A 141,590-nucleotide genomic window follows, 5' to 3' on the forward strand; every position below is an offset into this window, starting at 1 on the left:
TTCTTTAATGTTGTTGTGAATAGAAAAACGTACTTGTGTATAGCATTGTCATTTATCTACAATTTTATGATGTATTGGTCAGAAAATGACAGAAAAAGACCTTTATAGATCATGAAATATCACAAAAACACAAAACTTTTCCCTGTTTTATTTTAGATCTGTTGGAACTGAAAGATGAAAGTGATGACCTGAATGGACTGGAGGAGACGCATCAGTATCAGAAAACTCATCATTTCAAAATGGAAGAAATATCTTCTGGTTGCTCGGAGATGAAAAATACTTCTTCAAAAACAAGTCAAAGAAAATCTTTCACTTGCCCTCATTGTGAAGAAGGCTTTGCTTTGAAAACAGACTTTGAGCTGCACATAAGCGGCCACTCTGGAGAAAAGATGTTCACCTGCCCTCAGTGCGGAGAACATTTCTCGTACAACGAACAATTTCGAAACCACATAAGAACTCACACTAAAGAGCGTCTACACCCATGTCTTCAGTGTGGAAAGAGTTTTAGACGGAGTAGTGTGCTTAATAAACACAAGAGAATTCACACTGGACAGCGCCTGTACTCGTGTCTTCAGTGTGGAAAGAGTTTTAGAGAAAGAGGTGCACTTAATAAACACAAGAGAATTCACACTGGAGAGCGCCCGTACACGTGTGTTCAGTGTGGAAAGAGTTTTAGGCAGAGTTCTACGCTTAGTAACCACATGAAAATTCACACTGGAGAGCGCCCATACTCATGTCTTCAGTGTGGAAAGAGTTTTAGAGAAAGTGGTGCACTTAATAAACACAAGAGAATTCACACTGGAGAGCGCCCGTACACGTGTGTTCAGTGTGGCAAGGGTTTTAGACAGAATTGTACTCTTAGTAACCACATGAAAATTCACACTGGAGAGCGCCCGTACTCATGTCTTCAGTGTGGAAAGAGTTTTAGAGAAAGTGGTGCACTTAATAAACACAAGAGTATTCACACTGGAGAGCGTCCGTACATGTGTGTTCAGTGTGGCAAGGGTTTTAGACAGAATTGTACGCTTAGTAACCACATGAGAATTCACACTGGAGAGCGCCCATACGTGTGTGTTCAGTGTGGAAAGAGTTTTAAAGAGAGTTGTATGCTTAATAACCACATGAGAATTCACACTGTAGAGCGCCCATACTCATGTCTTCAGTGTGGAAAGAGTTTTAGACAAAGTGGTGCGCTTAATTCCCGTGAAAATTCACTCAGGAGAGCGCCCATACATGTGTGTTCAGTGTGGAAAGAGTTTTAGACAAAGTGATGAGCTTAATTATGAGAATTCACTCTGGAGAGACTCCAAACACCACTTCGGTGTAGGAAGATGCATGTTTTGGTTGTTTTGAAGTTAGAATTTGATGCTATATTACTGTATATGGCTTGTTGTAAGGATCAATAAAAAACATACACATACCTTGTTTTAAGTCAAAAGTGCTTTTTAATGCCTTTTGTACACCGCAAAACCACCAGTGTTGAATTTACAGTGTTCCATACTCTAGAGTGGTTTGGAGTTAATTGTAGTGTTCGTTTATAAATTTTGTCACTTACAGTGTCATAAACTTACAGAATGGGAAGTTGTTTTCAGGTGTTCCAATTAGGAACGTTTGCGGGGAGTTAAGATTCACGCCCCTCCCCCAATCATTTCTGTTCTGAAGCGGGAAAGTCAGTCAGCGTCTTGGCCTTGAAGTAATGAGGTAAGTCAATTAGTTTTGAGTATTTTGGTGTCTATAAATATATCATGAACTTGATATAATCTGTGTAAATTTGTTATATGATAAAAAAATCGAACTTTAAAGGTTTGTTGTTTAGGGCTGAACGATTAATCGAATCGCGATGTGAGACGTTGCGATTTGCTAATCGCAAGAGGCTGCAATGTGAAAAATAGGACACGCCTCTGTTCCAAGCCCGCTTTGAGTGGCATTCTTGTTAACCAACTGAGTGAGCGCACCTCCTTTATGCCTAATCAGCACTGCCCTAGCCAACTGCGTAAACGTCCGACATTAAAAAACAAAAACAAACAGAAGGCAGGAGAGAGAGTGTGTGTGTTATGGCATCTGCAGAGTCAGCTCGATCATATTAGGCAAATAAATACTAAAGAACCGTCCAATTCAGAAGACCGCACACACAGCCTGTGTCATACTCGCGCAACTCTTCCCCGCGTTGCGCGTCTCGCGGACGAGCCGTTTAAACTTGATGCGCACACACAGCCTGTTTCGTAATGACGTTTATATGACGTTATTATAATGACAAATGTCGCGAGCGCATTATTACAAGGCGAGAGCGCATTCTTGTCATACGAGCGCGCGAATCTCTCCGCTCGCACGCCGATTTCCTTTGCTCGTGCACAAAACTGGACGCGCGCTTTCAACTATACGCTGCTCTCTTATGAATTGTCTCTCCTCTCGCTCAGTGAGCGTGTGCGCACTCAAAATGCGTTCCGTGCGTCCACGAATCCTTCGGTACTCTTGCTCTCGAGAGGTCCTCCTGCGTGTTCCAGGCATTATAGGCTGTCAAAAGTAGTCAACCAATCAGGGATAGGCTTCCACGGCGGGCCAATGAAAATGCGACCTCTTAACTACAGTAGGCCTAATTGTTAAAAATGCTTGATGAAGAGTTGTTTTTCGTGTTCTTTTCTACAAAAGTGTCATGTTAATGTGTAATTCTTGTAAAATAGTATATTGTAAATTGCTGAGTTTCATTCTTATAAAATCTTTTAATATATAAATCTTTTAATGAGTGGATTCTTGCGTGTGGGTAGGTGGGTGGATGGGGGGCACCATGAGGTCTTAATACGCCTCTGGATCCACCACGTTCTCAGGTAACAATTTTAATATATTTGATGCAACATTATTAATCAAATGTATATTATAAATGAACGGTAAGGGAGCGTTTGGTATATTGCATAGAAGTTCAGTTGTGTGCCCTGAACTTCTGGAACACTGAATGCAGAACACTTACAGTGTGTGTCTGCAAACGCATTAAATGCATAACCAAATAGGTATAGAATATTATATGATATTTCCAAATGCTCCAGTGCTATTATTGTTTTGATATGTACCGTTACTTGTAGTAAATATTATTTTAGAATAAAGCTAACTTAAGACACCAATCTAAATTGTTCGGTAATCAATTTAGTACTATTTTGACAATATTATGTTTAGTGTAGGACATGCATGAGGACCACATGAACTTGAGGGTGTTGGCCTGTTTTGTCTGAATAACATGGTAGTTAAACTGATGTTTATATGTAGCCTACAAAGCATCCTAATGCCCCGTTCATTTCTAATACACATTTGACTAATAATGTTGCATCAAATATATTAATATTGTTACCTGAGAACGTGGTGGATCCATCTCGCTTCGTTGAAAACGTCGAGTCACTTTCAACCAATAAGATGCCATGTAAAAGGTCGCGTTTTCATTGGCCCGCCGTGGAAGCCTATCCCTGATTGGTTGACTACTTTTGACAGCCTATAATGCCTGGAACACGCAGGAGGACCTCTCGAGAGCAAGAGTACCAAAGGATTCGTGGACGCAAGGCACGCATTTTGAGTGCGCACACGCTCACTGAGCGAGAGGAGAGAAAATTCATAAGAGAGCAGCGTATAATTGAAAGCGCGCGTCCAGTTTTGTGCACGAGCAAAGGAAATCGGCGTGCGAGCGGAGAGATTCGCGCGCTCGTATGACAAGAATGCGCTCTCGCCTTGTAATAATGCGCTCGCGACATTTGTCATTATAATAACGCCATACGTTTATAGTACTTGAGTCCGGCTCCACACGGGCATCTGGCAAGATGGACGAGGCTTGACGCACGCGCGCACCCTGTGTCAACTCACGCCTAGCTCCGCGTTTCAAACAAATGTAAATTCTATCTAACTGTTTTGCTAATTTCACTTGGATGAAATTAAACATTCAGCACATTTTCTACTTAATTGTTTTAAAAAAATCCCACATACTTAAAAAAATTGTAAATCAGCCTATGTAACCTATGGACTATTTTAATAATTCACTAACACAATAGAAAATGTTGTGGATTTAAGGGTTACAATGGGAGTTGTGTTTGTTTTAATGGAAACTATAATAGTGTACACTGGTATTTGGATTCTATTGGTGTGATGTAATCTGGAAGTTGGGAACCAATTGAACTTGAGTAAGCCCTATTTGAATAATGCCCAAAACACACTACAAAAATGAATTTTGTAATGGTTTTAATGGAAACAATTAGAATTTCTGTAATGTTTTTTTGTTGTTGTTTTCTTTCAGCAGGGTAACTATACCCATACTGTGCTCTACACAACATTATTGAGCTGAAGCTTGAATTAGAAAAGTTAAAATCGCAAATCAAATCGCAATCGCAATGTCTGTCAAAAATATCGCAATTAGATATTTTCCCCAAATCCGACAGCCCTATTGTTGTTCATTATCAGATAATTTAACCTTACCTAAAATTAGCTAGAGCTGCTACCTCATGACGGTGCCATTGTTTTAATATAATTGATTATCGGGTTTATGCTAAGAATATTGGCCTACGTTACAGTTTTTCTCGATTGCTAACACACAATTCATGAAACAACTCACCATTTTCTGACAACTATAAACACATTCTCAGAACAATACACCAACTTGTACAAACCCCACACACAAACAGCCTCAGTTTGCAAAGGTTTAACCATGTTCTCATTCAGAAAACACAAACACACACTATAATGAACTGAAGTGTCAATATGTAAACTCAAATAGCACACATTTGTCCATCAGTAAACATTCAGTTGCAAAACTGATGACACACCAATCAGAATCTCAGGATAATATCAATAAAAGCACAGGTAATTGTGCATCCTAGAATCATCTGCTTTATACTACTTACTGTAAACATACAGTATAATTACAGTACACACTTTATATGAGAGAAATTTCTCTATTCTGTATCCAGTAAACTGTAGCACGTGTACACCCTTTCTGAATTTTTGCAGAAAAAACAGAATACTTTTACAAAATTGGGCCAAAGGTGCAGAGGATTCCATATTTTTTACATTGCCTCCTATTGACAAATCGCTTCACTGTATTGTTTCCTTTATCTTCTCTGTCAGTCGCTTTGGATAAAAGCATCTGCTAAATGCCTGAATGTAAATGTTATTTGTGCAGTTGTGTACCGTATTGTGTTGCATGACCAGTTTATATTGTTCTTTGGTTTTTGAACTTCTCTTGTCTTGTAAGATCATCTTCATCTACTTTACAGTAGTGTAATGTTTTATTTCTTATTTTTTCCTAAAGCTCATTCTTGCACTTTGCTCTATGTGCACTCTTTTATGTTGTATATACTAATACTAACACTAAGCTGTCAAATTATTCTTGAATCCCACTAAGAGTTTTAGTAACAGTGTTTTGAATTGATCTCACCAGTGTCTAAGACTATGTTGCAGTGTGGGTGATTTTGAGGGCTTGTAAGTCATGTCTGCAGGAAAAGTTTGGTTTTTCAGCAAGTTTGAATGGTTTTGAGAAGAGAGCTTCATTTTGACCTGACAATAGGATGTTTTGAGAATTGGGTGAGATGTTATGGATTTGTGTTTACTGTTTTGAGAATACGAGGCATAATTTCAAGAAATGTGTTTAAGCAATCAAGAAAAACCGTAATAAACGTATTAATGCAGACATTTTTAAGTATTTGTGAGCGTTCCTGCAATTGGGATGAGGTAAACCTTAAATCGTTTACAGAATTAATAAAAAAACAGTAATTCTGTGTGCTTTTTGACATATTTAACGTTACAGAAACTGCTAAAAAACATTGCAAATGTTTAAATTGTTGTGCCAGTCTGGCGGTTTCTCAAACGGAAGGCCGAATTCAGCAATTCGTTGCGTTTGCGGGCTGCACGCGTCATCGAGCCTGGTTTATTTCAATTAACTGAGCATTGCATTCTCAAGTCATAAGCATTTACAACAATTTACGCAAAAGTAAGAAAAACGGTCACATTTATAATGGTTAAGACATTTTTTATTACGTATTCACCCTGCAATTGCGACCTCTGGAGGATGCAGCCTTGCATTTGAGAAACGGCCTATTACCTTCAAGATGTAATATTGTAATATTCTCTGTAATATTCTGTAATATTGTAATACTGTAATATTCTCTGGCCCCCTCAATGCTTATCGTGGTGATGAGATTTATAGCAGATTATATTCACTAAATGGCTGGTTGTCTGAGTGGTGCCTGCAGAATGATATAGTTTTTATAAATAACTGGAAGAGTTTTGAGGGCAGACCTGACCTGTTGAAACGAGATGGTCTCCATCCCTCCTGGGCTGGGATTTCCATCCTGTCTAGAAATATGGCAAAAAGTCTTAATGCTAATGCTAAAACTTGACTCGCTGGGGCCCAGGTCAGGGAGCAGACAGTATGGCTTAACCAACTGTCTGCTTGCCGTCTCACGTCGCAGAATACACAAAATGTACAACATGTAGTAATCCGTTCTCCCAAACATCACAAAATAGAGACTGTGTCTGTCCCCCGGATTAGCAAACATAAAATAATGCGTAAACCTCTTGAAAGTAATTTAATAAACGTTAAACAAACTAAACATGAACAAAATACAGATAATCAACTGTTACGACTCGGATTGCTAAATATTAGATCTCTCTCTAATAAAGCACTTTTTGTTAACGATATGATAACAGATCATAAAATAGACATGCTCTGTTTGACAGAAACATGGCTAAAACCAGATGATTATATTGCTTTAAATGAATCTGTCCCCCAAGATTATTATTATAAACACGAGCCTCGTCTAAAAGGCAGAGGGGGAGGTGTCGCAGCACTTTACAATAACTCTCTTAGCATTTCCCAGAAGTCGAACTCTAAATATAATTCTTTTGAAGTCATGGTTCTTCATGTTTCAACACCTAATACTAAAGATAAAACACTTTTTAAATTGATTCTAGCTATTGTATATAGGCCTCCAGGGCACCACACAGATTTTATTAAAGAATTTGGTGGGTTCTTATCAGAACTAGTACTGGCCGCAGATAGACTCCTTGTCGTTGGTGACTTTAACATCCACGTAGATAACGTTACAGATGCCTTAGGAATGGCTTTCAAAGACACTCTTAACTCCATGGGCATTAGTCAACATGTGTCAGGACCCACTCACCTTCGTAATCATACTTTAGATTTAATACTGTCTTACGGTATAAATGTGGACGACGTTAAAATCCTTCAGCAGAGTGAAGACATTTCGGATCATTATCTGGTATTATGTTTGCTTCACTGGCCTACGGCTGCAAATAAAACTCATTGTTACAAATATGGTAGAACAATAACTTCAACTACCAAAGATGCGTTTCTCGATAATCTGCCCGAATTGTCTCAAATCATGAGAAATAACGTTGAAGATCTTGACATTACCACTGAAAATTTTAATTCCACCTTCTCGGTAACGCTAGACAAAGTTGCTCCACTACGTTTAAAGAAGATTAAAAATGGCAGCCCCACACCGTGGTATAATGAACACACTCAGGCTCTAAAGAAAGCGGCCCGAAAAATGGAGCGCAACTTTAAGAAAACTAAATTAGAGGTATTTCGTACAGCATGGAAGGATAGTATTCGAAAATACAGGAAAGCCCTAATAACTTCTAGATCCGCCTACTTTTCATCACTAATAGAAGAAAACCAGCACAACCCTAGGTTTTTATTTAACACGGTGGCTAAATTAACAAAAAATAAATCGTCAGTGACTTCTGATCCTGTATATCAGCATAGCAGTGATGAATTTATGAACTACTTCACATATAAAATCCAAGATATTAGAGAAAAAATTATAACAATGCAATCAGAAGTGAAACCCGCTGAACAAACTAACTACAGCGCCCTTAAGGAGAAAATGCAATTATTTTATACCGTAGATCAAGATGAGCTGTCTAAAATTATTAGATCATCTAAATCAACAACATGCATACTAGACCCTATACCTACAAATCTACTGAAAGAGATGCTCCCAGAAATTATAGATCCTCTTCTTGGTATTATTAACTCATCTCTGACATTAGGACATGTGCCTAAAGCATATAAGGTGGCTGTTATAAGGCCCCTTGTCAAAAAACCCCAACTCGACCCTAGAGAACTAAGGAACTACAGGCCTATATCGAATCTACCTTTCATATCTAAAGTTCTGGAAAAAGTAGTTTCAACTCAATTATGCTCCTTCCTCCAAAGGAATGACATCAATGAAGAATTCCAGTCTGGATTTAGAGCATGTCACAGTACAGAGACTGCTTTGATCAGAGTTACAAATGATCTGCTATTGGCGTCTGACCGAGGTTGTATCTCGTTATTGGTGCTGCTAGACCTTAGTGCTGCATTCGATACCATTGACCACAGCACACTCCTACATAGACTCGAAAATTATGTCGGCATTAAGGGAATAGCTTTGAAATGGTTTAAATCTTATTTATCCGACCGTTTTCAATTTGTAGCAATAAACAATGAGGTGTCACGCAAATCGCAAGTCCAGTACGGTGTACCACAGGGCTCAGTCTTAGGGCCTCTGCTCTTCGCATTATACATGCTACCTCTAGGAGATATAATAAAGCGACACGGAGTTAGCTTTCACTGTTATGCTGATGATACTCAACTTTATATTTCCTCGAAGCCTCATGAAACACAGCAGTTCCATCGAATAATGGAATGCATAGTCGATATAAAAAACTGGATGAGTAACAACTTTTTATTACTGAACTCGGACAAAACGGAAGTGTTACTTATTGGACCGAAAACTGCTATAAGTAACAACCAAGAATACTGTTTAACTATTGACGGATGTTCCATAAAACCCTCGTCGTCAGCAAAGAATCTTGGCGTTCTATTCGATAGTAATCTGTCATTTGAGAGCCACGTCGCCAACACCTGTAAAATTGCGTTTTTCCATCTTAAGAATATATCTAAACTACGTCATATGCTGTCAATCGCAGATGCAGAGAAGTTAATTCATGCATTCATGACATCAAGACTAGATTACTGTAATGCACTGTTAGGTGGTTGCCCTGCAGGCTTATTACAAAAACTCCAATTGGTCCAAAACGCGGCAGCTCGAGTTCTTACACGTACAAAAAAGTATGAACATATTAGCCCGGTTCTGTCAACCTTGCACTGGTTACCTATAAAGCATCGCGTTAACTTTAAAATCTTGCTTATTACCTATAAAGCCTTACATGGTTTAGCTCCTCAGTACTTGAATGAACTCCTTTTGTATTACAGTCCTTCACGTGCATTACGCTCTCAGGCGTCCTGTCAGTTGGTAATACCTAGAATTTCAAAATCAAGTGCAGGTGGTAGATCCTTTTCCTATCTAGCGCCTAAACTTTGGAATAGTCTTCCCTGCACTGTCCGGGAGGCAGACACACTCTGTCAGTTTAAATCTAGACTAAAGACGCATCTTTTTAATCTTGCATACACTACTCTTCCATAATATAAATCTTCAGAGGGTTTAGGCTGCATTAGTTAGATCAACCGGAACCAAAAACACAACTGATGTACTTGTTGCATCAAAGAGTACAGAACAGTACTCTACTCTCAGCCAGTCTTGTCTCATTGTTCCAAGGTTACCACAGCGAGCAGGATGCAGTTCATGGCCTGACCTGATGGTAGAGCGGAGAATGGGAAGTGGGGACCTGACAAGAGCTGAGATGATAGAGCTGGATAAAGAAGGACGCGGTCTCTTGACATGTCTTCACCACAAAATTTCAAATGCTATTAGATTATTAATGATAATCTTAAACTATAATTTATTTTATTATTAAGTTTATTTATTTTATTTAGCCTTGTTGTGCAAGTTCTCTGGAGCTTGTGCAGAGGCAGCAGCTTTTGCCAGAGGGGAACTGGAATCCCCTGGTTGGGCCTGGGTTCTCCTGAGGTTTTTTTTCTCGATTAGAGTTTTGGGTTCCTCGCCACCGTTTGCATACTGTTTTTGCACTATCTGCCTGACCGGGGGGGCTGCTTTAGAATCTTAAAGTTTTACTTAATTAATATTGCATATAGGAATTTATTATCTGCTATATTTGACCTGTGCTTCTCTCTCCTTTATCCTAAATGTGTGCTCTCACTGAGCGTGTGTGTGTGTGCATACTTGTCTGTGTACGTACGTGTGTGTGTGTGTGTGTGTGTGTGTGTGTGTCTGTGTCTGTGTGTGTTGGTGCGTGTGCGTGTTGTGTGTGTGGAGTGTTTTGTGTGTGGGTGTGTCTGTCTTCTGTGTTTTCAACCTTTTCTTGTTTTTGCAGGTACAACTTTGATTATTTTGCTTGTAGTCAATGTGTCTCATGTACAGCTGCTTTGTAACAATGAAAATTGTAAAAGCGCTATATAAATAAAGTTGAGAGTTGAGAGTTGAGATGGCGATTTCAGATATAGAGTTTGTGTGTCAAGCGCGTGTTAGTGATAAAATATGGTGTATGCTAAAATGTGAAATTGTGTGTTACGGTTGTGTTTCCACGTGAGCCTGGCTCGGCACAGGACGATTACAAAGCGTTCTCAGCCCGGAAATTTCCTGATAATGACCAAATTACATGTGCAATATTGAAGCAAGCACAGGCGTCCCATATACGGGACAGTGGCAGTTAAGCCAAGACTCCCACGTAGAAGTTTTTAAGCTAAATTAAGAGCCTGTTTCCACGTGAGCCTGGCTCGGCACAGGACGATTACAAAGCATTCTCGGCCCGGAATTTTCCTGATAAAATGCGTGGAGTGGTCACTCGTTGGTTGCCTAGATACCAGTTTCTGCTGTCAACAGCGCTCATCACTGAAATAAGTAAACAAAGCGCGTTAGCCTATTAAGCTACAAGTTACTTCGTTTAAGAAATGTCTGAGGCTGTTTGGTCAGTAGATGATACATTTGCGCTTGTATAATTATCCAATTATGTACCTGTTTCTTAAGCTTTTTAACTGTTTACGGGATGCTTGCATTTACACACGGAGAGTAATGACCAGGAAAGTCCATCCTCTTCTGCAAACTCTAATTCTGCATCGCCACTGCATTCCCTAACACCAGTGCCTTTTGTGACTGTTAGTGCTACACCACAAGAGTCACCTACACATGAAGTTCCTGCCCTCATCTCACCCAGCAACAATCCCGCCGCAGTCTTGGTAAAAGATATTTTTGGCACAGATAGAGATAAAAACAATTAACAATTTAAAGGCACGCACAATGAGTGCATGTCTGTCAAAGAAATCAACTTTAGTTCCGAGTTTTTTCTTCTGCTTATTTTGTTTTAATATGTTAGAGCATCATACAAGCACATTTTTTATAAGAAAATGATAACACGTAATGCCATTTTAAAGTATTAATATTAACTGAAATAAAACACACCAGTACAGGTTTACAAATGTGGTTGGTAGATTTTATAAATATTCGATTTAGTGGCCAAATGACAATTGATGTTTCATTATTTAATTACTTTAATGGAAATGGTTGTTAAATGTGTGTGTGTATATATATATTAGGGAAAAGGATGCACAATCCCAGCAACCACAATGAATTTCTTGTTTACAGGCAGAAGCTGAAGCAGCCAAGTTAAGAGTGGAAGAAAATTTTAATAAACAGTTTTTAAATTTGTTTGGGCAATTCGTACAGATTCTAGGGCAGAAAATTCTGCCACTCCTGCTGAACCACCACTAGACTAGGTGTAACATTTAACATGTTGTTTAAAGGAGAGGTTGTTCGAATGGTTTTACTACACTGTAAAAAATATTCCGTAAATTTTACGGTAAAAAACCGGCAGCTGTGGTTGCCAGAACTTTACCGTCAAAAGTACGGTTGCAACGTTATTGGTTTTACGGGATTGCACCCACTGTACCGTATATTTTACAGTTAATAATTTTCTTTTTTACGGTTCATAACTGTCTAATTTACTTGTTTATGCTGTTATAAAAACAGTTTATACCTGTCAAATTCCAGGATTTACATTGTATTAATTACGGTTCATAACCATCTTTTTTACAGTTCAGCACTGTCTAATTTAAAGGTTTATGTTGTAATAATTACAGTTAAACTCTATAATTATTTGCTAAACATTCAGATTTAACCTTTAAGAAACTATTAAAATTACTGTTAAACTAATTGATAAATATCTTACATTTGCAAACCTAAATCAAATCATCAAAACCCATCAAAATCTATAAAAGACAAAGACATCAGTGAGGTCCCAAGTATCTTTAATAAAGACTGGCAGGCATTTAAGACAAAATATTAGTGCATTTTTCTGTTCTCGTGTTTCAACTGGTATACAGTGGTTTAATTAAAATCGTTCAGTCCAGTCTACATTTAAAGTGATGCTTCACCCAAAAATGAAAATTCTGTCATCATTTACTCACTCTCTTGTCATGTCAAACCTGTACTGTATATATTTCTTTGTTCTGCTAAACACAAAGGAATATATTTGTAAGAATGTCATTTACCAAACAGATCTCATCCCCCATTGACTCCCATAGTATTTTTTTTCCCTACTATGGCAGTAAATGAGGGATAAGATCTGTTTGGTTACTGACATTCTTATAAATAGCTTCCTTTTTGTTTAACCGAACAAAAAATGTATACAGGTTTGGAAGAACCTGAGAGTGAGGAAATGACAGAATTTTCACTTTGGGGAGAACTATCCCTTTAAAGTGATACTTCATGCTTAAAATCAAAATTTCCCCATGTTTTACTTACCCTCACGGCATCCTAAGTGAATGTGACTTTCTTCTTGAAGAATAATGCAATCAAAGTAATAATACCACGTATTCTTTGACTTCCAAGCGGCAGAATGTGAGTGAATGGGGGGGATTTTTTGAAGCTCCAAAAAGTGCATCCATCGATGAAAGAAGAACGGCTCGACACGGCTCCGTGGTCTTAACAAAGGTCTTCTGAAGCGAATCAATGCGTTTGTTTAAGAGAAATATGCATATTGACAACGCTATTAAGGATAATGTCTAACAGCCGCTGCAGGCGAAAGAGAGGCTTGTTTTTCCGTTAAATGATGGCGACGAAAGCTCCCGCCCAGAAGAGGCGGTGTTTATATTGGCGAAAAATGCTGTGTTCGTCACAGGAACTTACTTAGGGTGAAGACTCTGCGTCATTTGCCGGAGAAACAAGCCTCTCGCTCGCCTGCAGCGGATGTTGGACATTATCCTTTATAGCGTTGTCAATATGTATATTTCTCTTAAACAAACGCATGGATTCGCTTCAGAAGACCTTTGTTAAGACCACGGAGCCGTGTCGAGCCGCTCTTTGATCAATGGATGCACTTTTTGGAGATTTAAAAAATTGCCCCCCATTCACTCCCATTCTACTGCTTGGAAGTAAAAGGATACGTGGTATTATTACTCTGACTCCATTATTCCTCAAGAAGAAAGTTACATTCACTTAGGATGCCTTGAGGGTAAGTAAAACATGGGGAAAATTTGATTCAAGCCTGAAATAACCCTTTAAGAGATTAAAACTTGGAAACAGTCTGTAGGCCACCTTTACAAAGTCTCTCACCCCGAGTATAAACTTGGAAACAGTCTGCAGACCACCTTTACAAAGTCTCTCGCCATTCATGATCAGAAAGGTCAGCGATTAGGGTGAAGACTGGGAGTAGCTTTTTGTTTTTCTTTTCCACCTCCTTTATTCCCTTTCTCCGGATTGAGGATGAAAAAAACACCTTGAAAAGAAAAAAAAAACATTTATAAGTCTGTAAATGAAGCTACACCGTAATGAATCTCCCCTCCTAAGTCTCTTTACATACCTTTGCAGGAATTCAAGCACTGACGCCAGTTCAGTAGGGTAGTTAATTTTGGAGCAGTAATAACTGCAGAACATTAGGCAAACAGCAGAGATGAAAGAAGTGATGTCATCATTCACAATCTTGCGGTCCACAGCTAGCATGAATCGGACAGCAGCATAGCAGGAGGGTCCTGTAGATACATTTCAATGCAATATACATAAATTTATGAACGTAAGATTATTGTGTATTTACATATACAGTATGGCAAGAATATTATACAAATTGCAGTTTATTTAGTACTGCCCTGAAATAACCATTTCACAAAATAGATTTTAGAAATAATAGAAATAAACCAGTTCTAAAGTTTAGATTTGTGTAAACCGAGTTATTAATCTGTGTTGTGGAATATATGTAAAAACATATATTATGTGGAACAGTTTGTTCTGTGCAGAACTAATTAAAAATTGCAATTTGTATGATTTGTATCTTATTTCTTAAATTGATAGTTCACCAAAAATTAAAATTGTCTCAGCATTTACCCTGTATGACTTTCTTCTGCAGAACACAATTTTGAAGAATGTTGTTAACTGGCCCCCATTGACTTGTGTTGGTTTCGTGTCCATACAATAGAAATGAATGGGTGCCACTGCTGTTCGGTTACCAGCATTTTTTTTAAATATCTTCTTTTGTGTTCTAGTTTAAAATGATAAGAGGGTGAGTAAATGATGACAGAATTTTCATTTGTGGGTGAACTATCACTTTAATCCCTATCATTTTGCATACTCTGCAAGGGGCATGTAAACTTATAAACTCAACTTTATAGTTAAACATTTAATCATTAAAGCTTTAGGGTTCTACTGTATATTAACAAAACGTTCACTTACCACACACACAATAATGCAAGGCGTCACAGGCAGGTTTTCTAACTCCACATCCTTTGCCAGGCTTGTCTCTTCTACATAATGGAGGAGCTCCTCTTTCTCATCAAAACAGGAGAGAGGTAGAAGAATCATGCCTTTCACATCCTCTGAGCAACCATTTCTGTACTCTCAAAACTTCTAGTTTTGTGACAGCAAGGGCATGTGGAGTAGCAACACGTGAATCTATTTTGTTTACGGTAAAAATGCACACTTGAACACGCACCGTGGTTTAAGGTGAAGTTTGTTATGTAAAACATGCTACCTAAGGATTTGCACTGATATCACACAGAACTGACAGCTAAACATTTAAACTACGTGAATAAATACACACTCTACTACGGTTTCAAACACATAAATTATATTTCACAAACTGGGCAGGACATCTAGAGCTTGCGAGTTTTACTACATCCGCTGCCAGACACGTGTAAACAGTGTAGCCTACATGCTAACTTACTCGTATTTAAAACGATGCACTGCTTGATTCTATTTAGCAAAAGTACTTAACAAACATATATTTTACAGAATATTTCCACGGATCAAGAGCTCTCACGCTTTAGGACTTGCAAGTCTGCCTACATGCGCTGGCTAGTTAAATATGTTTATGCCCCATGAAAACAGTGTACATTCTACTCGTGTTTAAAATCACACACTGCTAAAACCGTTAAATCCAACTTACCAAAATGCACAATGCCATATATATATATATATATATTCCACTGATTTGTAGTTCAGCTCCGACAGTGCTTCATCAGAATCGTCACTGTTGAAACGCGGGAACGCAAACTTTACGTTACTGTGTGCTCCGCGCCAATGAGTATTCAACCAATCACATCCTTTGTTCACGAAGCCAAGGCGCAACGTATATCTTGATTGGATGATGCTTAACGGTTATGTTTTAAATGCTTGTTGAGTTGATTGCTTTACCATAAAATACATTCTTGAGTTCAGAGACAAAAAATTTGTTTCACACAATCTAAAAATGTAAAAGCACTGCTAATTACATAAAAACAATATTTAAATTATCAAAAGTGACAAATGTCAAGGTGAAATTTTTTGGGGGGTTTAGGCAGACAATTTAAGCTAAACAATGTATAGAAGTCATTATATTACAACTTTACACAGAAAAAGATGATTTTATAACACATATTAAAACTGGTTTAAGTGCACACTGCACAGGGGAGTCAGATATGTTTATGTAGCCTATTTGTAATAAGAATATTTTTAAGACGTTCTTTTTTTACGGCAAATAATACAGTGTACTGTAATGTTTTACTCCAATAAACCGTATTTTCATATGTTTTTACCTGTTAAATGTACAGTCTTACTCCGTAAAACTAATTACAGATTTCCACTGTAAATTCTACGGGTTTCGCATGTTTTATGAAATACGGTTTTATACTGTAGCATTTATACGGTATTTTACTGTTAAATCTACTGACATTTTTTACAGTGTAGATGTGAAATAAGTCTCTGGTGTCCCCAGAGTGTGTATGTGAAGTTTTAGCTCAAAATACCCAGCGGATCATTTATTATAGAATGTTGAAGTTGCCCGTTTTTTGAGTGTGTGTAAAAATGCACCGATTTTGCTTGTATCTCTTTAAATGAGATAGTGTGGATGTGGATCACCAATGGCCAGAGTTTCAGCTTGTTATTTTTCGATTTAGATTTAGATTCAACTTTATTGTCATTGCACATGTACAAGTACAAGGCAACGAAATGTGACCTCTGCATTTAACCCATCCAGAGAGTAGTGAACACGCACAGCAAGTGGTGAACACACGTACCCTCGGAGCAGTGGGCCGCTATCACTGCAGCGCCCGGGGAGCAAGTAGGGGTAAGGTGCCTTGCTCAAGGGCACCTCAGTTGTTACCCGCCGGCCCTGGGCAACCTTCTGGTCACGAGTCCGACTCTCTAACCATTAGGCCACAACTGCCCATCTGTTATACTACAGATGGCCTCAGATCTCAGATGACTTGAGCGCTTGAAATTTGACATTGCTTTTTTTACTTTTCCAATTAACAGACACATTAAACATAATAAAAAAGCACAGAAACAATATAAAAACAATACATTTGTATGAAACTATACTTTTGATACACATTAATTTATGAATAAATCATCATAATGTATCAATTTCTTTTCCTAGATAAATTATTCTTCTAAACACTGATCAAATGTGTATTCTAGAGTCTAAGACCTTTCCAACAATATTTAGTTTGTCATGATTAGATCAGAATTTTCAACAAAATAACTTCGACCCAGCGGCGGGTCTGTGGTATGTAAAAGGCCATAAAAAAATCTAAGCACACTCTTTATAAAAAGAAACAATTACTCTTCCTACATACACAAAAAACACCAAAGAAATCTGTATTCTAGAGTCTTAGATCTTTCCGATAATATATAGTTTGTCATGATTCGATTAGAAATTACATGTGCAATATTGAAGCAAGCACAGCGTCCCATATACGGGACGGTGGCAGTTAAGCCAAGACTCCCACGTAGAGGTTTTTAAGCTAAATTAAGAGCTTTCTTAGAGGATTCTTAGAAGCTTTAAGAATACGGGCCCTGAACTTTAATCTTGTTTTAGCTCTTGTTTTTTTATTTTCATATTAGCATCTTAACCACAAAAAATAAAGTTTTATTTATCATCTCTTTCTCTATTGTAACTAAAAGTCTAATTTCTACCCTATATAACAGAATTAAATTAGCAGCTAACGTCAGCTTGGTTTCATCACCCTCCACATCTTAACTAATTTACTAATTCATTTAATATACAGATAATGTATAAAAAAGGCATTATTAATTTCAAATATGTGACCCTGGACAACAAAACCAGTCTTATGGGTCAATTTTTCGATATTGAGATTTTTACATAATCTGAAAGCTGAATAAATAAACTTTCTATAGATATACGAGTTGTTAAAATAGGACAATATCTGGCTGAGACAACCGTTTAAAACTCTGGAATCTGAGAGCGCAAAAAATCAAAATATTGAGAAAATTGCCTTTGAAGTTGTTAATCAGGGGCACTGTGGCAGACCATCCACTCACAAAAATAAAGTTTTTATATATTTAAGGTAGGAAATTTACAAAATATCTTCACGGAACATGATCTTTACTTAATATCCTAATGATTTTTGGCATAAAAGAAAAATCAATAATTTTGACCCACACAATGTATTTTTGTCTTTTACTAAAAATGTTCCCGTCCTACTTAAGATTGGTTTTGTGATCCAGGGTCACACATAGAATATTTGATGTGGGGTATACGGGAGAAACACTCCATTACAGTGGGGGGCGGTATGTACCTCTTCGGTTGGTTGGCAAACCTGCCATAAAACCAAAAGAAGAAGAAGGAAACGCAATAGCAGCCAACTGTAAAATGGTAAGTTGTGATTTTCGAAATAACAAAATGTTATGACAGCTTATGAGGGATAAATCAATCCGTACGCGTTTGATTGACAGGCAACTGTGTGACGTCAATGCAAGTGTTCCGTGAGAAGTGTTCATAGCGTGCGTGGGCGGGCATTCATACGCTTGCTGTTTATATACTGTATATATAATCCATGAAGTGTAACGTTAAATGTTTTTAATCAAACTAATTATTATCTATTTCAAAGCTGCACTATCTGTAAATAAGAATAATGTTAAATGTTTTGTTAAATAGCAAAAACGATAAGTTAACTTTGCAAGCATGCTTATTGCTGTGTCCGGTAAATTAAATGCTAATGTATTGAAACGCAATTTCTTTTTTTCATATGGAGATTTTGTTGCATATATATATAATTTAAGTTACATATGGATCATCTGAATCTATGTTATATGAAGCATTGCATGCTGGGGCAGCAGCACCAACATCTTTGAAGGATAGCTCTCTGATAGTCTTGTTGTTTTGGTACCTGTAGGTTTATTGTTTTGTTTGCTTAAAGCAATAAAATCTTTATAGTGAAGGAATGTATAGAGAAGGGAAAAGAAAAAAAAGAACGTTGTACGTATATTAACTACAATCAAACTGTATTTTCACACTTTTTGGAATTATTTGTTAAAGGTGGTTATGTGAAAATTAACAAATGTATTTATTGATTTCGGCACATCTGTTCCTACAAATTATTTTACAGTTGAAGGGGCTGCTTCATCCAAAAGTAGGACTAACAAACACTATCAAACCTGTGTGCCAAAATGGAGAATGTAAAAGAAGACCGTGAGGACACGATCGATTCAGACCGATGCAAATTGAAAAATGAAGATACTGAGGAACAAACAGGTTGGTGTCCATGATTGATTTCTCATTAAAGGGGTGGTGCAACAGTGTTTCATGCATTCTGACTTCTTTACCATGTTAAACGTGTTGGCTTCTCATGCTTGACATGGTCAACTTGATGATGTATTTTGTGCTCGTGCTGTATTGCAATGCATAGTGGTAAGTGGTGCTAATGTTTATGAAATAATACTTTCTGTTAGGGCTACATGATATATCGAAAAATTATCGTTACCTCGATAATAGTATATGCGATATCCCAACTCAACTTTATTTATATAGTATATACAAACAATAACAATATATTTATATTTTACAATTTTCATTGTTACAAAGCAGCTGCACATGAGACACATTGACTACAAATATATCCATATCGCAGAGAGTTGCGATAAATTAAATTTGTATCATGTGTCAATCATTTGTGTGTTGTATGCTTAGATTGTCCACATTGGATCAATCAGAAGGGGCATTACTATCTTTATACCTGCCATGTAAGTGCTATTATACTATTGGCTAGACCGCGGGTCCAAAGGTGAACCTAGCGGCTCAAAGCAGAGAGCGGAAAATAAATATGGCAGGAATAGAGACGAGCGAGGAAAATGACAGCGACGAACTTGTGCCTAAAAAGAACGATACGTTACGTCTGAAATATGGCAATATTTTGCTGGGCTCGACATTAACGCTTGTCCGGGAGAAGTGAATGCTTTGTATTGGCAAGTGAGAGAATTTTGCTTGCCCGACCGGACAAGTACCTTGAAAAACTTTTTATAACAACAGTGTGACATATATGTACAGTAGAATAATACGAATATGTGCATTAGACAGAGCTGCGTGTATGTGTGAAGTGCATTTGTCGTGGTTGTGTTTGTTTGTGTGTAACAATAATCAATAGTGCACTGCACTGAGTCCATGTAACGTACGTTAACTAGATACGAACGCGGAATCCTGTTATTTCAATGTCATCTGTTCTGCGTGTCTGAGTGAATTATGTGCAGTTTAACATACAACACGAGTGATGGTCGAGGATTTATCTGCGTCTGCACTGTATGAGGACATGAACACATGAACTTCATCTCCAGAGTTGCTCCGAGAGTTTATATTACAAGCGCTTTACTGTTTGAGTGAAGCTATTGGCAAACAATAGCCTTCCCAGAAAACCTGTCAAAATAAAAGTCCTGTTGAATTGAACACACACTGTAGTGTTATTTCAGTATGATAATTACATATATAAATAATAATAAAAAATAGCTAATAAAAATAGCATTTCTCTAGGAAATGTTATATCGCAAGAAATATCGTTATCGCAATATTCAACAACAAAATCGCATATTTTCTCAATATCGTGCAGCCCTACTTTCTGCTCTTTATTTCTTTTCTTTCATATGGAGATTTTGTTGCATAATTTATATATATTATTTAAGTCACATATGGATCATGTGAATCTATGTTATATGAAGCATTGCATGGTGGGGCAGCAGCACCCACCGCTGATAGGCGCGTGCGCGGGTCCTTCCCTCTGAGGCGGGGAGGGGTGGCCCTGTAGCGGCCGTAACACGGAAAGGCATTTCGTGGGGTCGGACGAAAGCGCTGAGGTGGGTCTCCCCCCTCAGACCGCCACATGGCTGCCGGTGGCGGACGCTTTGGAAAAGACCGGTTGTCTGAGAGCCCCGGAGGGCCCCCCTGGAGGCCGAAGCGCTGAGCGGGGAGGATCCGACTGCCCATGACGGTCACGTGGACCGGGCAGGGGCCTGCCCCTAGCGCTCATGGTTTTCCGATGTGCAGTTTAACTGCAAAAGAATGAAGAATTGGAAGAATATGGTATGAAACCATGAGGAACCATTTAGCCTCCCGTGACAACATTTTCCAGAACTTCAACCTACCTGGATGTCTTTTTTTACTACCTGTAAAAGAAATCTTTCTTAATAATTCTGCACACCTAAATATAAAGCATTTTTGGCGATGACCTAGAGGGCACTGAGGGTTCGCTACTGGTATGTACTATTGTTACTAGTGTGCGTTTCCTTTTCTGCGGCTCAATACCCTGCGGCCAGTCTAGTGTACGATTCTAGTGTATGATAAATACTTCTGGACATGAAAAACTTTATGGATTACCGGCCTGTTGTTGAGATGTGGGGGCCAGGTGCTAACCACCGTCCGGCCTCATTGTTTTGTCCTGCTCACCTGTGCCGGTTATCATGCCCTCTGCGTCGGAGGAAGCACCCCAGAAAGTGTGGCAGGTTGCGGTGAGGTCTTGCTTGTTATCGTCCATTTTATCCTCAACGTCAAATGTGCAGCGGGACTTCCATATAGCACTCTCCTCCGAGTCTCTTTTTTGAACTTGTTCCACCGAATTGTAATTTTATTAATAATCCCGGATTGAGGGGACGAGTTTTGAACATGCAGTTGTTCCAAAATAAAGACGCAAACTGACTCTTATAGAGTGGGCATTAATATATCGGCCACCTAAACCCAATAAGGATTTTATTCAGAAGTTTGCCTACTTGGTGACTGGACTTTTCCCCAAGTACGGTAGACTCTTACTTAATACTGGGTGATTTCAATATCCATGTCTGTTGCCCATCTGATACATTAGCCAAAGACTTTTTAAATCTTATTGACTCGTTTAACTGCATGAGCCCACTCACTTACATGGTCACACGTTAGATCTTGTACAATTGCATGGTCTATCAGTTTCCAATATTGTATTAGATGATGTGGCATTCTCAGACCATAAATTACTTACTTTCGAGATCTGAATTAATCATGAGTTTAGCAAGCCTTGTGTCGCTTCTCGATTTGTTGCGAAAACTAGACTCTACTGCTGTTGAAGGCTTCGTAAATCTGTTCATTAGTGATCCTTCTACTACACCTTTGAATAATCCTCCACGCTCCACCTCATCTGGACGTGGAGATGCTGACCGATTTTTTTAACTCGTCTTGCTCTTCCATTCTGGACTATGTTTCCCCCTTAAATGTAACTGGTTTCTTAAATGGTTTAGTTCTTTCTTGTCTAATAGAAGTCCATCAATTTGGGCCAGGCTTTCTCTTCTTCTCAGAATCAGAATTCGCTTTATTGGCCAAGTGTGTGCAAATACACAAGGAATTTGTTGTGTTTTTTTTGAGCACTTGGTACATACTATACGTATATACGTGACATGAAAAACTGGAAGAACAATTAGTGAGTATAAATAAGTAAAACTAGAGGTAATGTTGTATAAACTTTGAAACGATTGAAGCAATAAGTTACAGGAAGAATAAATAATAAACTTAAATAAGTAATTTCTGTATTGGCTGTTAAAGCTGGAAATGGCATTGGGGCAAAAAACTGTTTTTATGCCTAGATTTTCTGATGGACAGAGATCTGTAACATCTGCCCGAGGGGAGAAGTGCAAACAGGTTGTGGCCGGGGTGAGAGGGGTCTGTGATGATGTTACCTGTCCGTTTATTCATTCTGGAGTTATACAAGTACTGAAGGTTGGGCAGGTTAACACCAATTATCCTTTCAGCTGTCCTAACAGTCCGTTGCAGTCTTCTTCTATCTGATTTGCTGGCTGAGCTAAACCAAGTTCTGCGCTGCTTAACTGTGGAGTTCCTCAAGGATCCATCCTTGCTCCTGTTTTATTTTATTTATCTATTTTACCTTTAGGGACAATTATGGGATTTCTTTTCACTTCTATGCTGACGACACACAAATTTATTTGCCAATGAGAAAAACAACGACAATGCTCTGGACTCCCTGATGAATTGTCTAAATGAGGGTAAAGCCTAGTGTAAGGGTGATCAGACTTCTGCACTAGCAGCACCGAAGAGATGGAACAGTTTACCCTCTCAAATTAGACTTGCACCAACTCTAAACTGTTTTAAAAGTCGGCTGAAGGCCTACCTTCTTTGCATATCTTTCAAGACTGCAGTGTGTTGTGGCATTGTGTGTGTTAGTCATTTTTATTACTACATCTTTATTTCTGAATAACTTTTTGTCTGTACAGCACTTTGGCACAGCGCCCTGTTGTTTTAATAGTCTTTTATAAATAAATTGAAACCGAATAAATTAATACATGACACTCGTGCTAAATTAGGAAAAAGACATTCAAACAATAAGGCTAATCTTGTTGGTCGATATAATAATCATAAGCTTTCTGTCAGTAAAGGAATCTAAATGGTTGCTCACCTGTCTAGAAAAAAAACATGCAAGATTGTGTTTTATATTTTACTGCAAAAGTGTTGCATACTGTGGCTTTAATGATGATACATTAGGATCAAATTTCCAGATTTATTGAATGTTGTTTTAAATAGAATAATGTACATACCTGTAGCATATATGTCGAATTGTATTTAATGATGTAATGGTTAGAGAATGACAGAAAAGATCTTAATAGAAATATCACAAAAACTTATATGTTTTCTCGTTTCATTTCAGACCTGGTGGGGCTGAAAGATGAAAGTGATGAACTGAATGGAGTGGAGGAGACCCATCAGTATCAGAAAAATCATGATTTAAAAATGGAAGAAATATCTTCTGGTTGCTCGGAAATGACAAATACAGAGCAAAGGACGAACACAAAAAAATCTTTTACTTGCCCTCATTGTGAAGATGTTTTTGCATTGAAAAGTGACTTTGATTTGCATGTAAAAATCCATACTGGAGAAAAGACGTTCACATGCCCTCAGTGTGAAGAGGGCTTTGCTTTGAAAACAGACTTTGAGCTGCACATAAGAGTCCACACTGGAGAAAAGATTTTCACCTGCCCTCAGTGTGGAGAACATTTCTTGTACAAAGGACATCTTGCACGTCACATAAGAACTCACATTAAAGGAGGATGCCTATACCCATGTGTTCAGTGTGGAAAGAGATTTAAACAGAGAAGTCTGCTTAATGACCACATGAAAATTCACTCTGAAGAGCGTCCGTACACGTGTGTTCAGTGTGGAAAGAGTTTTAAACAGAGGGGTCCGCTTCATGTCCACATGAAAATTCACTCTGAAGAGCGTCCGTACACGTGTGTTCAGTGTGGAAAGAGTTTTAAACAGAGGGGTCCGCTTCATGTCCACATGAAAATTCACTCCGAAGAGCGCCCATACCCGTGTCTTCAGTGTGGAAAGAGATTTAAACTGAGTAGGATGCTTAAAAACCACAGGAAAATTCACTCTGAAGAGCGCCCGTACACGTGTCTTCAGTGTGGAAAGAGTTTTAAGCAGAGTGGTCCACTTCATGTCCACATGAAAATTCACTCTGGAAAGCGCCCATTCCCGTGTCCTCAGTGTGGAAAGAGTTTTATACAGAGTGATGCACTTAAAAACCACATGAGAATTCACACTGGAGAGCGCCCGTACCCGTGTCCTCAGTGTGGAAAGAGTTTTAGACAAAGTGGTGCGCTCAATGAACACATGAGAATTCACTCTGGAGAGCGCCCATACTCATGTGTTCAATGTGGAAAGACTTTTAGACGGAGAAATATGCTGAATGACCACATGAGAATTCACACTGGAGAGCGTCCATACACGTGTGTTCAGTGTGGAAAGAGTTTTAGTGAGAATGGTGCGCTTAATGAACACATGAAAATTCACTCTGAAGAGCGTCCATTCACCTGTGCTCAGTGTGGAAGGAGTTTTAGACGGAGAAATATGCTGAATGACCACAGGAAAATTCACTCTGAAGAGCGCCCATACACGTGTGTTCAGTGTGGAAAGAGTTTTAAACAGAGTAGTATGCTTAATGACCACGTGAAAATTCACTCTGAAGAGCGCCCGTACACGTGTGTTCAGTGTGGAAAGAGTTTTAAACAGAGGGGTCCGCTTCATGTCCACATGAAAATTCACTCTGAAGAGCGTCCGTACCCGTGTCCTCAGTGTGGAAAGAGTTTTAAACAGGGTGATACACTTAAAAACCACATGAGAATTCACACTGGAGAGCGCCCATACCCGTGTCCTCAGTGTGGAAAGAGCTTTCGAAGGAGTAGTGCGCTTATTGTCCACAAGAGAATTCACACTGGAGAGTGCCCCTACACATGTCCTCAGTGTGGAAAGAGCTTTAGACAAAGTGGTGCACTTAATGAACACATTAGAATTCACTCTGGAGAGCGCCCATACGCCTGTGTTTAATGTGGAAAGAGCTTTAGAAAGAATTATAATCTTTATGACCACATGAAAATCCACCCTGGAGGGAGTCCATACCATGTGTTCAGTGTGGGAAAAGTTTCGCAAACCTAAGTCATTTTAGGATCCACATGAGAATTCACACTGGAGAGCGACCATGCCGTCTGATCGAAAAAGAAAGCTGGCATGGTGACAAAAAAAATTCATAAAGATTCTTGTGAGGTTTACAGCATAAACTACATGGTTGAACCCATGGTTCCCAGACCTTCAATATGTACTCACACTCTGGAGAACGGCCATTTGTCTGTCAAAACATGTGTTTTTCCATCACAAGTAAATAAACGCAGCGAAAATAATGCAAATGTAGAGCCTTTTTTGTGGAAAAAGCTTTTCATTGCTTGGCAACGTAACTGTAACATTTTAAGCCCCCATTAAATGTTACGACCCCAGGCGTTTAACATTTAATGGGGGCTCGTCCGGGATCAAAATGAACAGGTTCCCGGATATATTTTTGAATACATTCCCCTGGGTGTGTGTTCTCCGGTGGCATCCGACATTTTGTTTTGGCATTTGTTTTGGCCGGTTGTTGGTGGTCTGCTTGTTTATGCCGCGTTGTGCGTTAGTGTGGCTGTGTTTGTCAGGCATTATGGCACTGTTTAATTTACAGGATTTTATTAACAACCCTACTGTGGAACAGATTGGTTTGTGCAGAAAACCAGAACTTGTAATACTAGCTGAGCATTATCAGATTTCTCTGGGCAAACAAATGCGAAAACCTGAAATGAAAAGTGTTATTTTACAACGCTTGGTTGAATTAAATGTTCTGCCTGCGTCAGGTGATGAGGATATTGAGGCTGCCGATCTAGTGTTGGGCATACAGTAGCAGTGCCGAGAGGAGGAGGACGAACAGGGTAGTACCGCTGGTGGTGAAGCAGAGGCCGATGCCAAGCCCAGCTTGTTGCCCTTTGAGACATTCTCTCTTGGGTCCGTGGACTCAAGAGTGGAGGCATGGCTAAAAGTCAGTTTTAAGTGAAAGTGACCCATAACCTAAATGTGACCTCTGCATTAAACCCATCCAGTGAGTAGTGAACACACACACACACCCGGAGCAGTGGGCAGCTATCACTGCAGGGGTTAGGTGCCTTGCTCAAGGGCACGTCAGTCGTTACCTTCTGGCCCTGAGAATCGAACCGGTCACCTTCTGGTTACAGGTCCGACTCTCTAACCACTAGGTCACCACTTCCCCCTGGAGTGAACATTGTGTGCCTTTTTATGTCTTTTAGTTCTTTTGTTTCACCAGTCTTGTCCCACAACATACTTGTTTGTTCATTGGTATTCTCTTGTCCTTGTTTTGTTCATTGGATGTTGTTGGTGTCTCGTTTTCCCTGTGTACCGGGGAAAAAGCAGACAGGTAAGAGGTCGTGCGACATACAGTGTGCACACGTAGGTTTGTATCATCTTTTGTATAAGACACACTAGTTTAGGAGTGAGTGCCACCCCATGTATGTTTTATGTGGACTAGTTAGTGTAGCTTAAATAAGGCATTAGTACGCTGAACTTTTGTTTAATTTATTATTAGCTTAGATTAGAGGGCATTAAAATAAGTTAGTTTCCCCTGTTTTGTTATTTTCTTTCATTTGGCACCACTCTCGTCCCTTTTCCCTTGGTCTTGTGTTTTTCGTTTCTTGTTGTTGTATATATATTGTAAATAGCCACACCTTTTCTTATTATTGGCATCCTTCTTTATTAATAATATTATTTCGTTATTATTATCATTTTTGCAACAATATTATTATATTCTTTACACATTGTTACTTGCACCTTTGTATTTAATAAATTCTTTAACTTTATTTGTTTTTTGCGTTTGTCTTCGCCACCGATCATTTTTTAAATGTTGCGACTTAAAAACCCTTAGATCATGCCTGTGGTCGTAACAGAAATACGTAAAAGAGAAATGTGTGTCTTCTTTGAGTGTGGTATGCCTATTATTAGAGCTAGTGAAGCAGTACCAGTTTATCCATAAAGGGAAAAACATTAAAAGTATTCCTATTGTGAAGCGTTTCACTCAGCCAGATTCCTGGAGACAAGTCACACTACTGCCTACGTGTTGAAAAACTTTTAATGGATCAAGATGTTTACTGACAGAAAAAACATTGTCAAAACTTGTCAGAGTAAGCAAAGACCTTAAATCCAACACTCAAAGTAACACGAAATGCATTATATTGTTTTTTTAAGTCCCAGTGAAATTAATAAACATTTCTTATTTTTTACGAAATATTGCAGCGTTTATTGCAAATAGTTTATCAATGTGGGCCATTCTCTTTTCAAAATTTGTCTGCCCTCATAATCTATAGTTAAAATCTGAAAATGCACTAAATTCCTGTAATGACTATCCATTTTAAATGACGTATGTTAGACTGCTTGGTCGGAGCATCTGTAAACTCCTCCCCTTGAACTGTCAGTCTGTTCATGTACCACAGGGTAAGATTAAATTAAATTTAACCAGTTTAATATGGAGAGACACTGAAATGTAGACCTTCGTTTATGACCTACAGTGTACATGCTGTGAGAACAGTTAGCTATTTAGGTTTGTAAGTTAGCATGGACTCACTAACTTAAAGTCCCCGTGAACCGGAAGTTGCGATCGTTTTTACTTCCATATTCTGACACATTTCCGAGTGAAAAGGAATTTCAAAGGAGACAATTAGTGGGCGTGGCTTGTGTTTTGCACTGCGAATTGATTGGATGTGTAAAAACAGCTGTTGCATTGATTTTGAAATGGAGTTAACGGATGCTCTGCCCAAGCCGTCTAATTTACATCATTTGAAATGGATAATCATTTCAGGGCAGAAGTGCATTTTCAGATTTTAACTGAAGATTATGAGGGTACATGAATTTTAAAAAGAATATGACCCACATTGATAAGCTATTTACTATAAATGCTGCAATATTTCATGACAAAAATAAGACTTGTCATTTTTATTATCACTGGGACTTTAACTAACTTTAGCCAGAGATACGATACCAAAGTCCGTTTATGGAAGTCGTGCCACTCGGCGGCCATGTTTGCAATGCCTCTGGGCAGTTAATAGTTGGTTGTTCCATCACAGCGAGGCACCAAATCGCTTGCAAAAACCTTTACTCATTCGGTTCCCCTGTGATGGAATAAATTAACAGCCTCCACCCGAACTGCAGCATCCTTCACAACTTTCAAAGAACAGCTCAAAACATTACATTTACATTTAGTCATTTAGCAGATGCTTTTATCCCATTCGACTTACAGATGAGGGAAACAATGGAAGCAATTGGAACAACATAAGGACAACAAAAAGCATAAGTGCAATAAAAGAAAACTGGTCTCATATAGCCTACCACAGTATACAGAGCTAAGATATTTTTTTTTGAAAGAGTAGAAAAGAGATAGAAGTCAGAACTGATCAGTCAGGTGTTGACGGAAGAGATGTGTTTTCAGATGGCTACAGAATCTGCTGATCTTGTAGCAGCGAGCAGATCATTCCACAAATGTGGAACCGATCCTGAGAAGGTATGTGGGAGAGATTTTTTTTAATCTTTTTGGGATGGCACCACAAGGCGTTGTTTGTTTGCAGAGCGTAGAGATCTGGCAGGTATATAAGTCTGCATTAGCGAGTGAAGATAAGGGGGTGCCAAATCAGTGGTGGTCTTGTAGGCCAGGAGTAGAATCTTGATTTTGATTCGAGCGACTATAGGGAGCCAATGTAACTTAATGAAGAGAGGAGTGACGTGCGCTCTCTTCGGTTCATTGAAGACCACTCTTGCTGCTACATTCTGGATCATCTGTAGAGGTTTGGTTGTGCTGGAAGTCCAGCCAGTAGCGCATTGCAGTAGTCCAGTCTGGACAGAACAAGAGCCTGGACTAGGACTTGCGTAGCATGCTCGGATAGGAAAGATCTAATTTTCCTAATATTGTGGAGGATGAAGCTACAGGACTGGGTGGTGCTTGGCAACCTGATCAGTGAAGTTAAGATGATCGTCGATCACCACTCCCAGGTTTCTGGCCGTTCTGGAAGATGTGACGGTTGATGAGCCCAGTTGAATGGAGAAGTTGTGACGATCTTTGTGTCGGCCGGGATTACAAGCAGTTCTGTTTTAGCAAGGTTCAGCTGCAGGTGATGGTCGTTCATCCAGAGCGAGATGTCGGCTAGGCATGCTGAAATGCGTGCAGAAACAGTCAGATCGTCAGGCTGAAATGACAGGTGGAGTTGTGTATCATCCGCATAGCAGTGATAGGAAAAGCCATGTTTCCGAATGACAGAGCCTAGGGATGTCGTGTATATAGAAAATAGCAACGGACCAAGCACTGAGCCCTGAGGCACCCCTGTATCGAGACGTTGGGACTCGGAGAACTCTCCTCTCCAGGATACTCTAAATGACCTACCTGTGAGGTAAGACCTGAACCATTGTAGCACCACTCCAGAGACACCCATAGCCCTGAGGGTCGACAGGAGTATGCGGTGGTTAACGGTGTCAAAGGCGGCAGATAGATCCAGTAGGATAAGTACAGATGAGTTAGAGGCGGCTCTTGCCAGGGCTTCAATGACAGAGAGCAGTGCAGTCTCAGTGGAATGGCCGCTCTTGAAACCAGACTGGTTGCTGTCCAGGAGGTTGTTCTGGGTGAGAAAGGATGTGAGCTGGGTACATACCACACGTTCAAGAGTTTTAGCAGTGAAGGGGAGGAGTGATACCAGTCTGTAGTTCTCTAACAGTGCAGGATTAAGAGTGGGTTTCTTCAGTAGCGGGGTAATACGGGCCTCTTTGAAGACTGTGGGAAATGTACCAGTGGTGAGAGACGAGCTGATAATGTGGGTCTGAGCGGGAACAACCGATGGAGAGATGGCCTGGAGGAGATGAGTGGGGATGGGATCTAGCTGGCAGGTAGTTGGGTGGTTAGAAGATAGAACATACCTGTTCCGCATTTATTTTACTAACCAATAACTGTCTGTATGTCTGTCTAAAAAAAAAAGAAATGGTTCATTCTCCTTTGCTCACTCCAGCTTTAATCCCCCTAGTAGCATGGGCTTGTAAACTAACGGTACTGTTTAGCGTTTTGACAAAATGTTTATATCCTCTTCTATTTGTAAGTCACTTTGGATAAAAGTGTCTGCCAAATGAATAGATGTAAATGTAATAGCAAGTCCACAGTCCTATCTACGTGAATGGGGGAACGCAGATATTTTTTAAATCGCTGGCACAAATCACAAAGCGGCATACAGTTTGTCCTATCAATAATTATACCTGACATGAACTGTACCATAACTTGGGTTTGCTAAGATTAAATTGCGCCAAAAATCACCTTTTTCGAGATCGCTTCATTTACTGTGCATGCGCGAGAGCCCTCACAAGAGCCCCGCCCCAGAGAATGATCAGTCAATACTGATTGACGATTGGCTCGTTTCACTGGAAGACGGGACTTCCTTAGCTAGAGCGACCATATTGAGCGTTCCATTCTTCCCTATTCATTGTATTGGCAGTGGCACATCTTGTTAATATTAATATTTTTAATATGATACTGAAGCACAAAATGACATTAACGATCTGCAGATGGAAACTATAACTTCATGAAAGTGTGACAACCAGAAAATAAACGTTTTTGTCTTCACTGGATTGGAATTGAATCGGGTTACTGCACCCACATTTTGCTCTTTTTTTTTGTGGGGGTTTGGGAAATTGAATAAAATAAATTCCTTTCCTCATCCTCCCAGGACACCTGGAATTAGTGTTACAAGTACCCCAGGCACATCGTTTTATCATTTTTGTAGCATTAAACACCATAAAACTGATGAGGGTTTGGATCTCACAATGTTTTTCTATGGCGCTGAGGTTGTCCGAGTTCCGGTCCCAGTGCAACTCTTATGAAACTACCATTGGCTCATCTGCGTTCGAGGGGAGGGGCTCACTGATAGGTCAAATTGGCTGTTTCCTCCGCAGGGTGGCTCGCACCTGCCATTTTTTTGTGGTGTGTAATTTTTTTTTTTTTAAATAAATGCCTGAAAGCCTATCTGTATATTGGTCTAGCATTGGACATCAAAGTTAAAATAAGGTGGCCATTGGCTAATCAAATGTAAAAAGGTGGGAGTTACTGTTTACAGAGCCGTTGTGGTGACCAATCAAATCAAAAAAGATAGTTAAAGGCATACTTCACTAGCAAATCAAAATTTTCCCATGTTTTAATCTCCCTCAAGGCATCCTAACTGAATATGGCTTTCTTCTTGAAGAATAATGCAGTCGGAGTTTACTTCCAAGCGGTAAATTGGGAGTGAATGGGCGTCGACTTTTTGAAGCTCCAAAAAGTGCATCCATCGATCAAAGAACTGCTCGACACGGCTCTGTGGTCTTAACAAAGGTCTTCTGAAGCGGATCGATGGGTTTGTTTAAGAGAAGTGTCCATATTGACAACGATAATGTCTAACATCCGTTATCCCTCAGATCCAGGCAAATGAGAGGCTTGTTTTTCCGGCAAATGACACAGGCGTGTGTCGTAACTAAGTTCCTGTGGCGAACACAGCATTTTTCGTTTTCAGCCAATAGGACACAGTCTCGTCTGGGCGGGAGCTTTCGTCACCATCATTTGCCGGAAAAACATATTTCAGATTTTGATAGCATATGAAAGCTGGTTTCCAGCCGTTTCCAAAACTGTTTTTAATTTAGTTCATGCCTTGTATGTAACAAAAGTTATGGCTATCCCAATTTTTTAGAAAAAACAGGTTTAAAGTTGGCGATGAAAGCGATTAACATGAAAGCACAACAGTCAAGTACATAGACTGTAAAAAAGATGGACCAATAAAACCATCGTAAACGAATAAGTTATAACTAACTTATTAGAAAAATGCATATGTGTATATTTATTTATGCATAATTATTATACACAGCACACACACATATTATGTAAACAAAAATCATTGTGCAGCCCTAAGCATCAGTGTTGTTTGCTAGATATATAACAATTGAAGCATGTAGGATTTCAGATTCTCCGGCATTTTGTGACGCATCTTACATTTTGTGACAGATCTTATAATGCAAGACATTTATAAAAAATTTGATTTAAACTCACAAATACATAAAAGAACACGCAGACAGAAACTTGATGGCTGCAATTGAAGCGTGTAGGACAGGGGTATTCAATAAAAGTTCCAAGAGGTCCAGTTTTTATATTTTCTTCCAAACGGAGGTCCGAACAATATGTTTTTGGAAAATAAATAAATATTTAACCAATTTAGCCCAGTTGGATATACTGTATAAAAGATATGGTCTTTTATCAGGCAATTGTTTTTATATTTTGATATCCACAGTATGTATTGTAGGCTCTTGTGGAACCATGGATGCTGCGTGCTGATAAGTAAAAAAAAACTAATTATGAAGCGATATTTTAGCAGAAAATATGATTATTGTACAGTTGAAAACAGGTGGGAATGATATAGTTAATTTCCTTAGCACTCCGTTACAGTGGGGGGCGGTATGCACCTCTCAAATTGGTTCGCAATCCGCCATACAACCGAAGAAGAAGAATCCCTGAGTAAACCGGAGAAACCTTCAACAGCTGTTGGGCTTGGTAAGTTCTCATTTAAAAAAAATCATAAATAGTTATGAGATTATTTCGCGTTTGATTGATTGGTTTGCGTGACGTCAGTGTGAGCGTGTCGTGTAAAGTAGAGATAGCGAAGCTTTCAACAAAATTGTATCAAAAACGTTTTTCAAGCCAGAATCGACCGACGCATTAATTTTAGAAGCAACAATGAATGAATGGGTAGATTAATAAATTAACGAGTCAAATATCAAGTACATGACAACAATCTGTTCAGTTTTATTCCCATATGTGCAGCCATAGCCTACATTTCTGTGGTAAACCCAAAATAATAATACAAAGAATGGCTGCCTTGCACAACTGTTCTCGTGCTGCTACTTAAGACTATTTTTAATCCAGGATCACATATTTTTGTCCCAGCGATGTACCAAATAACGTTCCAGTGACGTAATTTAAGGTCAGTTTATGGTTCTGCGTAGGACCAGAGCCGCGTACCCTGTGCGTACCCTACGCCATAGCCTGAGGCGCACCTCTCCAAAAATGTAACAACGCGTCAACTCAACCGGACCGCAAGCGCTGTGATTGGTTGGTTTGGCAGCATCGTACTTCCTTCTACGCATTTCCGGCATCTTCTTCTCTGGTGTCTTCTTCCGGCAAGTTCAGAGTCCACAAAAGAACAACATGGTGAGCATCGACATCGACCAAGTTACTGAGCGTCTTATTGAAGAGGTTCGGAAATACACGCATCTGTATGACTCCTCTTCGGCGGACTATAAAGTGTTTCTAGCTTTTTGTTTAAGTAATTTAATTAAAAGTAACTGTTTTTCTACTTCGATCAGCTCCAACTCCATTAAGATGCGATCAGCTTCCATTGTCGTTTGCAAACACTAGCATACACACACACACACAAAACATCGGCGAAGAAGAGCAAACCCATGAAAACACAAAGAGCCAACTAGCGTTTCGGCGGTGTAATTGCAGTATGACGCATACTCTCAACTAGGGCTGCAGCTATCGATTATTTTAGTAATCGAGTATTCTACTGATTTTTCCATCGATTAATCGGGTATTCGGATAATAAGTACGTTTCCTTTATTAAAGAGCAATACTAAATATACAAGAGAAAATAAGACCGGTCTCTTAAAATAAACAACTAATTTGTTTCCTTTTTAGAAAAATTTACATATTTATTGCTGAAATTGCATACATTCATATCTGTGAAAACTAAACCCATTTAGTACATTCCATTGCCATATTACATTCAAAATGTAATATAGGCCTAATACAAATGTATAAATAAGAAACGTTAATAAAAATAGAAAGAATAATTTCAAAGGTAAACAACTAACTTCAGTTTATGCATGATGCATTTAGTTTATTTAAATTAGTTTTAGTTTCTTTTTTTACTATTAAATAGTAATATATTTGTCCACATAAAAATACCGAGCTACCCGGACTTTTATTTTGGCAGGTCGTCGGAAGATGCTTATTTTTTAGTGCGTTAGCTTCACTCAGTAAAATGTTCTGAAATAAACTCTCAGAGCAACTCTGGAGATGAAGTTCATGTGTTCATGTCCTCGTTAAGTGCAGTTCATTCACTCAGACACGCAGAACAGCCAGATGGCATGTGTAAATAACATGATTCGGCATCCACTAACGTTAGTCCGAATCTAGTTTTATAGACTCAATGCAGCCGGAAAACAAGTTTCACTCGCAAAATAGACTAAAACCAAGTAAAATAGCAGTTCACCATTTCAATAAGCTATCAGTTATTTATCAGCATGAGAAATACGTGTGAGCGTGTGAACAGACTAAAATGCGTGTGTCTCACAGTGAATGCGTGAGACTTGAGAGCCCTGTAACATGAATAGAGTTTAGCCATCTGTGTGTCAGTAATAACGGTCCGTGGGGAAACGCAGTGCTCCGTGTGTAGCCTACTAGATGGATTAAACGAGGCTTCGAGGCAACAAAAATTGCCTCGATGATTTTTTGTATTCGAATAACTCGAGTTACTCGAGGAATCGTTTCAGCCCTACTCTCAACGCAGAACCATAAATGTTCACGACGGCGTCGTCTACGTACGTAGGCTACTCCGTATGTTACGGCGTAGGTCCTACGCAGAACCATAAACTGACCTTAAGACGTGACGATTACCTCCTACAGACGAACCTGACAGCTGCGTGCGTGTCCAGGATTGTATACATGCGTGGCAAAGAGGACAAGAGCAAAATAAGGGGTGGCAATACCTAAACATATTTTCGCAGTTGCGTTGTCGGGATTAGGAATATTATAGATGGCTAATTATTGATCCCTGTAGTCTGGTTCAGATCATTTTTCTGATCGGCAAAAAGGGGAAAATCTTTTCATTTAACTTTTGCCAGAGGGTTTAGGTGATGATTATGATGACGACTTCTTTCTTTAAACAATAGTAAAGGAATAAATGGTGTTCATATAAAGTATTTAAGGAAAAGGGGAATTCTATCCTTGAGGACTTGTACTTGTTGTTTCAAAGCAGTTTTACAAAGGTCACAAAATAGTGCCTTAAAAACTCATAGTCATAGACTATGTGAAATGATACATTATAATCCTTCTCTCAGATCTGTTTCCCAGCACAATCCAAATTTGTGCTAATGTAGTCTTCTTCACTTTCTAGCATGCACAAAGACAGTTCAACCCGGTCTCATCAATCTACGTATAAATAACACGAGTTTACGCTTTCCAACTGCGTGTAATACTGTGTTTTCCTGATGAATAAAGCCATTTTCAGAATAGTAATCGACTGGTGTCAAAGCCACAAACCAAACTTCTGTTGAAGATTTTATAGCCAAAATAATCCGTTATATGTATAAACTTGTTCTACAATTATGTATTTGAATTATCCTATGCGATGTAGTTTTCTATGCCTGCATGTATGGAGGATGGGAGAGGGTCTGCAGCTCACATGATTATAATCAGATGTTGAAAATCGAACAAGATGCTATAGAATAGGCCTCCTGTTCCGACATGTGCTTGTGACCAAATTGGGCTATAAGAGAATAGACCCTTTCTTCCTACTTCCTATGGTAATTAATAATAGTGGCATGTGCCTGAGAAGCCGAGTATTTAAACTGGGCTGGAAGAAGAGATGTTAGTTGTTCTGCAGGCAACTCGGCTTTATGTCTTTGATTGTATCTTTGATATTAAAGTCTTCCTTTGGCAACGGAACTCACAGTTTTGAGAGTGATTCTTAACAGCGAAAAAGAACCACAACACCTCCCACTCCGATATGAAAACAAAGGAGCGCGTGAACAAGACGCTCTAATCTTTAAATACGGAGGTAGCGAAAACAGCAACACAACTGATTAAAACAAACACCGCATTTGGAGCTCGAGAGAGGTCTTACAGACAGTTAAGTTAAATATGACATGTCACATGTATGGGTACACCTTAGACGAATTTCAAACAGCGTTTTTGTTCCTTTAAAGGGCACTTCACGAATGGAAAAGTAGTTCCAGATAGAGACATTGTTTTTCATTGCTCAATTGGGCAAGTGTATTTTAAACGGCCACATTAATAGCCCTTTTCCACCAAGGCAGTTTTGGTGCTGGTTCGGAGCCAGAGCCTAGTTCCAAATCAGTTCTTTGTCTTTCAACATGCAAAGCACCAGCTCTGAACCAGAAAAAGTGGTTCTTATCAAGCACAGTAACGTTGCTGTGCTAGACCAGTGGAACCAGCTCCGAACCAGCACCTGGTTCATTTTGGTGGAAAAGGGGTATATGACAAACAATCGTGCTGCCCTCCAGAGTTCACATGGCTTGTAACGTAAATCAGCCAATTATTATTGAGGACTGGAGGTGTCTGTTTTATTTATTTTAAATATTTACATTCCAATTATTACTTACATTCCAATATCAATGTCCAAATATTATATTAAAAGGTATTTGTTCTGTAAAAGAGTGTACTTGCAATATTATATCATTACTTAATCAGTGGCATACAATATTTATAAAATGATAATGATATGGACTATCGCAATTATTTCTGATGCAATTAAACGGCAAACAAACAGTTGCTATCGTGACAGGCCTTACCTGTCAGTACAATTGCTTGGAACCTGATGTTCCGAATATGGTATATGGATACATTTCTGTCACACACTTGCAGTATTCGACCAATCACTACGCACTGGTGAACTGGCCAATCATAGCACACCTCTCTATTCAGAGCCACGAGCTTTGTAAAAAATCTGAGCGTTACAGAGAGGCGGGGCACAGAGGAGACACAAACATGCACGGTATGTGGAAAATACAGTGTTTTTAAACCTTAAATCGTGTTTACACATTGCATTACATCTAAAACAACCGATAATATTTGTTTCAGCTGGGTCATATGACCCCTTTAAAATAAAACTGTAACCTCTGGCATATATAATGTGTATTTGCATGTTTTAATCATCGATTATTGGTTTTTATTGATTTTGGCAGATCTGTTCCTACAAACTATTCTGCAATTGAAGGGGCTTCTTCATCCAAAAGTAGGACCAACACAAAGTGTAAAAGCAAATTCTGTGTGTACGTGTTGTGAAAAATGGAGGTTGTTAAAGAGGAGATTGAAGACATAAAGGTTTCAGACCCATGCAGAGTGAAAAATGAAGATACTGCGGAACAAACAGGTTGGTGTTCATAATTTACGATTAATGATGAAACATTAAGGTAAACTTTTCAGATTTCTTTAATGTTGTTGTGTAAAGAAAAATGTGTATAGCATTGTCATTTATCTACAATTTTATGATGTAATGGTCAGAAAATGACAGAAAAAGACCTTTATAGATCATGAAATATCACAAAAACACAAAACTTTTCCCTGTTTTATTTTAGATCTGTTGGAACTGAAAGATGAAAGTGATGACCTGAATGGACTGGAGGAGACACATCAGTATCAGAAAACTCATCATTTCAAAACGGAAGAAATATCTTCTGGTTGCTCGGAGATGAAAAATACTTCTTCAAAAACAAGTCAAAGAAAATCTTTCACTTGCCCTCATTGTGAAGAAGGCTTTGCTTTGAAAACAGACTTTGAGCTGCACATAAGCGGCCACTCTGGAGAAAAGATGTTCACCTGCCCTCAGTGCGGAGAACATTTCTCGTACAACAAACAATTTCGAAACCACATAAGAACTCACACTAAAGAGCGTCTACACCCATGTCTTCAGTGTGGAAAGAGTTTTAGACGGAGTAGTGTGCTTAGTAACCACATGAAAATTCACACTGGAGAGCACCCGTACACGTGTCTTCAGTGTGGAAAGAGTTTTAGAGAAAGTGGTGCACTTAATAAACACAAGAGAATTCACACTGGAGAGTGCCCGTACACGTGTGTTCAGTGTGGCCAGAGTTTTAGACAAAAAGGTTCACTTAATTCCCACATGAAAATTCACTCTGGAGAGCGCCCGTACCCGTGTGTTCAGTGTGGAAAAAGTTTTAGACAAAAAGGTGCGCTTAATGCCCACATGAGAATTCACACTGGAGAGCGCCCATACCCGTGTGTTCAGTGTGGAAAGAGTTTTAGACAGAGGGGTGCGCTTAATGCCCACATGAGAATTCACACTGGAGAGCGCCCGTACCCGTGTGTTCAGTGTGGAAAGAGTTTTAGAAAAAGTGATGCGCTTAATGACCACATGAGAATTCACACTGGACAGCGCCCGTACCTGTGTCCTCAGTGTGGAAAGTGTTTTAGAAAAAGTGATGCGCTTAATGACCACATGAGAATTCACACCGGAGAGCGTCCGTACCCGTGTCCTCAGTGTGGAAAGAGTTTTAGACTGAGTGGTGCACTTAATATACACATGAGAATTCACACTGGAGAGCGTCCATACCCGTGTGTTCAGTGTGGAAAGTGTTTTAGAAAAAGTGATGTGCTCAATGACCACATGAGAATTCACACTGGAGAGGGTCCATACCCGTGTCCTCAGTGTGGAAAGTGTTTTAGAAAAAGTGATGCGCTTAATGAACACATGAAAATTCACACTGGAGAGGGTCCATGCATGTGTGTTCAGTGTGGAAAGAGTTTTAAAGAGAGTTGTACGCTTAATAACCACATGAGAATTCACACTGGAGAGCGCCCATACACGTGTGTTCAATGTGGAAAGAGTTTTGGACAGAGTGGTGCACTTAATGTTCACATGAAAATTCACACTGGAGAGCGCCCATACGTGTGTGTTCAGTGTGGGAAAAGTTTTACAAGGAATGATAAGCTTAATAACCACATGAGAACTCATTCTGGAGAGCGCCCGTACTCGTGTCCTCAGTGTGGGAAAAGTTTTACAAGGAATGATGCACTTAACATCCACATGAAAAATCACTCTGGAGAGCGCACATATGCATGTGCTCAATGTGGAAAGAGTTTTACACGGGCAACAAGTCTAAAGGCCCACATGAGAACTCACTCTAGAGAGACTCCAAACACAACTTCGGTGTAGGATAGTCGGTTGGTCTAATTATAGGATTTTGGGAGACGTGTGTCATGTTCTTAAATGATCTGCCTGGAAACAACACGGGTGAACATAGACTCATTCATGAGTGCACACCGGTCTTGTACTGTGAGGACATTCCTAAATATGACACGCCACAAAACGAAAAGTGAGCAGTTGCTTTACCCGTCAGTCATTTGGCCTCTTGGGCGGTTCTTGGCCATTCAAATTTATATGCCAACGAAGTAGAAAACGGAAAAGTTATCAAAGTTTCATGTACACACCTAGTTTTCTTCATTGAATTATACTTTTGTGCTGCTACATGGTTGTTTTAATGCTAAATTTTTGCTTCATCATATGGCATTTTGTATTCTCTGTCGTCTTGTAAGGATCAATAAAAAACATGTACATATACCTTGTTTTAAGTCAATTTTGCTTTTTAATGCCTTTTGTAGGCGTGTATGTTTGGTTAAAGTTTGGTTTATGTAAATAATATGTATCCGCTGGTCGTAGTGGTGCAGTAAATCAACTTTAAGGCTGGAGAAACGTTAATAAATTTGTTGTCGTCCACAGCATGGAGGCTGCCATTATTGTTTTGGGAATACTCACGCATGTCTATTGACTGAACACGTAATATGCCCGTGTATGACGTCAGTGTTTTTACAAAGCTTCGATTTCACACAAATACAATAATGCCATCGTTTCGTTTAGTCCCCTAAAACGCAGTTGTTGTGTAAACAAACTGCCAAAACGCATTAAAAGTTTTTAGTGTAAACAGTCACATTAGAAGCTATAGATTACCAATTATAACTATTCCACAGACCAAACATTTCACTTCATAGAACTGAAATATATGGTCAGGTGCCGTGGGGATGGACTACTTGCTAACTAGTTCAGAGTTTTACTGAATCAGTCCCAGATAGCACAATCCATCTGGTTTACGTCTGTTTGACGTCTGCATTTACATCTGCAATACATAGTTTGCTCATCTGCGATACGTCTCGGAGACGTCTGTAATACGTCTGCTAAAGATCTGGAGATCTGCTGCGTAAAAACATCTGCTAAACATCCATTCTAAATCATAAACATCTTACAGATGTCTTCTAGAGGTCTATATGACGTCTGACAGCAGACATCTCCGAGACGTATTTCAGATGAGCAAACTATGTATTGTAGATGTCTTGCAGATGTAAATGCAGACGTCAAATAGACGTAAGCCAGCTGTATGTGTGCTATCAGGGGTCAGTTTGAATGACAATGTTCAGTGCATCTATATGCAGAGAATAAATCCTGTTTGCGATGTTAACGGCCTTTAATGTGGCATTTTGTGACAGAAGTTAACCATTGAATATATTTTTAAACGTATATTCAACTCCTGAATAATAAAGCTGTTGTGTGCACCCTGCGGTAGTCCAGCCCAGCGTTAGATTATATTTCATACATATTAAACAACAATAAATGTGTCAGGTGTTGTACTTGAGAAACTAACGACTGAAGAAATAAAGCACATTGTGGCTGGTGTGACAGTTTTTCCAGATTGGTTGGAATTGTTATGTATGGAAAGCGTATTTACGTATAGCATTTTTCTTCAATTGTATCTTTATTTTTCAATTGTAGATTTAATGGTAACAGATTGGCAATGACCTTTATAGTACAAAATATCAACGCTTTGGGTATCAAAATTATTTTCCAACTGCCAAATGGGAAAGATGCAGTAACTACTACTATATATACTACGGACCCAAACATTGAATTCTGGCTATACCATTTATCACGGTTTGCTATAATAAACAACAAACCGTGTGAACGCCCCTGCCAATAAGTCTACTAAACTGACACCAAACTCACACGGATCGGATGGCCAGAGAGAGGAGACGTGATTTCGTATGAAGGTATTTTTGGTGCAAAACTACTGAGCACCTGTGAGAGTAGCCACACGTGTATCAGTAAATTTGTAGTCAAAATTTGAAGTTCTTGTGTTTGTGCTAGAACAATGTGCAAGAATAAAACATTTAATTTGTGAGACAATATTTTACAAGCATTCAACTCTCATTGCAGGAATTCACATACTGTTTGCGGATGTGCAAAACTCGTCTGTGAACGCACGTCTTTTGGTGCAGGTGTGTGAATGTGTTTTGCACCATATTTACTGCAGCATTTGTAGCAAAAGAAGTGAGTGCACGAGTATCTCAGTTTGTGATTTGTAGAACTGGATTTGGGTACTTGCACTGAAGGATTCAAGAAGGCATAACTATTGTGTTGTGTTTGCGGGAGAGAAAAAAAATCTGCAAGTTTGCAACTTCAAATTTTGACTACAAATTTACTGATACACGTGTGGCCGACCTCTACAACTACAAATTCCACTCCCACGGGTGCTCAGTAGTTTTGCACCAAAAATACCTTCATAATTTCGAACCGCTCTGTTCAGTTCATTACGGTAAGAAGGAAACACATGACAGTTGAGGAAGCAGTCAAGCTGTCACCATTGACAATACATTCAGAAGTTAGGCGATACAACGCCTCTAAAAACAGAATTGACACCGAAACCTGGTTATTAAAGGTACGTTGTTCTCTATGTTTTCGTCACGTCGGTAACGAAGCGCGCGGCACTCGATGATAAACACCGTCTGTGCGTTTATCTGCAACAGTGCGACTTTGTAACTCATTTAAATAGCTACTGTAATGTGTACGTGTAACCCTCACGAACATTTACCGTGATTTTACAGTTTTACTATGGTAGTATAATCACTATGTTTACTATGGTCTTTCCATAGTTTAACCATTTAATAGTAGTAATCTATGCTGAAACGAAATGTAAACAAATCTGCATAAAAAACTATACTTGAAAAGACTTAATGCACAAAGCAATGCAGATGGTTAAATCTTTGATTGCATGTCAAAATTATTGAATCAAATGAAGGTTAATCTTGTTTGTCCTGTTAACTAGATTGTGAACGGGTCAGTGTTTTTTTATCTGCTAGGACTGAGAACTTTGTACCGCACTGAATATTTGTTTTTCCAGGTGTGTCTGCGTTATGTAGGTTGTTTGCGTAAGCCACACCCATCCTATCCAACACCGAGGCGTCGTACATTGACTGTTCGAAATGTGTGAGTAAAAACTCAAATCTCTATTCTGTGTTGCCTTATTTTAGCCAAAGCAGCCATGAAGGCACCGGCTCTGCTTCAGACGGATCTGAAGGTTCATACAGATGCCAGACTACAGTCAAACTATACCAGACCGAGTCTGGAAAACCGCTTTCTGGCTCAAGCACCGTCGACTTTGTCTCAGTGTCTCTATACATCTCCGTCTTGGGCCAATCAGATGTCCGCATCTTCACCATGTCCCGCCCTCCAGCCGACAAGCCTGTCGTCCACCAAGACCACCTTCAGTCTTCTGTCATCAATGTCCTCTTCCTCCTCACTGCTGAACACTGAGAACACACTCTTAATGAAGGACACGCTACGTCCTCCGCTCTCTTCTTCTCTGACCTCCACCTGTTCCATCAATCCTTTACTCTCGTGCTCACACATGTCCACTTCTGGTGCTGTTCCACTTCTGGGTCCGTCTCTGTCCACGTCAGACGGGAATGTGAAAGGCTTGTATGACCAGAGAGAAGTGGAGCAGGACACACTGGGATTTGATGAGGAAACCAGTCAGGTAGAGTTGCTTTGCATGTCAAATGTAAAAGTTGACAAAAGCACGTGCATGCAAATAATAAACTACAGTAGGAGTAGGTGCTTGAGAAAAAATTAAGCAAAAAGAAATGAGGAGCTCATAGAAGGAAAAAGCTAACATGAGGCTGTCAACATGGTGGATTAACACGGTACGCGGCAGCCGCGATTGTCTAGTTAATTTTCAAAAGTAAACATGCGGTAAGCGGCAAAACGTGGGCCGTTTCGTTGGCAGAGCGGAGGTGGTGCGCAAGCGGCACTCGTGCATCCAAAATCCCGCAACTTCCACGGGCATGGCTCTTTGCCGCACGCGCAGCTGAAGATACAAATATTTTATCTTTTTGTGAACGGCAGCGGCAGCCTCGTCGGATTATAGGCGGCTGCCACGCGGCAATTCCACCGCACACCGTGTGAATCCACCATTACACTATGGTCGCTCGATATCGACGTCACCAGCAGCAAGCCTCCGACAGCTTTATCAAACTTTATTAAAAACTTGTTTCATTACTAAGTGAATGAATCTCCATCCACGTTTTTAGAGATTTGTGTGCATTTTGCATTATTTGTTAGATTTTTATGTTATGACGTTTAATTTCCCCGTCAAAGGATGTAGTCGCTTTAGTTTGTTAGCAACCGCCGTTTTTAGGACAACTTTAAAAATCACGAGCGGGTTATAACTGGCGTGTTTTACGTCATAGAAAAAAATGTGAAAATTGGTTCGTTACCCACAGACTTTACTTTAGGTGTTAAACCAAAAAAACTCGCTTCCGGGTTTTGCATACAGAAGTGGGTCATCTCTGAGGTACTCTATTTGACTTTACCATGAAGCACGAAGAGAATTATTTCTTACTATAATAATCCTGTAATCATTCCCATATGACTTTCTTATTCGCAAAGTTATTGTAAACACCGGTAACCAAACAACATTAAAACTCACTGATCACGTTTACATGGACGTCAGTAATCAAATTATTTGCCTTATTCTGAGTAAGCTAATATTACGATTAAGGTGTTTACATTAAGAATATACCTTCCATGTTCCCGTTTTACATGTCACACTACATAGTTGGATTAATGGCATACGTCATTATGTCCCTAAGCGACGCCGTTCGACGTTCCCTCCATCATTTCATGTATCAACAAACAGTTCGTCTTCGCCATGGTACCACATACAGTTTTTGGTGTTTCATTTATTTTATTTATTAAGGCGTGTATGTGTCTATACCGCACTTGGATAATGCGACTAAAACAGGAGTACTCCACCCGTCTTAATTCCATTTGTGTTTACTACGATTATGAGTTTAGACGGATTAAGCTAATCAAAAAACTCCATTCTTAATCGTAGTATCGTCTTAATCGGATTATTGTTGTCCATGTAAACGTGGTCATTGACTTCCAATGTGTGGACAGGCATTAAAAGATATAAATAAATGATGACAGAAATGTCTATTTGATATTATTCTATCTTTACATGTCAAAGGATGCTAGATATGAAAGCTGGGAGGAGATGGACCCGGAGCCGTCCTCAGAGATGCCTGCTGTGGATCTGGATTTAGAAGATGATGAAGAACACACAGCAGCTCCTCGGGAGGAGTTTAGGGTGCTTGAACCAAGCCAAGACGAAGAGCTTGAGAAACTGAAGGGGAAGAAGGTCAGTCGAGGGGTCACGGTAACACACTGACCAGTGTTAAATGACTCTTCTCTTGACACTTATTTTGTGTTCGTCCCTCAGTACAACCTGTTAAATATGGTGTGCTGTTCTCTGGTGGATAAGAACTGTACTCCAGGCCAGAAAGACTGGGATGCTGAGAAGAGCGTGTGGATTCGGATGAAGGGCCTAGCCGCAGAGATTTCCTCCAGCGACCCTGAGTTCCTCCTCAAGGTTTGTGTGTTTGCACGCATGCGTGTCTGTGTGTGTTATGTGGTCTGGTGTTAATCTATATTCCATCACATATCGCGTTTAGGTCGCTGTCTACACCAGGCAGGAACTGAACATTCGTGTTACAGCCAACTTCCTGCTAGCGCTGGCTGCCCATCTGCCCGCTTCCAAGCCACACGTGAGACGATACTTTTGTGCCGCCGTGCAGCTGCCATCTGATTGGCTGGAAGTGATAAGAATCTTCAACACAGTACGTTGGAGAATGTGTTATTTAGTTTCCTGTCCCTTTAGAAGTTAAGAGAATCGATGTACAGTAATGATATCAGATGCTTTGATATTGTGATAAATTATTTCTGTGTTTCTTTCGTTGTACTTCAAATAACATTTTAGTATTACCATTGTACCGTATACTGTATATCCCAAAGTACTTTTATGTCAAATGTAGGTGAAAGTTCTTAGGTTTATGCATGGGTTTCATAGCTTTATGTTGGATGTGCCTCGGTGTTTATCAAGTGTGTTGTGGTTTTTAAAGCCTGGTGCGTTTCTCGTGTACAGTGTTTCAGTAAATGTTTGCCCGCCTGTCTGAAAAAAGCCCTAGCGGATAAATTTAAGCAGTTCAGTGAATATCAACTGGCCAAATACAACACGCGGAGGCATCGCTGCAAACATAACAAGAAGAAAAAGAAAGGAAAGGTAACATTATCACATTTAAGAGCATTTGTAAAAATGTGTCTGATTGAACTTATTCTCAGATCAATTACATCATCAGCCTAAAAATGTCAATGAAAAGTTACATTTCATTTATTTTGGCTGGTGACCAAGACATTTTTTACTTGTTTGTTGTTTGTATTAGATTTGAAAAGCATACAATGTCCTTTTTTCTACAACTTTTTTCCAGATGTAAAGATTTTGACCCTACTGTACAGTATCTTACAAACGTCTTTCCAAATTTGTACACTTTGTTTATGTTTTCATATTCTCGCCCTCTTCTCTCAGCAACCAACTGCTGCACAGTGGAAAACATGGAGCGACCTTCTAAAAATGGATCCATCCATTCTTCAAAAATATGTGAGCATTGCACGTTTTAAATGTTCCTTTGCCATTTTATTGTTTGTTTTTAAATTTCTATAAACGTTTTATATACTGTACGTTAGGGCTGGACAATAATTCAATAACTATCGCGATAGAATTAATTTCGATAACGATGATATGGTTTTTAAACACATTTTCGATATTTCAATATACATTACACGTCCGGGTCTGAGCCCTCGCTCTGCTCCGCGCCACTCCATCTTGCCCCAGTATAAATCTCTGGTTTAAGCCCATGTTCACACTTAACTTCTTTTTTGAGGAGAAGAAAAAGTAAACCAAACGCTGCCAGTTTGGTTACAAACAGCAGCCGAACGCCAAGACTTCGTCGTCAGCGTCTGTGCACGAAGGCAGCACAGAGAAACAGATAGGAAGAGTAACGGAAGTCAATTTGAATTACAAACAGAGAGCGTCTTTGCAATAACTAATCACATATTTAAAAACTACATTACTTATTTCTCGCTAGAAATGTAATCAGAAGTTGTTGAAAGTGAAAATTAAACTTACATTTATACAAAACTCCAACGGGCGTTTCGGCTGCCATTTTATTTTTTCGAGCTGGAGCCTTCTCGACCAATCACGTTCCTCGCATATTGTTATGGAAACGACAGGTCTCTGTCATTGGTTAGCTGGGGAAACGGAGATTGACGCGGGCGTTTTTTTCCCCCAGAAAAGTTGAACTTTTTTCAACCTCAGAAGACGCTCTGAGCTGCAGAAAAAGACGCCGGCGCTGGCGTTTAAAAAAGCGCTCAGGAGGTTTTTGAAGACACGGTTTACTCCATAGGATTATAATGTAAAACAGACGCTAGCAGCTTCGAAACAGAATTCAAGTGTGAACACAGGCTAAGTTTAATATTGATCATTTTTGTTCATATATTAATTTACAAAACGGATCTGCAACTTACTAATGCTTGCTTTCGGAAAATAAATACGAACAAGTTTAAATAGTTCTCAATGTCAATTTCGAGGACAGAATGGCACATTTCGTAGTTTTTTATAGCTAACTGAAGCACGGTGTAGGGCCTTTGATCGACACTGACACGAATGAAAACGGTTCTTAATGTCAGCTGAGCATGGCAGATCTTGTATAGAGTTTTGTCCCCCCCAAAAAACTGGAAATACAATCATACATAAAATTCAGTGGACGTTAATAATTGAAAATTATTAATTTAGAAGAATAGGTCAAAAGAAATAAGTGTCAAGTAATGAGAGGCCTGTGCCCCTGTAGAGCTTTGAAAATATGCCAATGCTTAAAGCACATTTGAAGTTATGGAATTATGCTTTGAAGCACATTTAGAAAAGTTATTCTCAGTTTTATTGAAACATGATTCTAATATTTGAAACTTACACAAGGTAAGGGCACAGTCCTATACAAAAATATCTTATTCTAATAATCATATGTAGCTTTGCACACTGCTGGCATCTAGAATGATTTTGATCAGCATTTTATTGTTCATATCAGAGGGCTCTCTCAACTTCTATCTTACATTTTACTTTTTGTAATACTACTACTACTACATCTTATTTATAGGCGCCTTACTGACACTCAAGGACACCGTACAGCAAACAGTGCAGGCCAATGCAGGTGTTGTAATGTGGGAGTAATGTGCTCGGTTATAGGAGTCTGACAGATCATTTGTAATTATAATATTGTTTATATCGTTATCGGAATTATATCGTATTGACCGAAATGCATGAATGTATTTCAATATCAATTTTGGCCATATCGTCCAGCCCTACGGTACGTTAAGTTTTGGTTTAGTTGTTATTAATGTTTAGATAACAATTTTAGTGTCTCAACGTAAACTTATTACAGTTTATTGCTAAGGATAACAGTTCTAGTTTTAGTTTTTGTAACATCGCACATCGAGGCACATCTCTTCTTCACATGATGTGCATGTTGTGATACAGTTAAGGAGCGAGCAGCGTGTTGCAGTGGATAAAAAACAGAATGAGTTCAGTCTCAAGAAGATGATAAAGCGACTTCATATCAAAGATCCTGCAGAATTTGTCATGGCCATACTGGGAAAGAAGTGAGTAACTGATGTGACATGGGTTTAATGTTCATATCGTTTTGTTGTTTTAAAGTCCCAGTGAAATAAAAAATGACTGCCTATTTTTTTCATGAAATATTGCAGCGTTTATTGTATGTTGTTTATTAATGTGGGTCATTTTCTTTTTAAAATTCGTGTGCCCTCATGATCTTATACTTAAAATATGAAAATGCACTTCCGTCCTGTATTGACTATCCGTCTTAATTGACACGTGTTAGACGGCTTGGGCGGAGCATCCGTTAACTCCTCCCCTTACAACTGTCAATCTGCTGCCAGTTACATTTTTTAAATGCTGTTTTTATACATCCAATCAAATCGCAGAAAAAGACGAAAGCCACGCCCATTATTTATTTTATCAGAAAGTTCATAACACTTAGAAATGCGTCAAAATACGGAAGTAAAAACTTCTGGTTCACAGGGACTTTAAAATGCATTTTCTATTTAAAGTGATAGTTCACTCAAAAATGAAAATGACATCATCATTTCCTCTCCCAGAACACAAAAGATGATATTTTTATACCCGAACAGTGATGGCACACATTCATGTTTTATGAACACAAAACCAATGCAAGTGAATGGCTGCCAGTTACCAACATTCTTCAAAATATCTTCATTTGTGTTCCGCGGAATAAAGAAAGTCATACCGGTTTGAAATGATTGTATCTCGGCAATGGTTTGAGTAATACCAATTAGATTTAGTTTCCTGTTTACTTGAGTGGTTTAACCTCAAACCATGTGTTTGTGTGTGGAAGGGAGTAAAAATGGTGAAGCAGGTCACACAAGCACATTATTGTTTGGTTACTGACCGGGCTCTCTGTTTTCACCTGCAGGTACCCCAGTGATGCGCAGAGTTTTTCTGGCAGTGGTCTCAGCGGGGTCTGGGACAGAGAGAGAGCCGGAGAACGCATGAAACTCAAGCAGCCCGACACATGGGAGCGCAAACTGAGTCAAGAGGGAAACAAAGCTGCCACCTGGGAGAAGCTCATCGGTGTGAAAAACTGACACGTGACATATAAACACATTCAAAGATGTGTTTATGATGGAGACTGTGTTTATTTTACAAGTCTTCTCAGTACAGCACAGGCAAACATCTCGCTCATCTAGTTTTAATGTTTGAATATATTGTTTGTCGTGACTGTAGACAGCAGATCTCTTCCTTTCATGGCGATGCTGAGAAACCTGAGGAACATGATCACTGTGGGCATCGGTGAGAAACATCACAGTAAGATCCTCAACAGGCTCACCTCAAAGGTACATGTGAAACACACTCGCGTCATAGCATCAGACGTACGGTATCGAAGATCATCAGGTCATTCACGAGTTTGAATTGATGTCACAGGAAGCTGTAATCCAGAGCAGACAGTTTCCCTTCCGTTTCCTGTCCGCTTATAAAGTCATTATGGAGCTCAGTAGATTCGGTAAGTTAGTGCACACTGACCTATCAAGCAATCAGATTTGAGTGTGAGGTTTGGGGATTTTTATAAGATTGTGTCCTTGAGGATGTTTTAGAGACGTGTTTCTCTTTTAAGCGGGTGGACCTACAAAGGCGGTTCCAAACTCCTCTGAGATCCTGCGGGGTATCCTGAAGAAATTCCCAAAGAGCAGACGCAACCGCAAGCACGACTGGGACACAACAGAGCGCAAGAGGCTGAGGGTCACGATGGGCGTGCCTTTCGTCTACCGCTTATACAGCGCTAAACGCAATCTTCTGAAAAAAGCAAAGTGTGTGCTGCTGAACGTTTAGTTTGCTAAGATCATTTTTGGATCAAAGCAAAAATGACAGAAATGCATGTTGGAATAGCATTGGACTTAAAGGGACAGTTCACCCGAAAATAAAAATTCTGTCATCATTTACTCACCTTCGAGTTCCGAATGTGTATAAATGTCTTTGTTCTGATGAACACGGAGAAAGAGATTTGGAAGAATGTTTATGACCAAACAGTTCTTGGCCACCATTGACTCCCATAGTAGGAAAAATGACAATGGTAGTCAAAAGTGCCCCAGAACTGTTTTCTGTCCTACATTCTTCAGAATGTCTTTCGTGTTCAACACAGGGTTATTTTAGTTCTGCATTTTAAAATTAGTTTTTATTTTAATATGCTACTAATTTCAGTTCAGTTTTAGTTAGTTTTATTCTTGAATTTTTAGTTTTTATTATGTCAACAATTTTCTTTTAGTTTTTATATATTTTAGTTTCAGTTTTAGTTTTCTTCGAAGTTGTTGGCCAAACCTCGGATCTTTGAAAGCACGATGACAGAGTCAGCTGCTTCTCACACCGGGACTTCGAGCTGCTAGCAACGTCATTAGCGTCATTGTTTTTATTACTCCTCCTTTCCGATTCTTTTATCATGAAGGTTTTGTAGTCCACGCGGTGATTCAATTGCAAATGTACTTTCAGGTTTGTCAGATTTTTCCCCCTTATTTCAACCCCACAAATCTTTTCTTGCACCAAGACAAAACATTTGCTTTTCCAGTTTTTCCGAAATAATCCCAAACAGGGCTCTGCCATTTTCGACCAGCCATCAATCCAGTTTCAGTCGAAAACCCGAAGGCAGGCATCCTAATGTCTTCTTCTTCACGCAAATGACCGTAACGCGTTATCTATAGTATAGAACAGCTGCTGCTACAGTCAAGCCAGAATTAGCCACAATGGGAAAAGACCTCATTATTTATGAAAACTATTATTTATTTTTGATAATTATTATTTTATTTTAGTTCGTTTTTAAACAACTGTCGTTAGTTTCGTTTCATTTAGTTGTTTATTTATTTACATTTTTTAATTTTATTTCAGTTTACAAATTATTTTTTCATCAATCGATTTTATCTTAGTTTTAGTTTTAGTTTACTAAAATAACACTGGAACAGAACGAAGACAATAATAAAGCAATTTTTCCTACTATGGTAGCCAATTTTTCCTACTATGGTAGTTCAGTAGTGTAATTAGATTACTGTACAAATTGCTCTCTCCAAAAAGTATTTAATTACATATTACTAATTACTTTCTTTATCCTACATCAACCGTGATTAGTTAAGAAGTTATTCAAGGATAGACATGAAATGGCACTCTTAATTCATTCAAATAAATAATATAAAACTACATAATGTAGTATAACTGACCAAAGTATTACAAATGTGAGAATTATACATTAAAGCACAGATTTTAAAGTTAGACTTTGAATTTTGATTTTCAATTCCACTATTACACAAAGTATTTAGTTTAATTACATCAGAAGTAATTGTAATTCAATTACAGAAAAAATAAGAGTAATCCCTTACTTTACTTTTCAAGGGAAAAGTAATTCAATTACAGTAACTAATTACTTAGTAACTAGTTACACCCACCATTGATTTTACATGAGTACATGTGTCACATTTGCATCGATATTTGTGTTTTGTGTTGATCTCTTTTAGTCAGAGGCTGTACACTCCTCAGATTTTGGAGCAGTACCGCGCTGCCCTGGAGAAGGCCATTCAGATCTCCTGCACGTTCAATATTCCTCCTCTCCCCGGGCACACTCTTGTCATCTGTAGCACTTCCATGTCACCTTGTTCCAGAGATGACCCGGAGATCTCTCACGACTTCTGCATCCCCCCTGAGAACGCCGATACCATCGATGAGACCAAACTCTCAGCTTCGGTCAGACACCAACTTTATTTGTCTTATGTAGTTTTGCCTTATTGTGGAATAATCTCTAAACATATTACTTTATTCCTCCTGCTTCAACAGAACCTGGATGCCGCGTTACTCTTGTCTATGATGATAAACCACTGCAGCGAACACGCTCAGGTCCTGCTGAAGGCCAACGATCTCCACGAGATTAAACTGAAGTCTGATAACCTGCTGGATAATGTGAGACAGGCAATGAAACAAGTGGAGGTGAGCATTTTCCTGGATGGACTCAAATAAGCACTCAGGATTTAGCTGACAACTGTTTTAAAACCGGCCGATAAATATCGGCAACCGATACATCGGTGCGTCTCTGCATCTCTATTGTTGTTCTTGGAGACATGCTTTGAATGACGTGGCACGCTCTTGTGTTTTCTTTCTTCACTTCTTAGGAAATAGATGATTCCGACAACGAATGTGAAAGCGTGACGCATGGCAAGTTATTTTCCAAGCTAACCGAAGAGAGGACAAAGGTGTGACTTTTGCATTAGTGGTTGAAACCAGAATGTGTTCAAATCAAGTTAACTGACAAAAAACCTCCTGCTCCACAGGTAGATCGTATAATCGTGATCGACAATCATTGGATGGACATGACTTTGACGGCGAATATCAACAAATATTTGCAAGATACTGGCAGCGATGCTGTCTTGATAGATGTGCTGCTTGGTCACAGGTAAGTTTTGCCGAAGGTTGCGGGTGCGAAAAGTTACTGGCTGTTGCTTTAAGCTGAAATGTTGTTTGTTTCTTTTTGTCAGGACTCCACCAGATAGAGAAACAAAACAGGACCCCAAAACTGCAGTGCTCTATGGGTTTAGCGAGCAGATCCTGAAGTAAGACGTTTTGCTGTATTCTTACAGTGATAGTCCCCCATATGCTTTATGTTAACATTAACATCTTCATGTGTATCTGTAAAGTGCATAGATGTTTGAAAAAAGCCCAAATCATTATTTGCCGAGGCGCTGTAACCTGAGCGAGACCGCGATTGGCTATTTGAGAAATGGGGTTTTGTGATTGTAGGTTCATCACGGAGAGAGGCTCCTCAAGACTTCTGCAGCACGTGGAAAACATGGACAAAGTGCACAACATCCCCCCTCCACAGGGGCACAAAACCCAACCCGAGAGATCCGCCGATCTCGTCCCACTGCTGGCCACACCAAAGCTGAGGTACGGCCAGTCAAATGACCCATAATCCTCTGGGGTTAAACAGAACATGCTGAATGTGGATGTCAAGTTCATTCTTGAGGTTTTGCGTCGTAAAAGTGCAGACTTGTTTTGTATTAGTTTATTATTCTGAGCTACACAATTTAGCTAAAAAATAACATGTCTTTGTGCCGTCACGCTCTTGTCGACGCTTCCGTTCTCTCCCTGTTCATAGGTGGAGAGGCGTGCGGGTGTTCATCTCATCTACGTTTAGGGACATGCACGCCGAGAGAGACGTTCTGATTCGTAGCGTGTTTCCGGAGCTCAGGAGGCGTGCGGCGCCACACTGCCTCTACCTGCAGGAGGTGGAACTGCGCTGGGGCGTTACAGAAGAGGAGTCCAGCCGCGCTGTGGAGCTCTGTCTGTCTGAGGTTTGCCGTAGCCAACTGCTGCTTGGAATTCTGGGAGAGAGATACGGCCTGGTGCCGCCCCACCCCAATCTTCCTGAACTGCCTCAGTATAACTGGGTAAAACTGACTCGAACTATCCCTTTAATCGAAATATCCCTTTTGTTTTTACTATTTTAATTCTGCGTACACATCTTTGTAGCTATGGTTTTTGGCTAGTAGTAGTAGTTTTATATAAGAATTTTTATGCGTTGTGTTGTGTCAGCTGGGCTCGGCTCCATCAGGGTTATCCATCACTGAAATGGAGATTCGACAGTTTGAAGCTCTGTATCCAGACTCTGCACAGAGCCGTATGTTCTTCTACTTCAGATCACCTCATCTCACCAGGTATATATTCATCCCTAATTTGTCCAGTGTCAGTTCTTACAAATTTTACGTTCAAAGACCCACCTTTTTTTTTATTGGTCATCGTATGAATGATTATGCTATTAATAATATAGTGAGATATCAAAACCATTGTCATTGCTAGTCATTTATTGGACTCAACTGTTTTGTTTTTTCACCGCAACATCCTCGCCCCCTTCTATAAGTGACAAAATAGCCCCAAAATATTACGAATAAGTAAAGAAACGATTGTAAAATTACATGACAAAATGTATTGTGTTTTGTGTTTGTATGAAAGTTGGCAGCTACTGCTACGGCCTAGCATTTCTCTTTTAAACGTTAGAGTTCACAAAATGCTTTGCACAGCTTACATTCTAGATTTACACAGTTTAGTTTACACCTCACTATACATGAGACTCAGTGGTGTTTCATCTGTGTTCCGTGTGTTTGTATGTTTAGGTCAGTGCCAGTCGCGTGGAAGACAGACTTTGTATCTGAATCCAGAGAAGCAGAAGCTAAGATGAACAGCTTGAAAACATGGACCAGGGACAATCATTTCAAAGTTACAGAAAAGTAAGTTCTGCATGCTAGTGTTTCCGCATACATTTCTACACACTGTTGAATGACCTGCTTTCTTTTGATTTCAACTTCTTTATTGATGTCCCCCAAGGGGCAACTTGTTTGCGATAACACATACACCATAAAAATGTAAACATTAATACTGGTAAATGACAAAGTGATTTTTCTAGTAAATACAAAAATGTGCTGTTAACAAAAGCAACAACGTTCTGGCATTTCCCGGTAAGATCAGTACAGCATCAGTACCAAAATACATCACCAAAATTAAATTAAATGTTCAAATTAAATTAAATGGGTAACCGATTTCCGAATTACGCTTTAGACAACCGAGTCGTGCCGAGTACCAAAACAACCTTGTAGCCAGTCAGCAGTAAGGTGCACAATGCACCGGACGGATATTAGCTGAGCCGAGCGCTGATGAAAGCGAAACATTTGAACATCAACAACGGCTAAGAGAAATCGGACACCCGCCTTTAAGAGGATGTTTCGCCGCCACTGGTGTGGTGTTTGAAAACATGGCGAGCATTCATTTGTATCTGAATATAAGTGGGCTGTTTTTTTATGGGGCTAATGTGTCTGTTTTTCTCATAGTTATCCCTGTGAGTGGGGTGGAGTGGTGGATGGAAAGCCCTATGTCAAGGGTCTGGAGGAGTTCGCAAAGGCGGCGCTGGAGGATATCTGGGAGGCCTTACAGAAGCTCTTTGTTGAGGTGAGATCATCAGTGACGTCATTGATAAATTATCATCAATTATCATCAATTTTTTCAGAATCAAGGTTTTTGTTGTTATTTTCTTTTTTATTGCAGGAGACTGAAGAAGATTTCACCTCTGAGATTAAAGAACAGGAAGTGCATCAGGATTCCCAACAGCGACAGTTTCACGGCAGAGCAAAACACATCTCTATGGGGATTGAGAAGGTTCAGGAAAGTCAACAAAAAGGAGGAATTCTGCTGGTGGAAGGAAATCCTGGAGAAGGCAAAACTGTGTTCATGGTGACCTGCTTTTCAAACACATACGTTGTATAAATTACATCATGTATTATTGCCCAATTTAAGCAGCAGATCATTACATTTTGTTAAATTAATAAAAATTAAAAGTATCTCTTTATCTTGTTCTGCAGGCTGCCCTGGCCCAGACGCTCAAAACACCAGGCAAGAACAAGAAAGCCCCCCTCTGTGATGTCATGTCCTACTCTACGGACGCTAGCCAATCAGCGTGCAGCGTTGAGCAGCTTCTTCGATGTCTGGTCCAGTGGCTGAGAATGAGGAAAAACGATGCGGAGTTGACTCAAAACACTTCTTACAAGTAAGAAAGATAATGTAGGGTGTTCATTTCGTCAAGCTGTGTAATATACGTCACATGTTGCAATATGTTTGGTTTCTACTGTAAATGATTTTCGTGCATTACAGAGAATTGCTGTCAGAGTTCCACATGCTCTTGAATGACTTGAGGACAGAAAAGCCGATGGCCTTGCTTGTTGACGGTGCCGACCGCATACAAGATGGTCGAGGTCAGAAGGCGTCTGAATGGATCCCACAACACCTCCCAAAGGTGAGAGAGGACGCACTTACATTTACTGAGATACTAGATGTTATATTTCTCACTCTCTCCTGACAGGGCGTCTGTCTGGTTCTGAGCGTGACGTCAGAATCATCCCTCCAGAGCAGTGTTTGTAAAAGAAAAGATGCCGGATCGTTTCCGCTGGGACAGTTATCTTTACCTGACAGGAAGGAGATTGTACAGAAGCAACTGGTTGTGTTCGGAAAGAAGCTGAGCGATTCTGCTTTCAATAACCAGGTAAACCTTCTTTGTGCACTCTCTGAAATCCTACAAATGGAATTGTTCATTTATGCCATGATGAAGATGTATTGTTGCGTGCACCGGTAGCTTCAGACGCTGTTGATGAAGAAAGGTTCTGCGAGTCCACTGTATCTCCATCTGGCCTGCGAGGAGCTGAGGAACTACGCCTCCTTTGAGAAGGTTCAGTATCACTCGAATGAGATGAATGTCTGGCAAGCCTTTGAATTTGAATCTGTAATATGTCTACCATTGTTTGGACCGTTCTCTACAGACGATGATGTGTTGTGTTGTGTAGATGAAGGACAGCCTGCAGTCTCTTCCTCAGTCTCTGTGTGAGTTGGTTCAGAGATCTCTGGTGAGGATGGAGAGTCAGTATGGAGCAGCAGGACTGGGATGGGCTTTAGCTACACTGGCCATCAGCTCCACCGGTATGTTACGTACACCACGGCCATAGACCCGTTCACTTTTACAACACCTTATATGTTACAGTAAATGTATCTAGTAATTATAATCTTACTTTGGTGCTGAATTATAAATGAATTTATGCGGTGCTGTATAGAGTGCCATTCGGATTAGCATGGTGTCCGAAAAACATGATACCTTCGTACAATGTCTCACAAATGGGTTCTTACATCGTAAGTAAGTGCAGAAGTGAAGGAAAAACTGACGAAGATGGATCTCAACATTGATGTGTGTTCTTTTGTCAGGGTTGCGGGAGACTGATCTTTACTCTGTATTGAACACGTGCAATGATTTAAACTCCAGAGGAGGGCGAGTGTCATGGCCGGAAACTTTACATATTGCTAAACATCCCGAGAGTCGTGTTCCCATGGCGACGTTCTCTCAAATAGCACGAGCTCTGCACAGGTCCAGCACATTATAATATTAAAAGAGTGACCATATGATATCATGTGTATTAAAAAGAACTACTGTTTGGTTAATCTTACATTGCAGCCTGATCGGCCCGTCTCATGGTCAGGGGTCCGATGATATTCTGACTTTGACTCATCCGGAGGTGAGGTCGGCCTTTCAACAGCTCTATCTTTCCACTGAGGAGGACAAAACCAGAACACATCTGATAATCGCAGGTAAATCATCATCACTGGACATTATACTTGTACACTGCCGCTAACGTTTATGGATGTGTTTGTGTTTGTCTCAGCTCACTTCTGGGTGAGGTCAAACCCTCAGGGGAAGGACACGTTTCTACACTCTGATCCTGATTCTCTGTCCTGTCTGCCGGCTCATCTGGTCAGTGTCTCTCTACACCTTTATCTACATCTTTCAGTCTCTGTGTCCTCTATGTGAGACTTATATCATGTTTGTTCTCTCATTGCTCAGATGATCTGTCATCAATGGGAGCCTCTGCGTTTCCTGCTGTCCAGTTACTACTTCCTGTACGCTAACGTGCGGCACGGACGTGTTCATCAGCTCTTGCAGACCTACATCATGTTCGGTAAGAAATCTGTTAGTCGCTTTATACGTCTTTCAGTTTTCACAGGTTCTCACGTCGTTCATATTTTCTTCAACCTTTTAGCCGACAAAGTTGCGTCCCATCCGCTTCAGTCCACAAGTGCAGCAGGTATTGTGTGGTTTACTCTCATGGTGTGCAGATGATCCTTTTATTACTCACGTCACAATCAAGTCCGGTGTTTGGGATTACCACAGAAAATCTGTACTCTTGTTTGTTTGTTTGTTTCAGACAACATGAAGGATCTTGAAGACTGTCTCAGTTTTCTGAAGCGTCACAGTCCTCTCCTCTCTCAATGGCCGGCTCTGTTTGTACAGACGGCTCTCAATGAACCACAGGACAGCTCCGCTCATTCATGGGCTGAAAACATGACGAGAAAGGGAGGTGTGCCTGCTGTTGAGTGGCTGAACAACACAAGAGAAGCACAAAAAGAAGCGAGGTATTCATATTGAGTCTGTTTAATAGGATTTTATTGAGGTTTTTATAACATTATAAAACAGTTAGTTCCAGTCCTTGATTCTGATTGGTCAGTAGCGGTGCTGTGCTTTGTTCACTCCACTTCGCGCCCTTCAGCCGTGATTTATTCACAGTGTTGGGTGTAACTAGTTACTGAGTAATTAGTTACTGTAATTTAATTACTTTTCCCTTGAAAAAGTAAAGTAAGGGATTACTCTTATTTTTTCTGTAATTTAATTACAGTTACTTCTGATGTAATTGAACTAAATACTTTGTGTAATATATGTGTGTGCAATAGTGGAATTGACATCAAAATTCAAAGTCTAACTTTAAAATCTGTGCTTTAATGTATAATTCTCACATTTGTAATACTTTGGTCAGTTAATAAGAGTACTTTATGTAGTTTATATTATTTGATTGAATGAATTAAAAGAGCCCTTTCATGTCTATCCTTGAATAACTTCTTAACTAATCAAGGTTGATGTAGGATATAGAAAGTAATTAGTAATAAGTAATTAAATACTTTTTGGAGAGAGTAACTTGTACAGTAATCTAATTACACTATTGAATATGTAATTAGTAACTAGTAATTAATTACTTTTTCAGAGTAACTTACCCAACAGTTTATTCACAATAAAGCACAGCCTCTCATACCTTATTGCATCCATATTCCAGATTCACTGCTTATGCGTTATAAGAGATTTATGTAGTTTAGGCTCGTTTCATTTTCATACACGTTGTCTAGTTGTGATCAAAAGTGAATCTGGTTATTTTCGTTTGCTCAGCGAGCTGGTTTCCACCTTCCAGTCTGTGCCCAGTAGTGTGGTGTTGAGTCCGGGTGGAAAGCTTGTGGCAGTGGGTACTGAAGAGGGGACGCTTCACTTTCTTCATACAGAGACTGGACAGGTAACAAAGGATCTCAACTTAACTGAGCTAAATCTGTACGTTCCTATTTTATGATACATCACGAATGACTTCTTTTGTAAACAGGAAGTGAAGTCACTGATAAGCTGTTCGGATGGCATCTCTGGATGCGTTTTCCTGAATGAGAGACTTCTGGGAACAACCTCATTTGACGGGCAGGTGGAAGTGTGGGATGTTGAGAGCGGTTGCAGGTAAGGATTCAGAAACATATTCAGACTTTTTTTAGAATTCACTTCAATTGAAATGTTTATGTGAGATGACTTGGCAGTGAAAATCTTGCTCTGTCACTTTAAGAACCGCCCGCATGAGCGCCCACTCCAACAGGATCACAGGATGTGACGTCAGTCCGGACAGAAAACACTTTGTTACTGTGTCAATAGACTTAAAAGTCAAGGTAAGAAAACACATTTTAAATCCGATCGACCTGTTAAACTGTATTGTTATTGTAATATTCATTACTGATGTGGTCACGTTCAGGTGTGGTCAGCGCAGAAGAGTACAGAGGTGGCGTCTCTCGTGAATCCCTCTCCTCTGAACTGTGTGAACTTTGACCCTGAGGGTCTGCTGTTGGCCGTGGGCTCCTGGGACGGATCTGTTTGTGTGTGGCGCTGGCTTGAGAATCAAAAAACTACGGTAGGGAACATCTGAATGTATGCTATCATGCCTAATATAGCAAGTGTAATGTTTTTGACTTTCCATCTCTCTTTCTGTTCTCAGACTTTGTTGGGTCACGAGAGTTCTGTGCGCAGTCTGTCTTTCTCTCCCGGCTCCTCTTTGCTGTGTTCAGGCTGTTTGCTCGGAGAAGTGCGCCTCTGGTCAGTTTCAGCAGCTACATGTTTGGGTAGTTATCATGCTCACCGCGGCTCCACCGAGTCCCTGAAATTCCTGCAGGGAGGAACACTACTGCTGAGCGCTGGATATGACCGTGTGGTGAGGAATAGAATCCCTTATTAAACCAGCCATTCAAGGTGGTGGCTAGTTTTATGTTGTTAGCCCTGTTGAAAAAAAACAGCATATGCTGGGTTAGGTATGTTTTGATGCTGGTTTGACCAGCTTAAACCAGCTAAGGACCCGCTTAAACCAGCACATGTCCAGATTAAACTAGCACCTGACCATCTTAAACCAGTACATGACCATCTTAAACCAGCACATGACCAGCTTAAACCAGCACATGGCCATCTTAAACCAGCACATGACCATCTTAAACCAGCAGCTGACCATCTTAAACCAGCACCTGACCAGCTTAAACCAGCACCTGACCAGCTTAAACCAGTACATGACCAGCTTAAACCAGCACATGACCAGCTTAAACCAGCACATGGCCATCTTAAACCAGCACATGGCCATCTTAAACCAGCACATGGCCAGCTTAAACCAGCAGCTGACCATCTTAAACCAGCACCTGACCAGCTTAAACCAGCACCTGACCAGCTTAAACCAGCACATGACCAGTTTATACCAGCACTTGACCAGTTTAAACCAGCACCTGACCAGTTTAAACCAGCACGTGACCATCTTAAACCAGCACGTGACCAGTTTAAACCAGCACATGACCAGCTTAAACCAGGACATGACCAGTTTAAACCAGCACATGACCATCTTAAACCAGCACGTGACCAGTTTAAACCAGCACGTGACCAGTTTAAACCAGCATGTGACCAGTTTAAACCAGCACATGACCATCTTAAACCAGCACATGACCAGTTTAAACCAGCACATGACCATCTTAAACCAGCACATGACCATCTTAAACCAGCACATGACCATCTTAAACCAGCACATGACCATCTTAAACCAGCACATGACCATCTTAAACCAGCACATGACCATCTTAAACCAGCACATGACCATCTTAAACCAGCACATGACCAGCTTAAACCAGCACATGACCATGTTTAAACCAGCACATGACCACTTAAACCAGCACATGACCAGTTTAAACCAGCACATGACCACTTAAACCAGCACATGACCAGTTTAAACCAGCACATGACCATCTTAAACCAGCACATGACCAGTTCTTAAACCAGCACATGACCAGCTCTTAAACCAGCACATGACCAGTTTAAACCAGCACATGACCAGCTTAAACCAGCACATGACCATCTTAAACCAGCAATGACCAGCTTAAACCAGCACATGACCAGTTTAAACCAGCACATGACCAGCTTAAACCAGCACATGACCAGTCTTAAACCAGCACATGACCAGTCTTAAACCAGCACATGACCATCTTAAACCAGCACATGACCATCTTAAACCAGCACATGACCATCTTAAACCAGCACATGACCATCTTAAACCAGCACATGACCATCTTAAACCAGCACATGACCATCTTAAACCAGCACATGACCAGTTTAAACCCAGCAACATGCATCCATCTTAAACCAGCACATGACCAGTTCTTAAACCAGCACATGACCAGTTTAAACCAGCACATGACCATTTTAAACCAGCACATGACCATCTAAACCAGCACATGACGCTCTTAAACCAGCACATGACCAGTTTAAACCAGCACATGACCATCTTAAACCAGCACATGACCATCTTAAACCAGCACATGACCATCTTAAACCAGCACATGACCATCTTAAACCAGCACATGACCATCTTAAACCAGCACATGACCATCTTAAACCAGCACATGACCATCTTAAACCAGCACATGACCATCTTAAACCAGCACATGACCATCTTAAACCAGCACATGACCATCTTAAACCAGCACATGACCATCTTAAACCAGCACATGACCATCTTAAACCAGCACATGACCATCTTAAACCAGCACATGACCATCTTAAACCAGCACATGACCATCTTAAACCAGCACATGACCATCTTAAACCAGCACATGACCATCTTAAACCAGCACATGACCATCTTAAACCAGCACATGACCATCTTAAACCAGCACATGACCATCTTAAACCAGCACATGACCAATCCTTAAACCAGCACATGACCATCTTAAACCAGCACATGACCAGCTTAAACCAGCACCTGACCATCTTAAACCAGCACCTGACCAGCTTAAACCAGCACCTGACCAGCTTAAACCAGCACCTGACCAGCTTAAACCAGCACATGACCAGCAAACCAGCACCTGACCATCTTAAACCAGCACATGACCATCTTAAACCAGCACATGACCACTTTAAACCAGCACTTGACCAGCTTAAACCAGCACCTGACCAGCTTAAACCAGCACATGACCACTTTAAACCAGCACATGACCACTTTAAACCAGCACTTGACCAGCTTAAATCAGCACCTGACCAATTTATACCAGCACCTGACCAGCTTAAACCAGCACCTGACCAGCTTAAACCAGCACCTGACCATCTTAAACCAGCACCTGACCAGCTTAAACCAGCACCTGACCAGCTTAAACCAGCACATGACCAGCAAACCAGCACCTGACCAGTTTAAACCAGCACATGACCATCTTAAACCAGCACGTGACCAGTTTAAACCAGCACGTGACCAGCTTAAACCAGCACATGACCAGCAAACCAGCACCTGACCAGTTTAAACCAGCACATGACCAGCTTAAACCAGCACATGACCAGCAAACCAGCACCTGACCAGCTTAAACCAGCACCTGACCAGCTTAAACCAGCACCTGACCAGCTTAAACCAGCACATGACCAGCAAACCAGCATCAATACATAACAAACCAGCATATGCTGGGAATTAGCTAGTATTTGCTTTTAACCTGTACAATACTGCCGGTCAACTTGACTGGTGTGTACCTCAAATCACTGCTTCTCAAACTGTGGAGCGCCCTCGGTGGTGTGTGGCATGACAGGAAATGAAAAACACTAATATATATTAATTGAAAAAAGTTATTTCGTTTTTATATATAATTTCAAATGTTTTTATTAGTAATAAATGAACATGAGATTCCTGATATGTGTGCCATTTTAATGGTTTTATTACAAATTGTTTAGTTGGTTATTTATGGTATGATTGGAAAATTGCAACAGCGCAAAGGCTACATTCATATTAAATAGTAAAACTCTGCTACATCCATAATGATAGTAATAAATTCACAGAACAATAACATGTCAAATATTGTCAATATTGTGCCCTGTACATTTTATAACAACGTGCTCATTCCAGCCGCCCATCACATCACGCTCGATAACCGATCAACTGTACGAATATGAATTCCTTCCATTTGTATTGTGTAGGTTAAGGTATGGTCAGCGGGGTTTGGACGTTGTGTCGCTGTGCTGGGAGAGGAAAAGGTACTTCATGGTTTGATGTTAGAATCACTTGATAATCTGAATTATTTCGTCCTTAAAGCATGATGGTTTCTTTATCATTTTCAGAAACTAGCATTACAGCAGCAGAAGCACTCCAGACATGCAGATGAAGTGGAAGCGAACGCTCTTTGTGTGGCTGTAACCGGTCAGTACGCAGCTGTGGGTTATCACGGAGAGGGCATCAAACTCTACAACTCTGAGTCAGGTACACCAACTTCACATAGTTCTCATCATAGAAGTCCAATTCAGCTCAAGACAATATTGGTTTAAAAAAACGTTTAATCGTCTGTTCTGCAGAACATTCTGAGTGACCAGAAGGTGTTTTAGGATTGTGCTTGCATGTGTTGTAGGACTGAAGGCGTGGAGCAGTGAGAGGCTTCAGGTGTCCACGCTCTGCCTGATGTGGATGAAAGCTGAAGATGAAGAAGTGCTGCTGTCTGGAGGCTCAGACAACCGTCTCAGAGTCTGGGAAAGGCCAAGAGAAAATGCAGAAAGCCTTGTGCTGATAGGATCTTTTGGAGTGCAGAAGGGACCCATCCTCGCCCTGGCTCAAAACACCGCTCATGTTGCATCTGCGTCCGGTCAGTGGACACGGCCCATGTGTTTTGTGTTCATTATATATCTGTTTATACTTGTGTGGTGTAAAGTATGCCGTATTACAGTATACAGTGTGTAGCCACTTATGCTTGGTTTATCGAAGTTTGATTTTGATACCACGTATAAACATCTTTCAATCCTCTGTAACCCCTTGGTTTAAGGATCTTCATTTTAAAAGTGCAATTTTGTTTTAGATGACTTCACGATTGCTTTGTGGTTGAAGAGTGAACTGACCTCTAAACCCTGGGTTGACCCTACCGCGGTGCGTATTCTGAGAGGTCACAGTGGAGGGGTCACATGCCTCGCCTTCAGACCTGATGGAGAGGAACTTCTCTCAGGAGGCAAAGATCAGGTGCCTAGACATGCCAAATTGACCTTTGGGGGGAAGGTGATGAGTAATTAAATGCATGTCAAATGTAAAAGAGCCAGTCACAGACAGATAAAAGACCATTGCTGTTGGATGTGCATGTGTCTAAACTCCCTGAAATCTACTTTTGTGACGGCCGTAGCTGCCAGGAGACTTTGCTGTGTCGCATTTCATTTCTTTGAGTTTTTAGATTTTATTCCGTCAATGCAGGCTTTGATGATATGGAAGGTAAAGTCCTCGACTCAAGCTCTCAAACAGTCTATTCCTCATTGCCACGGAGACTGGATTACAGGATGTGCCTGGACATCACAAGCTGTGGTGAGAAAAACAAAGTGCCAAAAGCAAATAACATCTATGATGGTGTAACCGTATGCACGTATGTGTACGACAGAATGCATGAAGTTTCTCTCTCTCACCTCAGATAAGCTGCTCCAGTGACTGCAAGCTGTGCGTGTGGGATATCCAGACGGGAAGTTTGATAAGAAACATCTTGTGTAGTTCTCCTCTTAGCGCACTGCGCTGCTGGGTGAGCCATTGAGAAAGCGTGATCCACACGCGTTACCTTTGAACAGTATATAAAGAAATGTCCCTTCAGAAAGTGTGATGTGTTCATTCGGTGAATGTCTGTAGGAGGATTATGTGATGGCCGGGTCTGCAGACGGACTGCTGATGGTGTGGAAGTGGAATTCGGGCACAGAGGTCACCAGGATCCAGGCACACAGGTCACGGGTCCATCACTGCACGGTTGTCATCCAGCCAGGTACACACACAAACGCAAATACACAGCGTATCGATAACACAGAAAAAAGTTTCTTAGCAATTCTGGTTTTGTTGCCAGCGGACGTGGAAGAGACGCTGAAAGCAGAGGACTTATTGGTGGCCACAGCATCAGAAGATGGAACCTGTAAACTCTGGCACCCACTGCAGGTGGTCAAGCATGCCTTGTTGCATTTGTGTATATATATAAAACCAAACGTGACATCATCATTTATTATTATGAATCATCATTATTATTGAGAGGAAGCTCTGAAAGCCTGTGTTTTTATAGGTGCAGCATCACGGCAGTCTGCATGGCCACAGTGCCGAGGTTCAGGCTGTCGTGTGCAAACAGGCCGGACAGCCGGAGTTTCTCACCGTCTCTAGAGATCGATCACTCAGGTCGTGGAGTGTCGCCACAGCCATGGGTACTGACCAGTCACAGTCCACCCCGACTCTCACAAAACTAACTCAACTCATATCAATGCTTTACCGGAGCAGAAAGTTGAAAACTAGGGAGATGAAAAATGAATAACAAAGACGTAGAGTGTCCCAAATTATACAAAATATGCGCACTTGCACTGTATGGCATGTATATACTCGGCTGTGGGTGTGGTTAACTTTAACACACTTAGCTCCGCCCCTTTTACTACACGGGGAAAGCTGTCGCTGTAGAGTGCAAGTGTCCAGTTATTTTCTCTTTTTTGGAATGAACACAAGTGTTGGTTTAGTACAGCTATCATGTACTATATGTCACATTGCAGTTATTTGTTACGAAAATACGGCTACACGTCCGAATACAACATTTGTTTGATATTAAACATGATAACATAATGACACGACAGTGTTTTTGTACAACCACACAGATTCTCCGCTTTCACAGAAGGACAGTGTCCGAGCAGTTTGCTTCCTGGATCCAGATGAACTGCTGGTGTGTGGTTATGACTCGGGCAGATTGGAGTTGTGGCATCACAATTCAATGGTTTACTGGAAGAAGGTAATTAAACATCAGGATCTGACCTCATGTGTGGCAAACTATGGGCCAGACACAGTAACGGGTCATTTGAGATTACTGTTCTGTGATCTTTCACGCTGTACAGGTCCGTTCACACTGAGAATGATACTGTGACTATAGTGACGGGAAAAATGAAGACACCACTCCAAAACTATTTTCAGTTTTTCTAAATGTACTATTTGTAGGCACGTGTTTAGGAAAAATGATCCTTATTCTGTGGACTGGTGACAACATTTCTTCCAAATCCCCCCGAAAATATCGATTATTTGCAGAAACGGGACAAACTGGTCAGAGTAACAAAAGATGTAATGTTTGCAGACCTTGAGTATTGCAAAGAAAACAGGTCCAAACAACATGATACTAGTGTTTTTACATGTATTTTAGGATCCGTTTGAAAATAAATATACGATGGAATGAGCCAGATTTGTTCATGCATTTTTACTCCAGTCTTTCACATTACTGTCAGGTGACTTTGTCATCCCGTGACGTTTGTGTTTGTTCAATTTTAACAGACGCTCTTTATTTAAGTGTGCTTGCTGCGCGTCTACATTTAAGATAACAAACTTGCGTGCGCAGATGTGAACAGCCCTTAAGTGATTTGTATAAGGTATTAAGGTAAGCCGCCTTAGGCCCTCCTTAGCTCACATCTGTTAGCATCCACAACAATGAATGATGGCGTTGTTAAGCACACTTTTTGAGTTTTTCATTTTGTGTTGCTCTTGACTCAGGTCAGTGATGGCGGCGTGTGTGCCGTCACCCGTATGCCGGATGATCAGGTGGCCGTGGGCTGCACTGACTGCTCGGTGTGTGTTTGGAAACTGAAGTGGGACTCTGAGAAGTGCACTGTGGGGTATTGACCTTTAACCCCTGAACTTTCATACCTTTTCAAATTAGGTCATAATATTTGTAACTTTCTGAAGTCTTTTTTTCTGCCTTGTGAGCGTAATAATAAAACCATACTTGTTGCCCAAAACGTGGCCGGACAAAACGTTTGATGTTCGTGATATTTTCTAATGCTGGCTCTAGCCCTGTTGTGTTTAGCCGATGTATGTAGTTAAGTCAATGTATATGAGAATGTCCCTCATCTTGTTTTGGTGTTCATTTTGATTCCAGGCTGGAAAAGGTGTCTTCGTACACAGTGAAGCAACCTGTGTGTTTTTTACACTACTGTGCCACTCTCTTTGGAGTGTTTGACGATGGTGTAGTCGTCTCCGTGTTCTCCACTGTAAACGAGTGGGCCACACAAAGTTGCTGGTACACAAACTCGTGTCACAAACACATAAAATGATTGACTTGGTATAATAATGAAGGCGGCTGAATGTGTGTTATTGTAGTTTGTGGGAGATGGCACGTCCTGCAGGAGTGATGGCCAATGACAAGAAGAGCTTTTGGTTGTGGGGGCCAGAAAGGAGCAAAGTGCATCTTTGTCTTGTCGTAAGTACTCAGCATCATCGTCGTCGTCGTCATCAACATCATGTATTAGACATTTATTATAACAGCTGTTGTAACGATCCGATCGATTTCAGATATCTATGAGTGGCAACATCTCTGACAGTATAGACAATTGTGAAAGCACGATAGGTGATGAGGAGGATGGAGAGCAGACTGAAGAGAGCAGATCCTGGATCACAGCTACAGCCGTGAAGGACGGTTAGTAAACTTTTGCTTTGGTAAACCTGACCTGTAATATTTGCCACGTTTCTAACAGTTTATAAATGTTTTTTGCAGATTTCGTTGTGTGTGGAGACTCTAAAGGCTACATGTGGTTTAACAAGCCATCCAATCCCTCCACCTGGACCCAAAGACGACTGGCAAGTGTCCTTCAGCGTCTCTCATAGATAAGATCATGTCGTGTGATTTATTCGTATGTACAGTATGTTTGTGTTGGTGCTAAATTTGGTGGGTATTGACCGGATCTATAGGCACATGAAGACAAAGTGACTGTACTGAGACTGACCGAAGACCTCATCATCTCTGCATCTTACGACAGAACCGTCAAACTGTGGGACAGACACACTAAGAAACAGGTCTCGCCTTAACTTAACCATATTTCATTAGATGTGTCAAAACTATGTTTATCTAGTGTTTTAGCATTTTTGCCCCGTCAGTCATATTTGTCCAGTGTTTCTTTAAAGGGTTTGTGTTATCTTTAAGATAAATGGCATCTGTTTTCACGTTATGTAATTCATAAACAGACATTGTGAAACGTAACTGAAGCGTCCTTAAAGGTTTTGGAGCCGCTGTACAGTATATACACCAGTTGTTATTTACATTGATTCTCTGTATTCCACAGTTGGCCATGTTTGTGTGCGGAGCGCCGGTGAAGGTGCTGGAAGTCAAACCAAGTGACCTCACAGAATTTGTTTGTGGAGATGCTCAGGGTCAACTGTACTTCCTGTCCTGGAAAGGATGATGCTCTTAGGTTCAGTCAAAGTGCTGTGGAATTTTCTGAGGCATGAGGTCAAGGCTTGTCTTTGAAGTTTTTTTTATTAATACTTGCAAGCAGGATCAACTCAATACAGAATGACAGTTATCAGTCTGAAGAGAGTGGAGCCTTCTCATTTGTCTTACATACCTCTTTATACCCTTATTCTAATTCTCAATATCCAATCATCCATCATCATTTTTACTTCCTTGCCCTTATATGGCTTTTTCTTTGTCTTCTCAAAACTTTGATCTCGTCTACAGACTACCCAACATCTCTTAGGGGTGTAGGTGTTACCTTTTTCTCTAGAGGTGCTGCTCCACTGAAAAACAGGGAACTTAATAGACGTACATTTCTAAAAATATGTTATCCTTTAAGTCGTCGGCACATTTCTACCATGAATCACTTTCTTGGAAAAAAATGTTATTGTCAAAGTTAAAAACACTCATCTATGTATATGCATGTAACGAGCTTTGCTAAAAGATGATTGAATAAAAGTAAAGATTTCCATTACACAAAGAAGCCTCTCTCTTGATGCATGTAGAAAACTCAGGCTTGTGGTCTTGTGCAATTTTTATTAGGGATGCACCGATATGTACATTTTGAACGATAACCTATAATTCTTTAACATTGGGAGCCGATAACCGATATGTTGGCCGATATACAGTATCTAAATATGAATATAAAATTCCCTGAGACAGAAACAAAAGGCAAACAGTGGACAACTGCTTTAATTTAAAACACTGACTGCAGAAAACAAGGTCTCCATCAGTTCATGTACCAAGCCTACTTAAGACTAGTTAACGATTCTTTAACCTTCAAACTTTTCTGGACTGTTTTTTATTTAATAAACAAATGATAGATGTTCTTCCAGAGCAACCCAGATCAATGTTCTTAATAGCCACACATCTAACAGGTCTCAAGACAGAAAGCATTCAGACAGCAGTCTGATTCAAACAATATGCTTTTGATTCTATAATTTACACATTCATAAATACTGTATCTACATACTGTACCTACACCAACAATGTTTTGCTAATAGCAGTAAGTGAACGATCACGACAGAAAGACAGTACTGTACTGTATTTTAACTGTAAGCAGCGTGCAGCTTAAGTAGTTTAACCAGAGGAAATTATTTATGATTTATCGGCTATAATATATCGGCCTAAATTTTATTATCGGCCAATACCAATAACATTAAAAATGATCATTTATCGGCCAATACAGTTATGGCCGATAATTTATCGTGCATCCCTAATCTTTATTCTTTTATACATGCCTTAACACTACATGATACAGTTGCATTAAACACAGCTCTGATATGAGCATACATGCGTTTATTTCATTGAAATGGATACCATATGATTCTTCATTTAGCTAGTAAGCATTTTATTTTACATGTAAATATACATGTCGAATTTGTGTGATGGTGAATATTCTGAATAAATTACATTTGAAAAAGCAGGTGTCCACTGAATGTGCTGTGATGATGTTCACCGTTGTCAAAGATCCAGTTGCGCGGATAGAGATTTACTTTGACCTCATGGCCTTTTTCTAGAAGCAGAGAAACACCATTTGAAGAGCTGATGAAGCCGGAGCGTTGATATGCGTGTGTAGAAAATATATGCTGGTCATTTTTAAACAGGCCTGCAGTAAGAGCTTTCTCTGGATCTCCATGAGCTTTGGAAAAGACCCTGAACGCATAGACTCCTCTGATTGGCGCTGTGAAGATTCCTGTGCCAGACAAATATCAAGTCAAGTTTACCTCTAAAAAAAGAGCGATGGATTTATTCCTAGCTTTACCTGTGTTGGAATCATAGGCGTTTCCAGTATTGAGATAGACATGGTTGTACACCAGGGTGTGAAATTCACCAAACACAGGTCCAATGTTGTGTGGTCCGTGACTGCTCACAAGAGATGCTGAGAAAGCCACTTTTGAAGCTATTTAACAAACCATTTCAGTTTTATTTTAAAGACATATATATATATATATGTATAGACCATATAAGAAAGATCTTAAGATAATTGATTAATTTTCTACTAAATTCACCTGCATTTTGGTTTATTAGTTCATCCACTTTAATATTTGTGTCATTCATTGCATCACACAAAGACTTCAACATGTCGGCCTGTGCTGAAAAAATAAATAGAAAAATTCTGTGCCAACATAACAGTCAAGGCCAAAACCAATTGATTTACTTTTTTAACCTTTGCATTCTCAAACTGCATTTCAAAGTACAGATCAATGACATCACCTTAGTTCACTGCGTTAAACAGAAACATTTCCTTTTAAACATTAGTCAATGTTTTAATAAACATACTTAAGATGAATAAATGCTACTAATAAATATCATTAATACAGCTCATTATTAAGCGTTTCCTTAATCATATGTATCAGATGAATTTATGTATGCTTATTATAACACTTTGTATGGTTGGAGTCAAACTAGGTATAATACCGTTTTATACCGGGTGTAACTAATTTTCTTTGTAAAGCTATATTGAAACTACTTTATAACCAAAATAAAAAATAACAGCAGACATGATATGACCAATGTGAGCGGTGTTTAAAAAACAGAAAGCCTTAAAAACGTTTTGATTGATTTGCTGGAGACATGATTTAAAATATATACAAATGCTCAAATACAAAATACTCTTACCTTTGTTTTCTACCCTTAGTCTTTCCAGCTCAGTTTCCATCGATTTCATAGTTTGTTCCAAGGTTTTTATCTTGCCAAGTTCATCAAGAATGTTGATTTGTGGGGAAAGTAAGTCTTGCCCTTGTGTGGACTGTGTAAAGAGCATTAAAAGAGCCGTAAGCATCAACATTTTGTGCCGTGTGTTCTAGTGACTAGGGACACAGACTGATGTGAAAAGTGGGAAAGCACTATCTAAACCTTTCAGCTTGGTTCATGAATATTAATGAAATGATGTAATAATCCAGTTCAGTTTTAGAGGAAGACATCTGGTGGTCACTTTGGAAAAAGGAGAAATGAATCAAAGGCGAAACATTCATGTTCCTAAACAGGTCTTCTACGGCCTTCTGTTTAGAAACATGAACTTTAGCTCGTGTTTATTTTGGAAGATAGGCGGTTACCGATTATTACTTTACTGTAAATCAATGTAAAATATGTTTTTCTTGATTTCCCTCTGTACACAGCATTTGTAATCAGTCAATAGATGCATGTTGGCATTAAATAAACAACCGGACTGCAGAATGTTGAAGAAAGGACACACAGACGAGACCAAGACTAACTTGGTTAAGGGGAGAAGTTTTAAACCCATCTCAAATGAAAAGGTACAATCACATTTATGATACAGCCAAACCAAGAAGTCCATTTACAAGAGACATTTCCATGACTATACCAGCACTCACTGAACACTTCTAAGCAATTTATTGAACAGGGATATATGCAGACATGTTTATAATAGAAACAATCGCGTCACAAAGAATAAGAGGGAGTCACGACTGGAGGTCCCAGATGAGTCTTCCAGTAGAAGCGTGACCAACCGGAAGCCTGGACTCCAATCTAATGTCGTCTTCCGCTTCATTGGTCACCTCTTCTTCATTAATAAAGAGCACATCGGCCATCGCACTCGGATGTCTTGCCATTTCACATACGTAAGAAGCTGGTTCCGAAGTTTCGTTCGCAGCACAACGCTGTCCCACCCTGAATTACACACTTTAAGCAGTAGTGCCGTCATAGCAATAATTAAAAACAAAAACACAGCAAAGACCACAGAAGAAATACAAATAAACAAATGGTACTGATGTGAGTAGACCATGTGCTTATTAGCAAGAATTCAAACGTCACCATAAATCTAAGTGCAAGATATGTCCACAACCTTAACCAGAGAAATCCCACTAGAAATAAAACCGCATGTTAAAAACATGACATACAATCGAAGTTCAGGAAAATAAATGTGTGGTGGATGAGTATTAAAACAGGTCATCTTTCACTCTTTCACTCACTCACTCACTCACACACACACACACACACACAAAACCCCACATATACAGCTGAAAGTGGTCCTAAGGTTTCTAACGGAAGAATCTACGGGACCTAAAAGGACCAGCCTGGATCTACACTGAACCCTGGGCACTTAACATCTTACTCTCAGCGAGCAACAAAACATGTATACCAATATCACTGGTCCACCAGAGGACGACAAAACTATGAAGAAAGATCAAGACGAGGCATTCGCTTCTTGCTACAGGCCGTATCCAAATATATCCAAATGACAAGAGGATAACTTGACCTTTGAGCTTTCTTTTAAAACATTTCAAAAAGTCAATATACATTACTCCTGTATATATTAACAGTAAAACAACCACTACACGTCTTGTTGTATCTCACTTAAAAAGAAAACGTTCTGCTTTTGGTAGAGCTATCGAGAGCGAGTACGCTTTTACACGTACGTGGACAGCAGAGTGTCTTGAGGGAAGCGGAAGCTTTCACAACACACTTCAATTCTATCTTGAATCGCATACATTCAAGCAGCAATAAAAAAATATTTATGGCGAACGCATAATCTCTGGGAAAACAAGGGGGAAAAAATACTGTATGAACAATCCCTGCTATCACGTCTCGAAATACAAAACCTCTACCAATAATTTGCTTCAGTGTAACGAGAAGTCCATTTTTGTTTTTCCGCAGGTAAAAGTCAGTTCTCAGTGTATGTGTGGATGACTGTCTCTCGTGTTCGATATTTTTTTTTTCAATGGTTTCTCAATGGTCGAAGGATCCATAAGCATGCAAGCGTCGAAGAAGAGGAGGAGGAGGCCCGCAGGAGCAGGAGGAAGGTTAGATGGAGGAGCTGAGCTTTAGGCCAAGGCTGGAAAAGCCTCAGGGTCATCCACGTTAGGAACGGACACACCTCCGCTCTGTCGAACACAACGACGCAGTCAGTTATCGTCTAGAATCGACATCACTGACTTTGATCAATTAGTCTCACGAACTGTACGTGTACATGCACATCTTATTTACCTTCTCAGATCTGCCGCCACCTCGACCTGGCCGTCCTCCGCCTCCGCCACCTCCACGACTCCCACGGCCTCCACGAGAGCCCCCGCGGCCACGTCCCGGTCGACCCAAGTCTCCAAAGTTAATCTCCAACTGGGAGGTGATGTCATTGGCTGGCTTACGGAAGTGGTGATCACTGGCACCATCATCAGCCTAATAATGAAATATAAATTCGGCTTTAGGTATATATTCTACCACTTCTGAACACAACTAGCTCTAACACTTGAGTGCATTAATACCAAAAGAATTGGCACCAGGGTTCTTAACCTTTTTGACTCCAAGGCCCCCCCCAACTGTATTCAACAGTATTCAATGCCCCCCCTCCTGATTACAAAAGCTCAACATTTCTAACCAATAAATTGGTTCACTGGAAAAGTGTTAATACAAAAATAGACAAATAATAAGAAATATCTTGTTTTTTAATTGTTTTAAAATAACCTTCAATACTCATTTTGTCTAATTTGAAATGATTAGTTATCCTGAGGGCCCCTTGGAAGTCAGCTGGGGCCCCCTGTGGGCCACCGCCCCCCTGATGAGACCCACTTATTTATAAAAAACTAATAAAAACACCGTCACAGCACAGTGAACCGCCACAAATTTCAACAAGTCAAAAAGTGTGTAACGGCAGGACCGGTACCTTCTGGAATGAGTCGGGATCAACATCTCCACTTTCAATCACAGCTCCAGCATGCCGCTATAAACATAAGAAATTGAAGCAATTTGTTAAAAAAGCTGAATTCGGGGAAAGAGGTAAATGAAGGTGTGCTTGAGGAGTGCATTGTCTGTTGTGAGAATGACTCGGCCATTTAAATACACATTAACAACAAAGAATACGGGTTAGTATACCTAGAATACCTAGTTTTAACGGCCCAAAAGGATGGTGCTTTTGGGCATATTAGGACGGACCCACACAGACCACAGGGTGAGCACCCCCTGCTGGCCTCACTAACACCTAGAACTCTCCAGGAGGTCTATTATTATCACGTGCCAAAGTGTCGTTTGTTATCCACATATTGTGCGATAGCATTTCCTTCAACTGAAAAGGCTAATCTCAAAATACGAGTTCACAGGCCTTTGAAAATCTTTTTTTGCATTTGCACGCGTGTAGTATAGACATGGATGTCATACTGAACGTAAAGTCCACTGCAACCGTGGCATTACTGTACAAATTGTAAAACACCATGTTGAGTAAATGGCAGAAAGGGGAAAAGTAGACAGGCATGTAAAAAAACTGGGGTGAGAGTAGAGGAATTGACATGTCTCAGGTTAGACATTTTCTAGATCATGTGCATCACCATAAATTTCACAACGTTGAACAAAAGGTAAACACTTATTTGAAGAATCTTACCGTGCCGACTTCATCGCTCTTTGACTTGTGCAGGACATAGCCCTTCTTCCACTGTCCATCGTTCCCCTCGTTGGGCTTGCGGATGTTGAATTCAACTTTGGCGCGCTCTTTGTCCTGCATGGCCTTCCATTCGTCCAGTGTCATCTCTTTGGGACCTTCCTCCTTCACCTCCTCTACTTCATTCTCCCTAAAGAACCACACGAATGTCATGCTCAGTATCGCAGGCAACTGCACTTCTCGGCATCAGCAACTGTCATCACAAACTCACTTGTTTTCAGAATCGGCAGGTGCGTGTTCCTCTCCTTCAGGAACGGGCTCAGGTGCAGCTGACTGATCTAGCTCACTGTCAAAATAAGATGTAGGAATCATACGACGCGCCATATTCTTTAATGACCAACATATTTTCAAAAATGATCAATATGTGCTCAAAAATATGCTTTCAAAGTCGAATAAATGATGTGCATACTAACCCTATCCCCAAGTATAAACAATAACAGTAGCGCATGCATGCAAAAAAATGTCAGTAAACTAAAATGCTACATTTTAGCGTTTCAATCAACGAATCACATGAACCTATGACGCGCTGAACAAGCTTACCTGGTTTCTTCCTTCACATTGCCCCAGTTGTGCGAGCCACTCCCGCTGCGCTTCTCCTCTCCCTTCTGTCGACTAGAACATGAAGCGAACAACAACATTCCAGTGAGACTCGTGTGACAAGACGCACATGAACCAAGTGTTTTTCGTTGGCTCCATCACACTCACTTTTTATCATTGCCGCTGTGTCTATCAAAGTCACGTTTCCCCCGAGAATCAAATCCCTCTCCACGTCCCATGCCCCGTCCACGGCCACCTCGGCCCCCACGTCCCACCCCACGCCCTCTTGACGGCTTGTCTCCAGCTGGCCTGAGGATGACACACACATTTTGTAAGACAATCTTGGCGGTGTGGAAAACTAGGGCTGGGTAAAAAATATTGATTCTTTGATTTGAATCGATCTTCAATTTAAAGAAACAATATTCGGGAAATCCATGAATCGATTCTTAATGCACGTGCCTTTTTTTAGGATGGGTGGCATTATTCAAGTTTAATTTTGTAATCTGTTTTATTTCTTAAACACGTATTAAGTCGTTCATGATTTCACTGTTGCACATTTACAATGTTTTTATTTTATGTTTGGTTAATCAAAGTAAAAGTAAAAAGTAATTCAAAACAGTTGTGTGGGCTCTGCTATCAACGTAATGTGCATTTCGTTAATTTAGCTGAGTAGTGGGGTTTTATTTACCAGCCTATATATTTAAATATGGATTCCATGTCTGCAAAACTAATATTTTAAATGAAATACTGAGAACTAATCGATATTGAATCGAAACCATATGTACAAGAATCGATTTGCCAAAATGGTCTCAAAACCCTGCCCTGGTGGAAATTACTTATTACTTTAACAGTTTCTTTTTTGTTCAAGACTTCACCAAAAAATACAATTTAAGCATCATGCAAAACCTATAAACCGGTTCAGCAGCAACAACATAAACATACAATATGTGGCCCGAACTTAACATTTCAAAGAATCAATAACTGTTGAGTAGTTTTACTTTAATTTACTACAATTAATATACAAAAAGTATTCATATAAATTATTTATTAATATAAATAAAATATCTGTCAAATAAAATCTCTTTTGAAAGTAGAACCAATCACAGACCAGAAGTTAACGTCGGGCCAGCGCGTGCGTCTGATAAAAATGTCTATATGTGACACAAAAGAAGATATTTTGAGAAATTTGCAGGTTTTGTGTTCATACAATGGAAGTCAATACGATTCAATGTTGTTTGGTTACCATCATTCTGCAGAAAAAAGAAAGTCAGACCAGTTTGGAACACAGAAACTCACTTGTCCACAGAGAACTCTCCACCCTCTGGTTTATCATCAGCTGGTTTTTCAAAGCGCCGCTCGCGAGGAGGTCGTCTCTCTGGTCTCCGCTCGCCGGGGCGACCCTCTCCTTGACCTCCTTGGTGCTGGGAACTGGCCTGACCCTGCTGCTCCGGTCTCCGGCCAACCCTCCTCATGCCTGAAGTAAACATTCAGACCTTCATTAAACTAGTCGTGTAAAATGTCAAACAAATGCAAATCTACAGTTATGATAGGGCTGGGATGATATATCCTGCAATTCTTATGCTCAGTTTCTCAATTAATTACGGTTAAATGTAACGGTTTAAACGGTTTCGTCACATCCGAAAGCCAGAGGGCGCTCTCGAGCAGAAACTCCAAATAGGGGCCACAGAAGAAGAACGATTTACACATGTAGTTCCAGGAAATGCCAATGTTCATATGCTATCACTGTTCTTCCAACCTTTTCAGGTATTTTCATTATAATAAAGTATATTTAAAGTGATGATGTTTTATGAATGTTGCTTTTTCAAATGCACGTTATAAACGACTCAATCTCGTAGTGATTTTAGATCGAGCAGTACTTCCTACTGATCAAAGAGCCGTAGTTCACGAAAAACCTGTGCAGAAACACTTGATTTGAATTGATTTCAGAATCACCCTAGACAAGCTTAATTGGTGCGAATCGTGATATATATCGTCCCAGCCCTTCATCACTTATTAAAGTAGAATAAGGAAACTCTTAAGATCGCTTCTCTATTAGCAATTTGGTTGAAAAGAAACTAGCATACAGTGCCCATTTTACTACTGTTACTGTTGAAAATGTTATTCAACAACTTAAAATTAAAGGGACAGTTCACCTAAAAAACTATGACTATAAGGGAAATAAATAAACATCACTTATTTCCCAAAAGTGAATCAAAACAACTCATTCTTCTGTGGAACACACCAGAAGATATTTTAAGAAATGTCAATGGGGTTGTTGGGTTTTTGACATTCTTCAAAATATCTTATTTTGTATTATGCAGAATGAAAGAAAGTATTACAGGTTTGAATGACATAAGGATCAGTAAATCATAAAATCATTTTTATTGAAATATGTAGTTTCCACAAACTATCACACGAAGGCTTTGTCCAAGAATCATATGGACTACTTCTATAGCCTTTTGTCATTCTTTTTAAAGCTCGACAGCTCCAGTCCTCATCCACTTTCACTGTATTGAAAAATTGGCGCAAACATGGTTCCTAATAATTCCTTTGTGTTTCACAGCAGGTGGTGGTACATGTTTGGAGAGATGGTGTTTAATAAAACTACTCCTATTTAGGGATGTAACGATTACCGGTTTTATGATAAACCACGATAAAAACATCCAACTATTAGTAATATAATGCCATTTTTAGTTATCATTAAACCGTACCAACTTATCGTTACCAAGTTAACGGTAAATACAGTCCAACGTCAGCCAAAGTTAGCAACAGTATAACAGAGGCATTATGAAACGCGGGTTTTGTTCATTTATGTCAGGAGTGCAAAATAAACAAGCAAAATAATGTTATTGCTATGAGACATACATATTCATCCTCGGCTGCTCCTGTCTATTTGCAATCACAGGGCTTTTAGTCCAAAATGTGCATATTGGGGGAACTATAGATATACTGAAACACGTTTACTTCATATTTCTTTAGACAGAGTGACAGACTGATGATTTTGAAGCTCAGTTCAACTCTAACTGTTTCTTTGGCGTTCGCTCTTATTCTAAAGTACACCCGATTCCTCACGACTAGGGATGCAGCGATTACCGAATTTTACTATTAAAAACTTAAAAACATGAGAGTGAGAGTTGGGTTTTCAGTGCAACGTAAACAAACATAGCGGCATGCAAGTTAACGGAGTCGCACACCAGACGAGAAGCGTCGAGTCAAGGGCAACTGACAGAATGTGTACATTTTGTATGCGCAAGCTCAAATTCAAAGTCTACTAACCAATTTAAAGGCGCAGTTTTTGATTTACAGCGGCCACTAGCGTTGTATTATAGATCTGCAATGAATCGCTCAGTCCAAACACAACGGTGGCCACCATAGTACAAAAAGATGTTGTTCTCATGTTGACGCAGGGAAGAGATCATGCGGGCATTAGAAAAGAGCGATGTCTTATGTATTACATAAAATAAAAGGTTTGTGGATTTTAAGTTTAAAAAGAAGGATAAAGTCAGGCAGGAGCTAGGACCTGCGCTAATATTATAAAGACTTTCCAGCAGAGACGCGTTAAGACCCGCGGTACTGAGGCTTTTAGCAGATATGTACTCACAGATATCTATAGAGATACTTTCCAGCAGAGAGACGTTGGAGAGAAAGATCGTCTTAAAATCACCCCCGAGGAGGTTGCTTTGATTCGGATCAGTATGTGAGTAACATTGGTTTTTCTGTTTGTTAGAACCAAGCTATGTTGTTGTTGTAATATTAGCTGTGTGACGGAGCAGTTTTGAGTGTCATTGTTTATCTGGAACCGCTTTAATATTGTACTCGTCCAGATACTGGAGAGAGAGAGCGAGAGCGCGTTGGCGCTAAAACTGTAGAGAGTGCGTTTTACTCTCTTAACATTACTCAGTGATGAATAAACTTACATTTAATCTGCACGTCACATGTGTTCCGAACCATAGAGTACGATCCGTATGGATCATCCGTGATCAGTTTCACCACGCTACCGCAGCGGAGAGGAAGAGAAAACGCGTTGTAGAGTTGTTTGTCTGTTTAGGGCTGCTGTACAAAACATGGCGGCGAATTCAATGTATGTAGGGCCGCTCTGTATGTAGATATAAACATCTTATTCTAAGGTATTAGAAACTTAACGGTCCATTAGGTAAGCCCTTTATACACCTCTGAAGAAATAGTTTTGTATATTGAATCAAAAAGCATGTGATCCATGCGCGCTAGCTCTTAAAGGGACAGCAGCATAATAAATAGAGTTTGGTTCCAAAACGCGATAAACGCCATTAAAAAAAAAAAAGTTTCCACCAAAATCAGTATTGTATCAGGTCGATATTGAAAAGACAATTTTTAATTTTACGCGAAATGCGATATCCGCCGTGTTTTTCTGTCATGTTTTCTCCCTTTCTTTCCGAACCACAATATACGCATGTCTCACTTTTCTGCAGAATGCGATATATCTGCTCAACCAATCACAGTACACCATTACACGCATTGTAAACAGTAATGGCGCAAAAATTGTCATGGATGCATTGCATTTTGGGGAAAAATGATCTGTTTTTATAATAAATCTTTTAAAATCAAAATCTGGATTAGAATTTTTTGTTACTAGAACCTAAAGATGCTATGTGAACTCTTTGAAACAGAAAATGGTGGTTTTCATCTAGCCACTTTCTTTGTAAAGAAAACACATTTTTACTCAAATTAATCAAACTGGATTTATAGCGTTTTGGAAGCAAACTCTTCAAACATATCTGCTTTAATTCTCAACAAACAACAAAAAACGAAGACAAAACACACTCACTGCTCCTGACTGATCAACTTTAATATGGTTTGATCTATATTTCATTATACCGTGAATACTATGAAGTGTTATTTTGACGCCTTTATTCAGTTTCTGTACCTAATAACCAGTTAGACCAACCGGAAACACCTTAAAAACACAGTTAATTTCATTTGTGCGTTTGCTTCATTACATTTATTTGTGCTATTGCTCATAATTTGATCATTTGTTCGAATTTTATTACTAACTGATCGACTATTATTATCAGAGTTAGGCTAATAGTTTTATGGTATTATGAGCATATTTATTAAGATTGCATAGGTAAAAAAACAAACTAATAACTAGACATTATTATTAAAAATTTTTGTATATCATATTATTATATTATATTTTATATTATATTATATTGTACAATAATCGTCATAATCGTGCAAGCCTGATTATTCCTCTGACTATAATCGTACCAACAAAATCTATAATCGTTGCGATGATTTTCTGATGTGTGTTGTTGCGTTTGAATGTGTGATTTATGTGAGGTTGTGTTCAACCCGAACAAGAGAAACTTTTACCTACCAGAATCAATATTAATGTTATTTATTTGATGTTTATGACGACAAAAAGTGCTTTTAGCAAGTCACATCAATATAAAACTCGGCATCCGTAGTTTTTGGATTTTCCAGCACACCGTTAAAAAATCATCATAATCCTACATGACCTGGTACCCATACCAGATCATCAACCAATCACAAAGCTTAAATGTAATTATAACGTTACAAACAATCGGCAATTACTCTGTCAGTCACGGTACTATCACCTCAAACCCGAGTAACATTCCAAACAAGCCTAAAACTGACCTACATTGCAAACGCTGCCGTAACGACAGATCGCTACTAGTGTAAGCGCGTGCACTGTGATATTAAAGTGAAACGACACCCATTTACATTCGCATATATAAGACACATGATGATCCTTTGTGGCCAAGTCAACATACACACAAGCGTGAATAAACTACACCGTGCACATACAGCTAGCAGGCTAGCATTTGGCTAAAGCAGCTACGCACTTATTTATAAACATCGACGTTGACACGTCGGAGCAAGTTGCGCGAGAAAAACGCATGCTGAGCGTATCTGGTGGTGTTACGATCGCAAATAAACAATGAAATGCGACGACAACCGATCAGGCTGGAGTCCATGTTGAGTTTGCTGTTGTGTTTATATGCACGAGCACTCGGTCACAATCAGCACTCAGTTTCAAAACCGAGCGAGCTGCCTAGCTAGACATCACTATTGAATTGAGTTTTGTGCGTTCTAATACGCGGTTTTACACGTGATCGGTGTTGTTTTGGGTTGTAACGCTCATATGACGCTCAGATATGCCGTCTCGCGCTATGTTCCGCGTCGACGCGCTGATGTTTAGTGTTGAAAGCCCTCATACCCTCTTTCTTCAGAGGTACAGGAGCCTGCGTGTCTTCCTTCTTTTCCGGGGCTGTGTTTTTCCTGTCTTTTTGGGACTCCTTCTTCGGTTGTTTGGCGGCTTGTGCTGCTGTCTTTGAGGCGCCAGACGCGGCCGCCTCTTTCTTCTTGTTCTCGGCCGCCTTTAATATCTCGAACGGGTCGGACTCGTCGTCCAATAGCTGGTCGAACCTATTGGTCACGACGCAGCCGAAGCCGTCTTGCAGATGTCCGGGCATGATGGCGCCCCAACAGCGGGATTCTCCTCCGATTCTTCGAGGCTTCGCGCAAACAGCTCACGGTGGACAACCACAAGATGGCCGAGGAAGACACCTGCTTCTCTTCCGGCGCTCTCGATATCCGGGACATTGCAGCGCTCGCGCTATGTGGGGCGTGTAGTTTTTCAAGATCGCAGGTCACTGAACGCGTTTGTTTGCGATTGCGACGGTATAAAGAGGATTTAAAGAGCTGTGTGTGGTTAAGCACTTTAAAGACAGCACCAACCCTGTCTTTGGCATTTAGTACATGGCTTTTGGCCAAACCAGTGACAAGTGTGGGAGCTATTGTTATATATTGTGTAGTAAAACCACGGTTCATATCGGTAAGGGCTGACCTTGTCATTTTTAGTCAACATCCTAATCCTCTGATATTAAAAAATAATTTAATCTCATTGGGCTAACTTGAAAGCGCCTTTCTGATGTGGACTATAATTCATCATTTTAGAACCTTTTAGTTATTATTTTAGATAAAGCCACATGGAAAAAACGTGAATTTATGTGACAAATAGCACAGCACTAGTCACTCAGTCATTACAGGGGTTCTGTAGAGCAACTTTAACAAAAGCATTTACCAAGAGGGACGTTTTACCCCACAGCCAAAATAATCGGCAGATAAATATGAATATTTATCTATTAAAAATATTTATATTTATTAATGAACCATGCTGAAAATCAACTGACAGTTAACCAGCCAATCAACAAATAAACAAAATAAATATTTAAATAAATGAATAGGCCTAAATATAACATATATCTTTTTTTTTAATTTGATGGAAAAATTAAGGATGTGATGTTGGAACATGGTAACTCTACACTAGTATAAAGTGGCTGGATGTGTTTTTTATATGGAGGACTAAACCTGCAAAAATTATAAATAAATAAATGTATAAATAAATAAATATATAAACGAATAAATGTAATAATATGAAAATAAATACAGGAATGAATGGTTTGATAAAACAAAATAATTCGTTTTAGCTATTATTGATCTTAGCTTTAACTTTTCTTTTCATTTTTTAAATTGATTTATTATTTTTTGTGTCCATTTTTAATTATTTTTAATTATTATTATTTTTTATTTTTAGATTATTTTATTTATCATTTCCTTTTATTTTTACATTTATTTATTTATACGTTTATTTATTTTTATATTTATTTATTATCGCATGTATTTATTTCCACTTTTATTTATTTATTCTTGTATTTATTCTTACTTTTCTGTGTCTTGTATGATAATTAGATGGGTTGGTCTTGCCTACTATTGGTTCAGCGTAGATTGAAGCGTTTGATCGATTACTCTTGACTTGTTTTGGACTAACGTCACGTCACTCACTGATCGTTTGCTTCGTGTATAACGTTTATGGCGTGCGCACAATTAGCTAGAGAGTTACAGCATTTAGCCAATGAAGTCGATAACCATGCATCAAATGACTATGTGTCATTCAGATTAGATGCATTTATTGAGGATTTATTACAGATTGACGGAGAGATAAATGACAAAGTTCTTCAAAATCTGTGCGAGTCAGGGGGTGCTAAGGTGGTGACCAAGTTCCGGTTACAGGTCCTCTGCCAAAGAGGTGCATGAACGACCTCAGCAGATTCGTCGATTCTGAAAGCACAAGACGACTTGATATTAAGATGTCTAATAAACACAGACTTTCTTGTTACATGATTTTGACATTCTTGTTAAGATTGCAAATTATTGGTATGATCGCCCGTAACGGCTGAAGCGAGGTGAAAAAATAAATAAAGCGATTTGACACGGGATTCGTACCCATACAATAAAGCGAGGCAGCGTGTCACTACGGTAACAATCACACTAAGCTATTTCGCAATGCTAGCTGCTGCGGATCTTTGCAATAATATCAAGATGTCACACAACAATATGCAGCTGGATGAATCAAGGGAATATGCCCGTTTTAACTTGTGACCTCTGTGTTATTTATCTCTTATGGAATGTAGTTTACGAGTACCGTTTAGTAACCACGTCTTTTTAGAAGGAATGGTTTCCATTTGATGGCCCCTGTAGTGAAAGAACGATGCTCATTACTACCGTGTTAACTTGTGACTTAAGTTCACTATGTCTCAATTCATTTACATTATGTTACATCATGTTACATTAAATCTTTACGCTTTTTCTAACCGAAAGGCTGCTTATAACTATCACTTTGACAAAGCGTTAGCTTGCGACTTCGGTTTACAAGCTCATCTGTGTAGTTAAACCTTATTACATTTTGTGCTTTATGATTTTCACCAGTTGAACTGTAACGCCACCATACCATAGCACCCTCTGACTCGCACAGACTTTGAATGTGCTGCAAAGAGGCTAACAACCGAGGGAGAACTTTGTCATTTATCTCGCCGTCAATCTGTAATAAATCATCAATAAATGCATCTAATCTGAATGACACATAGTCATTTGATGCATGGTTATCGACTTCATTGGCTAAATGCTGTAACTCTCTAGCTAATTGTGCGCCCGACATAGTTACTTAACGTTATACACGAAGCAAACGATCAGTGAGTGACGTGACGTTAGTCCAAAACAAGTCAAGAGTAATCGATCGAACGCTTCAATCTACGCTGAACCAATAGTAGGCAAGACCAACCCATCTAATTATCATACAAGACACAGAAAAGTAAGAATAAATACAAGAATAAATAAATAAAAGTGGAAATAAATACATGCGATAATAAATAAATATAAAAATAAATAAACGTATAAATAAATAAATGTAAAAATAAAAGGAAATGATAAATAAAATAATCTAAAAAAAATAAAAAAATAAAAATAATAATAATTAAAAATGGACACAAAAAATAATAAATCAATTTAAAAAATGAAAAGAAAAGTTAAAGCTAAGATCAATAATAGCTAAAACGAATTATTTTGTTTTATCAAACCATTCATTCCTGTATTTATTTTCATATTATTACATTTATTCGTTTATATATTTATTTATTTATACATTCATTTATTTATAATTTTTGCAGGTTTAGTCCTCCATATTTTTAACCCATCAACTAGGTTTGAAAAAATATTTTGTCATTCTGAAAATATAAATCGTTTTCCTAAAATTATTATGAATGTGATGTTCTGCAAAACAACAAGCTTTAAAGAAAAATTCTTACTGCTGATGATGAGATCTCTTACAGTGAAATCCATTTACTCTACGTCACAGAAAATACCTCAAAATCACTCTTGTCAACGTAGTCCACAGCAACAACAAATATATACCTTGACTATACAAAGATTATTTCGGGTTTATTTTGAGTTTTACTCGAGGGGGTGTTTTACTCACCCAACCTATAGAAAATGTACACCTTGCACCTTACAAATGTGCGCGAGTGTGTGTATGTACCAGTATGTTTGGGCACAGGTCACAGGTGAAAGTGAAACTATTACAGCAGGAGCCATTTTACAGCGAGGAAAATCTAAACCACAGCAGGAGAGAAAACACCGTGAGTATCACAAATCTTACATATTTAATCAGTTGTGTCTTGCTCTGAATTTAGCTCACATCAAGTTTATTGCTTTAAGAACTTTCTAAAAAAAAAACGTGTGTTATATTTGAAATCGAGTATGTTCATACACTCAAAACATTCACAATCACATTATTTGTGTATACAAAGCTATAAACTCCAGTCCTGTACCATTTTGTGTCAGAGAAGAAAACTGTGCAAAATAAATGAAAGTGAAGCCATTAGCTTCATATCAGGGCGGTAGGGATTCACTTAAACCAGGACTAGGATTTACATAAATTAGGACATTTATAAACACGCCTTACAAAAAACATTTTGAGACAAAACAGTGGTACCGAGTCAGTTGGTTGAGTAACACATGACATACAGTCATTTGTTTCCAGATTAAGATTAACTCACGAGACAATGCGTCTCTCCAGACAGACAAAAAGGAGAGCTAATTAAAGATTTTAATAAACAAACGTCATTTTAACTATAATTAAATATTACACCACTCTCTGGAATACTTTGATCTGATTGGTCAGCAACAACGTTCTGAGGTTTCTTATTCCCAGAGCCGTTGAGAGAGAGTTTCGACAATGGAAGTTCAACATTTCTGAGCATCACGTGATTCATGAAGACTTCAGATAGTTCCAGATTTCTCTCTCAACGGCTCTGGTTATTCCTCGAACACTAAAACTTGTGTGTGATACTCTGTTGCATGTGCTTATATACAAGCAGTTGCATAGCTACAGTACAAAGCTGCTGCTGTCACCGATTGTAACTGGTCTATTTCTCTCTTTTTGTGTTTGAAAAATAGTTCTCTAATTCTGCTGGACTACACTTTATCCTGACATGACTTCACTCAAGTACCATTATTATAGTTTTCATTTTAGTTTTATTAATATTCTAAATTAGCTTTTATTTTTAGATCTTTAGTTTTTATGTTAATTTTAGTTAAAGTTTTAGCAACTTTGGTGTATGCTTTTGTCATTTTATAATTTATTTGTTTATTTTTATGTTGCTATATAGTATTAATTAATTTCTATTTAGTTTTCGTTCATTATTATAGTTTTAGTGCTACAAACTTAATTTAATTTATTTTTGAGGCAACATTTCAACTTTTCCTTTAGTTAAGTTTTTTCCATAATATTTAGGTCAATATTTTATTTTATTTCAATGAACAGAGACGTTTTCAAAGTTTCAATTTTAGTAAACTAAAATAACCTTGCGTGAAGTGAGACTTGACAAATGCCAAAAAAGCTGTCAATAATTCATGTCTGCTAGTCAGTCTCTTTACATATAACCACGATTCACGGCTGTTGGCTCATAATAGTGATTTTTAATGAGCTGTCAGGTCAGATTTCAAAGGAAATGTCTGTTATTTTTAAACGCACGTACATTAACCTAAAGTTGCAATGCCATCTATGTTGCAAACAGCCTAGCAACCACCCCAGGTACCCTAGCAACAGCCTAGCAACCACCATCTTAAACTTTTCAGGCCAGGCTTTGTCAAGCCAACAAAGTTTGGGAACCATACTGTATATGATGTCAGCAGGCTGTATAATAAGTAGCCGGGTGTAGTTATCTGCTCTGCCAGTAAGAAACTGTTGAGCAACAGTGACCACGTTTACATGGACGTCAGTAATCAAATTATTTGCCTTATTCTGAGTAAGCTAATATTACGATTAAGGTGTTTACATTAAGAATATACCTTTCATGTTCCCGTTTTACATGTTACACTACATAGTTGGATTAATGGCATACGTCATTATGTCCCTAAGCGATGCCGTTCGACGTTCCCTCCATCATTTCATGCATCCTGGGCGAAACCCCCTCTCAGCGCCCCCCCCCAAAAAAAACCCCGAACACCTTGTATACACCTAAACTTTTATTTCATTTTTTATAACATTTACATATTATATTTTTATTGGCAACTTCTTCCATCACTCTCATTCCTTTGTTGTGTCCGATGTCTGTCAATCATAACAGGAGGCCATTCGGCATTCTGCTACAGGCATTTCTAATAAAAAACATATGATATTAAATGACACATTCATGTTTATAAAATAAATAACTCATGTTACTTATATTATGGAAACAATCTTTGCAAAAATGAAAGTTATTTTGAAGTTGTTTTGTGTACATTATGCAGGGATGCATTGCACACATAAACATGAGCATGATACACTCCCATACACACGATGAAAAGTGCAAAAACAAACCTGAAGAATCCTGCTCGGGAGAAGTGGAATCCTTATCCTCAGGGTCAGACAAAATTTGTGAAGACACCTGTGTGGCCGAGGAAGAAGTGGATGGCTCCTCATCCTGCCCAGTGCTAGAAGGTGCTCCAAAATATTTCAGAAGTGCCCCTGAATTTGCAGAAAATACAGCGTAAGTCTGTAAATACTTAGATAAACATTGTACAATTGATTAAACTTTCAGAAAAGGAACCAAAGAAAGAACCATATAACCTCGGGTTTGGCTTCCATACACATATATAGAGACAGAGGCACATTTTTTATTTTAGACCATTGTTAGGTTTCAAAAGCAATACTAATCTATTAAAAAGATAGCATAAACATTAGGAGTGGCCAAATCAACAATTTCTCACTATACATATACAGTGAGGGAAATAAATATTTGACTAAATGTTTTTAAAAAAATGTTATATAAAGGTTACAAATTGATTTGCATTTCAGTCAGTGAAATAAGTATTTGATCCCCGAGCAAAACATAACTTTGTACTTGGTGGAGAAACCTGTCACGATTTGGTGCGTTTCCCCTGTTAGTTGGACTTTTAGTTTGTATTGCAATTCCGGTTCCTGTTTTATGTTGTAGTCTTTTGTAGTTCTTATGTTCATTGTTTCTTGTTAATTGTTTCTCCCAGGTGTGTCTAGTTATCTTGTTTAGTTCTTAGTGTATTTAAACCCCAGTGTGTTCTTAGTCCAGTTCGAGTCGTTGAATGTTTGCTCTTGTTTCCTGTGCTTGCCCTGTGCTTCTTGTTAGTTCCTTGTTTATTTGATCTTTTATTACTTTGTACTTTTTTTGTTAATAAAATCCTTAATGCATTTGGATCCGCTGCCTCGCCTGCCATTCATTACAAAACCTTTTTGGCAAGCACAGAGGTAGGACGTTTCTTATAGTTGGTCACTAGGTTTGCACATGTGTCAGGGTAGGTTTCTTGGCTGTCGCTAGGCAACTTGCAACTTTAGCCTCCTTCACAGATTTTCTATAGGACTAGGGTCTGGAGATTAGCTAGGACACTTAATGTGCTTCTCCTGGAGCCACTCTTTGGTTGTTTTGGGTCTTTGTCATGTTGAAGGCCCATCCACGACCCACCTCCAGTGATCTGGTTGAGGGGAAGAGGTTCTTGTCCTAGATTTTACGGTACATGGCCCTGTCCCTCAGCCACTCAGTGCAGTGTCATCCTGTACAAGTAGCAGACAAAAATCCCCAAAGCATAATGTTTCCAACACTGTGCTTGACGTTCTTGGGGTCATAGTCAGCATTTCTCTCCCTCCAAAAATGGGAGGCAAGGGACGGGCCATTATTTTAAATAGGAATTTCTCTGGATTTGCACATTCTTGGGAACATTTGGGATAATGTAAGTACACAACTGCATGAAATATATCACACTGTGCAAGTGATTTTTGGATATTTCATAACAAAATTATTACATATTGTGGCTTTAAGCCTAGACTGTAACAGTTGTCTTCAAACAGTGGTGTTTGAAAGGTTCCCTAAAGGTTCGTATAAGTTTCGGAAAGTTTTTTTCGAACATGAAATTCCATTATGTAACAACTTTTCGTAGTCCCTTATTGGACAATTCTCCCGGAAAAGAACGCCCACGTGTAAACCATCGAGAGCGAGAGAAAGAGCGCACATCAACCAGCTAGATCAAGAGAAAGGCCACGCCCAACAATGTGCTCCTTCGTTCGTTGTACAGAAGTTCAGCTGTGTTTGTTTTAGGGCTGGTCCGAATACTATTTTTGGAGCTTCGGTAGTAATCAACACCGAATATTCGGAGGGCGGGGGCTGAACATATTCTTCTCACTAATAAAGGCAGGAATCTCTGTGTCTGTCTGTCTGCATTTTTATTATTTGAGAGCCGTTCATCCAATCGACCTCACACGCGACGTGTTGATGCAGACCCAAGGGAGTGCAATGTCGCATTTTGGTGCAATATTGACATGTGACACGTTCAGAATGAATAAACTAGCCGGAAGCGGATTTCCTTTCTTTATTACGTTAGTTTAGAAAAATGTTTTGAGTATTTCTTGTTTGTTGCTCAGGCACAGAACGCAGTTTGATTGCCAAGCGTGCCCGAGATGCGGATTTAAAGTCTGTTTGACAGGCATGAGTCTGTTTAAATTCCTCATTCAGCTTCAGCTGTCACCCACCGTAAGAAAAAAAACTTTGCATACGTGCAACATAGTGACATGCAACCTGTGTCCTTACCGGGTCCCAACTTGCTCCAAATACAAGGTTTGTCGGACATCATGCAAATTTTGATTAATAATTGCTTGATTAATAAACCACTAACTAATAATAAATCAAAAGTTATGTTTTACATCATAAAGAGATATGCTTATTTCCACTTGTCCCCGGCACCAAAAAAAGTATGTTAATAACAATTACTGTGACCACACCCATTTCTCCTTTTGCAGCACATCTGGGGAGCCGATTGTCCTCTGCCATTACAATGATTCAGGTGGTGGTCTGCGAAGTGTCTTTTCCATGTTCCATGCACATACAGTATAGGCTGTTTACAGTCCTGTGTATTGGTGTAGTCTACTGTATATTGACTGAAATGCTACAGTCCCTTGCTGACTTGAACAGGATGTTTTATCAAACACTTTATGCCTTTAAATTATTGTTTAAAACCTTTCTGATAGATGAGCGTAGTCGACAACGGCAAAGATGCCTCAAATGCTTTAAACCGCTCAAACCCCAGTAATTGCAGCTTGCAGCTATATTTTTATCAACAGTCTTATCAAGCTCTGTCAGTGTGGCTTCTAAGGGACCCCAGATTGTGACTAAAAACCTTTATTCTTTCACTGTGTTTAAGGTTTTGACATCCTTTAGGTGCTTGAGAAGTCTCTTGTTGGCTTAGTTCCAACTAATGGCCAGAAATGAATCACATATACATTCAGAGATTTAAAATGTCTCTTTTAGGTGTATATATATTGGCATGTCCCATTTAAACAGCATCTTCTCTATGCTCTCAGTGCATTTTTGAGCAATCAGGTGAATGTTCAGTGTTTTACTGATGTCTCATGCTACACAGCAGCTGGAGGTCAGTTGTCGAGGCCAATTCCTCTAGAAAGCAAACAGAACAAAATAAATAAAGCGTTTAAATATAATATTCTCTGCAATCTATCTGAAGCAGGCATGGAACACAATCCCAACCCTTACCTAATTTTCATAATAGTTTGCTAACTTTATGCTGCTTTATGAAACGCCCGGGACATTAGCGGGGTGTTTCGATCCTGGACCTACAAGATGAAGATACTGCTCCAGCATTGTTAGGATATTGTCCACCAGGCTCTTGACGTCACTGTGCGTGTTCGGATGAGAACTCAGGACCTTCAGTATATCTGTTCCTCTTTCAGTGTGGAGCATACTGCAGTACTGAGCAGCTACAACAACAGAACAACAGTACAGAATGAGTAGATACTATATACATGTACACACAAACACGAACACAAGTCTGTTTGAACCGATCCAGTTATTTAACACCCAGTTTAAACAGAATTATTACTTCACATGGTGCTCTTTTTTTCACATCATTACTTTATAGACATACCATACTAACAATAGTTTGTTTGCACACCAACTGTTACTGTGACAGTCTATTAACAGGCAAGAACAGATGATTCATATTTCAGACGACAAGCTGTGCATCGTTGCTCTTTTCTCTTACCGTTCTGACTGCACACGAGCTGTACGGCCCACAGAGCCCAGAGCTGAACACCAGAATACTGAGACACCTGTAACAACTGATAGAAGGGCTGCAACGTCCTGAGAAAGACATTGGTTTATTTTAATTTTCGTGCATTTATTACTTCGTGAAAGTTTTTCTTTTAAATACATAAATTAAGAGTTGATAGCGAAGGCAAAAGTAGACCATAAATGTCCAGCATACGCTACATAAGAACTCCATCATTAGCATTTCCTATGATGCCCCTTATGAAGCTGTGTAAATGCCCAGAGGTAAATACTGGCTACCTTTATTTATTAGGAATTTCCAATTGACCTATCAGTAAGCCCCGCCTTCCTTAAAAACTGTTGCTAACTAAAAATGTTTAGGAAATGGAATCAAATAAATCCTCTCAGAATACCTGGAATCAGTGTTACGAGTACCCCATGTACATCATTTACCATTCATGTAGCACAAACACCACAAAACCGATGAGAGCTTCAGAATTTACACGGAGACCGTTATGACACTTTGAGACCCGTTTTCCAAAATTTGCATTTTCAGTCCCCCAAAACGCCTCTTAAAGATGTCCGTGTTCCGGTTCCCATGCAACTGATCCTAAACTGCCATTGGCTCATCTGCGTTTGAGGGGAGGGGCTTACCAATAGGTCAACTGCTACAATTTGATCACTTTGACGACTTTTTCATATTCGTATTGTGAAAAAATTGAATAACAACAAACCCTACCGATAAGAAACCATCTCGCGCTGTGGAAAGCTCCATGTCAAGATAGAGGAGTGCTACAAGTGAAGGAGATTTGAGATAAACAAACTACACAGGACATTGCTCATAAACAAACAGCACACACACGCACCAGTTTGTCCAACACGGTGCGGTGCAGCTCAGCATCCAGACCCCACACGGGTCCCATGCCGGAGGCGAGGTGAGCCAGGATTCCCCCAGCGAAGTAACTGACGTCCACGTCCACCGCAGGGTTGATCAAGAGAGTGAGTAAGTGCTCTACCAGCTCTTCATCCTGCAGCTCCACCCGCAGCTCCTCCACCTCTGCTACATTATTCTGGAGAACAGACACTGCACATGATCCAACAAAATCTGGTTGACCAAGCAAATGAATGATCTCAACACCCACAACCCAAGGCAGACATGTCTAGTACTGGTGTATCTGTGATGTCTCTGTGGTACACACACATTTCATACCTTACAGTGCGCTACACAGACACGTGGATTAAACTTCACATCAATGCTTCTTCATTGTTCTAGCGATTGTGTGGTGGTTAGATTTAATCTGTCTGTAATAAAACAACATGCAAAGTAACCCACCAGAAGGCCAAGGAGCTTTTGCTGGATGGAGGACTCAGAGAAGTAAGACTGCGGAGGAGAAGATGACGAAAAACACCATAAAATGGAATAAACTACAAGACTTTTACTCAGATTTCACCCTAATTTCACCAGGGACTACAGAGGAAATTTCGCTCTGTGGCAGTCATTGACTGTCCATTGTCCCTGTTAAATAAATGGTAACACTTTACATTAAGGTACCCTTTATAAAGCATTTATAAATGTGTTTATTAAGGATTGATAAATCATTTACAAATGCATTATGAAGCAGTTATAACTGCATGAATAAAAAGAGGGATTCTAACAAAGTGCCTGCCAAATAGTGAGCCATTTTAACTCACATGTTATAAATGCTTAATAAATGTATTTATTCATTATTTATTTGACTTGAGAGCAGATTCATTTTTATCTTGTTTGCAATATAGGCTGTCAGACTGGACACTATAGGGTGTTATGTTGTTTTTTCTTAGAATCCCCTTTTTGTTCATACAGTTATTACTGCTTTATAATGCATTTGTAAATGACTTATTAATCATTAATGAACACATTTATAAAGGCTTCATAAAGGGTACCTTAATGTGAAGTGTTTTGCAGAAATTGCAGTCCGGACAAGTCGACAATAGTTGCAGAAAGTCTGCAGATTTTGGCGTTTCACAGATAATTGTGGTTTGTGTGATGGACGCAGACTATAACGTCATACTATGATTCTAAGAGAACATGCTTAACATTAGACCATCAGCAAGTTTAACATCTAAAAAACAACTGTTTCTATTCTAATACAGAATAGCTCATCACGTATTGACAAAAACCCTAAGAACATGGGTCTAACGTGACCATGCGTAGCATCTGATGTGTACACAATGTTAAAGAGCTACAGTATGAGCGTGTTTACTGCTAAATGCCGGTGTATATGCATTCCTACTGGTGTTCGTAGAAAAGTGTTATAGCAGCACCTCCAGCAGCTCCATATAGAGCTCCACTCCTTTACACTGGATGAAATGACGGCAGGCGGTGGGCGTCTCGTCGGTCAGGTTCCACAGAGCGCTCAATGCGAACTTCAGAGTGGAGTCCACAACACCCAGTGAGGCCTTCTGCTGGACAATACTGAGCAACTGCTGTAGCTCCACACAGAGAGATGACACAGTAAGTCATTAGGTCTCTTAAATTAGTTCGTAACCTTTACTAAAATGCCAGTGAAAAACTGTAGTAAAAATGGCTCCGTTTAAAGTCCTCGTTAACTTGAAGTTGCCATCGTTTTTACTTCCGTATTCCGACGCGTTTCCGAGTGAAACGGAATTTAAAATGAGAAAAAAGTGGGCGTGGCTTGTGTTTTCCATCGCGAATTGATTGGATGCATAAAACAAGGCCTGTTCAGCCCCGACAAAACATTTTTTTAAACGGAAACGGTGGGGCGGTTGAACACCCTGTTGTGATGACGCAAGAGTTGAACTATGGCAGCTGAGAAGGCCATTCTTTGTGTTCTTTTTGAAGAATTTTCAGAGCCTGACGAAATCGGTATAAATCCGTATTGAATACTGCAAAATACATCTCTTCTAATATCTTCAATTGTCGCGTATACCGAGCTGCAGCGGACACATTTAAACGACTTTACTTGGACCCATTGTGTCTCTTTAATACCGCGTGGGTTATATACATGTTGCTGCTGATTGGGCCGACATTCTTGACACGCCCACCAAACAAGAGAAGACAATTCTCAAACCCTGTTGCACACCGTCTCCAGGAAAAACATTATATAATAAATGCTCGGTAGCCTACTACGAATATAAATGAAATTTTATGATTAGCTATTTTAGCCTACAGGATGTTTGTACATTTGCAAATGTATCGTGTTTTAAAAAGAAACTGAGAAATTGTTTAAAAACGCACTCCAGAAAAACAGTTGACATTTTAAATGCATAGAAACATTAATATGTTCATTTAGAGATGACAAGCATATGAAAATTTGTACCGCTTTGACAGATTTATGACTTTTGGTTTCTTAAGCAACAGCTGCTCGTTCCGCGCGTCATACGCACTTACGTCTGTACGAGCCAGCATCGTCTCTGCACATGCGCACAACTTCCTACTTCGGTTTTCAATCTGATCAAGTGTATACATGTCCTATCAAGCGGATTACAAACGGCATAAACCACCCCTTACAATCCGACTGAAATTTCAATCGGTTTGGGCATTTTTAATCTGATTGACGTGTTTATATGGAACATTTTCATTCGGATTGGACGTTTAATCAGATCAGAATGGTCCATGTAAACGTAGCTAGTTAGAGGGGAGGAGATAACGGAGGGCGGAAGTGCATTTTCATATTTTGATTGAAGATTACGAGGGCACATGAATTTCTAAAAGAGAATGACCCACACTGGTGAGCTATTTATAATAAGCACTGCAATGTTTCATGAAACAATAGAAATAGTAGTTTTTTAACGTCACTGGGACTTTAAAGCCAGACTAAACGCCACTCCAGTGTCAAATCTACCTTTGATCAACTTTAAATCAGCAATAGTGTAGAATCTATAAAGAAAAACCAAAATATGGGATCATAAATGATATACCTTCATGATAAATACCTCTGCACCCAGCTCTGAGATCTCTTCTGTACTCAGCTGCAGTGAGAAATAAAAGATCTCAATTCGCCAGCCTCAAAACCTTTTCATAATACCAACATATCTGTTTTACTCATCTGTGATTACCAAGATATTAACGTAACGCTTATTCAAATGACCTTATATTACATTTTTTCCTCGAGTAATAATGAAAATATAATTCTTGCTTTGATAATCTGTCCGAATCAATTACCACCATAAAATATTACATCGACGTTATCAACCCTAACCTAAACCTAAAGGTGTCTAACGGCACAAAATGCCTATCAGGGGGTTTTATATTGATGGATGAGAGAGACCTTCGCCACCAGTATGGAGACAACAGCCACCGCCATTCTCTGCAGTGTCTGATCTTCATGATTCTCCAGGAGCATCATCATCAGTTTAGTGGCCTCATATCTGTCAGGGGTCAACACTATGTTATGACCAGTGGTGGAAAAGGAGACATATTTCATATTTTTATATAACAGATGCAAAAACCCACTCTATTTATCTATAAAAACAGTATTTGTACGGTCAAACGCAATGGAAAGTTGCTTGGACTTACCTATCAAATGGGACAACCTGTAAGATATGGTCACTGCACAAGGTCAGCAGACAATTCTTCTGTAACTGAATGTTGTTAGCGCTTTAATAACCAACATTCACGCACTCTATTAATAATAGGTTGTAAAATTGGGTTGTTTTAACTCAAAATGCTGGATGAATATTACTGTACTGTACTGTGTGTACCTGCTCATAGTTCGGAAAGTTCTTCACGGCTGTGAGCAGTTGCTGAACTACAGTTTCCAGCAGATGTAAGGGCATTCCCTGCACCAGTTCCAGTGTGGTGAGGTTAAAAACACACGCAGTGGCAACAAGCTGAACATGCAGAGAATCCGTGTGGTGTCTCATTCCATCTGAAACCAGCTGCAACAGGAAGGATCATATTTACAGGAACTTGACTTTCAAATGTAGAAACATTATATAGCACGATCACATTTAAATGCCAATTACAGCTGAGCAAAACAATGGGATTCAAAGTATGTGGCTAGCTGTTTGTGAGTGTAAGTTTTAAGACACACACACACTTTGAGAGCAGTTTGTCCGTTTAGGGCTACTGTAGAAACATGTAAGGGGACCCGCGGTGTATGTAAAAAGACATCGCTCATTCTAAGATAATAAAAACATAACGCTTCATTATGTGAGGTCTTTATACACCTCTGAAGACATAGTTATGTAACCTATATTGCATTTATGTCAATAGATTTTTTCAAAAAATTACACATTACACCTTTAAGGGAACTAAATGTGACATTATGATTCCAATTCCATCCCTTGTAATTACCTGCTGCCTAAAGAAGAACTATGTCATTGTGAAAACTGACCACATACAAAACACAATAGTTAGTGCAAACTTAAAGGAACCACAGCACGAGGACAATCAAATAAAACTGGGAAACAAATCAGCAAGCAAGTTTCTTCCTGTACCTTTAAAATGTCTGGTTGAGATCGCTCCATCTCACTGGTGTACTTGTAGAGATGAACGAGAACCTCCCGTAAGAGACTTTCTTGCTCACTGTATCTCCTCAAGGCCTCACACACTTGACTCAGGTTTGCCTCTCCAGCCACCTATAGAGCAATATGATAAATAACTAAACAAATAAATAACAATGACCAATGCACCAAACAAATGTGCAAAAAAATGATTTTTTGGGGTTGTGAATACATTTCAAGTTGATCTTGCAGATGTCTCTGGGCTAGCGTAATTGATGTACGTATAATCTCATACATACGTATATTGAAACCGGACCTTTCCAGACATCAAACAAAGTGCCTTACCTTCAGATCTCCACCTGTCGACATCAGCTCAGAGCCGTCCGCACCTGTGGCCAGCAGTCCAATGAATCTCATACCCGGTCTCGCCTCCATGAATGCCTGAACAGCAGCATCGCCGACTCCCTTCCAGCCAGACACATCCAAGGACACAAGGTGAGGAAGAATGCCTGGCCGCTCCAGAAGCTGCTGGACCAGACTGTCTACATCCGTTACCAGTCTGTCGTTGGAGATGTCCAGATGTCTCAACACGTGCAGCTTGTCCAGCACCGAGAGCAGGCTGGCGGTTGACATCTCCAACTTTTGTAGTCCATGAACAGTCAGTGATCTAAGCCTTGACTGACAGTTCAGCAGCGGCGTTAGATCTGTGATGTTTGCACCAGAGACATCCAAGCTCTCCAGCATGGGCAGGGAGCAGATATCTTCTAGTCCTGTGTCATCCAGATCCGTCCAGGCTACGGAGAGATTCTTCAAGCCCCGGAGAGCGCTAAATCTGGCCTGACCGAGCTCACCTGTTTCACCGTACAGATTTAAGCCATTCATGAGCAGTGTATGAAGGCCTTGTCTGCAGTCTTTGTTGGAGGAAAGATTATGGAGAATGTCTGAGATGGTAATGTCACTATGAATATGGGAAGCATTTAGTTCCTGCAGTTTGTGAGGACACAGGGACAGTCTGAAGGCCTCGGCCGAGACACGTGAGGACCGGATGTATGCTCGTCTCAACCGCAGAGCTTCCAGATTCTGAAAAATGCCCACGGTTTTGTCATCGAGGACCCCTGAGGAGATGAGGAAAGAAAGCACAACATATTTTCAACTGGTTTTGTAATGAATGAAACCAGAAATGGGGATGTGTTGCGATGTCATCGTACCCTCATCAGCCAGTTTGTGCAGTAGCTGGTCGGCCAGTTCTTGAGGAAACAAAGGGCAGTGGCGGATCTGCAGCGAGCCGTCTTTTTGTGAAACACAAAGTACTTCCACATTATGGCAAATCCAGGTCACGCAAATGTCAGTCAAGGAGGAAATACCTTCTTCATCCTGCGACAAACAAACACACGCATAGCTTTTAAAGACTTCGGTATTGTATGGGGTTGTTTTATGTAAAACCATTGAAAAATTGGGGAAATTTTCCAGCTAAAAAATGTTGTTTTTGGTCGACGTTTTTCAGTAATCCACCACTTTGTAGAGGGGGTTAAAATGACAAGTTTCATCCAAGATTTGAAGACAAATCTGCTAATATTAGTTCTCCCAAATTTGTTTCTATTTGCAGAAAATGTCAAAACACTCTGTAATTTTCTAGAGTTCATGATTACTTTTAAGCAATAAAACATATTTAGGAAAAACGATGTGGTAACTACGATTTTTATCACAGTTTTCACTGGAATAACCAAAATACATCTAGAAATGCTGATTAAATGAGAATGAGAATTTCGAAAGTAGCCAATCTTATTTTTTGACAGACCTGTAAATCTCAAATCTAATTTTCTCCTTTTTTTTCTTTCCACATACTCCTCTGTGTTTTACAGTAAACGACGAGGACAGATGCACAAAAAAGGATTTTATTGAAATTTAATTGAATACCTTTCTTGTTAATGTTAATGCAAACAATCATAGTCACCTACACATATAAGAACTGTTTTTGCAATGAGTAAACATACACCACATACGTAACAGCTTTCATGAGTTTAGTTCCAGAGATCAGACTAAGTAAAGTTTAGATCGCATACGCAAAACGTGTTAACACTTAAACGACTAGGAAAAGTAAAGTAACTCACCATAACAGATGTGATGCAATAGTTTACTTAACCATATGGCGCCGGATATCTCCTCCAGACGTTTAATCTTATCACAGCTAAAGTAAAGCTGTTAAAAAGCTGTTATTATTGGATGAAAGCTGGTTACAGTTCGCTGTTCGTCTGTTCGCACGAGGCTGTACATTGCTTGAAAGCGCAAACGTCGTTTTGGTTGGATACTTTTAAAAACAAGAACGCTCAACGTCAAGAAACGTGAGTTGATCCGCATTGTGGGCGTGTCCAGAGTGACGTAGAGAATGGTTGAATCTGTGGTGGGCGTGTCTCTAGCGATCATGACCCGCAGCACAGACGTTCGATTGGTCCTTAAATGGCATCAAACGCTGACATTATAAGTGGCATAACAACCATAGTCATGAAGAGTTTGTTTTGATATTTATTATTAATTATACCCCATTGTCAAAAACAACATTTGATGGCCTCGTCTCCACACACAGTTTCTACCAGGTAATATATTGTAGTGGTAGGCATTTTAGTTTTTGTGGCTTATTTGAATTTACAGAATACTGTAGTATATGTTAATAGAGTGTGATAGTTACCATAATATTCTACAGCTGTAATATGCTACAATTTAATATAGTAAATACTAAAGTATGTCATATACATGTGTTATTGACTAATGTTTTAAATAAATAGAGAAGTTTAAAACATATCATTATCATTGTATTGTTTATTTATTATTTTCATTACATAAGATTCATATTTAATACTTAATAGGATGGGTGTTTCGAACTTTAAATATGTACCCACTCATGTACGTCCTTTACGATCTCTTCTCAGTGAAGCGTAAAGCCGCAATACATAGTTAATGCAGTAGATGGCGATAATGAACCACTTCAGTTTGTGATACAGTAAGAAGAAGAAGACGTGACACAGCGCTGCTCTGAAGGCATTGCTGCGTCCCAATTCGCATACTATCTGTCTAAATAGTATTCGAAAATAGAATTAGTATGTCCCAAATCATAGTATGCTGAAATGAGTATTCTCAAAGTACCCAGATGGTCCACTGTTTCCGGTGAAAATTCGAAGTGGGAATCCATGGACACTTAACGGCTGATATTACCCACAACTCACCGCGAGAGGGCGGAGTTTAGTGACGCTACACTGCATTAATCAAATTAAATAAAAGATGCTTTGCTAAATTAATAAATGTAAGCATACAGTAAACCATACATACAAAAATTATAAATGAATAAATACTTAAATGCAAGTAAGAGCTGTATTTTGCTGTTCGTGACAGTTAAGATCACAGTGTCGTCTAGGCAACAACGGCCACTTCCGTTTCGCGTTAGTACGTCCCAGTGCGTCCATACAGTTTTGCTACACACTAAAATGTATATAGTTTTCCATAACAAAAACAGTACATACTTTAAGGGCATAGTATAAGTTGGCGAATTGGGACGCAGCATAGCTTTTGGTCGCGCTACACCGCTACTTTCTAAAAAAGTAAATAACTACTGGAAAAGTTACACTGTTTTAAAAGTAGTTGAGCTACCGCCAAGCTACTGAAAAATGTAGTTAAGTTAGTAGCGTCGCTACTTGTAGTTAGCTACTCCCCAACACTGCCTTCTAGTAGCATATGGCTGGCTGACAGTACAGTAAATCAATGGGAGAGATTCATTTTGAGTGACAGTTAAACTGACCAATCATATCATTTTTCTAAATGGGCGCGATTTGTTTTTGTTAACTCCCGCCATCTGGGGGATTGTTCACCGACAGTCTCGTAAAGCGGAAGAAGCACACAAAGTTGGCTCGCCAACTTTTTAAAATGACCACAAACACAATATAACAGTGCTACATCACATTGCCAGAGAGAAAGAGAAAAAAAATACAGAAAAAGAAAAACGTCACTAAATAAAGTTAAGTGCTTTTAAACTATTACATGTTTTGAGAGCTTTTTTGTTATCCATTTGTTCCAATGTCATGACATGTATCTTAAAATCATTGATCAAATGTGAAATGTTTGGTTTACATAAGGCCCACTTCGTTTTATGTATATGACATTTACCTAATATAATATAATAAATAACTGTATAATGTATTGTTCATTACTTTGTAAATGATAATTTTCAAAATAACAAAATACATCAAAAGCACCAATTTCCACCATACTTCCCAATTTTCTATTTATATCATTTTCAAAATCTTTCCAAAATAATCTTGAATAGATACAATGGTAAAACAAATGTAAAATAGTTTCTTTTTCCATCCCACAAAATTCACAGATATATGAAATGTCAAGTTTAAACCTTTCTAAAACATGCTTAACAGGATAAAAACTGCAAAAAAAAAACTGCAAAAGAAGAAGAAATGCAGAAAATAGCTGTGTCTCGTTTCGTAAGGCTGCGTCCTTGTGTCCTCCGGAGGTATTATCCTCTAAAGGATGCAGTATACGGAGGAACCTCAACTTAGAATTAAACGAGACGTCCTTCGTAGGACATACTTGCAGAAAGGAAACAGGAAGTACCACGTTGCTATGACAACACATTGCACTCACACCTGTCAAATTAATTCAAATGATTTCTACATGATTTTAAGAGGTAAAAAGTTGGTTACTTTCTACCCTAAACAATGCCAAAAGTAGCATTTTTTGCCTTACTGTTTTAAACGTTTAAAATCACTAAACACTTGTAAACCTGTTTACTACATATGCTGCTAAGATTCAAAAAACCTGACACAAATTGTAAACTGTTCACATTTAAACACCACATATTTGCTTGAATGTGCAGCTGTGGCCGTTTATTCAAAGACGTTGGCTGACGCAAAGAATTGTGGGTTATCTCTAGCAACGAAGGATACTCCTCACGTGTCCTCCAAATTCTGGTGAAAGTAGGTCGCATTAGAAGGGTGTATACGGAGTGTCCTACCTGCTTTTATGAAACGAGAAGTAGCAGGCTTCAAATGAGACCTCCGGAGGACGCAGCCTTCCGAAACGAGACACAGCTAATGTCATTCAAAAGAGCACGTTGTTATGAAGTCTCTGAAAGAAAAGAGAAAAGCTGATAAATGTGTTCAAATAACAGGTGGAAGTCTTTGTTATCAAGTCATTTGATCATCAGTTGTAAGTTATTTATGATTTATAAGGCCGCCGTGCGGTTGCTGGTTGCTGATCTGGGCCGCTTTTCCGGAAACCTTCTTATCGCTACGTCGTTCTTAAGTTAGACCTTAAGCTGCACTTTATCGTACAGTTCTTAGTTAAGTATACCTTCTGTAAGTCATACGTTCGGAAGGTTGGTCTGGAGCGCTCTTATCTATACAGTACCTTATCACTGTTGACAGCTCACTCCGCTAGTGGCCACTGTGAAAAGAGTCTTATTTAAAACAAAGTAAAAAATGGCATATGGTCTTCATAATAAATCCTCGTTTTACCTTTTTGACTGGTAAAATAAACATTTGGATAATTATAAAGTTAAAATTTAAAGTTTGAACCAAAGCAAAAATATAACTAAACAAAATTGGTCCAAAGTTGAAATAATTGTTTTAAGTTGATCCAAAGTTTGCAAATGTTTCGTTTCTTTCAGTGTAGTTTCGTCATGTTTTCATAGCCTACATTAGTCGTGTGTCGTCACCCTTGCATGCCTGCCTGAGCACTGCAAGACACGCGTGGACATGGATTTCTGTGCGAAAGTAGGCTACGGCACGAGTTTGTGTTTTAGAACCGGTTAAAATGCGTGACTGCTTCGTGAATTACACTAGGTTACTACGTTGCATATAGATCCGTTTTTTTGCCGCTATTATCATTATCATTGTTCTCTGAAAAGTTGAACTCGTTGTGGCGCCAACGCACCAAAAAAATGTGTGTGCCACTCCCTATTTGCGCGTGCCTGCCACGTGTCTACATTTAAAATAACGAACTTGATTGCGCAAAAGACGCGAAATGTGAATCGCCCCTAAGTGTCTTTAAACTGCACAACAGAACAGCATATCATATGAATATAAAAACTCATTAGAGGACTGCAGGATTAAAACAAAAATCATTGTTGTTGATTATATATTGTCATTGATATCATAACCATGATGATTTTTGTTACTATGTCAAATACATAAAAAACTTTGGCAAGTAAAATCAACTGACAACAAATAGCCAGCAAGCTTTTGGATTTTGAACCACGGTCAAATTAACCACAGTATTTATTTTTGAACATTTTTAAAGTGCAGTTGTTTGTGATTGTGCCACTCCAGCAACAACGTATAAAAAGCAATGTAAGTAGAGGAGGAGGGTGCTGTAGAGGATCTCAGAGGAAAGGCAACATATCCGGAACCCAGCTGTGTGTCTATGAAGTCTAATGCCTCCATGTTGGCTCCCCCTCAATTCAGCGATGGAATAAAGACTCCTGACCCCAGGTAAACCAGGAAACTGCCTAACTTGCAGCAAAGTCCTTTCAGGGAGCCATGTTTGCATTGCCCCCGGGTTCACAGCGTCATCAAGCTACCCCATTGTTGTTGTTTTGATCGTGCGGATTTTACAAACTGTAGCTTTAAGATGACGAATTATACATGAAGTATGAAGACATGAAGTACCGCCCTACTTTTTTTGGTATATTTCAGAAGCCGTTTCACTCGGATGTACGTCACAATATAGAAAAGAAGACGATCACAACTTCCATTTCATGATGACTTTAAGCTAAAAGACTTGTGGACTTTTCATGCAAAGACTGTTGTAGCCATAGCATCGGTCAGGCCACATTGTTTGCGAGAATTCAATTACTGCAAAGCTACCCCTTATAATGCTTGACATTTGTGAAAAAGGCATTGTGCCAAAAGGTTATAATGAGTTTATGTGTGTTGTATTTTAGATGTCTTAAAGGCATCCTGATTGTGTCATGATTTATCATGACTGCAGATATTTTCTGCTTATATCAGTCATGAAATGGTTGCATTGAGCTGTCAAAGGGCTTGCATAAACCGACAGTATTAAAGCTGTCGGAAATCATATAAAAATCACAGAAATAAAATGTCAGGTGGGATAAAGCTCTAGGGAATCATGTTGGCTTCTTAACCAGTAAAAAAATAAACTTGTGGCTGTGGTCAGGGGCGGACTGACCAGTAGGACATTCTGGCAAAGTCCAGAACGGCCGTCCCACCGACGGCCTATGGCCGTGACCAGGGGTGGCCCGGCCATCTGAAGTATCGGCACTTTTCGGATGCTTGGGCTGGACAGACGGACGTTATTATTGCGAATGCACGCAAGGCGAAGGCATTACCGAGACGGACACGTATACATGTAACGCCATGACACGTTACATACAACCCACCCCCCGTCGAAAGAAATGGTGGAGGGCCGATGTGGGCCGAAAACTCCAGGGCCGTTTTTGCTTCCTAGTCCGCCCCTGGCTGTGGTTATATCATTCATATTGGTTACAGTGTCTTCACTTTGTTTAAGAGCATGTATGAAGACTTATAAAGTCTCCACGCTCAATGCACCAACTTACAGTCAGTACCTTGAATATCACCTTGAAATGTAATTGTTAAAACAAATGATTGAATCCTTCATGCAAGTTGGTGAGAAGAAGTTATGATTGTAAAGTGCTTTGAATGTAAAATGCGCTATATACAGTAAATGCTTCATTCATTCTTTCCATACTGTAAAATAAAAATCCTGTAAAACAACGGATAAAGTACTGGCAGAAAATGACCAGTACATTTTCCTTTATTTTGCGGACATTTCCGTTAATGCTAAAATGCAATTTACTGCAGTGAAAAATGTAAAATACAGGTAAAACATTTGTAAAAGTGAATATTAATACAGTATATTGTGCCCTATTTTTACTGATTTTTTTAGGGTGCAGTTCTATTTTACATGACAGTGTAGTTTGGCCCGGACAAGCTGGTGTTCTAAGCAGGAATCAAGTTTTTGTCCAAGCCTGGCCAGTTACAAAGTGCCCAAAACTACTGTTAAACAAGCCATCAGAGAACAAGTTTAGGCTGGATAATCTGTCATTGGAGCAGGGTGCTTAATTCACCTGCCTCTGTTTGGGCCAAAGCACCGTGGGTGTGTTTAATAGCATAACACGTTCGTTTGGGCGGGACGATAAAGTTCCTACGGCTTTCAACATCAATACTTGTACAGTGAGATGAGCTGCTCTCTGTGTTAACATGAGCAAGAGTGTTTCCAGACGCAGGGCTGCGTCGGTGCCGGACTCAGACACCAGCGACAAATCAACAGTGGCCTTGAAGAAAGAGATCGGACTGTTTAGTGCGTGCGGTATTATTGTGGGTAAGTCTAAAAACAAAATATTTCCTTTAGGCATTCGGATAAAAACTTTTCCTCTCCGATTCTTCTTTACGCAGGGTACAAGGATGTGTTTTGTATACATGATGCAATGCATATACTTTGAGGTCAACTCAACAGAAGAATACTTTTAAATGATGCACACAAGTTTGTGTGTCCTCAATCTGAACATAAGATGACACGATTAGTGATATTTCGACTGGAAGCCATAACAGACAAGAAATATACTTTCTTTACACTGTCTATTTTTATTCCATGCTTTCCACGTGTACGGTTGAAGTCTGCACTTCACCATTGTATTAACTACTTTATGCAATATTGGTAAATTACTTAAACTATTATGAATATACCCATATCTTCTGTTTCTGGATCACTGCTTTAATCTCTTAGGTTCGCACACATAAGTGAGAGTTTGTTACAAATTTCTTTCAAACGTCCCTTTTTCATTCCACAACAGGTGTTTACAATAAACATTCATGACATTTCACCCGACTGGTTTTAAAACGTCCCAAATATTTTGTATATGGGATGCACACCCACACAGACATTATAAGTACAGTATATACAAATCTAAAGTAAATTTAAATAAAACAAGATCGAACAGTCATGTGCTTTTGTTTTCCCAGGTAACATCATTGGTTCTGGGATCTTCGTAAGTCCGAAGGGTGTTTTGGAAAATTCTGGTTCAGTGGGTCTGGCTCTCATATTGTGGTTTCTTACTGGTCTCATCACTGCCATCAGTGCTCTGTGCTATGCCGAACTGGGAGTCACAATCCCAAAATCTGGGGGTGACTATTCCTATGTAAAGTACGTCTTTGGAGGGCTTGCTGGGTAAGATTTTTTTGTGCCATACTGTATTGTTTTTGTGTACAGTATGTGGAAGGACGGTAAATGTGTCACATGTGTTGTTTTTTTAAATGCTGTAGGTTTCTAAGGCTGTGGGTTGCCTTGTTGGTGATCTATCCGACTAACCAGGCCGTGATTTCTCTTACCTTCGCCACTTATGCACTGCAGCCTCTCTTTCCATCCTGCTTTCCTCCAGAGAAAGCCTTGGGTCTGCTCGCCGCAGTCTGTTTGTGTGAGTAACTGCTCAATATCACTTTATTAAGGCTTTACGGTGATAACCTTTAAGGTGGAACATGATCTGAGAGTCTAAAAGTACACTATTGGTATTTGTCCATTGACAAAACGTGTAGTTTAGAACATTCTGAAACAGACCTGTCTGGGCTATTTTATGATTCATGAAAACTAGGATAAAAGTCATCTATGTAATGTGATGGAGCTTTAAAAGGGTTGATGAGAAGACTTTTAGGTGAAATATTCTTCCATGGCGATAGTTGATATGGAAAATGTGCACAGATTTGCATTAGCTATTTTCTCATGAACAAAGAACAAAGATTCCCATGTTGCCGCATTTTAACACTGTAATTTGAAAAGCGGTAAAAATGTTACATTACAGAAATAAACCGCAAATTTACAAGTTTGGTGTAAAATAACGCGAAAAACAAGTAATTTTACTTGACAATTTTTTTTTCTGGCACCCCAGCTCTCAGAATATTATCTGGGTTTTTAACGCATATTTTCTATATACAGTAGTTAACGGAAATTTTAATATAATTTTAATATCCTCAAAAGCTGATGCGTGACCTCAGGTAACACTTCAAACCAGTATGGTGGCTTTTCATACCCTTAAGCAATGGGCTTTGCCATAATTTTTCATCTTTAATTATAGGTTGTGAACAAAAACATGATAGCTTTGTGACTCAAGTTTGCAGGAGTTTTTCTCAAGCATAAACTGGAGCTGTATGTATTGTGGAAATTGTTTCCATGGGCTTAAAACAATGTTGTATACGGTAACTTTGATAAATCTCTCTTTTTAATCTAAATATATTATTGTCATGCCTTATATTCAGATGAATGCATCATATTCAAATTACTTGGGTAACACTTTGAATATTTTGAATAGTTCATAATATCTGGTAATACTTTACTTTGATTTTCCCCCAAAAGACATTCGACTGACTGAATGTAACTTTGCAGCTACATTTTAACTTATTCTCCTAACTAACCCTTCCGTATAACCAATATTAAAGGTGTCATGAACTGGGCTTGTTTATTGTTTCATACTGTTGTATGAGGTCTACTTATGACGTTCGTGTGGTTTTTACATTCAAAAACATCAAAATCAATAAGTAATAGGCTATTTTATACCCGGGTTTTTCAGGCCGACTCGACAAACGCTCGGTTTTAATGGGCGTGCCGCATTGAAGACATGGAAGTAAAGCCCACTGCTATGATTGGATAGCAGTTTGCGTAGTAAACTTAGTTGGAGCCTTCTGTGAATTTGGTTAGAGACGTAATGTTAGGTTACACATTAGCCCTATTCGCACGGGATTAGTATTATCCGGACCTCGTGTGATTTAGAAATGACCTCCCCACATCTGTATTTCATGTGGCACATTCGCACCGGATAAGTGAAGCCCGTGATTTTACTCAAATTTACTGACTTATTTCCCGGATGTGATGGCAAGGCTTTGCGTATAGTTTGTATAGCCTATAGTTGTATGGTGTTTAATGATATCCGTACCTGTCAGCATTTGAGACTCGTGATCGCGAACCGGACAGAAGATCACCGCGATCGCAGGTCTCAAATGTTATGAGACTTCCATGATAAATAAACAAATGGGAGACTCCCGGTAATTTATGGATATGACCCAGCACCCGAAATAATACCAAAACACTTCAAACAGCCTCCATTATTCACAAACGCTGGATAAAACCCTGAAAAATGATATATGAGCCCGCCAAATCACATAGAGCACTTTTCCACCATCGTTCCACCGAATCGTTCCCGTTGCTTAATTGTTCCACTCTGTGCCGATCCATGCCAGCCGGTACGTAAATGGTTTCATTTTCCACCGCAGAGCTGATAACGGAAATTTTTAGAACGTAAACACAAACGCATCACGTGCTGCGTTGGTTATAGAACCGTGCTGAAACTTCCGAGCCGAGAACAGTTTGTAATCGTGTCGTGGCGAACCAGGCTCACGTGGAAACATAACTGTAACCGTTTCAGACTGTGCTTAGAACGATTCGGCGCGGCGGTGGAAAAGCGCTCAGAGATGCCCATTCGCACGGGACTAATATTATCACAGGACCTCGGTGTTCGTCAAAATATGGTATAGGTAATTTGTGGGGGAATTTTTACTTTACAAATTACAGACATGGCCGATTCACACGGGATTAAGATGACAGACAACCTCTGCAAGTATTACAAATGACTAGAGGTCCCCAGGTTATACAAATCCCTTGCGAATAGGGCTCAGGGCATATCAAGCGATCTCTAACAAAGCAATAGTGACGCATAGTACAAATATGTTTTACTCACATAAGATTGCTGCGCCATTCCTATCGGATCCAATATTGATGGCACAGCACTGTTTTTTCAATACAAGACGCCGCTGGTTTGCTGAACGCAGGGTTCTTGATGGGGTGTAGGAGGGTGTGAAAGTATGCCGGTGCAGATCCAGTGATAGTACTGTAGGCAAGCATTAGTGACTTGAATCTGATACGGGCTTCAACCGGTAGCCAGTGGAGAGAGATGAAGAGGGCCGTCACATGAGCCTTATTGGGCTGTTTGGAAGACGAGGCGTGCTTCTGCGTTCTGAACCAGCTGGAGTGGTTTGATAGCCTTTGCAGGAAGACCAGCAAGGAGAGCATCGCAGTAGTCCAACCTTGAGATGACCAGGGCCTGGACAAGGAGTTGTGCCACATGCTCAGTGAGATAGGGTCTAACCTTTCTAATGTTGAATAAGGCATATCGGCATGACCGCGTTGTCTTTGAAAAATACAGCGAAGTCCTCCGCAGTCAGAGATGAAGTGGGCAGGGGAGGAGGGGGGCAAAGAAGAGAGTTAAATGTCTTGAAAAGCTGCCGAGTGTTAGGTGCATTGTTCACCTTGGTGGTATAATTTTAGTCTCATCACAAATCCATCGTCGACCCGTGCCTTGTTCACAAAGGAATCCGCGGTGAAATGAAGTGAACAAACGCTCAATGTTTTACCCACGTGAGCTGGAACGTCTTTAAAAATAAACTTCAACCACGCATTACTAATCCGGAATCCGAAGGAAGGTTATGCAGCGACTGTGTTCTTCCACAACCAGGCACTGCACAATATTTTGCGATCTTTAACGGCATGTTTATTGCTTGCTCGCTCTATCTGGTTCCGCGTGTTACTTCAGTACTGTCATGCGCGAACAAGTGGGCGGGGCTAGAGAAGTAGTCGTTGATATTCTTTCTGTGGAGGTGGTGTTCAACCTATAGATAGGTGCATTCCAGGACCTGGCATTCGCTGGGCCTGGTGTCAATAACAGATGTGATTTCAGTAACAAGGGCATTTTCAGTTCTGACACTTACAGGATGTTCGCTTGAATACGACTCCCTCTTATATAACAAAAGCTCGGGTTAAAATTGATGTCTTAATTCATGACTCCTTTAAACCTAGCAGTCTACTAATACTCAAAGTACATGTAGTTCAAAAGAAATGAGAGTTAATGTATTTGCAAAGTTACTTAGAGCTAGTAGAATGTCTAAAGAATGTCTAAAACCATTAGGCTACTTGTAATCTTAAAATTATGTTAAAAATATGCTTCTTTTTTGCTGTTTAATCAACAGGATCAAAATCTATAACATACAAAACATGGTAAAAATGGAGTATTTGTCTGAATGTTTGTTATGACTAACACACATTATTCTCTTCCCTAAAGTGCTGTTAACCTGTATTAACTGTCTCAGTGTTCGCTGGGCAACACTTGTACAGGATGTGTTTACCTCAGGCAAACTTCTTGCTCTCATTCTCATCATCATTATGGGCATCGTGCAGATCTGCAAAGGTAATTCTCAGTGTTTTAATCATGTTGTGCATAATCTGAAATATTTCCCAAACAAAATATATAGACGGTTTCATCTTAAAGGGATACTTCACCCAAAAAGGATAATTGTGTCATCATTTCCTCACCTTCGAGTTGTTCCAAATCTGTATAAATGTCTTTGTTCTGATGAACACAGAGAAAGATATTTGGCAGAATGCGTATAACCAAACAGATTTTGCCCCCCATTGACTCCCATAGTAGGAAAAAATACAATGGTAGTCAAAAGACTTCATTTTTGGGTGAAGTATCCCTTTAACAACATAAACAAACATTACTGCGCATGCGCACTTTTGTGACTCCAACTGAACTTCCGGTACACGTTCACAATCAATAGAGTGCCTGTAGATTATTTCTGATAACAATCAAAAGAAACCGATTAGAACTGTTACTGGGCTAAACTTGTCTCTCCAATATTTTGAATTTAGACTGCGATACCAAACTCAACCGCTAGATGTCAGTGTTTTTTGGTTCTGACTGCTCTTCCCTCTAAAAAGTGCTGGGTTGTTTTTGACCCATGCTGGGTAAATATGGGACAGAACACCCTGCTGGGTTAAAATGACCCAGTTGCTGGGTTGTCTTCACCCAACCATGAGAGGAAATAACCCAGAAGCTGGGTTGAAATAACTGTCCAATTCTGTCCAATATTTACCCAGCATGGGTCAAAAACAACCCAGCACTTTACAGAGTGTTGGGAATTAAAAATATAATGCCTTTTTAGTTACAAATCTATAGGCAGAGTTAGTAATATACCAAATTGTGGCATATGAGTGAGCCACACAAATCTGTAATTGTTCTTATTAAATGTTTATTTGATAAATTAATATGTTTGATATATATACTGTAATATAGTCTAGTCTATGTTTTATTTGAAACAAAATTATTATTCATATTATTATTTTACATGAGTCACACATGTACATTATGTACACCGATGAGCCGCAGTTTACCCCCTGCCTAATGTCATGTTGATCCTCCTCATGCAGACAAAACAGCTCTGATGAGACATGTGATATATTCAGTCACAACCACTTGTTTGTGACTGCAGGTCATTTTTATTGGTTGGAACCTGCCCATGCATTTGACCCTCTGGAGCCGTATGAAGTGGGTCGCATCGCACTCGCTGTCCTCCAAGGCTCCTTTGCTTATTCAGGCTGGAACTTTCTGAACTATGTAACAGAAGAGCTTATTGACCCCTACAGGTATACTGACATTTATTAAAAAAGTGTGATTATCCATTGTTTTTAGTGTTATTCTTTGTATATTTGCATTTGCATTGTCTGCATGTTTTCGTTGAATTTAACTCTCAATGGCTCCACACGCTTGTATGCCAAATTTTGCTTTTTGGTTTTGCTTTTTATTTCTCCCAAAGATTTTAATATTTGAAATCTTGCCATTTTTGACAAAGGGGATACTTAGTTGAATTAATGACGGTACTGATAGGTAAATTCAATCAATGCTTTTACTCTCACTTTATCAGGAACCTGCCTCGTGCCATCTTCATCTCGATCCCTCTGGTCACTTTCATCTATGTTTTTGTAAATATCGCATACATTACAGCTATGAGCCCTCAGGAGCTGTTGGCCTCTAATGCCGTTGCTGTGGTGAGTTCATCCGGCCTTGCGCTGCCTATATTATTAAGTTCTATTCATCAGTATTCATCAGTAGATCATGCCAGTCAACTTACCCATCTGCTATTATTGCTAAATCTCTACTCACCTGTGTAAACTGAATCCGTTGTTGGCACATACTGTTGTCTTTTTTGACTGTGTTCTCTCTTAATCTCATTTAGACATTTGGTGAGAAGTTGCTTGGGGTGATGTCATGGCTCATGCCCATTTCTGTGGCTCTGTCCACCTTCGGGGGGGTTAATGGTGCCCTTTTCACCTCATCTAGGTCAGTCCTAAAGATGTGTCATATTTTTTCTCATTCACTTTTTTAGTTTAAATTGCACTCTTGAGTTTAAAGCGGACGTAACACACGTGGTCAATCTCATATTAATCTTGAGTACATATAGAGTAGTATTGCATACTTCATATCTTCGAAGAGTCTTTAGTTTGATCACATTTATAAAAGACAGATACAGCTGTATTATAATTTCCGATGACAGACGACCTCCTGCACACTTGCGGGGTGGAATGGGCAGAACTAAAGCACGTACGCACCCATTGCCAACACAACAGGCACATGACTTCGTTTCCCTTACCGTGTGCGGTTCATGTCCGGCATCTTTTAGCACTGGGACGGCTCCATCTATCAGTTTCAAACCATCTCCAAATCCAGCGTTATATCCACCATTTATATAGCATTCATCACCCAAATGCAGTGAGCAAACAAACACAACTGAACTTTGCAAGCGCAGAAGTCTCTCTCTCTTGCTGTGGGCATGCTCTTTCATCTCACTGTGGCGGGTTGACACGTGGGCCTGCTTTTCCAGAAGAATTGTCTAATAAGGGACTATGAAAAGTTGTTACGAAACAGATTTTCATGTTCGAAAATACTTTCCAAAACCTATACGAACGCTGGGGGAGTGTATCGAACGAACGCTGGGGGAGTGTATCGTTGGACGTCATACGTCTTTTCATTGTAAAGAAGTCAGAATGCATGAAACACTGTGGCACTCCACCTTTAACAGATTTTTTGTATGAGCCCAACATTATGTGTGAATCTGTGGCGATCGGTGCCTCCTCTTCAGGGGAAGCAGGAATTCAAAATACGTGTTCAGCGCTTCACGTGATCCTATGTGTATGGAAAACCAGGAGGGTCAAAAGTGCACAAATTTTAACACGTCAACAACGCGTCGAGAACGTGTTGTTTGCATGTCAAAATACGTGCCTGCTGCAGATGCGTCGAAAGGGTTTATGATAAAAGAGACGCTCGCGTTCAGAAGACACTGCGTTAACACTTAACTCTGATTACACATGAGACTAAGCGAGTATCTAGCAAACGCGAGCGTCTCTTTTATTAAAAACCCTTTCGACGTGTCTGCAGAAGGCACGTATTTATACATGACGCGACACACACATGACGGGCTAAATACATGTTTTGCCGAGCTTCAAATTACTGCTTCCCCTGAAGAGGAGTCACGGATCGCCACTGGTGTGAATTGACATTTGTGTCTCCCTCAGGTTGTTCTTTGCTGGTGCAAGAGAAGGTCATCTTCCTAGTCTGCTGGCAATGATTCATATGAACCGATGCACTCCCATACCAGCTCTAATCTTCACTGTGAGCCCTTGCTTTTCTTAAAGACCCCATACAATTTAAACGAATTATTATTATTTGCGTTAAGTCTGTGTCATCTATACATAAACATACTCCTCAAACCTTTAGCAGCTAAACTTACATATTTTTAATAATTAGACCACAAATTTTGCTGACTTATATTTCAGTAGATAGATTTCTGTCTAAATCAATGCTCTCTTGAATGAAAATATCGATCCTCCTAAAAACACCTAAAAAGCACAAAATGTAATTCTTAAACTTGTTAAAGTCCCCACGAAACGGAAGTCCAGATTTTTACTTCCGTATTTTCGAGTGAAATGGAATTTCGAATGAGGAAAAATAGTGGGCGTGGCTTGCATTTTTTCACTACCATTTGATTGGATGTATAAAAACATCCGTTGCATTTTGAAATGGAACTGCAGCAGACTGACAGTTGATGGGGAGGAGTTAACGGATGCTCCGCCCAAGCCGTCACTTGAGATGGATGGTCACTAGAGGGCGGAAGTGCATTTTCAGATTTTATCTAAAGATTATTAGAGCACATGAATTTTAAAAAGAGAATGACCCACATTGATAAGCTATTTATAATAAAGGCTATAATATTTCATGAAAAAATAGAAATTGTAATTTTTAATTTCACTGAGATTTTAAGGTCACAATACAATAAGAAAACGTACATATTGTGCCTTTAGGACTAAAATAAGTGCACTCATCAATTTTTCTTCACTGTTAATTTTCTTAAATGCAATGGGATGAAATATGTTTGTTTTCTAATCACATGTTTGTGTACTTGTTTATTTACAGTGTATAGCAACTCTGCTGATGTTGTGCACTACTGACATATACACTCTTATCAACTATGTTGGCTTCATTAACTACTTGTTTTATGGAGTTACTGTGGCTGGGCAGATTGTGCTTCGCATTAAAGAGCCAGATATGCATCGTCCAATAAAGGTAAGGCTAAATGAAGTGCATTTAGTTTGATTTCATGTATACATATTGTAGATTTTCTTTTGCCATTTGTACTGAAAGGAACAGCTTTACTTCCGCAGGTGAGCTTGGTGTGGCCTGCAATTTACCTGGTCTTCTGGGTGCTACTGATGATCGTCTCTGTGTACTCTGAACCTTTGGTGTGCTGTATCGGTCTGGTCATCATGCTGTCAGGTGTCCCTGTGTATTTTGTTGGTGTCTATTGGGAAAACAAGCCCAAGTGCTTCAGTTCTTTTGTTGGTATGTTAGTCCTAATTTTTATTGAAATAAAATAAGAATAAAAAATGTAGTTACCTTTACACAAAGAAAATATATTTTCCTTTATTAACTGTTATTATATTAAATCATTTAATATATATTTGAAAATACTGTATATCGAGCAATATATTGGTGATATATATGCACTTGGTTCCAATGTGTAGAAATCTAATATATTGCGTATTTTTGTTTGGAAAAGGTTCATTTTAGATTGTTGTTACATTTACATTTAGACGTAACAGATTTGTTGAATGATGTCTAAAATGGCCATTGCTGATGTCTATCCACGTAGATAAAATGTCACGTTTGGGACAGAAGTTGTGCATGGTGGTCTATCCTGCCGAGGATGAGGGCAAGAAAAGTGATGGTGAAGAAAAGGAGTCTTCCACATAGAAGAAATTTGACATCTATCACGTATGGCTATCCACTCAGCTGTAAGCGTCATAATTTTGACAAAGTGTTAAAATGCAAAACAGACACTCAAACAGCAGGAAGATGAATGTAATAATGATACCAATTCTGATTCATCATGACTAATGTTATACATAGCCTAATTAAATTTCATTGGTGTAATGCTGCCACCCATTGGTAAGATTATTAAACGCACTGTATTGTATTTGTATTACAAAAATGAATTTGTATGTATTTATTGCACATTATTTTGTTTTTATCTTGATACGTCTCTTGATGGTTGTGTTTCCTAAATGTGTTTCTTGAAGACAAATGCTTGTGATTGAGGTATTTTTGTTTGGTGTTTAACTTATCTCCATACTTAAAAGGTTTTAAAAATAAACTTGGACCTATGCGACCAAAAAATAAAACAATGAAGAATCTGTCTTACTTGGGTGGTGTTCACCAATCATTGAAAAGTGTAAAACATCAATTGAATAGGTCTAAGTGCTCACACCCTGCATTTATGTGCCCGGGACAACAAGCACTGAATTCAGTTACACTGGTTTGCCTTGTTGAAAGTGTGGGAATAGTGAAGATTATAAACCAGCAACCTATGTTGACTAGAAAAGTTATTTTTTATCTCAGCCCACAGTCCTTTTAATGTTAATGGAAAAAACAAGGTATCTTTAACTTTTGCCTGTTTATCCACATGTCTGTTTGAAACATAAAATTGTAAAAGTTGAAGACAAATGATGTCAATCTGACCCGTATGGGGTCAGCTAGTAATAGAGGTAAGCTAGGGAGACAGTTTTGAACACAGTTTTGATCTTTTTTAATACACTTTAATGTACTTGCTCAAAAACTCTTTTGTTTATTTTTAATTAAAAAAAGTTACAGATTGCAGGTTTAAATTTAGGTTCAAAAGTTCACGATTAAAATCAACCAATGAGATTGCAGGAGCTGGTGTAATGTCTTCTGGGGAAAAAACACACAAATACACCAGTTACAGTACAATGTTTTCCATGATACTGTACATTATACAATAAGCTGCCATTACACAGAGTTCGCGTTGTTTAAAAATGACTTTATATAACCACAGTCATGCTCATTGTTTAGAAATAAAAGTAATGCATGCAACAGTATCACACACTTAGTTTTAGGCAAATTAACAAATAATGAATGTCAGCCACGCACCTATGGTAGGTAGAAAAGCAAAGTCGTTTTACATTTGGGAACGCATTAACGTCACTACAGGGTGCGCGGTCCCTTTAAATACACACAAGCGCATTCCCACAGCGGCTCGACGGCAATGAATGGCACACCCGGATGGCGGAAGTTGCGCTCTACGATGAGTCTTACATACACATTTGTACATGCTGTCGAAGCTTAAAGTTATTCGCACAATACAACATCTTGTCCGGTTGACAGGAGTTAGATCGTGAGGATAATCGGTTGAGGAGCGGATGAATTAGAGACTGGACAGCGGGCAGACATCAAAGGTAAGACGACGAGCTCGACATCAGGAGCAGTAACGTTAACGGGTTGTCAACACTGCGGAGGTTTACGTTACAAACTTAACGTTAGCCACCGACAAGTATCTCGTGATCAGACCAGTTTAATTTCCGTCACCACTGTGCGTTCTAGCGCGCGATGAGAACGACGCGCTACACGATCGAGCCTTTAGATATTTGCGTCGACATTTTGTTAGCATTTAATAAATCGCATCCTCTTGTATACACGCACAACCAGCGCGTTTGTTAGATAGTTCCGTGAAACTGCCTGCGTGACAACACGGGGTGTGCCGTAAATAATATATGAAGATGGAGGTATTAGATGTTCAAACGACAATTTGACGTGGAATGGTTAGATGAAACAGTCCAGCAGAGACCGAAGGCCGTGAGGTCATCATGGGAATTGGGAAGATCCGAGCAGGTGTATCATACACACCTTCATCACAGAGAAAACGAAGCTGACAGGCCTCAAGGCTCATACATTCCTACGTTTTAAAGGGGTGATGTGACACGGCTAAAAGGAGTGTCGTTTATTTTCGATGTGATGCAATGTGTATACACGATTTAAGGTTCAAAAACGCTGTATTTTCCACACACCGTGCATGTTTGTATCTCCTCTTTGCTCCGCCTCTCTGAAACGCGCGGATTTTTAACAAAGCTCATCGCTCTGAAACGCGAGGTGTGCTATGATTGGCCAGTTAACCAGTGCGTAGTGATTGGTCAAATACTGCAAGCGTGTGACGCATGTAACGCCTCATACCATATTTGGAACATCAGGTTCCTCTTCAATTGTACTGACAGGTACGCCCACCTTACTTGCGTATACATTTGGGCGGTCTTAGTCAAATCACACCACAAACTGACGTAGATTTGTGGGGGTGTGGCTACACGAGGTGTTTCAGGCAGGTCTGGGTGAGCATTCGCTTTTAGATAGAATGCATCTTTTGTTCCGACACTTTAATTTCTGCAATTTTACGTGTCTAATACATGCATGGGCAACTTATAACACACCAAAGACACAGAAAAACACGTATTCGCGCCATATGACCCCTTTAAATCTACTCTTACAAAAAATAACCACGGTTAAACTATAGTAACTAAATTACTATAATATTGTGCAATTCCAGCGTTATGGATGTGACATTTTCAGTCAAAACCTGAAAAAAATTATTCTATTCTACTGTTTATATTTAACAAACTTCACCACTGTTAAGAGTCTAGACGTCAGAAAAATTTCAGTCTATACACATAACCTTTCTATTATTAAAAAGGTAAATAAACATGCATTGTGAACTTGACAAAAAAGGACACACATTTTGGAGAGATGACATACTTTCGAGGATTTAGTGAATTAAAATGTACAAACCATCAAATGGAGATGGCCCTAATACAAGAGACCAAACACACGGTTATGTAAGGAGATGTTGTGATGAATACTTAAAGGGACAGTTCACCCTAAAATAAAAATTATGTCAATTTTTCCTCACCTTCGAGTTGTTCCAAATCTGTATAAATTTCTTTGTTCTGATGAACGCAGAGAAAAATATTTGGAAGAATGCTTGTAACCAAACAGTTCTTGGACCCTATCGACTACCATAGTAGGGAAATTACGTTTTTTTTAGATTTAGATTTTTTAGATTTAGATTCAATTTTATTGTCATTGCACATGTACAAGGCAACGAAATGTGACCTCTGCATTTTACCCATCCAGAGAGTAGTGAACACACGTACCCCCGGAGCAGCATTTTTGTACTGTTGAACACAAAAGAAGATATTTTGAAGAATGTAGGCAAGCAAACTTTTGACTACCGTTGTCATTTTCCCTACTATGGTAGTCGATGGGGTGCAAGAACTGTTTGGTTACAAGCATTCTTCCAAATATCTTTCTCTGTGTTCATCAGAACAAAGACATTTATACACATTTGGAACAACTAGAGAGTGAGTCAATGACAGAATTGTCATTTTTGGGTGAACTGTTCCTTTAAACTCTTCTGCCACATAAAGTGAAACAAAAAATGATCAAGGGCACTGATTGTGTGTAAACGTTTCCATATCCCAAGAAACACGAATACATTTTCCTCTCTAAACCCTTCTGACGCATGTGTTTCTTCATCTCTGATTACAGATACAGTCATGAGTCCATCAGCGCGTTTGCAGGAAATGATTCGGGTCATCCGCAGTGCTCGCACCCAGGGCGAGGAGCGGGGCATCATCCAGCGAGAGTGTGCGGACATCCGGGCGCAGTTTCGACAGGGCGACAATGGGGTGCGCTCGCACAGCCTGGCGAAACTGCTCTATGTGCACATGCTGGGCTATCCTGCACACTTTGGCCAGGTAACTGAGCGCACGTGGATTATGTTATTTTATCTGTTGTGATGTATCAAGAGCGATGACTTTAACGTTGGCTCATGCAGATGGAGTGCGTCCGTTTAATTGCCAGCCCCAGATACAACGAGAAGCGGATTGGTTACCTGGGAGCCATGATGCTTCTGGATGAGAAACAGGATGCTAGCCTTCTTATTACAAACTCCATCAAAAAGTAAATACCGGACACTATGGACATATTCAACGTATCATGAATATTCATATTTGCATTTAGAAAGTAGGGATGTAACGATTCACTCAGCTCACGATGCGATGCGAGTCACGATTCTGATCTCACGATGCGATTTATTCACGATTTACTCACGATTTATTTTTACAAAATGAGTTGAAACAAATTAGAAATGAACAACTTCCCTTGCATTATTTCTTAAATGCTTCTCGTTTCTTTCTATAATAAAATAATGTTTTATTTCAAATAACAAAACTAAACTGCAATTTTATAACAAATTAATAATAGAAAAAGTCTCTTTAATATAAACAAACTAATACTGTCTGAGCTTTTCTTGGATTTTTTTGCATTTAAGAAATATCAGCATGTCCACGTTTAGATTTGCAGTGAAAATAGCGGCCCCTGCTGTTCAAAAAATGTATTGCGAATTCAGTTCACACCTCAACCGATTTGAATCGTCACTCATTATAACCGATTTTCAACCGGCTCACGGTGAATCGTTACATCCCTATTAGAAAGCGGTGCGGAGATGTCCAAAGTTGTACATCACTTTTGGCCACCGCGGTGTATGCACTTATTAAACAGTCGCGTTTTTGTGTCTCAGAATGCCAATATTTTTTATTAAATTTTATTGAATTGTTCTGTGTTAGTGACCTGTCTCACAGCAGTCAGTATGTTCAGTCTCTGGCTCTGTGCACTCTGGGATGTATGGGTTCAGCTGAGATGTGTCGAGATCTGGCACCGGAGATCGAGCGGCTTCTCAGGGCCTCGAATTCTTACATCAAGAAAAAGGTCAGCTCACGACATGGCACGTCAAAAAACAACTCTAACTCTTCACTCCTGTAAGAAATCGTTCATTGCGTAACATGTTGATGTTGTTGTTCAGGCCACCCTGTGTGCCGTTCACATAATAAGAAAAGTCCCTGAGCTTGGAGAGCTTTTCACACCGTCAGCGAGGTCTCTGTTATCAGAGAAGAACCATGGTTAGTTTCTTTTCTGGTTTTGTATTTGTGACCGTGTTTATTGTAAAATGTCTGGTTGTGTTCGCAGGTGTTTTGCACGGTGCTGTGGTTCTAATAACTCAACTGTGCGAGAGGAATCCTGATACTCTGGCGCAGTTTCGCAAGGTTAGTGAAGGCCTCAAACCTTGTTTTTCGACTACTAACCATTCTAGAGAATATGAATGTGTTTGCGATTCGCCACCAGGCGGTTCCTGAGCTGGTTCAGATTATGAGAAGTCTTGTGACGTCCAGCTATTCTCCAGAGCACAACATAGCTGGTATCAGCGACCCGTTTCTTCAGGTGTGTCGGTCGCGGCCGAGCTCAGTGACATTTCATGTTTTGGCTGCAACGTGCAGCTAATACACACATTCTCACGTTAGCAAATGTATACGCATGTTTCTGTGTCTGAAATGTATCGGTTAGAAAGAAAGACAACTATCAAAACTATCGTTTTTACCCTCAGGTGCGTATTCTTCGGTTGCTGAGGATTCTGGGTCACAATAATGACTCTGCTAGTGAGGCCATGAATGACCTGCTGGCACAGGTAAACACCATCTAATGCACACAGAATGTATTTTGTGTTTGACTTTTGAAGGGTATATTGTGTGATATTGTGTATATTTAAAGCTGGATTCTGTCACTTTTGATGCACAGGTGGCCACAAACACAGACAGCAGTAAGACTGCGGGCAGTGCTGTGCTGTACGAAACTGTTCTCACTATCATGGACATCAACTCTGAGAGTGGCTTGAGGGTCGGTCATCATTTCATACTTCATATAGTTTTAATAAAGAAACATCAATGTACTCATAGTTGTATATGTTTTTCTTTTAGGTCCTAGCTGTAAACATTCTGGGGAGGTTTCTTCTTAACAACGACAGGAATATTCGGTATGTTGTGCATGTATATTTTTTATATTTCTCTCTGTCAAAATATTGGGTCTGGTTAACTTAAAGGGGTCATATGGCGCAAATACGTGTTTTTCTGTGTCTTTGGTTTGTTATAAGTTGCCCATTCATGTATTAGACACGTAAAATTGCATTTCCCTCACACGCTTGCAGTATTCGACCAATCACTGCGCACTGGTTAACTGGCCAATCATAGCACACCTCGCTTTTCAGAGCCATGAGCTTTGTCAAAAATCTGCGCGTTTCAGAGAGGCGGAGCAAAGAGGAGATACAAACTTGCACGGTGTGTGAAAAATACAGCGTTTTTAAACCTTAAATCGTGTTTACACATTGCATCACATCGAAAACAAACCATAATATTTGTTTCAGCTGTGTCATATGACCCCTTTAAACCAAATCTAAAGCGGTTCTGTTTCATGATCACAATATTTTGCTGAATCTTTGGTTTTGATACCAGCGCAGTGTGACCTGATGGCAGGTTGATTTCTTTTAGCGTTCGGGTTGGCCAATCAGAATGAGTTGTGCACAGACAGTCAGGATTAGCTGGTTCTTCTTGTTGTTTTTGGTTTTGTCTTTCATTTGAAATGCTGATTTCAGATTGGTCATCGCATGCAGATCTTTTACAAAACAAGAATACGGCATATAAACCACTGCAAATAAACATTTACATGTAGTCATTTCGCAGACGCTTTTATCCGAAGCGACTTACAGAGAGGTCAGGGAGCAATAAAGCGATATGTCATACAGGAGCAATAATACAATAGGTGCTAATACAAAGTTACTAGTTTCAACAAAAGCCAGAACAAAACCTGTTGAGAGAAACCAGCTATAGAGCATTATACATGTAGACGTAACATCACTGGTCTAAAAGCATTTTCAGCTTCAGTTTGACATAACACTACACGAGCATTAGAACAAACTACAACGACAATTTTACGATTTTATTATAATAATAATAATATTTATAAAAATATTGAATATGTACAGTGAGGGAAATAAGTATTTGATCCCCTGCTGATTTTGTAAGTTTGCCTACTTACAAACAAATGAAGGGTCTATAATTTTTATGGTGGGTTTATTTTAACTGATAGACACAGAATATTTAAAAAAATCAGGGGAAAAAAATGTTATATAAAGGTTATAAATTGATTTGCATTTCAGTCAGTGAAATAAGTATTTGATCCCCTACCAACTAGCAAGAATTCTGGCTCCACAGATTGGTTATGTGCCTATATGGACCACAGATTAGTCCTGTCACTTTAAGAAAGTACTCCTAAATCAGCTTGTTATGTATATAAAAGATGCCTGCCAACAGAATCTGTATCTTCCAGTTCAACCTCTCCAACACCATGGTCCAGACCAAATAGGATTTAAAGGATGTCAGCGACAAGATTGGAGACCTGCACAAACCTTGAATAGGCTACAGACAGAAGCTTGGTGAGAAGGAGACAACTGTTGGTGTGATTATTTGGAAATAGAAGATATACAAAATAACTATCAAATGCCCTTGTTCTGGAGCTCCCTGCAATATTTCCCCAATGGGGTAAAGATGATCATGAGAAATGTTAAAGATCAGCCCAGAACTACACGGAAGAAGCCTGTTAATGATTTCAAGACAGTTGGGAACACAGTTAGCAAGCAAAACATTGGTAACACATTGGTAACACGCTATGCCACAGTAGACTGAAATCCTGAAGCACCCGCAAGGTCCTCCTGCCCAAGAAGGCCCGCCTGGCTCGTCTTAAGTTTGACAAAGAACATCAAAATGATTCAGAAAAGGCTTTGGCGAAAGTGCTGGCACTGCTGTGAGACCAAAATGGACTCCTGTGTTTGGAGGGAGAGAAATGCTGACTATGAGCCCAAGAACATCATGTCTACAGAGAAGCACAGTGTTGGAAACATTCTGCTTTAGGGCTTTTTCTCTGCTACAGGTATACAGGATGACTTCACCGCATTGAGGGGCTGAGGGACGGGCCCATGTACCGTAAAATCTTGGACGAGAACCTCCTCCCCTTAACTAGGTCACTGAAGATGGGTCGTGGATGAGCCTTTAACATGACAAAGACGCAAAACATATTGCCAAGACAACCAAATAGTGGCTTAAGGAGAAGCACATTAAATGTCCTAGCCAGTCTCTAGACCCTAGTCCTATAGAACCTCTGTGAAGGAGGCTAAAACTCCAATTTGCTGAGCGACAGCCAAGAAACCTTAAAGATTGACAGAGGAGTGGACTGAATGTATCCGGACACATGTGCAAACCTGGTGACCAACTATCAGAAATGTCTGACCTCTGTGCTTGCCAACAAGGGTTTCTCCACAAAGTACAAAGTTATGTTTTGCTTGGGGATCAAATACTTATTTCACTGACTGAAATGCAAATCAATTTATAACCTTTATATAACATTTTTTTCCCCTGGTTTTTTTTCATATTCTGTGTCTATCAGTTAAAATAAACCCACCATAAAAATTATAGACCCTTCATTTGTTTGTAAGTAGGCAAACTTACAAAATCAGCAGGGGATCAAATACTTATTTCCCTCACTGTATATATATATATATATATATATATATATATATACAGTATATATGTATATGTATATAAACGAACAGGAAGTGCTTCTGGACCAGTGCTTCTGTTTTGGGAACATGGTCTATAGACAAAAAGGGGAAATATTTGTTTGAATATCCTGTCCAGTTTGCTTTGTGTTGAACACATTGGGTTGAACTCGCTTGTTCTGTCCCGTCTCATATTTACAACAGCTATATATCAATGACGTCGCTCCAGAAGATAGTACAGACAGACCACAATGCAGTGCAGCGGCACAGAGGAACCATTGTGGACTGTCTGAAAGATCAAGACACTTCTGTGAAACGGTACCTGGACATTTCAAACAAAAATGACAGACGTACATAAGCGTATGAAGGATGTGGTTATAAATGTCATTTGTTCTGCTCTTTGTCTTCAGTCGAGCTTTGGACCTGTCACTCGCTCTCGTGTCGGCTGTGAACATTCGCTCAATGATGAAGGAGCTCCTCGTTTTTCTTTCAAGCTGTCCACCTGAGCTTCGATCTCAGACTGCCTCCGGCATCTTCAACGCTGCTGAAAGGTATCATCAGTCCAGCTGACTTTATATGTACCAGTTTCATCTATTAAATGTTCACGTGTGTGTGGATTCCCTGTCAGTGCACAGTACAAAACTGAGGCTTGTCGTCTGTGTATTCATGTATCTGGAAAGTCACGGGGGCTAAACGACGGTTTGTCTCTCTCTGTGTTTGGGTCAGGTACGCACCTTCTAAGCGCTGGCACATTGACACCATCATGCACGTGCTCACCACGGTAAATAGCCACGCTACACAACTGAACCAGCTGTATACCTCATTAACTACCAGTTTTTTCTCGAATAACTAATGCTGTCTAATCGTTAAACATGTAGTTGTCGTGTTTTTGATGTAGTTGCTAGTTAAAGGAAGGAAAAAGTGTCACCCTCATGCCATATCAGATGTGTATGACCTACTTTCTTCAGGTTTTTAACATTCATCAAAAAATGTACATACACTCACCTAAAGGATTATTAGGAACACCTGTTCAATTTCTCATTAATGCAATTATCTAATCAACCAATCACATGGCAGTTGCTTCAATGCATTTAGGGGTGTGCTCCTGGTCAAGACAATCTCCTGAACTCCAAACTGAATGTCAGAATGGGAAAGAAAGGTGATTTAAGCAATTTTGAGCGTGGCATGGTTGTTGGTGCCAGACGGGCCGGTCTGAGTATTTCACAATCTGCTCAGTTACTGGGATTTTCACGCACAACCATTTCTAGGGTTTACAAAGAATGGTGTGAAAAGGGAAAAACATCCAGTATGCGGCAGTCCTGTGGGCGAAAATGCCTTGTTGATGCTAGAGGTCAGAGGAGAATGGGCCGACTGATTCAAGCTGATAGAAGAGCAACTTTGACTGAAATAACCACTCGTTACAACCGAGGTATGCAGCAAAGCATTTGTGAAGCCACAACACGCACAACCTTGAGGCAGATGGGCTACAACAGCAGAAGACCCCACCGGGTACCACTCATCTCCACTACAAATAGGAAAAAGAGGCTACAATTTGCACGAGCTCACCAAAATTGGACAGTTGAAGACTGGAAAAATGTTGCCTGGTCTGATGAGTCTCGATTTCTGTTGAGACATTCAAATGGTAGAGTCAGAATTTGGCGTAAACAGAATGAGAACATGGATCCATCATGCCTTGTTACCACTGTGCAGGCTGGTGGTGGTGGTGTAATGGTGTGGGGGATGTTTTCTTGGCACACTTTAGGCCCCTTAGTGCCAATTGGGCATCGTTTAAATGCCACGGCCTACCTGAGCATTGTTTCTGACCATGTCCATCCCTTTATGACCACCATGTACCCATCCTCTAATGGCTACTTCCAGCAGGATAATGCACCATGTCACAAAGCTCGAATCATTTCAAATTGGTTTCTTGAACATGACAATGAGTTCACTGTACTAGAATGGCCCCCACAGTCACCAGATCTCAACCCGATAGAACATCTTTGGGATGTGGTGGAACGGGAGCTTCGTGCCCTGGATGTGCATCCCACAAATCTCCATCAACTGCAAGATGCTATCCTATCAATATGGGCCAACATTTCTAAAGAATGCTTTCAGCACCTTGTTGAATCAATGCCACGTAGAATTAAGGCAGTTCTGAAGGCGAAAGGGGGTCAAACACCGTATTAGTATGGTGTTCCTAATAATCCTTTAGGTGAGTGTATATATAGGTTCCATACGCATACATCCATCCATCATAAAAACAAATGAACAAGTTAGGACCTATATATGTTTGTAAAGTGATTTTTATACCAAACTTCAATTTGGTTGAAGAAAAGAGGACATACTCGCATGGGATGGCATAAGGGCGAGTAAATTCTGAAAGATGATTTCATTTTTTGCCGAATCAATGATTGCCTAAAGCAGTGGTTCTCAAACGTTTCCGTTGTGCGGCCCCCTTTGTGTAGAGTGCATCGCTTTGCGGCCCCCCTTATAAAAACGAATTATCTTAAACTTATCATTTTAATTAAACCAAAAACTAATTCTGTTGTACAATCCTGGGACATCAATACTTTTGGTTGGTTGTCTTATTTTTCTGATGTTTGATTATATAAAATGTATGATAAATGTCTATATTTCATATAATGCCACAAAATCTGGCCCCCCTGGATCCATCTTGGGGCCTCCCAGGGGTCCACGGCCCCCAGTTTGAGAACCACTGGCCTTAAAGCGTGTGAAGTTTGAAATGCAGTACTCGCTCTCTCAGGCAGGGGGCGACGTAAGAGATGAGACCGTGCCCAACCTTATCCAACTCATCACAGCGACTTCAGAGCTCCACTGTTACACTGTCCACAAGCTCTACAGAGCACTATTAAAAGATATTTCACAAGTAAGAATACATTTCTCTGTTTATGTGTCTTAAAAATATCACGTATTCCACACTATCAGGGCTTGTAAACCCCGGATGCTTTCGTGCACGTGTTTCAAACTCCAGACTCTCCAGTGTCTTTCGTGAGCAAAGAGTCGTTGACTCTTTGTGTTTTATCTGCTGGTTTGTGAGTGCTTGTGTGTAATACACAGTTTGTATGTGTGCAGCAGTCTTTGGTCCAGGTAGCGTGTTGGTGCATTGGAGAATATGGAGACCTGCTGCTCAAGGGCGAGTGTGATGAGATTGAACCCGTGGAGGTACCGACATGATGGCAGTTCAGCCATAGACTTGGTGTATATGAATGAAGTATTGTTAATATCTGATACCCTCCCTGTACCGTGGTACTGTCGTGGAATGTTTTTGTTAGGCCTAAAGACTAAATTCAATTGGTGTTCACGGATCTGTCGCTAGGTTACGGAGGACGACGTCTTGGATGCCTTGGAAACGGTTCTACAGTCTCACATGTCGTCGCCGGCAACCAGAGGCTTCGCTCTCACTGCTACAATGAAGCTGAGCACTCGCATCACAGACAATGTCGAGTGAGAAAACCTCCCTGTCTTTATACTTCGTATCTTGTGTAGACTTGCATGTGCATTTATTCTGTGCTTTTTTACTTGATTTATTTTCCCCCGCATCAGTCGAATCAGAAGTATCGTGAGTATCTACGGCAGCTGTATCGACCTTGAACTCCAACAAAGGGCGGTGGAGTACAATGCGCTCTTTAAGAAATATGACCACATGAGGTGCGCCACATTATTCTTAATCCGTAATGTCGTTTTTATGTTACGGTTGACGGATGTTGTCAAGTTTCTTGGTTTCCTCGCAGAGCTGCGGTGTTGGAGAGAATGCCAGTCATGGATAAAAACTCACCAGGTCACACCAACGGAGACATAGGAGAACTTATTAAAGAGTCGGACACATCCAAACCCAAACCAGCCGAGATGGGATTTCCCTCGGAATCAGCAAGTCAGGTAATTGTAAAATAGCATTCAGACACTAGACCTTCAAGGATTCTTTTCCCAAGTTTTCTATTCTACTTTGTCAAAGGTGTGTGATCTGTTGGATCTTTTGGGTGGACCTGACACGCCCGGCCCGGCCCCTGCTAGCACTGCGCCAACAACTACCTCTAGTGCCGGAGATCTTCTGGACCTTCTGGGAGGACTGGAGCCTACGCCAGGTGAGAAGGCTGACCACTAAGCTGTGTTGTCAACTATTGTTTTTATTTGAATTATAACTTTGTGTCGGTGTGTGTGTTTTATATGTGTAGTGGTTCCCAATTTGATTGTGTATGAGAAGAACGGATTGACTCTGAAGCTACAATGTGACAGACAGACAGAAACCGACGTCACGGTCACTCTCGTTGGCTCTAACTCCTCTCTGAATGACATCACCAACTTTACTCTGCAAGCTGCAGTACCTAAGGTCTGTACGTGCTTACGTAAATACCTTAAAGGGGTCATATGGCGCGATTCTATTTAAAAGCGAATGCTCACCCAGACCTGCCCGAAACGCCTCGTGTAACCACACCCCCACAAATCTGATGTTCCAAATATGGTAAGAGGCGTTACAGTTCCGTCACACGCTTGCAGTATTCCACCAATCACTACGCACTGGTGAACTGGCCAATCATAGCACACCTCGCTTTTCAGAGCGGTGAGCTTTGTAAAACATCCGCGTGTTTCAGAGAGGCGGGGCAAAGAGGAGATACAAACATGCACGCTATGAGGAAAATACAGCGTTTTTGAACATTAAATCATGTATACACATTACGTTACATCTAAAACATACGATAATATTCGTTTCAGCCGTGTCATATGACCCCTTTAATTCATCTACAAAACGGCTTCTCCTTTTATTTTTTTATTTAAAATCATTTTTTGCCCTCAGAGTGTTCAGCTTCAAATGAAAGCTCCAAGTGACAATGTGATTCCAGCACAAGGTCTTGGTCAAGTCACACAGACTGTTTTACTCAACAATCCTAACAAGGCAAGTCAATAAAGCTTTAAAGAGATAGTTTACCCAAAAATAAAAATCCTGTCCTTTATTGACCCGCATGTTGAACCTGTAGATAACTCTTTCTCATGGGCACCATGTACATGTATTTTTATTTCTACAGGTGAGCCTAAAGATGCGAGTCCGAGTGTCTTATTCTCATCAGGGCACATTGTGTCAGGACACAGTACAGATTGACTCCTTCCCGAGCGACGTCTTGAACTGTCAGCCATCATTCAGCCCCTTGTGAAAAACCTGCATAGATCCAGCTCGATGGACTTATGTGTGACATCTCTCCCACTAAGAGGAAATCTGCACAATCTGACAGCTGTCTGTCAACCTCTATATTCTATCTTTCGGCGGTGTGACAGTCAACATCATTTCCAAGAAGCTGCTGGGAAATGTGAAGTGAATATCGTCCCAGCACAGATTTTCTACAACAGATGTTTATGAAGTGTTATCTTGGCTTGAACTGTGTGGTCGGTGCAACGCAAGAGTAAACCCTCAAACTAATGTACACCATCTTCAAATAAGCTCTTTTATGTCAAACCCTAAATGATCTACCGACACTCGAGTTTCAGATGAACAGCTCATCTGGTTTTGGCTGATATAACCAGCTTTATGTCTGTGCAGGCAGATATACTTCATGTGAACCTTCATAACTGGTTAGTCCACCCCTGGAAATGTATAACATAAGATTTGAAGTCATTTGAGCTCCAGTTGCCTTACAGTTATAATCACCTTATCATTCTTGAGCCTTCCTCTCTCAGGATATTCCTGCAGATCTGTTGTACGGTTTTACTGGCACAGAATGTAGACACATGAGTTTCATAGGAGCATTACCGTCTCACATATTTATAACATCCTAACCGTTCTTCTCAAAGTCATTGTGTGCTTGTGTGAACCCATAATTAACCATTGTTTATTGATTACTCATCCAAACCCAATACAATAAAGCATACGTAGTATTATTCATTGCATTCAAGCTCGCTGTTATTTTGCTCTAATTAAAAATCGTCCTTTAGGAAATTCTGTGTATTTGAGTGACGTATGATGAGGGGGTCGGGTACAACGCCTTCAGTTGACATCTTTGTAAAAGCACACTTAAAACAAGCACCACAGCCGCTATTCTGAAGCAAAAGTAAAAACGTCTTTCTCAGCGTAACACTTTATGTTGGGTTGAAGCGCAGATGCGTGCCGTGAAAAACGGGGAAACAAACATCAAACATTTCACCTAAATTCACATTTAGGTTGTAAACACTGTTCAGAACGCATCTGCATTACGCTTCCTCAAACATGAATGCTAAGCAGCAGTTACAACAATTTAGACAGTGACTTATGAGCCAAATGTCCACTTTTTGCAAGTCTGCCGTTTGTTCTTATAGACATACAAAGCAGAATTTCTACAATGTACAAGCCCAAGCGCAACAACACAGATTATGGTCTTCCCCCTCCTCTCAGAGCCAGAACTAAATGCAGAACAGATCCTCCCTGAATCTTGTAGTCGGCAGCGGTTTTCTCATCATTCCTGAAAGACAGGCACACAAAGCACAGGTGAGAACAGTATACAAGTAAGGGATAATCCACAGCTAGCTCAGTGTTAAATGGTTTTAATGCACGACGCGAAGCGGATAAACTGTGGATTATCCCGCTTATACCATGGTCATTTGCCAAATTAAAGCTATTATTGATGTTAACAGTGAAATTTTAGATCAAACAGGTGAAAATTACAGTGATTTTGTCAGTTAAATTTCAAATGTAAACAAACTTACTGGAGCTACCCGTGCGTTAAAGGGTTTTAATGCACACCTTCCAGCCAATCAGAATCCAGTATTCAAAAAGACCATGGTATAAGTAAAGGTATAATCCACGGCTAGCTGTGCGTTAAAGGATTTTAATGCACGACGTGGAGGCCAAGAACCACCCAACGCGAAGCGGAGGCTAGCCATGGAATATCCCGCTTATACTATGGTCATTTGCCAAGTTAAAGCTTTTATTGATGTTTACGGTGCAATTCTTGACCAGACAGCCGAAAAGTGAATTTCAAATGTTGATCAAACTGACGAACTACCCGTGCATTAAATGGTTTTAATGCACACCTTCCAGCCAATCAGAATCGAATAGTCAAACAGACCATGGTATAAGTATTTTTAATAAATGAACATTATTTGCTCTTACATCTGACTTCAATAGTAAAGCTTACATTTGTTTTCCACTGTAGATCAGTCTTTGCTGTTGTGGTGGGATCCCCTCTTTTTCCTCCACCCTCTCTTTGATTCTCTCCACCTTATCAAGTAAAAAAGCATCTTCAGCTGCAGTAATAATAAAAGTTGTCCTTGTGGCATTTTGTGAGGTGTGGGGTTTAGTTTAATGGGCATGAAAACATCCCAATGATATAGGAATATGTCCATACCTTGTCTGTAGGCTCGATGTCGATTTCTATTTCTTTGCCTGTGAGGGTCTAACATTACACAACATACAAAAAATACAAATGAATTAAATGTCGCACAATAAACCACTCAACCAACTACAAATGCACTATAGTTGAACACAAAACGGTTTATCCCGGACTATTTTAAATGTGAAAATGTAAGGATTTAGTGCATTTACAAACATTTATATACATACAAAGGATTCACAACAACACACGTCAATTTACGTTTGTTATAAATGTCCATAACATTAAAATACAAGTCACTGCTATCTAAGGACTGAACAAAATCACTTACCTTAACTTTAATCAACATATTGAGGGCTGTATTTTAACTCACACAAGTGAAATAAAAAAGTAGCAGTCAAATTATATGTTCGAACAATACTTATAAAAGTACAATTGGCGATCATACGAAGTCAACGCGCTATCAAAGTGAATATGCGACCGAACTTCCGGTTCATCGGAGACGGTCCGGCTGCTCCTGTGTGTTGATAACAATGGTTCCACCTTTCAGCGTCACACAGAAATGAAATAAAAAAATAAAAGTCAAATAAAAAAAATAAAAGTCCCAATTGCAAATGCGTCCAGACACTATTAAACTGCAAATGTGTACGTGCATACGTTTAAAACATATGTAATCATTTAATAGTAAAGTAAGCAATTGCTTATCATGTTTTTCAGCCTCCTCTGCCAGGTGTCAGTTGTTAAAAATCAGTGATTCGAGGAAATAACAGCACTCAGCTGCTGACTGAAAGCATTTGGTTTGCACCTCACTACGTTTGGGCTAAGTTACCTGCATCATGAAGAACCTGCTGCTGTGGGGTTTTATTGTTACCATTGCAACAGCATTTGGAGTGTCTGAAGATGGTAATAAATGAAGTTTTTTTTACATTGCAATTAAAGGAAAAAATGTCAATATAAGCTTAATTATACTTTTCTCATTTAGATATCCAAGTTGTGTGTAAGGAAAGTTCAGTTCACATTAAATGGAAAGTGAACAAATCCATGTCTGGTAATCCAGCTCGTCTTCTCCTCGGTAACTGTTTTCCTTCAAGCTTCACAAATACGTCAAATGGCCACGCAGAGGCAGAATTTATCTATCAAATTAGTGATTGTCAATTCAAAAGGATGGTAAGATTATTTGGGGGTTTTCGTAGTAGCAAAATCCTGAACGTTGTAATGGAAACAATTTTATTTTTTATTTATACTAAATCAGGGGACGTGGAAATATTTGATCTATGTGAATACACTGACTCACAGGCCGTTGCCAAAGCCCTACCCTCCTACTTTCACATATCCAGTGAGATGTGTTTATGACAGGTGAGATAACATCACAGTACTACATACATTCCCAAAGACCCTCAATCGCTGATGGAAGTGTCAATTCTGTCTTCAGGCCGCAGGGTTGGGCCCCTCACTACTTAAGTCGTGCTACTGGTATAATTCAAGGTCATGGAGAACTGGCTTTTCACATGGCAATTCTTAACTGTGAGTAGGCACGGTGTGAGTGTTTTATTCTCATTGTTATAAGGTAACTTTCACCTTTTGTAATCCCTCACCAGATAATTTCAGTGGCCCTGCAGAATCCAACGTCTTTCCTCTGGGTTCTTTTATTCCTATATGGGCCGAGGTGGACCAGCAAGCCCATCAGCCACTGGTGCTGCTGCTAGAGGAATGTGTGGCCACCACAACTCTGGAAATGTACCCAGACAACCTTACGTACCCACTCATCACCAATGAAGGGTATGTTCATTTCGATAGTTTTTTGTATTTTGTACAAATACAAATACCTTTTCCTGCGTTTCAGAATCCATATATCATGTAGTTGACTTCATGCACATCCGTAAAAGGTGTCTTGTGGATGGAAAGACGACCCTCTCCAGGTTTCTACCGAGGTATCACTCCTCCTCGATCTTGCTTCATCTTCAAGCTTTAAGATTCGCTGTAGGAGAAGAGGTGAAGGAGGACTTTTCAAAAGAATGTGGATGTATCTGAAGTCACCGTATTAATCTTCCACCTTTTCTGCAGGTGTACATCCACTGTAAGTTAATCGCTTGGGACCCTGACGATCTAAACGAATCAAGAAAAGCCTGTAATTACAATAAAACCACAGAAGCGTAAGTGTATGCAACTTGATTTCAATCATTTGTACTTGAAAACTTGTCCTTCATCACTTTAATTCCAGCATATTAATTTATGTGGTGTTTTCTTGACAGGTGGGAGCTTTTGGATGACCCCAATAAGAACCGTCTTTGTCAGTGCTGTGATTCTACTTGTAAAGGCCGAGCAAAGAGAGATGCTGAATCCGGTAAATCAGAGTACATTGTGTTTGTTAGTCATCTACTCGTCTTCATTGAAAACTTGTTATAATTCGAGTTAACATGCAATGTGTCTCGATCGCAGCACCCCAAGGGCTGGTTCTCAAATCTGTGTTAGGACCCCTGACAATTACTGAAGATTCACTGTGATCTTAGCCCAACGTAACAGAAATTCATCAGGAAGGTTTGTACATGTGTGTATAAGATTAATTAACCGTAAAAGGTTTCTGCAACTACGGGCACGAGTCACAGCAGTTGAATACATACCTTGAGAAAATATATAATTCATGATTAATGTGGTTTAATATAAAATTATGGAGCATATATAAGTCTAAACTTTTTTTTTTTCTTCCCCATGTCCTACAACTCTAGTCACAATGTTAAAGGGGTCATATGGCGTGAATACGTCTTTTGTGTCTTTAGTGTGTTGCCCATGCATGTAAAATTGAGAAAATTAAAGTGGGAACAAAAGATGCGTTCTATGTAAAAGTGAATGCTCACCCAGACCTGCCTGAGACGCCTCGTGTAGCCACACCCCCACAAATCTACGTCAGTTTGTGGTATGATTGGACTAAGACCGCCCAAATGTATACGCAAGTAAGGTGGGCGTACCTGTCAGTACAATTGAAGAGGAACCTGATGTTCCAAATATGTTACATTTTCGTCACTTGCTTGCAGTATTCGACCAATCCCTACGCACTGGTTAACTGGCCAATCATAGCACACCTCACTTTTCAGAGCCATGAGCTTTGTAAAAAATCTGCGCTTTTCAGAGAGGCGGAGCAAAGAGGAGATACAACCTTTTTTAACCTTAAATCGTGTTTACACATTACATCAAAAACAAACCATAATATTCGTTCTAGCCGTGTCATATGACCCCTTTAAGATAATTAAAATTAGCTAATTTAATTGCAATTTGACATCATTTCAAATGGAATTGTTTAATATACATATTAATTTACACCATGTTGAGAAAAATTGTAAAAATGATCAGTAAATTATACAACTTTTTTTTTTTTTAAGTGAATGTGCCTGTTGCACACTATTGAGTCCTTACCGCAACAATGGAAAGGCTTTTATTATGACATTTTATCAACGACAAACAAGTCGAGTTTCTATGGAAAAAGAAATTATCACATAAGGACATTGCTGACAGAGTAGGCCACCTCACTCAAAAGATCCCAATAATATTAGGTAATCATCTTTTCTGTGTCAGTATTTATTGTGTGTACTTGCCATACAGTTTAGTGATTCTGTATTTTGAACTACATTTTAAAAATAAATGTGCATCACTGTTTAATTCATGTATATTAAGATCAGAGTCAAAACTAATGCAGTAGACCTTGTTAGCTGCCAATTAGCTGCAAAATTACCCAAAATGTCATTTCCGCAACATGTCTTTACCGCAGCACATTTTCAAGGTTTACTGTGTATTAATGACAAACAAAAAAACAAGTTCCAGATTAAAATCTTAATGACTCAATGCAATTTTGTTGACATTTCTATATGTATTACAGACTCTGATGATTAAAAAAGAAAATCAACCCTGTGAGTTTTAACTTTAATCCGAGTCAAAAGTGGCCGTAATTGCAGAAACACCCTTATATGCATATTGCAATGGTTTGTTTTACCTTAGACATGATGGAATATTATTTTGTATGTGGTTATTGATCTCTGTGCATTCTTGTATGGTATATGAATTGTGTACAGTGCAATAATAATATTATTATTATTCTCTTAGATGCTGGATTCCGAACTGGAGTCATTAGGAGTGAGAACTATTTAATAATATAAGTTTTAATGAATAAAGAAACATGATTTATTATTGGCCTTGCGTGTGATTTTATAAGTAAAGCTTATATTTGTTTTTCACTGTAGATCAGTCTTTGCTATTGTGGTGGGATCCCCTCTCTTTGATTCTCTCCACCTTATCAAGTAAAAAGCTGCAGTAATAATAAAAGATGTCCGTGTGAAATTTTGTGGAGTTTGGGGTTTATTTTAATAGACATGAAAACATCCCAAAGATATAGGAATATGTTCCTGCCTTGTCTGTAGGGATATGATATCAAAATCTCACTGCATGATAATACCTCTGTATATTTATTGCAATATTTAAGGTGACAAATGACTTGGAAACGTGTCATAAGCATAGTCTTTTCCTTATCCTTTAATCATAACTGTTGCTTGGAGATATGAGGTGAGGTATAGTATGAGATTGGTCAAATGACTTATAAATCACTTAAAAAAAAAAAAAATTGCACCAGATAGACCTTGACAAAGCATCAATTATTTTTTCTAACTTTCGTTGTTAGGCCGGAAGACCTATCGTTTCATACAGTCATAGGACCACGATAATATTGAGACAATTTTGCTATTCCGAAAATGATATCGATCATATTTTTACATCCCCACTTGTCTGTTGGCTCGATGTCGATTTATATTTCTTTGCCTGTGCGGGTCTAGACAACAAACAAAAAATACAAATGAATTATGTATGATTCCAATGAATCCACCTTTCAGCATCACATATATGAAGGACCGGGGGACCGATTAGAAATAAAATTATGAATCAATTTAATTATTAAAACAAAAATGTAAATCAATATATCACTTTTTAATTTGAGAATTGAAATGACTTTTTAGAAATGGTTTATTTAATTTGTGTTTTAAAATGTAGTTTAATTGAACAATAAAATGTTAAATTAAAAAAAATATTTTTAAATGTATGGATACATTTAAAACTGTTTATTTAATTCATGCTTTAAAACGCAAAAAAATAAAAGTTCATTAATATATCATTTTAAATGCACATTTTAAATCGCTTTTTAAAAACATTTGCCACATGCTTTTCTTTCTCTTTATCCCAATTGCTTTTCTTTGTCGTTTTGCCAAATGCTTTTCTTTACCCATTTGTCAATCGAGTTAAAAAATGCCATTGGACAGTACACACATGGTGCAGCCAATCAGCTTTCGGCTCATTTTTAGGATACACCCCCTGTCCAACATGTCATACGAAGTAAACGTACGGCGAAATTTCATTGGACAGCAAGCAAGAAAGACCTACCGCCGTTAAAACAGTAACGTTAATTAATTATTATATTGATCAATTAATTCGTCATTTTATTTCTAATCGGCACTCCCGGTCCTCCATACCTCTGCCAGGTGCCAGTTGTTAAAAATCAGTGATTCGAGGAAATAACAGCACTCAGCTGCTGACTGAAAGCATTTGGTTTGCACCTCACTACGTTTGGGCTAAGTTACCTGCATCATGAAGAACCTGCTGCTGTGGGGTTTTATTGTTACCATTGCAACAGCATTTGGAGTGTCTGAAGATGGTAATGAGTAAATGAAGTGTTTTTAAATTCCAATTACAGATAAAATGTCAATATAAGCTTAATTATACTTTTCTCATTTAGATATCCAAGTTGTGTGTAAGGAAAGTTCAGTTCACATTAAATGGAAAGTGAACAAATCCATGTCTGGTAATCCAGCTCGTCTTCTCCTCGGTAACTGTTTTCCTTCAAGCTTCACAAATACGTCAAATGGCCACGCAGAGGCAGAATTTATCTATCAACTTAGTGATTGTCAATTCAGAAGGATGGTAAGATTATTTGGGGGTTTTCGTAGTTGCAAAATCCTGACCGTTGTAATGGAAACAATTTTATTTTTTATTTATACTAAATCAGGGGACGTGGAAATATTTGATCTATGTGAATACACTGACTCACAGGCCGTTGCCAAAGCCCTACCCTCCTACTTTCACATATCCAGTGAGATGTGTTTATGACGGGTGAGATAACATCACAGTACTACATACATTCCCAAAAGACTCTCAATCGCTGATGGAAGTGTCAATTCTGTCTTCAGGCCGCAGGGTTGGACCCCTTTCTTCCAGAGTCCTGCTCAAGGTCATGGAGAACTGGCTTTTCACATGGCAATTCTTAACTGTGAGTAGGCACGGTGTGAGTGTTTTATTCTCATTGTTATAAGGTAACTTTCACCTTTTGTAATCCCTCACCAGATAATTTCAGTGGCCCTGCAGAATCCAACGTCTTTCCTCTGGGTTCTTTTATTCCTATATGGGCCGAGGTGGACCAGCAAGCCCATCAGCCACTGGTGCTGCTGCTAGAGGAATGTGTGGCCACCACAACTCTGGAAATGTACCCAGACAACCTTACGTACCCACTCATCACCAATGAAGGGTATGTTCATTTCGATAGTTTTTTGTATTTTGTACAAATACAAATACCTTTTCCTGCGTTTCAGAATCCATATATCATGTAGTTGACTTCATGCACATCCGTAACAGGTGTCTTGTGGATGGAAAGACGACCCTCTCCAGGTTTCTACCGAGGTATCACTCCTCCTCGATCTTGCTTCATCTTCAAGCTTTTAGATTCGCTGTAGGAGAAGAGGTGAAGGAGGACTTTTCAAAAGAATGTGGATGTATCTGAAGTCACCGTATTAATCTTCCACCTTTTCTGCAGGTGTACATCCACTGTAAGTTAATCGCTTGGGACCCTGACGATCTAAACGAATCAAGAAAAGCCTGTAATTACAATAAAACCACAGAAGCGTAAGTGTATGCAACTTGATTTCAATCATTTGTACTTGAAAACTTGTCCTTCATCACTTTAATTCCAGCATATTAATTTATGTGGTGTTTTCTTGACAGGTGGGAGCTTTTGGATGACCCCAATAAGAACCGTCTTTGTCAGTGCTGTGATTCTACTTGTAAAGGCCGAGCAAAGAGAGATGCTGAATCCGGTAAATCAGAGTACATTGTGTTTGTTAGTCATCTACTCGTCTTCATTGAAAACTTGTTATAATTCAAGTTCACATGCAATGTGTCTCGATCGCAGCACCCCAAGGGCTGGTTCTCAAATCGGTGTTAGGACCCCTGACAATTACTGAAGATTCACTGTGATCTTAGCCCAACGTAACAGAAATTCATCAGGAAGGTTTGTACATGTGTATAAGACTAACCGTACTGAAAGGTTTCTGCAACTACGGGCACGAGTCACAGCAGTTGAATTTTAGATATGTCAAAATTTGTCATGACACTTTATAAATAGTCACGGTGTCATTACACACCTTGACAAAATTATATAATTCATGATTGTGATTTAAAATAAAATTAAGCATTATAGGTCCAAACATAATTTTTGTTCGTGTCCCACAACTCTGGTCACAATGTTAAGATGAGTAAAATAATTGTAAATGAATTACAATTTGACTGTATATTAAACTATTCCATTTGAAAAAATGCAATTGTTTAATATACATATAATTTACAGCATCTTAATTTTTTTTGTAAAATTTACTGATGATTCAAGTAAATGTCTGTCCCACACTTGAGTCCTTACCGCATCAATGAAAAAAGGCTTTTATGACATTTTATCAACGACAAACAAGTCGAGTTTCTATGGAAACAGAAATTATCACATAAGGACATTGCTGACGATCCCAATAATATTAGGTAATCGTCTTTTCTGTGTCAGTATTTATTGTGTGTACTTGCCATACAGTTTAGTGATTCTGTACTTTGAACTACATTTTAAAAATAAATGTGTATCACTGTTTAATTCATGTATATTAAGATCAGAGTCAAAACTAATGTAGTAGACCTTGCTAATGTCATTTCCGCATCACATTTTCAAGGTTTACGTAAGGAATATTTGACGACGGGCCGTTCATCGAAAGTTAACGCACACCCGAGGTGGTAATGCGGCCACGACGCGAAGCGGAGTCACACCTCGGGTGTGCGTTAACTTTCGAATAACTGATCGGACCGGAGTCGATTATTCCGCTTATACCACGGTCACAACACCACAAGACGTTGTTCCGATGTTTTATCAAGACATTTGTGTGGTATTTGTTCAGAATGCACTTGCTGGTAGGACTAATTTCTTACGCATCTCATCTGAAGGCGTTGCTTGAGCTGCATATGCAGTTTTCCGAGAGCGAGAGGAAGACAGACAGTGCACGTGCACACGCGTTTGCTTCACTGAGAGTGAAAAGACAAGTATCTGAATTTGATTTGTTTTCGTCGTATTTAACACCCCTGTCGTACAAGAAGAGTATTAAGAGAAAGTGACACGGAGGTTTCTGCGCCAGCTGCGGTTCTCTCAGTGGCATAGAAAGCTTCATGCTGTGTGTTTTAAGTCCCGTTTACCCATCCCACAGACGAATTTAACATGTTGTTATTTTTGTGCTTCGTGTTTTATCTTTAACCCGCTGATAGTGTCATGTAGTTTGCCGTTACCTTTGATATATGCTGTCCATAAATATGAAGTTATTTCTTCTCAGACAATGGAATTTGCCTGTCACTTTGTCTGTTGTTAGATACATATTCACTGGTGGACAGTAGGCTACATTTAAGTTAAACTGGGCGCAGTGATATGGAACTGTAATTCGCTCGACAAATCTGGAACTACTTCATAGGTGTGCGTTTAACTGAAAAATAATGCACACCCGTCGAACGTTCATCAGCCAATCAGAATGAAGCGTTCAACAGCCCTGTGGCATAATGTATAATATATTACAAATATAAACATGTTCCAGATTCAAATCTTAATGACTCCATGCAATTTTGTTGACATTTCTATATGTATTAGACTCTGATGATTAAAATTAAAACTCACAGGGTTAATTTTCTTTTTTAATTTGAGTCAAAAGTGGCTGTATTTGCAGAAACACCTTTATATGCACATTACAATGGTTTGTTTTACCTTAGACCTGATGGAATATTTTGTATGTGGTTATTGATCTCTGTGCATTCTTGTATGGTATATGAATTGTGTACAGTGCAATAATATTATTCTCCTTCTCTTATAGATGCTGGATTCTGAACTGGAGTCATTAGGAGTGAGAGCTCAAGAAGTCATAAGTCATGTCACTGCAACTTTTAAACATGTTGTCCATTAAATTCCATCTTATAAGATATTACTTGATGTGAATTCCTTGCATCCTATCTTTCCAAATGTTCTTCCAAAAAATGTGCTGGTAATGGTCATGTGAATCTCCTTTTTTTTTTATATGCCACTTGACTTGTAAATACGACACAATTTGTTTCCATTGCAGTGTTGCGAAATGTGCCTTTATCGTATTGCCTGAAACACCATGCGAGAGCGAGTACTTTTTTTGCGACACATGCACTCAAAAAAAGATTCTTTGATGCTGTTCAACTTGCATGAAATCACTTTAATTTAACTCTATTGTATAGGTTTCTAGCTCAAACAAAAGAAGCTCTTTGGTTGAACACGATTCAATCATGGACATCGGTTCCACATGTTTGAGTAATGTTTTCTTAACATGTAGAGAGAACATGAATTAAACATGTAAAACCAACATGAAATTAACATGTTAAGTGAACATGATTGAATGAAGTAAACCCAATAAGATGCTCTTCTGCACAACTAAAACAGACGTCACAAACTCTTTAAAATGCCAACACAACAGAATAACAACTCTAATAGCCTGATGGCAAGCAACCATTAAATCCATGTTAAAAATGATTGATTTGTCAATGTTAATGGCATTGAATCAAAATAACTTTGGCACCCACAATTCATGTTGAAAAAATGAAATTTCATCAAACCATTATTGTGTTCAGTGTTTGCTTTAGTTGGGACCTTGATTCTTGACATTAAATCATCTCCATTTCTCCTGTCCTCTTTCAATGCTTGTGAATGTGTTTAATGGGAGCACATGTAAAGCTTAAAGCATCAACACTCATCATACAAACCTCAACAATGGTGACAATCATCAAACTAATTCAGATAAACAGATCAACTCCAATGCATGCTGTGAGCAGAGGTGGACGAAGTACACAACTTCCTTACTTGAGTGAAAGTACAGATACTACTGGTCAAATATTACTCCACTACAAGTCAAAGTTGTAAAGACAGATTCTTAAGTAAAAGTACAGAAGTACGTGCTTTTAAAAGTACTCAAGTATTAAAAGTAAATTTCCTTTGTCAGTTGTGCATTGTTTTATTGTCGTATACCTTATGCCTCTGAAGCAACCTACTGAATACACAGAGTAGCTCACAGTATCAGTTGTATTAAAGGAGTAGTTCACTTCAACATTTGCCCCCATTGACTTTCCATAGTAGTTTTTATTCCTACTATGGAAAGTCAATGGAGGCAAATTTTGCAGCGAGCAACTCCTTTAAGAGTTTTATATGTTTAGCGCATATATGTTTGATATAGTCCTGTATGATCATTTAGCCTAATTATCCTCATTAGCCCCCTAGTCCTATATGTATTTATGAGCAGCGTTCTTTTATTTTGTATATTCCCTTTACCAGTTTTAGCAGCAATTTGCCAGTAAGTAGTAAGGTTCTTGTAAATAGTAAAGTGTAGAAGCCATGTGTTTGTTGGATTTATTACCATTTGTATTACCATAATTTAACTACAAACATAAACGATAGCTAGTATAATGAAATGGTTCCTATATTGAAATGGTAAATTGTGTGGATACTGTGTTTACTGCAAACATCTGCTGAAAAAAACAATGATTTTTTAATTAGAATGAGATTTTTAAATTAAATTCCTCTTTGTAGTGTGTTTTGGGTTTTATTCCAATAGAATTTACCATCCCACCAATAAAATCCATCACATACAAGTAGACAACAAGTATCCATAGTACAATTCCCATTATAACCATTAAATCCATCACTTTTATGTTGTATTTTGGGCAGGGTTCTATTGTTTTTATTTCAACAGGAAACTTCAACTATAGTTACTTCAGTAAAAACATCATTCATTTTCCAAACGCTTTAAATGATACAGCAGCAGATCAGAAGTTAACACGCACGCGTAGCTCAAGGTGTATGTGATGCTTATTTACCGTTTAGCGTTATGCTGCCGATCATTTTCATGACAATGTTTCTACGATCTTTGACTGATCGTCATCACAGATG

General features: G+C 39.5%; 12 protein-coding genes, 1 long non-coding RNA gene and 1 pseudogene across 19 annotated transcripts in view; 9 read left to right on the forward strand and 5 right to left on the reverse strand.

Annotated features, from left to right (window-relative positions):
* LOC130554035 (zinc finger protein 721-like) overlaps window positions 1-1,430 on the forward strand; it is an 18,070-nt pseudogene extending 16,640 nt beyond the window's left edge.
* Window positions 1,431-11,727: 10,297 nt separating this feature from the next.
* LOC130554258 (uncharacterized) lies at window positions 11,728-15,065 on the reverse strand. The gene is made up of 3 exons (XR_008962955.1): window positions 14,619-15,065; window positions 13,756-13,924; window positions 11,728-13,671 (listed from the first exon to the last, which is right to left on the reverse strand). It is a non-coding gene; the product is annotated as an uncharacterized LOC130554258 (long non-coding RNA).
* A 2,916-nt stretch (window positions 15,066-17,981) lies between these two features.
* LOC130554173 (gastrula zinc finger protein XlCGF57.1-like) lies at window positions 17,982-26,839 on the forward strand. The gene is made up of 3 exons (XM_057333651.1): window positions 17,982-18,039; window positions 18,773-18,918; window positions 23,333-26,839. The coding sequence occupies exons 2-3, from the start codon at window positions 18,834-18,836 to the stop codon at window positions 25,012-25,014; spliced, it is 1,767 nt and encodes a 588-aa protein (XP_057189634.1). The 5' UTR covers window positions 17,982-18,039; window positions 18,773-18,833; the 3' UTR covers window positions 25,015-26,839.
* A 5,690-nt stretch (window positions 26,840-32,529) lies between these two features.
* On the forward strand, window positions 32,530-39,561 carry LOC130554175 (gastrula zinc finger protein XlCGF26.1-like). Of its 3 annotated transcripts, none has more exons than XM_057333654.1 (3): window positions 32,530-32,596; window positions 37,033-37,220; window positions 37,426-39,561. In XM_057333654.1, the coding sequence occupies exons 2-3, from the start codon at window positions 37,136-37,138 to the stop codon at window positions 39,021-39,023; spliced, it is 1,683 nt and encodes a 560-aa protein (XP_057189637.1). In that variant the 5' UTR covers window positions 32,530-32,596; window positions 37,033-37,135; the 3' UTR covers window positions 39,024-39,561. The 3 variants fall into 3 exon arrangements, with proteins under 3 accessions (XP_057189637.1, XP_057189638.1, XP_057189636.1); XM_057333655.1 differs by having other exon boundaries at window positions 32,561-33,253; XM_057333653.1 differs by lacking the exon at window positions 32,530-32,596 and having other exon boundaries at window positions 33,961-37,220.
* A 1,881-nt stretch (window positions 39,562-41,442) lies between these two features.
* Window positions 41,443-69,361, forward strand: tep1 (telomerase-associated protein 1). The gene is made up of 56 exons (XM_057333583.1): window positions 41,443-41,574; window positions 42,167-42,672; window positions 44,167-44,337; window positions 44,419-44,568; window positions 44,651-44,815; window positions 45,121-45,258; window positions 45,562-45,633; window positions 47,566-47,687; window positions 48,539-48,696; window positions 48,850-48,959; window positions 49,048-49,126; window positions 49,238-49,430; window positions 51,120-51,345; window positions 51,436-51,585; window positions 51,768-51,848; window positions 51,927-52,048; window positions 52,131-52,205; window positions 52,393-52,539; window positions 52,751-53,042; window positions 53,188-53,309; window positions 53,766-53,879; window positions 54,477-54,594; window positions 54,691-54,876; window positions 55,005-55,189; window positions 55,294-55,435; window positions 55,502-55,681; window positions 55,772-55,864; window positions 55,980-56,112; window positions 56,392-56,551; window positions 56,639-56,772; window positions 56,847-56,935; window positions 57,026-57,140; window positions 57,222-57,266; window positions 57,387-57,594; window positions 58,397-58,517; window positions 58,602-58,726; window positions 58,830-58,929; window positions 59,013-59,168; window positions 59,253-59,465; window positions 62,738-62,794; window positions 62,879-63,017; window positions 63,163-63,393; window positions 63,604-63,761; window positions 63,987-64,094; window positions 64,198-64,302; window positions 64,407-64,536; window positions 64,615-64,703; window positions 64,825-64,960; window positions 65,399-65,529; window positions 66,276-66,397; window positions 66,661-66,801; window positions 66,882-66,981; window positions 67,074-67,197; window positions 67,276-67,358; window positions 67,470-67,574; window positions 67,841-69,361. The coding sequence occupies exons 2-56, from the start codon at window positions 42,178-42,180 to the stop codon at window positions 67,958-67,960; spliced, it is 7,764 nt and encodes a 2,587-aa protein (XP_057189566.1). The 5' UTR covers window positions 41,443-41,574; window positions 42,167-42,177; the 3' UTR covers window positions 67,961-69,361.
* A 55-nt stretch (window positions 69,362-69,416) lies between these two features.
* On the reverse strand, window positions 69,417-71,104 carry LOC130554236 (cerebellin-2). The gene is made up of 4 exons (XM_057333749.1): window positions 70,633-71,104; window positions 70,023-70,106; window positions 69,776-69,913; window positions 69,417-69,706 (listed from the first exon to the last, which is right to left on the reverse strand). Exons 1-4 carry the CDS (start codon window positions 70,799-70,801, stop codon window positions 69,420-69,422), a joined length of 678 nt encoding a protein of 225 aa, XP_057189732.1. The 5' UTR covers window positions 70,802-71,104; the 3' UTR covers window positions 69,417-69,419.
* A 248-nt stretch (window positions 71,105-71,352) lies between these two features.
* Window positions 71,353-81,545, reverse strand: serbp1b (SERPINE1 mRNA binding protein 1b). Its single transcript, XM_057333697.1, has 9 exons — window positions 81,159-81,545; window positions 76,235-76,412; window positions 75,107-75,247; window positions 74,942-75,013; window positions 74,613-74,687; window positions 74,345-74,531; window positions 73,634-73,690; window positions 72,961-73,149; window positions 71,353-72,857 (listed from the first exon to the last, which is right to left on the reverse strand). The coding sequence occupies exons 1-9, from the start codon at window positions 81,412-81,414 to the stop codon at window positions 72,798-72,800; spliced, it is 1,215 nt and encodes a 404-aa protein (XP_057189680.1). The 5' UTR covers window positions 81,415-81,545; the 3' UTR covers window positions 71,353-72,797.
* Window positions 81,546-87,214: 5,669 nt separating this feature from the next.
* zyg11l (zyg-11 family member, cell cycle regulator, like) lies at window positions 87,215-98,654 on the reverse strand. 4 transcript variants are annotated; one of them, XR_008962949.1, is made up of 16 exons: window positions 98,406-98,654; window positions 97,503-97,668; window positions 96,640-97,409; window positions 96,289-96,429; window positions 95,551-95,727; window positions 95,366-95,430; window positions 95,118-95,217; window positions 94,768-94,818; window positions 93,151-93,318; window positions 92,180-92,227; window positions 91,713-91,916; window positions 91,586-91,638; window positions 90,842-90,939; window positions 90,334-90,557; window positions 89,568-90,237; window positions 87,215-87,287 (listed from the first exon to the last, which is right to left on the reverse strand). XR_008962949.1 is itself a non-coding variant. In XM_057333635.1 (15 exons), exons 1-14 carry the CDS (start codon window positions 98,406-98,408, stop codon window positions 90,370-90,372), a joined length of 2,226 nt encoding a protein of 741 aa, XP_057189618.1. In that variant the 5' UTR covers window positions 98,409-98,654; the 3' UTR covers window positions 89,145-90,237; window positions 90,334-90,369. The 4 variants fall into 4 exon arrangements, 3 of the variants coding, with proteins under 3 accessions (XP_057189618.1, XP_057189617.1, XP_057189619.1); XM_057333635.1 differs by lacking the exon at window positions 87,215-87,287 and having other exon boundaries at window positions 89,145-90,237; window positions 93,151-93,312; XM_057333634.1 differs by lacking the exon at window positions 87,215-87,287 and having other exon boundaries at window positions 89,145-90,237.
* A 5,870-nt stretch (window positions 98,655-104,524) lies between these two features.
* Window positions 104,525-114,896, forward strand: slc7a8b (solute carrier family 7 member 8b). Its single transcript, XM_057333672.1, has 11 exons — window positions 104,525-104,658; window positions 105,300-105,504; window positions 105,600-105,751; window positions 109,439-109,564; window positions 110,649-110,802; window positions 111,081-111,204; window positions 111,393-111,496; window positions 112,729-112,825; window positions 113,627-113,776; window positions 113,875-114,052; window positions 114,363-114,896. The coding sequence occupies exons 1-11, from the start codon at window positions 104,538-104,540 to the stop codon at window positions 114,461-114,463; spliced, it is 1,512 nt and encodes a 503-aa protein (XP_057189655.1). The 5' UTR covers window positions 104,525-104,537; the 3' UTR covers window positions 114,464-114,896.
* An 842-nt stretch (window positions 114,897-115,738) lies between these two features.
* On the forward strand, window positions 115,739-128,200 carry ap1g2 (adaptor related protein complex 1 subunit gamma 2). Its single transcript, XM_057333631.1, is given in 22 exon segments — window positions 115,739-115,962; window positions 118,100-118,308; window positions 118,389-118,513; window positions 119,179-119,320; window positions 119,415-119,511; window positions 119,579-119,655; window positions 119,735-119,830; window positions 119,994-120,074; window positions 120,185-120,283; window positions 120,364-120,419; window positions 123,198-123,311; window positions 123,404-123,544; window positions 123,720-123,774; window positions 125,758-125,880; window positions 126,087-126,176; window positions 126,331-126,458; window positions 126,558-126,662; window positions 126,746-126,890; window positions 126,967-127,096; window positions 127,187-127,341; window positions 127,807-127,905; window positions 128,036-128,200. Coding segments are annotated over 21 exon segments (2,424 nt in total). The 5' UTR covers window positions 115,739-115,962; window positions 118,100-118,107.
* Window positions 128,201-129,321: 1,121 nt separating this feature from the next.
* On the reverse strand, window positions 129,322-130,796 carry nedd8l (NEDD8 ubiquitin like modifier, like). The gene is made up of 4 exons (XM_057333771.1): window positions 130,641-130,796; window positions 130,325-130,372; window positions 130,115-130,197; window positions 129,322-129,439 (listed from the first exon to the last, which is right to left on the reverse strand). The coding sequence occupies exons 1-4, from the start codon at window positions 130,656-130,658 to the stop codon at window positions 129,349-129,351; spliced, it is 240 nt and encodes a 79-aa protein (XP_057189754.1). The 5' UTR covers window positions 130,659-130,796; the 3' UTR covers window positions 129,322-129,348.
* A 138-nt stretch (window positions 130,797-130,934) lies between these two features.
* LOC130554211 (zona pellucida sperm-binding protein 3-like) lies at window positions 130,935-134,635 on the forward strand. Of its 2 annotated transcripts, XR_008962951.1 has the most exons (11): window positions 130,935-131,212; window positions 131,292-131,476; window positions 131,562-131,665; window positions 131,742-131,833; window positions 131,908-132,088; window positions 132,196-132,301; window positions 132,374-132,462; window positions 132,562-132,653; window positions 132,749-132,847; window positions 134,405-134,434; window positions 134,542-134,635. XR_008962951.1 is itself a non-coding variant. In XM_057333718.1 (10 exons), the coding sequence occupies exons 1-9, from the start codon at window positions 131,146-131,148 to the stop codon at window positions 132,811-132,813; spliced, it is 981 nt and encodes a 326-aa protein (XP_057189701.1). In that variant the 5' UTR covers window positions 130,935-131,145; the 3' UTR covers window positions 132,814-132,847; window positions 134,405-134,476. The 2 variants fall into 2 exon arrangements, 1 of the variants encoding a protein (XP_057189701.1); XM_057333718.1 differs by lacking the exon at window positions 134,542-134,635 and having other exon boundaries at window positions 134,405-134,476.
* The window catches only part of zp3f.1 (zona pellucida glycoprotein 3f, tandem duplicate 1), an 11,667-nt gene continuing 3,871 nt past the window's right edge, over window positions 133,795-141,590 (forward strand). Inside the window, exon 1 of the mRNA XM_057333722.1 lies at window positions 133,795-133,857. The gene's annotated coding sequence lies outside the window, so the exon portion shown is untranslated. The remainder of the gene's footprint in view (window positions 133,858-141,590) is intronic.
* Window positions 135,509-139,702, forward strand: LOC130554215 (zona pellucida sperm-binding protein 3-like). Its single transcript, XM_057333723.1, has 10 exons — window positions 135,509-135,998; window positions 136,080-136,264; window positions 136,350-136,453; window positions 136,531-136,610; window positions 136,685-136,865; window positions 136,973-137,078; window positions 137,151-137,239; window positions 137,339-137,430; window positions 137,526-137,624; window positions 139,501-139,702. Exons 1-9 carry the CDS (start codon window positions 135,932-135,934, stop codon window positions 137,588-137,590), a joined length of 969 nt encoding a protein of 322 aa, XP_057189706.1. The 5' UTR covers window positions 135,509-135,931; the 3' UTR covers window positions 137,591-137,624; window positions 139,501-139,702.

Source organism: Triplophysa rosa, linkage group LG5 (genome assembly GCF_024868665.1).
Source record: "Triplophysa rosa linkage group LG5, Trosa_1v2, whole genome shotgun sequence".
NCBI lineage: Eukaryota > Metazoa > Chordata > Actinopteri > Cypriniformes > Nemacheilidae > Triplophysa > Triplophysa rosa.

What these genes read in the sequence shown, in the direction of transcription:
- slc7a8b (XM_057333672.1), top strand. Translation starts at nt 104,538, where the DNA reads ATGAGCAAGAGTGTTTCCAGACGCAGGGCTGCGTCGGTGCCGGACTCA. An exon ending in GTCTTTGGAGGGCTTGCTGG is followed by an intron (nt 105,505 to 105,599) that starts GTAAGATTTTTT and finishes TAAATGCTGTAG; the next exon opens with GTTTCTAAGGCTGTGGGTTG. An exon ending in CCTCTAATGCCGTTGCTGTG is followed by an intron (nt 111,205 to 111,392) that starts GTGAGTTCATCC and finishes AATCTCATTTAG; the next exon opens with ACATTTGGTGAGAAGTTGCT.
- LOC130554215 (XM_057333723.1), top strand. Translation starts at nt 135,932, where the DNA reads ATGAAGAACCTGCTGCTGTGGGGTTTTATTGTTACCATTGCAACAGCA. An exon ending in CCACTCATCACCAATGAAGG is followed by an intron (nt 136,866 to 136,972) that starts GTATGTTCATTT and finishes CATCCGTAACAG; the next exon opens with GTGTCTTGTGGATGGAAAGA. An exon ending in GATTCGCTGTAGGAGAAGAG is followed by an intron (nt 137,079 to 137,150) that starts GTGAAGGAGGAC and finishes CCTTTTCTGCAG; the next exon opens with GTGTACATCCACTGTAAGTT.
- LOC130554173 (XM_057333651.1), top strand. Translation starts at nt 18,834, where the DNA reads ATGGAGAATGTAAAAGAAGACCGTGAGGACACGATCGATTCAGACCGA. An exon ending in AGATACTGAGGAACAAACAG is followed by an intron (nt 18,919 to 23,332) that starts GTTGGTGTCCAT and finishes GTTTCATTTCAG; the next exon opens with ACCTGGTGGGGCTGAAAGAT.
- nedd8l (XM_057333771.1), bottom strand. An exon ending in ACATCGAGCCTACAGACAAG is followed by an intron (nt 130,198 to 130,324) that starts GTATGGACATAT and finishes TTACTTGATAAG; the next exon opens with GTGGAGAGAATCAAAGAGAG. An exon ending in ATCTACAGTGGAAAACAAAT is followed by an intron (nt 129,440 to 130,114) that starts GTAAGCTTTACT and finishes CCTGTCTTTCAG; the next exon opens with GAATGATGAGAAAACCGCTG.
- LOC130554211 (XM_057333718.1), top strand. Translation starts at nt 131,146, where the DNA reads ATGAAGAACCTGCTGCTGTGGGGTTTTATTGTTACCATTGCAACAGCA. An exon ending in TCACATGGCAATTCTTAACT is followed by an intron (nt 131,834 to 131,907) that starts GTGAGTAGGCAC and finishes ATCCCTCACCAG; the next exon opens with ATAATTTCAGTGGCCCTGCA. An exon ending in TACAATAAAACCACAGAAGC is followed by an intron (nt 132,463 to 132,561) that starts GTAAGTGTATGC and finishes TTTTCTTGACAG; the next exon opens with GTGGGAGCTTTTGGATGACC.
- LOC130554175 (XM_057333654.1), top strand. Translation starts at nt 37,136, where the DNA reads ATGGAGGTTGTTAAAGAGGAGATTGAAGACATAAAGGTTTCAGACCCA. An exon ending in AGATACTGCGGAACAAACAG is followed by an intron (nt 37,221 to 37,425) that starts GTTGGTGTTCAT and finishes GTTTTATTTTAG; the next exon opens with ATCTGTTGGAACTGAAAGAT.
- tep1 (XM_057333583.1), top strand. Translation starts at nt 42,178, where the DNA reads ATGAAGGCACCGGCTCTGCTTCAGACGGATCTGAAGGTTCATACAGAT. An exon ending in TGATAAGAATCTTCAACACA is followed by an intron (nt 44,816 to 45,120) that starts GTACGTTGGAGA and finishes TCTCGTGTACAG; the next exon opens with TGTTTCAGTAAATGTTTGCC. An exon ending in GAGTGTCGCCACAGCCATGG is followed by an intron (nt 64,961 to 65,398) that starts GTACTGACCAGT and finishes ACAACCACACAG; the next exon opens with ATTCTCCGCTTTCACAGAAG.
- LOC130554236 (XM_057333749.1), bottom strand. Translation starts at nt 70,801, where the DNA reads ATGTTGATGCTTACGGCTCTTTTAATGCTCTTTACACAGTCCACACAA. An exon ending in ACTAATAAACCAAAATGCAG is followed by an intron (nt 69,914 to 70,022) that starts GTGAATTTAGTA and finishes TTTGTTAAATAG; the next exon opens with CTTCAAAAGTGGCTTTCTCA. An exon ending in CGCCTATGATTCCAACACAG is followed by an intron (nt 69,707 to 69,775) that starts GTAAAGCTAGGA and finishes TGTCTGGCACAG; the next exon opens with GAATCTTCACAGCGCCAATC.
- zyg11l (XM_057333634.1), bottom strand. An exon ending in GCACAAACTGGCTGATGAGG is followed by an intron (nt 97,410 to 97,502) that starts GTACGATGACAT and finishes TCATCTCCTCAG; the next exon opens with GGGTCCTCGATGACAAAACC. An exon ending in TCTATATGGAGCTGCTGGAG is followed by an intron (nt 92,228 to 93,150) that starts GTGCTGCTATAA and finishes TCTCCTCCGCAG; the next exon opens with TCTTACTTCTCTGAGTCCTC.
- serbp1b (XM_057333697.1), bottom strand. Translation starts at nt 81,414, where the DNA reads ATGCCCGGACATCTGCAAGACGGCTTCGGCTGCGTCGTGACCAATAGG. An exon ending in ATCCCGACTCATTCCAGAAG is followed by an intron (nt 73,150 to 73,633) that starts GTACCGGTCCTG and finishes TTTCATTATTAG; the next exon opens with GCTGATGATGGTGCCAGTGA. An exon ending in GTGGCGGCAGATCTGAGAAG is followed by an intron (nt 72,858 to 72,960) that starts GTAAATAAGATG and finishes TGTGTTCGACAG; the next exon opens with AGCGGAGGTGTGTCCGTTCC.